Source organism: Ammospiza caudacuta, chromosome 31 (assembly GCF_027887145.1).
Source record: "Ammospiza caudacuta isolate bAmmCau1 chromosome 31, bAmmCau1.pri, whole genome shotgun sequence".
Taxonomy (NCBI): Eukaryota; Metazoa; Chordata; class Aves; order Passeriformes; family Passerellidae; genus Ammospiza; species Ammospiza caudacuta.
In genome coordinates this window covers 2,422,230-2,550,791 of record NC_080623.1, presented here as the reverse complement: position 1 = coordinate 2,550,791, position 128,562 = coordinate 2,422,230, and the positions used below count along the sequence as shown (strand labels likewise).

At 53.9% G+C, this 128,562-nt stretch overlaps 6 protein-coding genes across 8 annotated transcripts in view; 3 read left to right on the top strand and 3 right to left on the bottom strand.

The window, feature by feature from the left end:
* Positions 1 to 765, top strand: part of STAC3 (SH3 and cysteine rich domain 3) — a 9,964-nt gene extending 9,199 nt beyond the window's left edge. The window contains exon 7 of the mRNA XM_058821983.1: positions 695 to 765. Within this exon, the coding sequence (XP_058677966.1) occupies positions 695 to 765 (71 nt within the window). The remainder of the gene's footprint in view (positions 1 to 694) is intronic.
* A 3,990-nt stretch (positions 766 to 4,755) lies between these two features.
* Positions 4,756 to 10,955, top strand: LOC131569722 (forkhead box protein J1-like). The gene is made up of 3 exons (XM_058821982.1): positions 4,756 to 5,232; positions 8,742 to 8,884; positions 10,340 to 10,955. Exons 1-3 carry the CDS (start codon positions 4,756 to 4,758, stop codon positions 10,953 to 10,955), a joined length of 1,236 nt encoding a protein of 411 aa, XP_058677965.1.
* Positions 10,956 to 17,482: 6,527 nt separating this feature from the next.
* On the bottom strand, positions 17,483 to 36,624 carry LETMD1 (LETM1 domain containing 1). The gene is given in 14 exon segments (XM_058821981.1): positions 17,483 to 17,710; positions 18,527 to 18,623; positions 20,239 to 20,391; positions 23,681 to 23,782; positions 25,572 to 25,758; positions 30,764 to 30,798; positions 30,800 to 30,847; positions 31,996 to 32,019; positions 32,021 to 32,112; positions 34,624 to 34,787; positions 34,847 to 34,983; positions 35,212 to 35,440; positions 35,526 to 35,840; positions 36,515 to 36,624. Coding segments are annotated over 14 exon segments (1,776 nt in total). The 3' UTR covers positions 17,483 to 17,627.
* Positions 36,625 to 45,187: 8,563 nt separating this feature from the next.
* On the top strand, positions 45,188 to 113,042 carry SLC11A2 (solute carrier family 11 member 2). 3 transcript variants are annotated; one of them, XM_058822259.1, is made up of 17 exons: positions 45,188 to 45,237; positions 66,098 to 66,184; positions 72,332 to 72,471; positions 76,774 to 76,899; positions 78,974 to 79,093; positions 82,804 to 82,910; positions 87,081 to 87,151; positions 88,253 to 88,320; positions 90,471 to 90,626; positions 95,137 to 95,295; positions 96,018 to 96,104; positions 97,010 to 97,129; positions 99,513 to 99,662; positions 100,874 to 100,947; positions 102,043 to 102,196; positions 105,898 to 105,951; positions 111,944 to 113,042. In XM_058822259.1, the coding sequence occupies exons 2-17, from the start codon at positions 66,148 to 66,150 to the stop codon at positions 112,019 to 112,021; spliced, it is 1,701 nt and encodes a 566-aa protein (XP_058678242.1). In that variant the 5' UTR covers positions 45,188 to 45,237; positions 66,098 to 66,147; the 3' UTR covers positions 112,022 to 113,042. The 3 variants fall into 3 exon arrangements, with proteins under 3 accessions (XP_058678242.1, XP_058678243.1, XP_058678240.1); XM_058822260.1 differs by lacking the exon at positions 45,188 to 45,237 and adding an exon at positions 63,107 to 63,223; XM_058822257.1 differs by lacking the exon at positions 45,188 to 45,237 and adding an exon at positions 65,326 to 65,532.
* A 5,486-nt stretch (positions 113,043 to 118,528) lies between these two features.
* TSFM (Ts translation elongation factor, mitochondrial) lies at positions 118,529 to 123,355 on the bottom strand. The gene is given in 7 exon segments (XM_058821980.1): positions 118,529 to 118,806; positions 118,808 to 119,064; positions 119,716 to 119,800; positions 120,442 to 120,549; positions 120,633 to 120,761; positions 122,502 to 122,633; positions 122,924 to 123,355. Coding segments are annotated over 7 exon segments (1,314 nt in total). The 3' UTR covers positions 118,529 to 118,635.
* Positions 123,356 to 124,371: 1,016 nt separating this feature from the next.
* Positions 124,372 to 126,422, bottom strand: EEF1AKMT3 (EEF1A lysine methyltransferase 3). The gene is made up of 3 exons (XM_058821979.1): positions 126,153 to 126,422; positions 125,527 to 125,638; positions 124,372 to 125,015 (listed from the first exon to the last, which is right to left on the bottom strand). Exons 1-3 carry the CDS (start codon positions 126,420 to 126,422, stop codon positions 124,372 to 124,374), a joined length of 1,026 nt encoding a protein of 341 aa, XP_058677962.1.
* Positions 126,423 to 128,562: the final 2,140 nt, after the last annotated feature.

Here is a 128,562-nt window from a genome sequence, read left to right as displayed (position 1 = left end):
AGAGTCCTGGGGAGGGACAGAGGATCTGGAACAATCCCTGCTCTCCCTTCTTGAGGACCAGGGGAGCACCTGGAGGGCCCTGGGGGTGCGCAGAGCACCTGGATCCACTCCTGCTGTCCCCTCAGTGACTCCTGAGGGACACCTGGAGGGTCCTGGAGGTGCTCAGAGGACCTGGATCCATCCCTGCTGTCCCTTCCTGGGCACTGAGGGGACGCCTGGAAGGTCCTGTAGAGGGACAGAGTGTCTGGATCCACCCCTGCTGTCCCCTCAGTGACTCCTGGGCACACCTGGAGGGTCCTGGAGAGGGACAGAGGATCTGGAACAATCCCTGCTGTCCCTTCTTGAGGACCAGGGGGACACCTGCAGGGTCCTGGGGGTGCGCAGAGCACCTGGATCTGTCCCTGTTGTCCCCTCCTGGGGACACCTGGGAGGGTCCTGGGAAGGGACAGAGGGTCTGGATCAATCCTTGCCCTCCTGCTCTCCCTTCTTGGGGACCTGGGAGGGTCCTGGAGGTGCCCAGAGCACCTGGATCTGTCCCTAGTGACTCCTGGGGACACCTGGAGGTTTCTGGGGGTGCACAAAGTGTCTGAATCCGTCCCTGCTCTCCCCCCAATCGCTCCTGGGGACCAGGGGGACACCTGCAGGGTCCTGGGGGTGCACAGAGCCCCTGGATCCACTCCTGCTGTCCCCTCAGTGACTCCTGAGGACCAGGAAGGAGACCTGGAGGGTCCTGGGGGTGGACAGACTCCATCCCCGCCCTCCTGATGTCCCCTGGGTCTTTTCCTATTCTGTTTTTCTACTCTTCTCAAGGATTATTTGTGAAAAGATGTTTTTATCAGTCAGCCAATCAAGTAGAATGTGTCGAACCTGTCTGTAAAAGAGGATTTTTCGTATTAAACGTTTTTCCTGCAAACCTTCGAGTGAATTTCTGGCTCAAGGGGTCAGTGACAGAGGTTTCTCACACAGGGGTCAGTGGGGGATTTCTCTTACAAACCCCTGGCTGTGATTTTGAGATTAAAGGGCACAACCCTTTAACCCTTTAATTCGGGGCTCTGCCAGCCCCCCCCCGTACCCCCAGGTTTGCCCTCAGGGCTGTGGGTGCTGCATGAGGGGCCAGAACTGGGCTGGGGGCTCGGGGAGCAGCCAAAGGGCTGAGGGGGCTCCAGGGGGCTGGACAGACACGGGCGGGACAGAGGGCGGGACAGAGGGCGGGACACAGCGTGGGACACAGCGTGGGACACAGGGACACGGGGCGGGACAGACACGGGCGGGACAGAGGGCGGGACACACGATAGGACACGCAGAGAGCAGGACCCGGGACAGGACACAGGGACACAGCGTGGGACTCAGGGACACGGGGCGGGACACACCGTGGGACACAGGGCAGGACACGGGGCGGGACAGAGGGCGGGACACACCGTGGGACACACCGTGGGACACAAGGCAGGACAGACACGGGGCGGGACACACGATAGGACACGCAGAGAGCAGGACACGGGACAGGACACAGGGACACAGCGTGGGACTCAGGGCAGGGCACAGGACAACAGAGGGTGGGACACACGGTAGGACACAGGGCAGGACACAGCACAGGACAGAGGGCAGGACATGGAGCAGGACAGAGGGGGTGACACACAGAGGGCAGGACACAGGGCGGGACACACTGTAGGACACACACAGGGCAGGACACGGCATGGGACAGAGGGTAGGACACAACGCAGGACACACACGGTGCAGGACAGAGGGCAGGACACGCAGTGAGCAGGACAGAGGGAAGGACACAGGGCAGGACACACTGCAGGACACACACAGGGCAGGACACGGCACGGGACAAAGAGCAGGACACAGGGCAGGGCACACCGTGGGACACAGAGCAGGACGTGGGTAGGACACACAGGGCAGGACAGACGGCAGGACACAGAGTAGGACACAGGGCAGGACATACAGAGGGCAGGACAGAGGGCAGGACAGAGGACACACACACACAGGACACAGGGCAGCACATGGGTCAGGACACACAGGGCAGGACACACGACACACACACAGGACACACACACAGGACACAGGGCAGGACATGGGTCAGGACACACAGGGCAGGACAGAGGACACACACAGGACACACACACAGGACACACACACAGGACACACACACAGGACACACACAGGACACACACACAGGACACACACAGGACACACACACAGGACACACAGGACACACACACAGGACACACACAGGACACACACAGGACACACACAGGACACAGGGCAGGACATCGCCTTCGGGGCTGCTGCCGCTGCCCGTGCCCCGCTCTGCTCCCCGGCACCCCCGGGCACCATCCCCGGTACGACCCCGCCAGCCCCGGCCCCTCCGCGCTCTTTTCCCCTTCTCCCTTCCCATCTCTCTGCGTTCCTGCCCTTCCTCAACCCTCGCTCTCCCTCCCGGGCCGGGCCCGTTCTCCTCTCCCGGGACTGCAGCGAGCGAGCGGGCTCGGGGGGAGCGCTCCGGGGATGCCGCGGCTCCCCCGCTCCCGGGGCCCGGTGCCGCCGCTCCGCCGAGCCCGACGCGGCACCAAGGAGCCCGTTTGGCCACCGGGCGAGGGAATGCGAGCGAATGCGAGCGAAAACGAACGAATGCGAGCGAATGCTCGTCCCGGGAGCCGCCCGCGAGCCCCCCGCCCCAAACGGCGGCGCCCCCCGCGCGCCCCGGGTTCCGCCGCGCTCCCGGTCCCGCCGGGCCAGCGGCCGCTGCTGCCCCCGGGCCGCTCCTCTCCCTCCCTCCCCGCCTCTCTCCTGGCCCCAAACACAGCCCGGATTCGCAGCCCGGAGGCCGAAGCAGCGCAGCACCCCCGGAGCTCCCCGCAGGCTGAAGGTGCCGCTCCCCGGAGGGACGCTGGGCTTGGGGTCCCTCCCTGCCACGGGTTGGTTTTGGGGACCGGGGATGGGGGAGATGGCAAAGAAATGGCATCAAAGGGGGGGAAATCGGTGGCAGGGACGGGATAGGAGGATGGATGAGTTTTTTAGGGTATTTAGGGCGGAGGTGTTGGACTCTCCTGCGACCCGTGAGGAACAGCCTGGCTCGGTGGGATGCAGGACTGAGTTTGTGTTGTTTAAGGGCAGGGAGGGGATGCTGATTTCTTTCCTGCCAAAACCTCGCTGGGCAGTGCCAGCCCGGCGGGTTTAGAGGGAATTTCCCGAGGTTCAGGGCTGTAAAATCCCCACCAGGGCAAGCATGGAGCTCCGTGTCACCCAGAGGTGTCACCCAGAGGCGTCACCCAGAGGTGTCACCCAGGCAGCTCCAGGGGTTCCAGGAGCGCCTGTTGGGTGCCAGGCAGCGGCTGCAGCGCGCAGAACCTCAACCCTCCTGAAGCGATACACAGGATAAATAGAGTCCGCTGATTTATTAAAAATCCGGATATTGATCTAGTACCGATATCCAAAAACTCTCTAACAGGTTAAAGTTAGCAAGTGGATCCTTATTGTGGGATAATTCCCAAATACACACTGCAATTCACAGGTGATTACAGTCCTTTTATCTGTACAAGTATTGAATACCTAAAATGCTAATGCATATTCATGATTTGGCACATCCCATTCCCAATATGGATATTGATCTGGTACCAATATCCAAAAACTCCCTGACAGTTTGGAGTTACAAAGTGGATGTTTATTGTGGGATAACTCCCAAACACACACTGCAATTTACAGGTGATTACAAATCTGTATCTATATAATATATAATCTATATCTTTTATCTATGCAAGTATTGAATACCCAAAATACAAAATATATATTGAAAACTTTGGTGCATCCCATTCCCAACACGGATATTGATTTATGGATTTTGATATCAATAGATATCAATTCAATACAAGTATTGAATACCCAGAATACAAATACATATTGATAACTTTGGTGCACCCCATTCCCAATATGGATATTGATCTAGTACCAATATCCAAAAACTCTCTAACAGTTTGGAGTTACAAAGTGGATGTTTATTGTGGGATAAATCCCAAACACACACTGCAATTTACAGGTGATTACAAATCTGTATCTATATAATATATAATCTATATCTTTTATCTATACAAATATATCTTTTATCTATACAAGTATTGAATACCCAAAATACAAACACATATTGATAACTTTGGTACATCCCATTCCCAATATGGATATTCATCTATGGATTTTGATATCCATAGATATCAATTCAACACAAGTATTGAATACCCAAAATACAAACACATATTGATAACTTTGGTACATCTCATTCCCAATATGGATATTGATCTAGTGCCGATATGCAACTGTGACAGACAAAAACTGTCTCACAGTTTAGAGTTAGAGACTGAATGTTCATTGCAAGATAACTCCCAAATACACACCGCAATTTACAGGTGATTACAGAGTGCTTTTATCTATACAAGTACTGAATACCCAAAATACAAATGCATATTCATGACTTTGGTACATCTCATTTCCAATATGAATATTGATCTGGTACCAGTATCCGAAAACTCCCTAAAAGTTTAGAGTTAGAAAGTGGATGTTTATTGTGGGATAATTCCCAAACACACACCGCAATTTACAGGCGATTCCAGGGTCCTTTTATCTATACAAGTATTGAATACCCAAAATACAAATCCATGTTCATAAATCCTAAAGAAAGAATTTTTCCATAAAAGATGTCCGCGACAAAAAAAAATCTCTTATTTCACTGTGCCCCTTACCTCCTGCAGCCTCCCCTGAGCCATGGTGTGCTCCAGCCCCGTGCCCAGAGCCCAGAGCTCCGGCCAGGACGAGCGCCGCGGTGCCCAGCCCGACCTGCTGTGGCTGGCCGAGCTGACGGGCGCCCACCTGGGCTTGGCCCCCATCTCCCAGGACCCCGAGGACCGCTGCAGCATCTGGGAGAACCTGGTGAGCCTGGTGGACTTCCAGAGCCCGGGGTTTCCCCTGACCTCCGAGGAGCTCGGCCACTACATGGACATCCCGCGCTCGGCCGCGTCCTCGCCGGGCACCGCGAGCGTGGCCCGGGCCGTGACCCCGCCGGGACACCCGGGGGACGTCGACTACAGGACGAACGGCCACGTCAAGCCGCCCTACTCGTACGCCACGCTGATCTGCATGGCCATGGAGGCCAGCCAGCAGCCCAAGCTCACCCTGGCTGCCATCTGCAAGTGGATCAGCGACAATTTCTGCTATTTCCGCCGTGCCCACCCCAGCTGGCAGGTAGGAGAGGGCGTGTGGGTTTGGGAAGTGGCTGCTGAGCAAGGGCAGGAGCCTCCCATGAAATGGAAAATGTAAACACTCCCCTCATCTGAATTGCTATAAATTTTATGTTAAAAATATGAGAGCGGGAATAACAGTTTGTCTTGGTTTGGAAAGACAGGAGTCTGCTAAGGAAGGCAGGAGCCTCCCCTGGAATGGAAAATGTAAACCCTCCCCACCTCTCTGAATTGCTAGAAATTTGAAATTAAGGGGCTCTCAGGCAAAAATATGGGAGCAGGAAATAACAGTTTGTCTTGGTTAGAAAAGACAGCTGTGTGCTAAAGAAGGCAAGACCCACCCCTGAAATGGAGAATATAAACCCCCTCCTTCCAAATTGCTATAAATTTTATATTAAGGGCTTTCAGTCAAAAAATATGGGAGCAGGAATAATGGTTTGTCTCGGTTTGGAAAGCCAGGTGTGTGCTAAGAAAGGGAGGAGCCTCCCCTGAAATGGAGAATGTAAACCCTCCCCTCATCAGAATTGCTATAAATTTTATATTAAAAATATGAGAGCAAGAATAACATTTTGTCTCATTAGGTTGGAAGGACAGGTGTGCGCTAAGGAAGGCAGGACCCACCCCTGAAACGGAGAATACAAACCCCCTCCCTCCAAATTGCTATAAATTTTATATTAAGAGCTCTCAGGCCAAAAATATGGGAGCAGGGATAACAGTTCTTTAATAGGGAAGAAAATAAAATGATAAAATAAACAATTCAGTGAACTAAAAACAACACTGACAGAGTCAGAACCCAACCTGGCACCCTGTGGGTCAGGATGTTGGTGGCAGTCCCATTGGAATTGTGGCTCAGCCCTCCTGCAGTGTCAGGGGTGGTTCTGCTGGAGCAGGGATCTGTAGAGAAGGATTTATTCTTCCTCTGAAGATCCAGTGGAAGAAGAGGCAGCTGCTGCTCCTCTGGGGAATCCAGTGGAGAAGCCGTGCTGGTGTCTCAAAAACCTCTAGATTATATCTGGGTAGGAATGTTTGAAACCTCAGATTATATCAAGGTAGGAATGTTTGAAACCTCAGGTTATGTCTGGGTAGGAATGTTTGAAATCTCAATTGTATCCAGGTAGGAATGTTTGAAATCTCAGATTGTATCCAGGCAGGAATGTTTGAAATCTCAGATTGTATCCAGGTAGGAATGTTTGAAATCTCAGATTGTATCCAGGCAGGAATGTTTGAAATCTCAGATTGTATCCAGGCAGGAATGTTTAAAACCTCAGATTGTATCCAGGTAGGAATGTTTGAAATCTCAGATTGTATCCAGGCAGGAATGTTTGAAATCTCAGATTGTATCCAGGCAGGAATGTTTAAAACCTCAGATTGTATCCAGGTAGGAATGTTTGAAATCTCAGATTATATCCAGGCAGGAATGTTTGAAATCCCAGATTATATCTGGGTAGGAATGTTTCAAATGAATATTATGTTATGTTAGAAAGTTGTGCTGTATTAATTTCCTTAAGTATTGTGTTAAATATTTAAGCATGTTTTATGATTGGCTTTTTGCAAATATTCAAATTATTATTATATGTGTTATGTTAGAAATTTGTGCTGCAATAATCTTCTTAAATAGTGTGTTAAATATAGTTTTAGGCTGTAACAAAATGTTAAAATAGAAACTGTGCTATGTAAGATGCATTTTTTGGGAGGATTCACAGCAATATAGAAGCCACAGGACACCTGAATCTTTCAAAAAAAAAAGATAATTTATTGCTTTTTTATTGAGTTCTTCCCACCTTGGCCATCAGGATTCAGAGGAAGAAGCCCAGACAGAATCCTGTGTTTGAATGGAATTTATGCATCATGGATGAGATGTATGAATATGCAACAGGCTGTTGCTTTTAAGGGTTAATCCTCTGTTAACATGGGTCCTTTTTCAGGTTTATTTTGCCCAGGAAAAGGTACCTGGACCATCTGTTTAATTATCTCATATCGTCCTAAATCCTAATTGTCCAAATTTTTGTTACTCTGATTATATCGCTATTTTTATAGCTATTTTATTACTATTAAGGTCTTAAAATTTTAAAAATAAATGATTGGCATTTTTCACATTCCCACCTTGCTCAGGCCTGAAGAGCCATCAGAATTCAGAGGAAGAGCTGACACAGAATCCTGTGTTTGAGTGGAATTATGAATAATTCATGAGATGTATGAATATGCAACAGGCTGTTGCTTTTAAGGGTTAATCCTCTGTTTTCTGGGCTTATTTTCCCCAGAAAAAGGCACCGAGACCATCCATAACTCTTTGTTTTTATTGTCTTATATTGTCCTAAATCCTAATTATCCAAATTTTTATTACTCTAATTATATTGCTACTCTTACAACCATTAACTTAATGGTTGTAATTTAACATTATTACTCTTAAACCTTTAAAATTTTAAAAGCTTGTTTTCTTTTCTGCCTGCAGAGCTCCATGAGGCACAACCTGTGCATCATTTTATTACTGTTAAACTTCGAAAATTTTAAAAGTTCATTTCTTTTTTCTTTGCCTGCAGAGCTCCATCAGGCACAACCTGTGCATCATTTTACTACTATTAAACTTTGAATATTTTAAAAATTTATTTCTTTTTCCTTTGCCTGCAGAGCTCCATCAGGCACAACCTGCGCATCATTTTATTACTATTAAACTTTGAATATTTTAAAAATTTATTTCTTTTTTTCTTTGCCTGCAGAGCTCCATCAGGCACAACCTGTGCATCATTTTACTGCTATTAAACTTTGAAAATTTTAAAAATTTATTTCTTTTTCCTTTGCCTGCAGAGCTCCATCAGGCACAACCTGCGCATCATTTTATTACTATTAAACTTTGAATATTTTAAAAATTTATTTCTTTTTCCTTTGCCTGCAGAGCTCCATCAGGCACAACCTGTGCATCATTTTACTGCTATTAAACTTTGAAAATTTTAAAAATTTATTTCTTTTTTCCTTTGCCTGCAGAGCTCCATCAGGCACAACCTGCGCATCATTTTATTACTATTAAACTTTGAATATTTTAAAAATTTATTTCTTTTTCCTTTGCCTGCAGAGCTCCATCAGGCACAACCTGCGCATCATTTTATTGCTATTAAACTTTGAAAATTTTAAAAATTTATTTCTTTTTCCTTTGCCTGCAGAGCTCCATCAGGCACAACCTGTGCATCATTTTACTACTATTAAACTTTGAAAATTTTAAAAATTTATTTCTTTTTTTCTTTGCCTGCAGAGCTCCATCAGGCACAACCTGTGCATCATTTTACTACTATTAAACTTTGAAAATTTTAAAAATTTATTTCTTTTTTTCTTTGCCTGTAGAGCTCCATCAGGCACAACCTGCGCATCATTTTATTACTATTAAACTTTGAATATTTTAAAAATTTATTTCTTTTTCCTTTGCCTGCAGAGCTCCATCAGGCACAACCTGCGCATCATTTTACTACTATTAAACTTTGAATATTTTAAAAATTTATTTCTTTTTTTCTTTGCCTGCAGAGCTCCATCAGGCACAACCTGTGCATCAACAAGCGCTTTGTGAAGGTGCCCCGCGAGAAGGGGGAGCCGGGCAGAGGAGCCTTCTGGAAGCTTCACCCCCAGTACGCCCAGTGGCTCAAGAGCAGCACCCTCAAAGGACACAGGTGATTCTCAGGAAAAACCAAATCCAGAGATACGAGGGTCTCCTCGAGCTAGATTTTATAAGATTTTGGTGATTTTTGTCATGTTTGGGATAGCTGAGCTATTTCAGATGGATAAAATCAGCAGGATGGGTTCTGTGGTAGTGTTAGAAACAGAAAAGTTTTATTAAAAGACAAAATAACAAAACTCTATAGAGTACACCAAGCTAGGTGCAAGAGGTATAAAACCAAATCCACTGCTATAAGGGTCTCCTAAAACTTGGTCTTATAATATTTTGGTGATTTATATAATGTTTGAAATAGCTGAGTTACTTCAGATGAATAAAATCAGCAGGATGGCTTTTGTGGCAGTGTTGGAAACAACAACAAAAAAAATAAAAAAAAAAGGCAAAATAACAAAGGTCTTGATAGAGAAAAACTGAATAAGGGCGAGAGGTCCTTGGTCCTGGTAAAACACCCCTCAGTGGGGCTCTGGGGCTGAGCCAAGGAAAGAAAAAAAGGAAAGAAAGTCATGATTAGGTGTGGTGTTTTCTGGAGTCCCCCATGGCAGGAAGGAATGAATCTGACTCCATGTACTTAGAAAGCTGATATATATATTTAATATATAATTATATATATTAAATATTATATAATTGTAATATATATGTATATGTATTATATAATTATATAATATATATGTAATTATGTAATTACATAATTATATACTATATATTATATAATAGACATATAATATATAATATAAATAATATATTATTTCATATATAACATTATATAATATAATATAATATAATATAATATAATATAATATAATATAATATAATATAATATATATAATATAATATATATAATATATATAATATAATATAATATAATATAATATAATATAATATAATATAATATAATATAATATAATATAATTTTATATTATATTATATTATATTATATTATATTATATTATATTATATTATATTATATTATATTATATTGTATTATATTATATTGTATTGTATTGTATTATATTATATTAATAATATTCATAATATAATATAATATGATAAATTATAAAATAATCTTTGTTATATAATTATAATTATAATTATATATATTTATATAAAAAAGAATGCTATACTAAACTCTACTAAAGAATAGGGAAAGGACACAGACAAAAGCTAAAAAAATGATAATGAAATCTAGTGACTCTCTTCAGAGTCCTGACACATCTTGGCCCTAATTGGCCATTAATTCATTAATTCCAAACAATTCGCAGCAGAAACCAATGAAACAATTACCTGGGTTAACAATGTCCAGCCACATCCCAAAGCAGCAAAACGCAGGAGAAGCAAATGACAAAAGAATTGTTTTCATTTTCCCCTGAGCATTCTCAGCTCCCCGTGAGAAGCACGCTGGGCAGAGATGATTTTTCAGAGCACACAATGGTGACCCATCTCTGTCCCACAGGGCCCTTCCAGACCCCGTGCCATCCTCCCGGCGAGCCCAGCCGTGTCCCCGCCGCGTGCCCAGCCCCGCTGGCACCGCCACCGTCACCGCCGCCCGCGGTGGCCTCGAGGTGGGCGCGGAGCTGCAGCGGCTGCTGCGCGAGTTCGAGGAGTTTGAGAGCAGCCACCGGTGGAGCCCCGCGGAGAACCGAGGCGCCCAGCAGAGCCAGCAGCCCTGGGCAGAGGCGCCCTGGGTGCCCGGCTGCGCCCAGGGGTGCCAGGAGGCGCCGGGCGAGCTGACGGAGCTGAAGGGCAGCACGGAGTGGGAAGCGCTGCTGGATGTCCCCGTGGAGCAGGGGGAGTTCTGCGCTCTGGGGCAGCCTGGAACCTTCTCCCTGCGCCCCAGCCGGGCACGGGGCTGGCCCCAGGCCCTCCCTGAGCCCAGCCCTGCTAAGCCGGGCCTGGATGAAACCCTGATGGCCACGGCGTTCCTGGAGGCCGCGTGGCACGAGGAGATGAGGGGCAGCGTGCCCGGCTGCGTGCCCGGCTGCGTGCCCGCGGAACAGGGCGCTGGGAACCTCCAGGGCAGCAGGGAGATCGTGGACTGGGACTCGCTGGCACATTTAAGGCTCTATTAGACATGGGAGATTAGATTAGATTAGGTTAGATTAGATTAGATTAGATTAGATTAGATAGATTAATTAGACTAGAAACAATCTAGATTAGATTGTTTAGATTAATTAGACTAGACTATACTAGATTCGATTATATTATGTTGGATTAGATTAGACTAGATTAGATTAGATTAGATTTTAGATTAGATTCCATGCCATTCCATTACATTCATTAGATTAGATTATAGATTAGATTAGATTAATTTTAGATTAGACTAGATTAGATTGGATTAGATTAGATTAAATTACATTAGATTCAATTTGATTCAATCCAATCCAATCCAATCCAATCCAATCCAATCCAATCCAATCCAATCCAATCCAATTAATCCAATCCAATCCAATCCCATCCAATCCAATCCCATCCAATCCAATCCAATCCAATCCAATCCAATCCAATCCAATCCAATCCAATCCAATCCAATCCAATCCAATCCAATCCAATCCAATCCCATCCAATTAATCCAATCCAATCCCATCCAATCCAATCCCATCCAATCCAATCCAATACAATCCAATCCCATCCAATCCAATCCAATCCAATCCAATCCAATCCAATCCAATCCAATCCAATCCAATCCCATCCAATTCAATCCAATCCAATTAATCCAATCCAATCCAATCCAATCCAATCCAATCCAATCCAATCCAATCCAATCCCATCCAATCCAATCCAATCCAATCCAATCCAATCCAATCCAATCCCATCCAATTCAATCCAATCCAATTAATCCAATCCAATCCAATCCAATCCAATCCAATCCAATCCAATCCAATCCAATTCAATCCAATCCAATCCAATCCAATTCAATCCAATCCAATCCAATTAATCCAATCCAATCCAATCCAATTCAATTTCATTGATTTAGGAGGGGTTTAGGGATGGGTGTAGATGGTTTTATGGATGAGGGAATTTTTTGCTTTCTGTTCTTTTTGCTGCTTTCTGTTCTGTTTTTTGCTTGGGGAATGGTGCTGAAGATATTTGGGGATATTGAATTTTTAAATTGAATTGGGGATATTGAATTTTTAAAGTTTTATTGGCAGTTTTTAAGAGATAGAATAAAGAAAGCAAAGCAGAGAAAGAAAAGAATTCCTGTTTTATTTTCTGGTTTCCTTCCAGAACCTTTGGCTCTGCCCTGGAGGGTGGCATCGTCCCTGTGCCACTCCCTGGGCTGGCACTGTCCCTGTGTCCTCTCAAGGGCTGTCACTGTCCCTGCGTCATCACCCACAGCTGGCACTGTCCCTGTGCCACCATCCAGAGCTGGCACTGTCCCTGTGCCACTCAAGGGCTGTCACTGTCCCTGTGCCACTGCCCAGGGCTGGCATTGTCCCTGTGCCACTGCCCAGGATGTGGTGACAGGGTTGAGGGGTGACACAGGGGGTGACAAAGAGCTGGGAGGTGACATGGGGGCTGAGAGGTGACAAACGGGTGACAGAACTGAGGGGTGACACAGGGCTCAGAGCTGACAAACAGGTGACACAGGACTGAGGGGTGACCAGGGCTGAAGGGTGACACAGGGCTGGGAAGTGACAAATGGGTGACACAGGACTTACAGTTGACAGGACTGAGAGGTGACACAGGGCTGAGAGGTGACAGAACTGAAGGCTGACACAAGGGTGACACAGGGCTGAGAGGTGACACAGGGCACAGAGGTGACACAGGGCTGAGGGGTGACAAAGAGCTCAGAGGTGACACAGGGGTGACACAGGGCTGGGAGGTGACAGAACTGACAGGTGACACAGGGCACAGAAGTGACACAGGACTTAGGGGTGACAGGCCTGAGAGGTGGCAGGGCCGGGAGGGGACACAGGGCTGAGGGGTGACAGAACTGAGGGGTGACACAGGGGTGAGGGGTGACAGGGTGACACAGAACTCAGAGGTGACAGAGCTGAGAGGTCACACAGGACTGAGAGGTGACAAACGGGTGACACAGGACTGAGGGGTGACCAGGGCTGAGGGGTGACAGAACTAAGAGGTGACACAGGGCTCAGAGGTGACACGGGGCTGGGAGGTGACAAACAGCTCAAAGGTGACACAGGGCTGGGAGGGGTGACACAGGACTGAAGGGTGACCAGGACTAAGGGGTGACACAGGACTGAGAGGTGACAAAGAGCTCAGAGAGGGGACACAGGAGTGACACAGGGCTCAGAGGTGACACAGGACTTACCGGTGACAGTGCTGGGAGGTGACACAGGACTGAGGGGTGACCAGGGCTGAGAGGTGACACGGGGCTGAGAGGTGACACAGGACTGGGAGGTGACAAATGGGTGACACAGGGCTCAGAGGTGACACAGGACTTAGGGGTGACAAAGAGCTCAGAGGTGACAAACAGAGGCTGAGAGAGGACAGGGCTGGGAGGTGACACGGGACCGAGGGGTGACACGGAACTGAGAGGTGACAAACAGCTCAGAGGTGACACAGGGGTGGCACAAGGCTGGGAGGTGACAAAGGAGTGACACAGAACCGAGAGATGACAGGGCTGGGAGGTGACACGGGGCTCAGGGGTGACACAGGGCTGAGGGGTGACAGGACTGAGGGGTGGCAAGGCTGGAAAGTGACACAGGGGTGACACAGGGCCGCAGGGTGACAAGACTGAGAGGTGACACAAGGCTCAGAAGTGACACGGGGCTGAGAGGTGACAGGGTTGGGAGGTGACAAACGGGTGACACGGGACTTGAGGGTGACAGGACTGAGGGTGACAATCCCAGTTTGCCGGTATTTTTGACCCCCACGGATCCCCTGCTCCCCCACCCTGGCCTGGGGGTGACCCCAACCCTGACCCCAGATGTGACCCCAGATGTGACCCCAGATGTGACCCCAGATGTGACCCCAACCCTGACCCCAACCCTGACCCCAGATGTGTCCCCAGATGTGTCCCCAGCTGTGACCCCAACCCTGACCCCAGATGTGTCCCCAGATGTGTCCCCAGATGTGTCCCCAGATGTGCCCCCCCCCCAAGACCTCCCAGAATTCACTCCCTTTTCCCAAATTTCAGTCATTTCAAGGACACTTTTCCATTTTAAAACAATTTTTATTCGACTTAACCCACCAGATCCTCTCCTCGAGTCCCCCCTGCCCCCCAAAATCCAGAGGTCCCCTCAAATCCCTCCAACCCCCATTCATTTTTCACTTTTCACTTTTCATTTTCCATTTTTATTTTCCCGAATTTTGTGAATACAAAGCTTCTCTTCGATATTTTACAATTTTTTTTTTTCCCAACCATATCCACAAATAATGGGCAGTTTAACAACGGGCTCCTTTTTCCTGAAAAATGCTGAATTTAAGGGGAATATTTAAGGGTAAAAACATTAAAAAAAAGGTAAAATTAGATGTGAATTGTGGCTGAAAAGTGAATTTCTCAAGGGGGGGGGCTCTGAAATTCACAAAAATTCTGTATTTAAGGGAAATATCTAAGTGGAAAAATGGAAAGAATGTTTAAATTAGATTGAATTTTGGCTGAAAATGGTGAATTCAAGGGGGGCTCTGAAATTCATAAAAATGTGGAATTCAAGGGGAATATTTAAGTGGAAAAACAAAAAATTTGGTAACATTAGATTGAATTTTGGCTGAAAAGTGAATTCCTCAAGGGGGGGCTCTGAAATCCGTAAAAATGTGGAATTTAAGGGGAATATTTAAGTGGAAAAACAAAAAATTTGGTAAAATTAGACATGAATTGTGGCTGAAATGTGAATTCATTAAAGGGGGTTCTGAAACTCACAAAAATGTGGAATTTAAGGGGAATATTTAAGTGGAAAAATAAAAACAAAAGGTTAAATTAGATTGAATTTTGGCTGAAAAGTGAATTCCTCAAGGAGGGGCTCTGAAATTCATAAAAATGTGGAATTCAAGGGGAATATTTAAGTGGAAAAACAAAAAATTTGGTAAAATTAGATTGAATTTTGGCTGAAATGTGAATTCATTAAAGGGGGTTCTGAAACTCACAAAAATGTGGAATTTAAGGGAAATATTTAAGTGGAAGCACCAAAAAAATGGTTAAAAGAAATTGAATTGTGGTGAAAAAAAGTGAATTTCTCAAGGGGGGGGGCTCTGAAATTCCCAGAAATGATGAATTTAAGGGGAATATTTAGGTGGAAAACCAAAAGGATCTCAGGAAACCCCAAAAGGTTCCCAGGAAACCCCAAAAGGATCTCAGGAAACCCCAGAAAGCTCTCAGGAAACCCCAAAATGTTCTCAGGAGACCCCAAAAGGATCTCAGGAAACCCCAAAAGGATCTCAGGAAACCCCAAAAGGATCTCAGGAAACCCCAAGAGGTTCCCAGGAAACTCCAAAAGGATCTCAGGAAACCCCAAAAATGTTCTCAGGAGACCCCAGAAAGCTCTCAGGAAACCCAAAATGTTCTCAGGAGACCCCCAAAGATCTCAGGGAACCCCCAAAAGCTCTCAGGGAACCTCAAAAGGTTCCCAGGAGACCCCAAAAGGATCTCAGGAAGCCCCAAAAAGTTCTCAGGAGACCCCAGAAAGCTCTCAGGAAACCCAAAATGTTCTCAGGAGACCCCCAAAGATCTCAGGGAACCCCAAAAAGCTCTCAGGGAACCTCAAAAGGAGCTCAGGGACCCCCAAAGGGATCTCAGGGGATCCCAAAAAGCTCTCGAGAAACCCCAAAGGGCTCTCAGGAAACCACAAAAGGATCTCAGACAACCCCAAAAGGTTCTCAGGAACCCCAAATTCTCCCAGGAAACCCCAAAAGGAACTCAGGGAACCCCAAGGAGATCCCACAGGGACCTGGGGGGTTGGTGGGAATTCCAGGGTGCTGCTCAACCCCTGGCGCAGGGCTGGGACAGTTCAGACTCTTCAGAGGAGAAAAGCAACAGGAAAAGCGTCCAGGAGGCAGCCAGGGCCACCAGATCCCAGGGGAACATCCTGAGATCCCACAGGAGCATCCAGCAGATCCCACGGGAACCTCCAGAAGATCCCACGGGAAGCATCCACCAAATTCCATGGAAAGCTCCAGAAGATCTCACAGGAACAACCAACAGATCCCATGGGAACCTCCCCTCCACCAAGTTCCATGGAAAGCTCCAGAAGATCTCACAGGAACACCTACCAGATCCTACAGGAACCTCCACCAAATTCCATGGAAAGCTCCAGAAGATCTCACAGGAACAACCAACAGATCCCAGGGGAACCTCCACAAAATTCCATGGAAAGCTCCAGAAGATCTCACAGGAACATCCAATAGATCCCAGGGGAAGCATCCAGCAGATCTCAGAGGAGCCTCCAACAGATCCCATGGGAACACCCACCAGATCACACACGAACATCCAGATGATCTCATGGGAACATCCCGAAGATCCCAGGGGAAGCATCCACCAAATTCCATGGAAAGCTCCAGAAGATCTCACAGGAACACCTACCAGATCCTACAGGAACCTCCAGCAGATCCCACAGAAACATTCAGCAGATCCCATGGGAATCCACCAAATTCCACGTAAACATCCAGAATATCCCACAGGAGCATCCAAAAGATCTCACGGGAGCATCCCGAAGATCCCATGGGAAGCATCCACCAAATCCCACGGGAACCTCCAGCAGATCCCACAGGAACCTCCAGCAGATCCCATGGGAACCTCCAGCAAATTCCATGGAAAGCTCCAGAAGATCTCACAGGAACATCTACCAGATCCCACAGGAACAACCAACAGATCCCACAGGAACCTCCAGCAGATCCCATGGGAATCCACCAAATTGAATGGAAACATCCAGAATATCCCACGGGAACACCCAGCAGATCCCATGGGAAGCGTCCACCAAATCCCAGGGGAACATCCAGAAGAACCCATGACAACACCCAGCAGATCCCACGGGAACACCCAGCAGGTCCTGTGAGAACGTCCAGGAGATCCCACAAGAACCTCCAGCAGATCCCACAGGAACCCCCAGCAGATCCCACAGGAAGCTCCAGCAGATCCCACAGGAACCCCCAGCAGATCCCACAGGAACCCCCAGCTCCAGGAGCCGCTCTCTCTCCCCACAATTAACGAGACACAGTTAATTACTGACCAGCACAGCCACCGCCTGTGCCAGCTGTGCCAGCTGTGCCAGGGGCTGCACGGGGGGGGGCACAGCCTGGGCGGGGGTGGGGACACGCAGGTGCCACCCTGGGTCACTGTCACAGCACAGTCCGGGGGGGACACGCAGGTGCCACCCTGTCACTGCCGGGTCACTGGGGGCACAATGGTGGCACAGTCCGGGGGGGACACGCAGGTGCCACCCTGTCACCTCCTGGGTCACACAGGGCACCATGGCATCACAGTCTGGTGGGGGTGGGACACGCAGGTGCCACCCTGTCGCCCCCCGGGGCACTCAGGGCACTGTGGCAGTACCAGTTGGGGTGGGGGAACTGGCAGGTGCCACCCTGCCTGGGTCACTGTCACAGCACAGTCTGGGGGGGACACGCAGGTGCCACCCTGTCACCCCTCTGCTCGTGCAGGGCACCACGGCAGCACAGTCCGGGGGGCACACGCAGGTGTCACCTGTCACTGCCCGGTCACTCAGGGCACCATGGCAGTGCCACCTGGAGGGGATGACACACGGGCGCCACCCTGTCACCTCTGAGTCACTGTGGCAGTGCCAGCTGGGGGGAGGACGGACAGGTGCCACCCTGTCACCCTCCGGTCACGCGGGGCTGTCCCTCGGGGGCTGGCACGGCTCCAGGGCCAGCAGGACCATGCTGTGTGCCAGCAGAGAGGCCTCCGAGGCTGCGGGGGCACAGGGGCACCGTGAGGGACTGGCATGGGGGCACTGGGGGGGGGGGCATGGGATGGGGTGGGACTGGCACTGAGGGGGCTGGGGACACTGGGACTGGCACTGGGGGTACTGGGGGGGGCTGGGACTGGCTGGGGAGTGGCACTGGGGGACACTGGGAGAGACTGGCACGGGCACTGGGGGGACTGGGATGGGCATGGATGGGGCTCTGGGTGGACTGGGCAGCACTGGGGGGCACTGGGAGAGCTGGGACTGGGAGGGGAGTGGCACTGGGGGCACTGGGGGCACTGGGAAGGCTGGGATTGGGGTGAGAGTGGCACTGGGGGCACTGGGGGTGCTGTGATGGGCACTGGGGGGTTCCGGGTGGACTGGGCAGCACTGGGGGGCACTGGGCAGACTGGGAGAGCTGGGACTGGGGTGGGAGTGGCACTGGGGGCACTATGAGGGACTGGCATGGGCACTGGGGGCACTGGGACTGGCAGGGGAGTGGCACTGGGAGAGCTGGGACTGGCACTGGGGGGCACTGGGAGGGCTGGAGTGGGCATGGAATGGGCCCTGGGTGGACTGGGAGCACTGGGATGGGCACGGAGGGGATTCTGGGTGGACTGGGCAGAACTGGTGGGCACTGGGGAGCATTGGGATGGGCACTGGGATGGGCACAGGGGCACTGGGATGGGCAGTGGGGTGGGCATGCAGGGCACAGGGGTGGACACGGGCACAGACTCTGCACAGGTGACAGGGCTGAGCCCCGATGGTGACAATGCCACCCCCGCCGTGCCACCCCCGTGCCCAGGGAAGGTTTTGGGTACCTTGGAGCTGGCAGGAGAGCCTGAGCCACTGCTCCAGCCACGCCTGGCACTGCGCCCGGCCCAGGTGAGTGGAGTTCAGCCCACGCAGGTAACAGGCCTGGGGACACACGGACCGTCAGGATGGACAGACGGACATGGTCAGGGACGGACACACGGACATGGTCAGGGATGGACACACGGACATGGTCAGGATGGACACACGGACATGGTCAGGGACAGACACAAGGACACGGTCAGGGATGGACACACACACATGGTCAGGGATGGACACACGGACACCGTCAGGATGGACACAGGGACACGTTCAGGATGGACACACGGACATGGTCAAGGATGGACACACGAACACATCAGGGATGGACACACGAACACCGTCAGGACGAACACATGGACACGGTCAGGATGGACACACAGACATGGTCAGGGATGGACAGACGGACACGGTCAGGGACGGACAGACGGACACCGTCAGGACGGACACAAGGACATGGTCAGGGATGGACACATGGACATGGTGAGGGACGGACACACGGACACTCAGGAAGAACACATGGACACGTTCAGGATGGACACACAGACATGGTCAGGGATGGACACACGGACACATCAGGGACGGACACACGGACACTGTCAGGGATGGACACACGGACATGGTCAGGGATGGACACACGAACACATCAGGGATGGACACACGAACACCGTCAGGACGAACACATGGACACGGTCAGGATGGACACACAGACATGGTCAGGGATGGACAGACGGACACGGTCAGGGACGGACAGACGGACACCGTCAGGACGGACACAAGGACATGGTCAGGGATGGACACATGGACATGGTGAGGGACGGACACACGGACACTCAGGAAGAACACATGGACACGTTCAGGATGGACACACAGACATGGTCAGGGATGGACACACGGACACATCAGGGACGGACACACGGACACTGTCAGGGATGGACACACGGACATGGTCAGGGATGGACACACGGACACAGGGACGGACATACAGACACCGTCAGGACGGACATATGGACACGGTCAGAGACGGACACACAGACACCCAGCACCCACCAGGACCCCCTCAAGGACAGGGAGATGTGGAAAAAACCCTGCAGGTGCCACCCGAGGTGCCCCAACGCCCTGCAGGTGCCCCCAGGTACCCCATGAGGTGCCCCCAGGCTGGCACAGCTGTGCTCACCGCCCGCAGCTCCTCCTCAGACAGCTGCCCCAGCCCCAGGTGCCCCATGAGGTGCCCCATGAGGTGCCCCACGAGGTGCCCCAGACTGGCAGAGCCGTGCTCACCGCCCACAGCTCCTCCTCGGACAGCTGCCCCAGCCCCAGGTGCCCCATGAGGTGCCCCCCCAGGTGCCCCCAGGCTGGCACAGCCGTGCTCACCACCCGCAGCTCCTCCTCGGACAGCTGCCCCAGCCCCAGGTGCCCCATGAGGTGCCCCACGAGGTGCCCCCAGGTGGCACAGCCGTGCTCACCACCCGCAGCTCCTCCTCGGACAGCCGCCCCAGCCCCAGGTGCCCCCCCAGGTGCCCCCACGTGGCACAGGTGCCCCATGAGGTGCCCCATGAGGTGCCCCAGGCTGGCACAGCCGTGCTCACCGCCCGCAGCTCCTCCTCGGACAGCCGCCCCAGCCCCAGGTGCCCCATGAGGTGCCCCACGAGGTGCCCCCAGGTGGCACAGCCGTGCTCACCGCCCGCAGCTCCTCCTCGGACAGCTGCCCCAGCCCCAGGTGCAGCAGGGCGCGGTCCAGCTGCCGGATCTCCAGGACGTGGCTGCGCAGGCGGCGCCGCAGGACGAAGGCCGGCAGGTGAGGGGTCAGGAACAGCACCTGGCTCAGGGCTCTCTGCGGGACAAGGGGGGACCTGGCGGTGGCTGCAGCTCCCCTCGCCCACCTTCCCGCCCAGCAAGGTGTCCAGCCCCGGGCAGAGGAGTGGATTGGGAATAAAATCAATGTCCGAGGTGTCCTGCCCCGGGCGGAGGAGTGGATTGGGAATAAAATCAATGTCCAAGGTGTCCTGCCCCGGGCGGAGGAGTGGATTGGGAATAAAATCAATGTCCAAGGTGTCCAGCCCCGGGCGGAGGAGTGGATTGGGAATAAAATCAATGTCCGAGGTCTCTGCCCCCCTCCCTTGAAATGATGGACAGAAGCACAGGGATTGTTTTCGATACAGCAAGCTCAGATCTGGAATTTTAGAAACTTGAGTGGTGGCTCATCCCTCCTGCAGGGCCAGCTGTGGTTCTGCTGAAGCACCACCAGAACTGCCCAGAACATTCTGGAAATGCAGGGGAGGAGAAAGCTGCTCCTCTGGGAATGCAGGGGGAAAAGGCTGCTGGGATGTCCCAAACCTCAGATTGTATCCAGGTAGGAATGTTTGAAATCTCAGATTGTACCCAGGCAGGAATGTTTGAAATCTCAGATTGTACCCAGGCAGGAATGTTTGAAATCTCAGATTGTACCCAGGTAGGAATGTTTGAAATCTCAGATTGTATCCAGGCAGGAATGTTTGAAATCTCAGATTGTATCCAGGTAGGAATGTTTGAAATCTCAGATTATATCCAGGCAGGAATGTTTGAAATCTCAGATTGTACCCAGGTAGGAATGTTTGAAATCTCAGATTGTATCCAGGCAGGAATGTTTGAAATCTCAGATTGTATCCAGGTAGGAATGTTTGAAATCTCAGATTGTATCCAGGCAGGAATGTTTGAAATCTCAGATTATATCCATGGAGGAATGTTTGAAATCTCAGATTGTATCCAGGCAGGAATGTTTGGCTCCTCCCCCTGGGCAGAGCATCTCCTAATGAGATGATGGAATTTTATCAGCCATGCGGGGGACACTGGCCATGAACAGAAGGCAATTACTAATTAATGGCTCATGAAGAGAAAATAATTAATATTTAATGGCCCATGAACAGAAGATATTATCTGTCAGAGGTGGGGCAGTTATCTTCTGTTCATTAGGCAGTTTTCTTTATCTCTTCCACAACCAATCCTTCCTCCAGGAGATGTCTCCTATTATTGGGCTGTTAATTAATAACTATCTTCTGTTCATGGACCATTAATTATTAATTATCTTCTGCTCATGGGCCAGTGAGTGTCCCTGCATGGCTGATAAAATTCCATCATCCCACTGGGAGATGTGAGCCCAGGGAGGAGCCAAACATTCCTGCCTGGATAGAATCTGAGATTTCAAACATTCCTACCTGGATACAATCTGAGATTTCAAACATTCCTACCTGGATAGAACCTGAGATTTTGGGACACCATTTAGAGTTCATTTTTTGACGATTTTAGCTCATCTCGGGTTCATTTTGTGACCCTTTTGGGTACATTTTGTGACCATTTTGGTTTATCTCAGGTTCATTTTGTGACCATTTGGGCTCATCTTGGGTTAATTTTTGATTATTTTATCTCATCTTGGGTTCAATTTGTGACCATTTTGGTTTATTTGGGTTCATTTCTTGACCATTTTGGCTCATCTTGGGTCCATTCTGTGACCCTATTGGGTCCATTTTGTGACCATTTTGGGTCTATCTCAGGTTCATTTTTTGACCATTTTAGCTCATCTCAGGTTCATTTTGTGACCATTTTGGTTCATCTTGTGACCATTTTGGTTCATTTCAGGTTCATTTTTTGACCATTTTGGGTTCATTTTGTGACCATTTTGGGTCACAAAATGGGTTCATCTCGAGTTCATTTTTTGACCATTTTGGTTCATCTCGGGTTAATTTTTTGACCATTTTTTGACCGTGCTGTTCTATGGTTAGATGGAAGCTTCTGGAAGCTGACTGACCACCTGAAGCCCACTCAGATGTTCCCCCTGAATTCCCATTCAGCCACTTCCACCTGCCCACCTGGCCCCAAACCATCCCAGAACACCTCCATGGATGGGGAAATCCCTCCCAGTTCCTCCCCACCTCCACAGGGAGGAATTCCATCCCCAAATCCCCCTCTGGATTCATTCCCAGCAGCTCCACATCCTCCTAACGCTGGTGGTACCCCCCCAGTGCAGGTGGGGTCTCACCTGAGCCCCCCTCACCTGCAGCCACAGTGCCCAGGACCCCAAAGACCCCCAGAGATGGGGATCCCAAATGAGGAATGGGGATCCCAAACCAGGAATGGGGATCCCAACCCAGGGATGGGGATCCCAACCCAGGGATGGGGATCCCAACCCAGAGATGGGGATCCCAACCCAGAGATGGGGATCTCAACCCAGAGATGGGGATCCCAAACGAGGAATGGGGATCCCAACCCAGGGATGGGGATCCCAACCCAGGGATGGGGATCCCAAACGAGGAATGGGGATCCCAACCCAGAGATGGGAATCCCAACCCAGGAATGGGGATCCCAACCCAGGAATGGGGATCCCAACCAGGGATGGGGATCCCAACCCAGAGATGGGAATCCCAACCCAGGAATGGGGATCCCAACCCAGGAATGGGGATCTGGGGATCCCAAACGAGGAATGGGGATCCCAAACCAGAGATGGGGATCCCAAACCAGGAATGGGGATCCCAACCCAGGGATGGGGATCCCAACCCAGAGATGGGAATCCCAACCAGGGATAGGGATCCCAACCTAGGGATGGGGATCCCAACCCAGGAATGGGGATCCCAACCAGGGATGGGGATCCCAACCAGGAATGGGGATCCCAAACCAGGGATGGGGATCCCAACCCAGGGATGGGGATCCCAAACCAGAGATGGGGATCCCAAACCAGGGATGGGGATCCCAACCAGGAATGGGGATCCCAAACGAGGAATGGGGATCCCAAACCAGAGATGGGGATCCCAAACCAGGAATGGGGATCCCAACCCAGAGATGGGGATCCCAAACCAGGAATGGGGATCCCAACCCAGAGATGGGGATCCCAACCCAGGAATGGGGATCCCAACCAGGAATGGGGATCCCAAACCAGGAATGGGGATCCCAAACCAGGAATGGGGATCCCAACCAGGAATGGGGATCCCAAACCAGGAATGGGGATCCCAAACCAGGAATGGGGATCCCAACCAGGAATGGGGATCTCAACCCAGAGATGGGGATCCCCCCCTGCCCAGCCCAGGCCACCTCTGCAGCTTTCCCTGGGCTGTTTTTGGGGCACAGCTGGGCAGGTGAACCCCTGAACTCACCACGTGATCCACCTGGAGCCTGTTGAGGACCAGCAGAGAGCCCGAGAACAAACTCCTCACAGCCAGGAGCTGCGCCAGGTGGGGCCGGGCACCTCCCTGCACCTGGAAGAGCCCCAGGAGAGCACAGGTGACACCTCAGACACGTCAAGGACTCAGGTTTGAGGCGTTTTTCACATTTTGTGTGGCTTTAGTGGGTGTGGGTTTCATATTATGGGATGGGGAGCTCTGTTCACAGTAGGGAGACAAAACAATTCCTGCTCTAGCTGGGGACCAAGGAGAAATAATCCAAATTTCAGGCCCAAGAGCATAAATAATGGGGAATTGAGGAGAGAAGAACAAGAAGGATGGGAATTCATAACCTAAAGCTGCAATAGGCTAATGGAGCAGAACTTATAAAAGTGAGAGACCCCATGAGCGGGCGTGCACTTTGTGACCATTTTAGTTCATTTTGGGTTCATTTTGTGACCATTTTGGTTCACCTTGGGATCATTTTAGATTCATTTTGTGCCATTTGGGTTCATCTTGGGTTCATTTTGTGCCATTTGGGTTCACCTTGGGTTCATTTTGTGACCATTTTGGTTCATCTCAGGTTCATTTTTTGACCATCTTGGGTTCATTTTGGTTCATCTTGGGTTTGTTTTGTGAACCTTTGGGTTCATTTTGTGACCATTTTGGGTTCATCTCGGGTTCATTTTTTGACCATTTTGGGTTCACCTTGGGTTCATTTTGTGACCATTTTGGGTTCATTTTGGTTCATCTTGGGATCATTTTGTGAACCTTTGGGTTCATTTTTTGACTATTTTGGGCTCATCATGGTTCAGTTTTTTACCATATTGGGTTCATTTTGTGACCATTTTGGTTCATCTTGGGTTCATTTTGTGACCATTTTGGTTCATCTTGGGTGTAATTAACCCTGCCAGTAGTTTTCCTTTTGTGACCTTTTTGGGCTCATTTTTTGACCATTTTGGGTTCATCTTGTGACCATTTTGATTAATCTCGTGACAATTTTGGGTTCATCTTGGGTGTAACTAACTCTATCAGTAGTTTTTCTTTTGTGACTATTTTGGGTTTCATCTTGGGTTCATTTTATGACTATTTTGGGTTCATCTTGGGTGTAACTAACTCTGTCAGCGGTTTTTCTTTTGTGACCATTTTGGCTTCATTTTGTGAACATTGGGTTCATCTTGGGCTCATTTTGCAATCATTTTGGATTCATTTTGTGACCATTTTGGTTCATCTCAGGTTCATTTTTTGACCATATTGGCATAATTTTGTATTCATTTTGTGACCATTTTGGGATCACCTTGGGTTCATTTTGTGACCATTTTGGGTTCATCTTGTGACCATTTTGGGTTCACCTTGGGTTCATTTTGTGACCATTTTGGGTTCATCTTGGGTTTAACTAACGCTGTCAGTGGTTTTTCTTTTGTGACCATTTTGGGTTCATCTTGGGTTCATTTTGTGACCATTTTGGGTTCATTTTGGTTCATCTTGGGATCGTTTTGTGAACCGTTGGGTTAATTTTTTGACCATTTTGGGCTCATCATGGTTCACTTTTTTACCATATTGGGTTCATCTTGTGACCATTTTGTATTCATCTTGTGACCATTTTGTATTCATCTTGTGACCATTTTGGGTTCACCTTGGGTACATTTTGTGACCATTTTGGGTTCATCTTGGGTGTAACTAACTCCATCAGTGGTTTTTCTTTTGTGACCATTTTGGGTTCACCTTGGGCGTAACTAACTCTGTCGGTGGTTTTTCTTTTCTATTATCGCGCACATTTTGATTTTTTTTTCCCCTTTCCTAATAAATCCCATTTCTGACTCGCAGTCTCCCACTGATTTTCCTTTCAAACCAGAAGCCAGTGTGGCAGTGGTGGGGCACAGACCTGCTCACAGAGCTGCAGCAGGAGCTGCTGGGGCCGTGCCTCGGGCAGGGAGCGCGCTGCCTGCGCCAGCGCCCGCAGCACGGCCGCGTGCAAGGCCCTGCGGCGGCGGTCGTACGCGTCCAGGAACTCCAGCCGCTGCCTGGGCGTCCAGAAGTGCCTGATCAGGAGCTGCCGGGGGAAGAAATACCTGGGGAGAGGCAGGAGAGGGGGTTCAGGGAGGGAAGAGCAGAGCAGGGGGTTCCAGGGGGCTCCAGGAGGTTCCCTGATTCCTTTTTGGAGGTATTTGAATATTCACTGCCCTCCCTGAATCTGTATTAATCCAGGAGAAGTTTCCCTCATGAAATGAGGCTGGATGTGGGCTGGGAGTGCCACAGGAATTAGTGTCCTTCATTTTCTTGGAGTTTTTAGACTCTACTGAACCTCCTCCTCAGGCATCCAGAAGTGCCTGACCAGGAGCTGCCGGGGGAAGAAATACCTGGGGAGAGGCAGGAGAGGGGGTTCAGGGAGGGAAGGGCAGAGCAGGGGGCTCCAGGGGGCTCCAGGGGGCTCCAGGGGGTTCAAGGGGGGCTCCCTCTTTCTTTTCTGGAGATATTTCTGCTCTCTCTGAATCTGCATTAATCCTGGAGAAGTTTTTTCTCATGAAATGAGGTTGGATGTGAGCTGGGAGTGGCACTGAGTGGAGCTGCCACAGGAGTTAGAGTGAAATTATTTCCTTGGAGTTTTCAGACTCTCCTGAATCTCCTCCTCAGGCATCCAGGAACTCCAGCCGCTGCCTGGGCATCCAGAAGTGCCTGACCAGGAGCTGCCGGGGGAAGAAATACCTGGGGAGAGGCAGGAGAGGGAGTTCAGGGAGGGAAGGGCAGAGCAGGGGGTTCCAGGGGGGCTCCCTGTTTCTACTTTGAAGATATTGGAATATTCAGTGCCCTCCCTGAACCCGCAGGAGAAGTTTCCCTCATGAAACGAGGCTGGGTGTGGGCTGGGAGTAGCAGTGAGTGGAGCTGCCACAGGAATTAGAGTGAAATTATTTCCTTGGAGTTCTTAGACTCTCCTAAATCTCCTTCTCAGGCATCCAGGAACACCAGCCGCGTCCAGAACTTCTGAACTTCCTGGGTGTCCAGAAGTGCCTGATCAGGAGCTGCTGAGGGAAGAAATACCTGGGGAGAGGCAGGAGAGGGGATTCAGGGAGGGAAAAGGCAGAGTAGGAGGTTCCAGGGGGCTCCAGGGGGCTCCAGGGGGTCCCTGTTTCTTTTCTGGAGATATTTGTGCTCTCTCTGAATCTGCATTAATCCAGGAGAAGTTTCCCTCATGAAATGAGGCTGGGTGTGGGCTGGCAGTAGCAGTGAGTGGAGCTGCCACAGGAATTAGAGTGAAATTATTTCCTTGGAGTTCTTAGACTCTCCTAAATCTCCTTCTCAGGCATCCAGGAACTTCACCTGGGCATTCAGAAGTGCCTGATCAGGAGCTACTGTGGAAAGAAATATCTGGAAAAAGGCAGGAGAAGAGATTCAGTGAGGGAAAGGCAGAGCAGGGGGTTCCAGGAGTTTCCGTTTCTTTTTCAGATGTATTTGAATATTCACTGCCCACCCTGAATCTGCGTTGATCCAGGAGAAGTTTCCCTCATGAAATGAGGTTGGATGTGGGCTGGGAGTGGCACTGAGTGGAGCTGCCACAGGAGTTGGAGTGAAATTATTTCCTTGGAGTTCTCAGACCCTCCTGAATCCAGCACTCAGCTCCCAGAGCTGGCACTGCCAACCCAGCACTCAGAGCTGGCATTGCCAACCCAGCACTCAGAGCTGGCACTGCCAACCCAGCACTCAGAGCTGGCATTGCCAACACAGCACTCAGAACTGGCACTGCCAACACAGCACTCAGAGCTGGCATTGCCAACCCAGCACTCAGAGCTGGCATTGCCAACCCAGCACTCAGAACTGGCACTGCCAACCCAGCACTCAGAGCTGGCATTGCCAACCCAGCACTCAGAACTGGCACTGCCAACCCAGCACTCAGAACTGGCATTGCCAATCCAGCACTCAGAACTGGCACTGCCAACCCAGCACTCAGAGCTGGCATTTCCAACCCAGCACTCAGAACTGGCACTGCCAACCCAGCACTCAGAGCTGGCACTGCCAACCCAGCACTCAGAGCTGGCATTGCCAACCCAGCACTCAGAACTGGCACTGCCAACCCAGCACTCAGAGCTGGCATTGCCAACACAGCACTCAGAGCTGGCACTGCAACCCAGCACTCAGAGCTGGCACTGCCAATCCAGCACTCAGAGCTGGCACTGCCAACACAGCACTCAGAACTGGCATTGCCAACCCAGCACTCAGAACTGGCACTGCCAACCCAGCACTCAGAACTGGCACTGCCAACCCAGCACTCAGAGCTGGCATTTCCAACCCAGCACTCAGAACTGGCACTGCCAACCCAGCACTCAGAGCTGGCACTGCCAATCCAGCACTCAGAGCTGGCACTGCCAACACAGCACTCAGAACTGGCATTGCCAACACAGCACTCAGAGCTGGCACTGCCAATCCAGCACTCAGAACTGGCATTGCCAATCCAGCACTCAGAACTGGCACTGCCAACCCAGCACTCAGAGCTGGCATTGCCAATTCAGCACTCAGAGCTGGCACTGCAACCCAGCACTCAGAGCTGGCACTGCCAATCCAGCACTCAGAGCTGGCACTGCCAACACAGCACTCAGAACTGGCACTGCCAACCCAGCACTCAGAGCTGGCACTGCCAACCCAGCACTCAGAACTGGCACTGCCAATCCAGCACTCAGAGCTGGCACTGCCAATCCAGCACTCAGAGCTGGCATTGCCAACCCAGCACTCAGAACTGGCATTGCCAACCCAGCACTCAGAGCTGGCACTGCCAATTCAGCACTCAGAGCTGGCACTGCCAATCCAGCACTCAGAGCTGGCATTGCCAACCCAGCACTCAGAGCTGGCATTGCCAATCCAGCACTCAGAACTGGCACTGCAACCCAGCACTCAGAGCTGGCATTGCCAATCCAGCACTCAGAGCTGGCACTGCCAACCCAGCACTCAGAGCTGGCACTGCCAACCCAGCACTCAGCTCATCAAGGCCATTGGAACATAATTTGTGCTGAATTATGAAAGAAGAGCCTGAGAAACTGAATACAATTCTGCAAGAACTGGATAACAGAAATATTAAAATATTAAGATATTAAAATATAAAGAATATAAATTTTGATAAATTTAGAAAGAAGATGTTGAGAAACTGAATACCAAGTCTGGGAAGAACTGGATAACAGAAATATTAAAATATTAAGATATAAAGAATATAAATTTTGATAAATTAAGAAAGAAGATGTTGAGAAACTGAATACCAAGTCTGCAAGAACTGGATAACAGAAATATTAAAATATTAAGATATTAAAATATTAAGAATATAAATTTTGACAAATTAAGAGAGAAGATGTTGAGAAACTGAATACCAAGTCTGGAAGAACTGGATAACAGAGATATTAAAATATCAAGATATTCAAATATTAAGAACATTGATTTTGATAAATTAAGAAATCAGAGGCTGAGCCAATGAACACCAGGACCACAAGAAGTGGAAAACAGAGCTGTGAAACACCTGCACTGTAACCAATCCCTTCAACCTGAGAAATGCAGGCAGAAAATGAGGGGAAAAGACAAATCCATGGTGTGCACCGTGTTTGTGAACCCGTAAAAATGTGTGTGATGTGAACAATAAATGGTTTCTGCTTGATCATTAGTTAGTTGTTCAGGAGTCCTGCACTTCCCAAAATATTTGTTCTTACAGGGAGAGATTCCTGCCTTTAAAAACCCCCAACTGCACCAAATTTGGAGCTCGGGGGCACCCTGGTGCCAACAACAGGACAATTCTTGCCTTTAAAAAACCCCCAACTGCAGGGAATTGGGGACTCAGGGGGCACAAGAAGCACCCCAGTACTTGAACCAGGACAATTCCTGCCCTAAAACCCCAAACTGGAGGGAATTTGGGGCTCAGGAAGAGCTGGGTACTCACATCAGGACAATTTTTTTTGCCCCTAAAAGCCCCAATTTGCACAAAATTTGGGGCTCAGGAAGAGCTGGGTACTCACATCAGGACAATTCCTGCTCCTAAAAACCCCATTTGGAAGGAATTTGGGGCTCAGGAAGAGCTGGGTACTCACATCAGGACAATTCCTGCCCTAAAACCCCAAACTGGAGAGATTTGGGGCTCAAGGGAGGCTGGGTACTCACACCAGGACAATTCCTACCCCTAAAACTCCATTGGAAGGAATTTGGGGCTCAGGAAGAGCTGGGTACTCACATCAGGACAATTTTTTTTGCCTTTAAAAAACCCCAATTTGCACAAAATTTGGGGCTCAGGAAGAGCTGGGTACTCACATCAGGACAATTTTTGTGCCCCTAAAACCCAATTTGCACAAAATTTGGGGCTCAGGAAGAGCTGGGTACTCACACCAGGACAATTCCTGCCCCTAAAACCCCAAACTGGAGGAATTTGGAAGCCCAAGGATGAGGGCATTCCAGTGCTCAGATCAGGGACAATTCTACCCCCTAAAACCCCATTTGGAAGGAATTTGGGGCTCAGGAAGAGCTGGGTACTCACATCAGGACAATTTTTGTGCCCCTAAAACGCCAATTTGCACAAAATTTGGGGCTCCAGGAAGAGCTGGGTAACTCACATCAGGACATTCCTGCCCCTAAAACCCCAAACTGGAGAGAATTTGGGCCTCAAGGGAGGCTGGGGTACTCACATCAGGACAATTCCTGCCCCTAAAACCCCATTTGGAAGGAATTTGGGGCTCAGGAAGAGCTGGATACTCACACAGGACAATTTTTTTTGCCTTTAAAAAACCCCAATTTGCACAAAATTTGGGGCTCAGGGGAGGGCTGGATACTCACATCAGGACATTTTTTTTTGCGCCTAAAAACCCCAATTTGCACAAAATTTGGGGGCTCAGGAAGAGCTGGGTACTCACACCAGGGACAATTTCCTGCCCCTAAAAACCCCAAACTGCAGGGAATTTGGGGTTTGTTCTTACAGGGACAGATTCCTGCCCCTAGAAACTCCCACTGGAGGGAATTTAGGACTCAGGACGCCCTAAATCTCACACCAGGACAATATTTTGCCCCTAAAAACCCAAATTTCAGGGAATTTGTGGCTCAGGGGTGTTGGGTACTCACATGAGCAGCAGCACCAGGAAGTTGGCGAAGGGGGGGGATGGCGATGATCCCGATGGGAATGGCCTTGAGCACGTCCCTGCGGAACTGCCCCGGGGACAGGGGGGCAGCGTCAGCACCCGCCTCCAAAAAACCCCCAAAAAACCCAAAATTCCCCAAATTCCCCCCTCCCCCGGGCTGCTGCAGCTGCCAGGGCCTGGGGTTGGCAGGGAAAGGGCGCCCAGAGGGCGGAAGAGATGGGGGCAAAAAAGGGGGGGGGAAAGGGGGGAAAAGGGGGGGAAGGGGGAAAAAGGGGGGAAAAAGGGGGGGGAAAGGGGGGGGAAAAAGGGGGGGAAAGGGGGGGGAAAAAGGGGGGCAGGAATGGGGCAGGGATGGGGCAGGGACGGGGCAGGAATGGGGCAGAGATGGGGCAGGGACGGGGCAGGAATGGGGCAGAGATGGGGCAGGGAGTGGGGCAGGGATGGGGCAGGGACGGGGGGCAGGGACGGGGCAGGGATGGGGCAGGGACGGGGGCAGGGATGGGCAGGATGGGGCAGGGATGGGGCAGGGATGGGGCAGGGATGGGGCAGGAAATGGTGCAGGGACGGGGCAGGGATGGGGCAGGAATGGGGCAGGGATGGGGCAGGGACGGGGCAGGGACGGGGCAGGGGGGAGATGAAGCAGAGAGGAGGCTGAAGGGAGGCACAGATGATGCAGGGCTGAGGCTGAGGGGAGATGAGAGATGAGGCAGAGATGGGCTGAGGAGAAGCAAGGGGAGATAAGGCTGAGGTGAGGCACAGGTGAGGCACAGGTGACACAGAGATGGGGCACAGGTGATGAGGCACAGGTGACAAGAGATGAGGCACAGGTGACACAGAGGTGAGGCACAGGTGACACAGAGGTGAGGCACAGGTGATGAGGCACAGGTGACACAGAGATGAGGCACAGGTGACACAGAGATGAGGCACAGGTGATGAGGCACAGGTGACACAGAGATGAGGCACAGGTGACACAGCGGTGAGGCACAGGTGATGAGGCACAGGTGACACAGAGATGGGGCACAGGTGACACAGAGATGGGGCACAGGTGACACAGCGGTGAGGCACAGGTGATGGGGCACAGGTGACACAGAGATGGGGCACAGGTGACACAGCGGTGAGGCACAGTGTGATGAGGCACAGGTGACACAGAGATGGGGCACAGGTGACACAGCGGTGAGGCACAGGTGACACAGGGGTCCCCCGCTGACCTGGCGCAGGCGCCAGGCGCTCCATGTCCCGGGTACGGGAGCTGCTGAGGGCTCAGCTGCTGCTGGGCCATCCTGGCGCGGATCCTCCTGACCTCCTGCACCTCCAGGAACAGGGCCTGCACCCCTGCAGCACCAGGGCTGCCTCAGGGGCACGGCCAGCCTGGCACGGCTGATGCCTCCAAACGTGCCCTTCTCCTGACAGCCGGGGCCTCTTTTGGCACCCAGATGTTTGGGCTCCCCTTTTTCAGCACCCACATCTCGAGACATCCACATCTGGGACACCCCACCCTCTTCCAAACCCCCTTTTTGGGACCCAGAAATTCACAGTCCCCCCATCAGCCCCCCTTTTCCTTGGGGCACCCCTTTTTAGAACACCCCACCTCCTTTTCAGACCCCCACATTTTTGGGACCCCCCCATTTGGGACCCAGATGTTTGGACCCCCCTTTTTCAGCACCCACCTCTTGGGACACCCATTTTTTAGAACACCCCACCCTCTTCCAGAGCCCCTTTTTTTGGGACCCTCCTTTTGGGACCCAGAAATTCACAGTCCCCCATCAGCTCCCCCTTTTTAGAACACCCCACCTCCTTTTCAGCCCCCACATTTTTGGGACCCAGATATTTGGAACCCCCCTTTTTCAGCACCCACCTCTTGGGGCACCCACTTTTAGAACACCCCACCCTCTTCCAGACCCCCTTTTTTTGGGACCCCCTTTTTGGGACCCTCCTTTTGGGACCCAGAAATTCACAGTCCCCCATCAGCTCCCCCTTTTTAGAACACCCCACCTCCTTTTCAGCCCCCCACATTTTTGGGACCCCCCCATTTTGGGACCCAGACATTCAGACTCCCTAATAAGCCCCCCTTTTTCTTGGGACACCCTTTTTTGGGACACACCACCCTCTTCCAAACCCCCTTTTGGGACCCTCCTTTTGGGACCCAGACATTTGGGACCCCCCTTTTTCAGCACCCACCTCTTGGAGACACCCATTTTTAGAACACCCCCACCCTCTTCCAGACCCCCTTTTTGGGACCCCGAAATTCACAGTCCCCCCATCAGCTCCCCCTTTTTAGAACACCCCACCTCCTTTTCAGCCCCCCACATTTTTGGGACCCCCCCATTTGGGACCCAGATGTTTGGGCTCCCCTTTTTCAGCACCCACATCTTGAGACATCCACATTTGGAACACCCCACCCTCTTTCAAACCCCCTGTTTTGGAGCCACCTCCTGGACCCCCCATTTGGGACCCAGATTTTTGGGCTCCCCAATTAACACCCACCTCCTGGGACACCCCTTTTTGGGACACCTCAGAAATAATGGGGTTTTTTCAGACTCTCTTTTTCAGGACCCACCCCCCCCGGGACCCCCATTTTGGGACCCAGACATTCAGACTCCCTAATGAGCCCCCCCTTTTTCTTGGGACACTACCCTTTTTTGGGACACACCACCCTCTTCCAAACCCCCTTTTTGGGACCCAGAAATTCACAGTCCCCCCATCAGCCCCCCTTTTTAGAACACCCCACCTCCTTTTCAGCCCCCCACATTTTTGGGACCCCCCCATTTGGGACCCAGACGTTTGGACCCCCCTTTTTCAGCACCCACCTCTTGGGACACCCATTTTAGAACACCCCCACCCTCTTCCAGACCCCCTTTTTGGGACCCAGAAATTCACAGTCCCCCCATCAAGCCCCCCTTTTTCCTTGGGGCACCCCTTTTTAGAACACCCCCACCTCCTTTTCAGCCCCCCCACATTTTTGGCACCCAGATATTTGGAACCCCCTTTTTCAGCACCCTCCCCTTGGGACACCCATTTTTAGAACACCCCACCCTCTTCCAGACCCCCTTTTTTTGGGACCCCCCTTTTTTGGACCCTCTTTTTGGGACCCCGAAATTCACAGTCCCCCCATCAGCTCCCCCTTTTTAGAACACCCCACCTCCTTTTCAGCCCCCCACATTTTTGGGACCCCCCCATTTGGGACCCAGATATTTGGACCCCCCTTTTTTTGGGACACCCATTTCTTAGAACACCCCACCTCCTTTTCAGCCCCCCACATTTTTGGGACCCAGACGTTTGGACCCCCCTTTTTCAGCACCCACCTCTTGGGGCACCCACTTTTAGAACACCCCACCCTCTTCCAGACCCCCTTTTTTTTGGGACCCATCTGTTGGGACCCCCTTTTTGGGACCCTCCTTTTGGGACCCAGAAATTCACAGTCCCCCCATCAGCCCCCCTTTTTCTCGGGGCACCCCTTTTTAGAACACCCCACCTCCTTTTCAGCCCCCCACATTTCTGGGACCCCCCATTTGGGACCCAGATATTTGGGACCCCCCCTTTTTTTGGGACACCCATTTTTAGAACACCCCACCTCCTTTTCAGACCCCCACATTTTTGGGACCCCCTTTTTGGGACCCAGAAATTCACACTCCGCCATCAGTGCCCCTTTTCCTTGGGACACCCCTTTTTGGAACACCCCAAAGAAACGTGGCTTTTTCAGATTCCCTTTTTTAGACCCACACGCCGGGAGCTCCCGTTTGGGCCCCAGAAATTCCCACGGCTCCCCCTCCCTTTTTTGGGGCCCCTCTTTTTGCCGCGCCCCCCCCTTTTCGTTGCCCGGTTTGTTCCCGTTTTGTCACGGACCGTTTTTGAAGGTGCTGTGCAGGAGGAAGAAGCGGGGCCAGCTCCTCTCCAGGTACCGCTCGTACCGAGCGCTCGCCCGCCGGGCAGCGCCGGCCACGGCGGCCACGAGGGCGCGGGAGGCGGCGCGGGAGGAGAGCGAACGAACCGGGCAGCGAACCGGGGACCTGCGGGGACGGCCCCGGGTCAGCTCCGGACGCACCGGGACCGAAAGCCTCGAACGCACCGCGGAGCTGCGGGCCCGAACACACCGGGCACCGGCGGCCCCGGGTCAGCTCCGGGCACACCGGGAACCGGCGGGCACACGGCGGGCACCGGCAGCACCGAGCACACCGGGAACCGGCGCCTGCGGCTCCGCACATACTGGGGGGCACCGGTAGCCCCAGCCCCGAACCCACCGGGCAGCGGCAGCCCCGAGCACACCGGGGATCTGTGGCGGCAGCCTCGGGTCAGCACCGGACACACCGGGCAGCGGCAGCCCCGAGCACACCGGGCACCGGCAGCCCTCAGTCAGCTCCGGGCACACCGGGAACCGGCGCCTGCGGCTCCGCACATACTGGGGGGCACCGGTAGCCCCAGCCCCGAACCCACCGGGCAGCGGCAGCCCCGAGCACACGGGGCACCGGCAGCACCGAACACACCGGGCACCGGCGGCCCGGAGTCAGCTCCGGGCACACCGGGAACCGGCGGGCACACGGCGGGCACCGGCAGCACCGAGCACACCGGGAACCGGCGCCTGCGGCTCCGCACATACTGCGGGGCACCGGTAGCCCCAGCCCCGAACCCACCGGGCACCGGCAGCCCCGAGCACACCGGGGATCTGTGGCGGCAGCCTCGGGTCAGCACCGGACACACCGGGCAGCGGCAGCCCCGAGCACACGGGGCACCGGCAGCACCGGACACACCGGGGACCGGAGACCGCACCGGGGACCGCAGCCCCAGCCCCGAACCCACCGGGGAGCTGCAGCCCCGGCGCCGCGTTGGCACCGAACCCACGGGGCACCGGCAGCCCCGAGCGCACACCGGGGAGCGGCACACCCGACTCCGAACCCACGGGGCACCGGCAGCCCCGCGTCAGCTCCACACACACCGGGCACCGGCGGCCGCAGCTCCGAATCCACCGGGCACCGGCAGCCCCGCACATACCGGGCACCGGCGGTCCCGCGTCGGCTCCGGACACACCGAGGACCGGCGGCCGGAGCCCCGAACGCACCGGGGAGCTGCGTCACACACCCAACCCCGCGTCAGCCCCGCACATACCGGGCACCGGCAGCCCGGAACCCCCTCGGCACCGATGCCCGCAGCCCCGCACACACCGGGCACCGGCAGCCCCGCACACACCGGGGAGCTGCAGCCCAGCTCGGAACCCACCGGGCACCGGCACCCGCAGCCCCGCACACACCGGGCACCGGCAGCCCCGCATCAGTGCCGAATACACCGGGGAGCTGCAGCCCCGGCTCCGAACCCACCGGGCACCGGCACCGGGCACCGGCAGCCCTGAGTCAGCCCCGGCCACTTTCGGGGCTCCCGGAGAGGGTGAACGGAAGCTGGGAACGCCCCGGGGAAGGGCTGGGGTGGGATTGAGGAGCTCCGGGGGACTGAGGAGCCCGAGGTGGCTCCGGGATTCCCGTGCCGGGCTCGGCTGGGCGGTACCGGCGGTACCGGGAGAGAAAAGCAGCGCGGTAACGGGGAGGGGGTGCGGTAACGGGGGGCATCGAGGTGCGGGAGGACACGGGGCGAACCGGAGAGGACGAGGAGAGTAAAGGGGAGCGGTGTTGGGGGGGGGATCACGACAGCGCTCGGTTTCGGTCGGTGTTTAACGGGGCTGCCGCCGGTGTTTGGGGCTCCCTGAGGGCAGCGGGTCCCGGCCGCTCCCGCGGGGGTCCCCGCTCACCTGGACACGGCCGGAGCGAGCGGCGGCGGGATCCGGCCCCGGGCGGGGCTCAGGGCGGAGGGGCCGAGGCGCCAGAGCGGGCCCCGGGCCGCGGCCATGGGCAGCGCCATCTTGGACCGGCGGTCACGTGAGGTGCTGAGCGCTGATTGGCTGCCGCGCCGGAACTGCTCCTTGCTGGAGGCTCCGGGCGCGCCCCGAGCCCCCACATTTCCGTTCCGCCCAGCCCAAGCGGACCCTCCCCGGTCCAAGCGGGCCCGGCCCGGCTCGGCCCGGTTCGGCCCGGTTCGGCCCGGTTCGGCCCGGTTCGGCCCGGTTCGGCCCGGTTCGGCCCGGCTCGGCCCGGTTCGGCCCGGTTCGGCCCGGTTCGGCCCGGCTCGGCTCGGCTCGGCCCGGTTCGGCCCGGTTCGGCCCGGCTCGGCCCGGTTCGGCCCGGTTCGGCCCGGCTCGGCCCGGTTCGGCCCGGTTCGGCCCGGCTCTGTCCCAGCCGCCCGGCCCGGTGAGCCGGGAGCCTCCTCCTGCTTCCCTGGCGTTTGAACCTATGAGAAACGCCAATCAATTGTTTTTTTAGAATTTTCAAACTTTAATAGTAATAAAATGGTTCTAAAAATAGCAATAAAATTAAAGTAATAAAAATTTGGACAATTGAGATTTAGGACAATATAAGACAATAAGAACAAAGAGTTATGGACGGTGCCGGTACGTTTTTCTGGGCAAAATAAGCCCAAAAAGGCCCCACATTAACAGAGGATTAACCCTTAAAAGCAACAGCCTGTTGCATATTCATACATCTCATGAATTATTCATAATTCCACTCAAACACAGGATTCTGTGTCAGCTCTTCCTCTGAATTCTGATGGCTCTTCAGGCCTGAGCAAGGTGGGAATGTGAAAAATGCCAATCATTTATTTTTAAAATTTTAAGACCTTAATAGTAATAAAATAGTTATAAAAATAGCAATATAATTAGAGGAACAAAAATTTGGACAATTAGGATTTAGGACGATATGAGATAATTAAACAGATGGTCCAGGTACCTTTTCCTGGGCAAAATAAACCTGAAAAAGGACCCACGTTACAGAGGATTAACCCTTAAAAGCAACAGCCTGTTGCATATTCATACATCTCATGAATTATTCATAATTCCACTCAAACACAGGATTCTGTGTCAGCTTCTTCCTCTGAATCCTGACAGCACCTTCAGGGCTGAACAAGGTGGGAAAAATTCATTTATTTTGATAAGGGGGCAATAAATTCTCTTTCTCTGAAAGATTTTAGTGTGCTGTGGCTGCTGTCTCAGTGCGAGTGCCTCATTCCTCTCTTTAAAAAAATATTTTACATAGCACAGTTAATATTTTAACATTTTGTTAGAACCTAAAACAATATTTAACACACTGCTTTAAAAAATTAATATAGCACAACTTTCTAGCACAACACATATAATATTAATTTTAACATTTGCCAAAAGCCAATAATAAAATACACCTTTTTTACAATATTTAACACACTACTTAAAAAAATTAATACAGCACAACTTTCTAGCACAACACATAAAACATTCATTTGAATATTTGTGAAAAGCCAAGCATAAAATACGCGTTTTTCACAGAGCCTAAAATTATATTTACCACACTACTTAAGAAAATTAACACAGCACAGCTTTCTAACACAACACATATAATATTAATTTTAATATTTGCTAAAAGCCAATCATAAAATACACATTTTTCACAGAACCTAAAACTATATTTAACTACACAGAACCTAAAGCTATATATTTATATTTATATTTACTACTATATATTTATATTTACTACTATATGTTTATATTTAAATATATATTTATATTTACTACTATATTTAACACTACTTTAGACATGAATACAACACAACTTTCTAGCACAACACATATAATATTCATTTTAACATTTGCCAAAAGCCAATAATAAAATACACCTTTTTTACAATATTTAACACACTACTTAAAAAAATTAATACAGCAAAACTGTCTAACATAACATATATAATATCAATTTTAATATTTGCCAAAAGCCAAGCAAAAAATGCACATTTTTCACAATAGTTAACACACTACTTAAGAAAATTAATACAGCATAACTGTCTAACACAACACATATAATATTCATTTAATATTTCTGAAAAGCCAATCACAAAATATGCATTTTTCACATGTCCCACGTACACAGTTTCTATTTTAACGTTATGTTACAACCTCAAACCATGTTTAACACATTGCTTAGAAAGGTATGCTGTATTATTTTTTAACATAACACATATAATATCCATTTTAATATTTGTGAAAAGCCAAGCAAAACACACTCATTTTTCACAGAACCTAAAACTATATTTAACACACTACTTAAAAATATTAATACAGCAGAGCTTTCTAACACAACACATATAATATTAATTTTAATATTTGCCAAAAGCCAATCATAAAATACACATTTTTCACAGAACCTAAAACTATATTTAACTACACAGAACCTAAAGCTATATTGAACACTATTTTATATTTACTACTATATTTAACACTACTTTAGACATGAATACAACACAACTTTCTAGCACAACACATATAATATTAATTTTAACATTTGCCAAAAGCCAATAATAAAATACACCTTTTTTACAATATTTAACACAATACTTAAAAAAAATTAATACAGCACAACTGTCTAACACAACACATATAATATTAATTTTAAAAGCCAATCATAAAATACACATTTTTCACAATAGTTAACACCCTACAGCACAACTTTCTAACACAACACATACAATATTAATTTTAATATTTGCCAAAAGCCAATCATAAAATACACATTTTTCACAGAACCTAAAACTATATTGAACACTATTTTATATTTACTACTGTATTTAACACTACTTTAGACATGAATACAACACAACTTTCTAGCACAACACATATAATATTCATTTTAACATTTGCCAAAAGCCAATAATAAAATACACCTTTTTTACAATATTTAACACACTACTTAAAAAAATTAATATAATATTAATTTTAACATTTGCCAAAAGCCAATAATAAAATACACCTTTTTTACAATATTTAACACACTACTTAAAAAAATTAATACAGCACAACTGTCTAACATAACACATATAATATTAATTTTAATATTTGCTAAAAGCCAATCATAAAATACACATTTTTCACAATAGTTAACACACTACTTAAGAAAATTAATACAGCATAACTGTCTAACACAACACATATAATATTAATTTTAATATTTGCCAACAGCCAAGCAAAAAATGCGCATTTTTCACAATAGTTAACACACTACAGCACAACTTTCTAACACAACACATACAATATTAATTTGAATATTTGTGAAAAGCCAAGAATAAAACACACATATTTCACAATATTTAACACATCACTTAAGACAATTAACACAGCACAGCTTTCTAACACAACACAGATAATATTAATTTTAATATTTGCCAAAAGCCAATGATAAAATGCACATTTTTCTCGGGGCAGGACTTTGTGTGCGGCTCCTCCCTCCCAGCCGTGCCTCGCGTTTCTTTTCCTCCTTCCCGGCGCCAAAACAAAACAAAACAAAACAAAACAAAACAAAACAAACCCGCCCAGGGATTTTCAGGGAAAGCCCCGCAGGAATTCCCGCAGCTCCCCAGGACTTCCCGTGCCCAGGTGCCACCCCCGGTGCCATCTGGGGACCCCCGGTGCCGCTCTGGGTGTCATTTGGGGAGCCCCGGTGCCATCTGGGGACCCCCGGTGCCATCTGGGGACCTCCGGTGCCATTTGGGAACTCCCGGTGCCACCCTCGGTGCCATCTGGGGACCTTCGGTGCCATTTGGGAACTCCCGGTGCCACCCTCGGTGCCATCTGGGGACCTCCGGTGCCATTTGGGAACTCCCGGTGCCACCCTCGGTGCCATCTGGGGACCTTCGGTGCCGCTCTGGGTGCCATTTGGGGAGCCCCGGTGCCATCTGGGGACCTCCGCTGCCACCCCCGGTGCCATCTGGGGACCCCCGGTGCCATCTGGGGACCTCCGGTGCCGCTCTGGGTGTCATTTGGGGACCCCTGGTGCCATCTGGGGACACCCGGTGCCACCCCCGGTGCCATTTGGGAACTCCCAGTGCCATTTGGGGAGTCCCGGTGCCGCTCTGGGTGCCACTTGGGGACCCCTGGTGCCATCTGGGGACCCCCGGTGCCGCTCTGGGTGCCATTTGGGGACCCCTGGTGTCATTTGGGGACCCCCGGTGCCACCCCCGGTGCCATTTGGGGACCCCCGGTGCCATCTGGGGACCCTCGGTGCCACCCCCGGTGCCATCTGGGGACCCCCGGTGCCGCTCTGGGTGTCATTTGGGAACCCCCGGTGCCATGTGGGGACACCCGGTGCCATTTGGGAACTCCCAGTGCCATTTGGGGAGTCCCGGTGCCACCCCCGGTGCCATTTGGGGACCTCCGGTGCCATTTGGGGACCCCCGGTGCCACCCCCGGTGCCATCTGGGGACCCCCGGTGCCATTTGGGAACTCCCAGTGCCATCTGGGGACCCCCGGTGCCGCTCTCGGTGCCATTTGGGGACCCCCGGTGCCATTTGGGGACCCCCGGTGCCATTTGGGAACCCCGGTGCCATTTGGGGAGCCGCTCTGGGTGCCACTTGGGGACCCCTGGTGCCATCTGGGGACCCCCGGTGCCACCCCCGGTGCCATTTGGGGATCTCCGGTGCCATTTGGGGACCCCCGGTGCCACCCCCGGTGCCATCTGGGGACCCCCGGTGCCATCTGGGGATCCCCGGTGCCATCTGGGGACCTCCGGTGCCGCTCTGGGTGTCATTTGGGAACCCCCGGTGCCATTTGGGGACCCCCGGTGCCATTTGGGAACTCCCAGTGCCATTTGGGGAGTCCCGGTGCCACCCCCGGTGCCATTTGGGGACCTCCGGTGCCATTTGGGGACCCCCGGTGCCACCCCCGGTGCCATTTGGGGATCTCCGGTGCCATTTGGGGACCCCCGGTGCCACCCCCGGTGCCATTTGGGGACCTCCGGTGCCATTTGGGGACCGCCGGTGCCGCTCTGGGTGCCCCGGGACGTGCCCGGGCTCACCCAGCCCCGTGCCCTCCTCACCTGTGCCCAGGTGTTGCTGACTCAGCGCTTCCCTTATCGCTGCCCGTTATTTCGCGCGGCTCGGGACGGTCCGGCCCGCACGTCCCGGGGCTGCCCGAGCAGAGTCCGGCCCGGATCAGCGGAGCCGCCGGCCCGGCCCGTGAGCGGCATCAAAGCGGCTCAACGGCTTCATCAAAGCGCCTTAATGAGCAGTTAATTAATGATCGGGAGCCTTTGAGGCGCCTCGGAGCTCCCTCGGAACTCTGCTCGGGGCAGGGAGGGGACAGGGAGGGGACAGCGCTTAAATAGGGAGGGGACAGTGCCCGGACAGTGCCAGGAGAGAGCCGGGACAGTGCCGGGACAGTGCCAGGACAGTGCCCGGACACTGCCCGGACAGTGCCAGGACAGTGCCAGGAGAGAGCCAGGAGAGAGCCAGGACAGTGCCCGGACAGTGCCAGGAGAGAGCCGGGACAGTGCCGGGACAGTGCCAGGACAGTGCCAGGAGAGAGCCGGGACAGTGCCGGGGACAGTGCCAGGAGAGAGCCAGGAGAGAGCCAGGACAGTGCCCGGACAGTGCCAGGACAGTGCCAGGAGCAGAGCCAGGAGAGAGCCAGGACAGTGCCCGGACAGAGCTCAGACAGTGCCAGGAGAGAGCCAGGACAGAGCCGGGACAGAGCCCGGACGGTGCCAGGAACAGAGCCCGGACAGTGCCAGGACAGTGCCAGGACAGAGCTCGGACAGTGCCGGGACAGTGCCAGGAGAGAGCCAGGAGAGAGCCAGGACAGTGCCCGGACAGTGCCAGGACAGTGCCAGGACAGTGCCAGGACAGAGCGCGGATCCGGAGGGGGCAGCGGGAGCGATGCCCGGCAAACCCAGCCCGGCCTGCGAGCTGGGTGAGTACCCACCCTACCCTGGGAGCTGGCATCGCTGCCAGCCCGGAGCAGTTTGGGGCACTTTGGGCAGTTTGGGACAATTTGGGGAAGTTTGGGCACTTTCCTATCCCAGCACAGCTGGGGTTTGAGGACTTTGCGGCACTTTGCGGCACTTTGGGGCACTTTGGGGCACTTTGGGGCACTTTGGGGCAGTTTCCCTCCCCAAACCAGCTGGGTTTTGAGCAGTTTGGGGAAGTTTAGGGAACTTTGGGGCAGTTTCCCAGCCCAAAACCAGCCAGGATTTGGGGATTTTGGGGCAGTTTCCCTGCCCAAACCAGCTGAGATTTGGGGATTTTGAGCAATTTCCCAGCTCAAACCAGCCGCGATTTGGAGAATTTGGGGCACTTTGGGGCAGATTCCCAGCCCAGAGCAGCCGGGATTTGGACAGTTTGGGGCATTTGGGGCATTTTGGGGCAATTTCCCAGCCCAAACCAGCCGGGATCTGGGCAGTTTTGGGCATTTTCCCATCCCAAACCAGCCGGGATCTGGGCAGTTTTGGGCATTTTCCCATCCCAAAGCAGCCGGGATTTGGGGATTTTGGGGCAGTTTCCCAGCCCAGACCAGCCGGGATTTGAGGATTTTGGGCGATTTCCCAGGGCAAACCACCCGGGAATTGGGCACTTTGGGGCAGTTTGGGGCCCAAACCCACCGGAATTTGGGGATTTTGTGCAGTTTAGGGCACTTTGGGGCACTTTGGGGCAGTTTGGGGCCCAAACCCACCGGAATTTGGGGATTTTGTGCAGTTTGGGGCACTTTGGGGCAGTTTGGGGCCCAAACCCACCGGAATTTGGGGATTTTGTGCAGTTTGGGGCACTTTGGGGCACTTTGGGGCAGATTCCCAGCCCAAACCAGCTGGAATTTGGGGATTTTGTGCAGTTTGGGGCATTTTGGAGCAGTTTGGGGCAGATTCCCAGCCTGGAGCAGCTGGGATTTGGGGATTTTGGGCAGTTTGGGGCAGTCCAGCCAGGATTTGGGGCAGTTTCCCAGCCCAGAGCAGCTGGAATTTGGGCAGTTTGGGGATTTGGGTCATTTCCCCAGCCCAAACCAGCTGGAATTTGGGGATTTTGTGCCGTTTCCCAGCTCCAGGCTGCCTGTGGGGTCAGTCCCGCCTGGTTCCAGGTGGGGAGCGAGGCCTCCAGTTGGGTTATTCCCATTTTCAGGAATATTTTTTTTTGGTTATTCCTGCACTGTCAGGTCAGGACTGGGCTGGTGGAGTCTCACACCTCCTGGATTTTATCATTTTCCCAGGATTTGGCCGTTTGGCAGCACCATTAATGACGCCAGGCTGCCGCTGCCCATGGCTGGCCCTGCACAGATACCCCAAAATCCCACCCTGAGCACCCCAAAATCCCACCCTGGGCATCCCTGGAGCGCTGTCCAAGCACTCCTGGCAGCCTCGGGGCTGTGCCCATTCCCTGGGCAGTGCCAGCACCCTCAGGGGGCAGAACCTTTCCCTGTGCCCGTCCTAAACCTCCCCTGGGTGTGGGGAGGGGTCTGGGGACCCTTCTGGGGCCTCACTGGGGCTCAAATCCCCCTTTAGGGGCTGCACTGGGGTCCGTGATCCCTGTACTGGGGGACTGGGACCTCAAACTGGGACCTGGGACCCCAGACTGGGAGCTGGGACCCCAAACTGGGAGCTGGGACCCCAAACTGGGAGCTGGGACCCCAAACCGGGACCTGGTTGCCCTGGCTGCCATCCTGGGACCTCAAACTGGGACCTGGCACCCCAAACTGGGACCTGGGACCTCAAACTGGGACCTAGGACCCCAAACTGGGAGCTGGGACCCCAAACTGGGAGCTGGGACCCCAAAGTGGGAGCTGGGATTCCAGAATGGAACCTGTAACCCCAAACTGGGACATGGGGCCCCAAATTGGGACCTGGTGCCCCAAACTGAGAGCTGAGACCCAAAACTGGGACCTCAGACCCTAAACTGCGACCTGGTGCCCCAAACCGGGACCTGGGACCTCAAATTGTGACCTCAGACCCTAAACTGCGACCTGGGACCCGAAAATGCAACCTAGAGCTGCAAACTGGGACCTGGGGGCCCTGTCTGCAATCCTGGGGCGCCAATCTGGGACCTGAGGCCACAGTTTGCGACCTAGGGCCCCAAACTGGGACCTGGTGCCCCAAACTGGGACCCCAGACCCCAAACTGGGACCCCAGACCCTAAACTGGGACCTGGGACCCCAAATTGCGGCCTGGTGCCCCAAACTGGGACATGAGCCCCAAAATTGTGATCTAGGACCCCAAACTGGGACCTGGTGCCCCAAACTGGGACCCCAGACCCTAAACTGGGACATGGGCCCCCAAATTGTGATCTAGGACCCCAAACTGGGACCTGGGACTCCAAACTGGGACCTGGGACCCCAAACTGGGACCTGGGACCACAAACTGGGACCTGGGACGCTGTTTGTCATCCTGGGACCCCAACTGGGATCTGAGACCTCAAACTGGGAGCTGGGGTGCAAAACCGGGACCTCGGACCCCAAAGCGGGACCCGGCCGCCACCCTGAGGGCTCAGCCCGCAGCCCGGCACCCGCGTTCGGGCTCAGGCCCCACCCCGAGGTGCCGGTGCCGCCCCCGGTGCCGCCTCCCGTGACGCGCTCGCTGCGCCGGGACGCGGCCCGGGCCGGGCATGTGGCGGCGGCGGGGCCGGGGGCGGCCGGGGCCGGTGAGCGATGGGGGGGGACCCTCGGCGGGCGGTACCGGGCGGGTCCCGGTGGGCTCCCGGCTGTGCTGCGGGGGGCTCCGCTACCGGGAGTGCCGGGGGGCTCTGGCCTCGGGGTATCGGGGGGCTCCGCTACCGGGAGTGCCGGGGGGCTCTGGCCTCGGGGTATCGGGGGCCTCCGGTACCGGGGGTGCCGGGGGCTTTGCTGGCTGCTCCGGTCTCAAGGATCGCGGGGGGCTCCGGCTCCGGGAGTACCAGGGGGCTCCGGGAGTACCGGGCGGCTCCGGTACCGGGAGTACCGGGGGACTCCGGCCTCGAGGTCCCGGGGGTCTCCGGTACCGGGGATCCCGGCGGGTTTGCGGGGCCTCCAGTCTCAGGGGTACCGGAGAGCTCCGGTGCCGTGGGTATGGGGCGGCTCCGGTCCTGGGGGTACCGGCGGCTCCGGTCCCGGGGGGTTCCGGTGCCGGGGGTGCCCGGGGGTCCCCTGGATGTGCTGCGGGACCCCCGGGTGCGGGTCGGGAGGGGGTCACGGAGCCGCCGCCCATCGACCCCCGGCACTGCCCGCGGGGGTTCGGGGTCCCCCCGGTGACCTTGGGGTGTCCCGGGTGGCGGCACCGGCTCCGGCCCGCTGCGCTCCGCCGGCGTTTGGGGGACCCCAGGCTCGTCCCTCCCTCGGGCTGGGGCTGCCGGGGCTCTGTGTGGAGCCCCGGGGGGATCGAACTGCCCGGGATGGGGTACCCGTGTCCCCGGTGCCAGCTCTGGTTTGTCCCCGGTGCCAGCTCTGGTTTGTCCCCGGTGTGAGCTCCGGTTCCGTTGTCAGCTCCGTTCCCGTCCCGGTGTGAGCTCCGGTTCCGTTGTCAGCTCCGTTCCCGTCCCGGTGTGAGCTCCGGTTCGGTCCCGGTGTCACCTCCGGTTCCATCCCCGGTGCCAGCTCCGGTTCCGTCCATGTGGCAGCTCCGGTCTGTCCCCGGTGCCAGCTCCGGTTCGGTCCCGGTGCGGAGGACGAGCCCGGCCGGTGCCGCAGCGCGGTGTCCTGTTGCCTTCTATTCCAAGGCAGGCGACCTGGTTCTGAGTTACAGCTCGACAGCCCTCTCTCTCTAGGGCCGTTCGGGCCAATGACACACGCAGACACCAATGTGGTGGACGGTCAAATGGCGTTTATTACTTCTTCTTCTGGGGTCTTATAGTCTTGGGGGTCTCTACGTCAAAAAGGGGTTTGTCTTTCTTATCTATAGTTAGTAGGGAATGGAAAAGTACTGGGTAAGGAGTGGAAAGTTACTGGATTCAGTGGGGCAACATTCCTACTGTTAGTGGGGCTACATTCCTATGTTAATTTCTTATCTGTGAGTAACTGAGGGTCTTATCTATGGGGAACAGAGGGTCCTGCCTTTCCGTCACATCGCGAGATCTTCCGCAGCGCCTCTTCCCTAGCTACCACATCTCCCCCCCCCTTTTCACAAATGAATGAGGTAGTCATGCACATAGGTAGTGAACTGAGGTATGAGGTTGTAACTTAACAAGGGAAAGGGATTTTGGGAAACCTGAGTAAGCTTTTGCCAGACAAGTTTAGAAAATCTCGTGACTGGCAGTGTTCCTAGGTTGAATTCCCTGGTTGAATTCACAGCAATTGTCGTCGCCCTATGAACAGGATGTTGGCCCGTTCCAGGCGGCTCTGAACGAACGAGACTAGCTTGTTCAGCAGGCATGGTCCGAAGGTGACTGTTAGAAACAGCATCGCCAATGGACCTATCAAGGCAGAAATTAGAGTGGTTAGCCAAGGTGATTGATTGAACCAGGACTCGTACCAGCTCTGTTGGGCTTCCCTGTCTCTCTGCCTCTGAGCCAGTCTGTTCCGGAGTTCTGTCATGGAGTCTCTCACGACTCCCGTGTGGTCTGCATAGAAACAGCACTCCTCTCTCAAGGCGGCACACAGGCCCCCTTGCTGCATGAACAGGAGGTCCAGACCTCGCCTGTTCTGCAAGACCACTTCTGAGAGTGAGGAGACCGACTTCTCTAGATAGGAGATGGATTTCTCGATCCTCTGCAGGTCCTCGTCAATCGTTGCCTGCAGCTGTGACAGTCCTTGGTGCTGTGTCGCTAGGGCTGAGACTCCTGTGGCCGTTCCGGCTGCTCCCAGGCCGAGCAGCATTGCGATAGTTATACCTGTCATTATTTCTCTTTTGTGGATCCGGCTGGGTCCCTCAAGAAGGTGGTACATTTCTTAGTCTGAGTGGTACAAAACCCTAGGAACAATCAGAACTTGGACACAGAAGTCGATAGAGTCATTGAATTTGGGAAGAAACACACAAGGGCTCACTCCGGATCGCTGGCAAACCCACATCCCCGATGCGGATGGGATCGCCCACTTATTGTTTTTCCTGTTCGGCCTGCCAATTTTGGTGCAGATGTTACCTCCCCGCTTAGCTAGGGTTGAATTGCCAAAGCATCTGCCTCGGCCTGTGACTTGACTCAGGGTGATTCCTTTGCGAGGGGTGTCCCATCTGCACTGGTGAGGGGCGTCGGCTGAGGAATAACTGAAGGGAGTGTCTAAAGCGACTCCTTCGTAAAAGGGGGGTTTGACATCGTAACAAAGCCAGCAGGATTCGGTTAGGTTAGGGTTGGATTCGTTCAGGGATACAAAGGTAGCTTCTAACATACGAAGGATTGGGTCTGCGTCTGACTCGGTTAAGCGGCTCATCTGAAAGGTTTCTGCTTGACCGGTCGGGACATTGCTGACCCCTGTGGGTAAGGTTTTGGGGTAGGTTGTGTTTCTCCCTTTCGGCACACTTTTAATCACTTTGTTGGGTCCGACTGCTCGGGGTGCTGACGGCTGGAGCCTGATAATTTGCACGTTCACCCTCTCTTTTGACCCTTGAAGGACCACTGTCCACGTTCTGCCTGTGGCCCAACTAGGGTGATCTGGCTGCAAGACCGTCATGTTGTAATCAGTGCACGCCCGAAAACTTGGGACTTTATGTTGGTTTCGATGGAAGTTTCCGTGGGAGAAGAATGGTATTTTGCAGCCAATGGGTGCCCAGGTGAATTGTAAAAATTTGTCTGGCTCTTGTGGGTCCCACCCAGGCCCCGACGGTCTGGCATCTGTAACTATGGTTTCGCAGCCCCAGTGCCCACAATATCCCCACCCTGGGTAATTGCAGTAGCTTTTCCCAGGGTTTGAAGCTGGGCACCAGTAGGATAGGTACGAGTGTGTGACGTGTGTGGAATAGGGGTTTACCCTTGGCTGTCCTGGAAACAGGTTGGTGATGCGAAGCACGAAGGATGGGGTGTTTGGAGTGGTGATTTCTCTGAGTGCTTTGCCACTACTAAGGTGTCGCATGACCCACCTGAATGGCCGATGGGGGTAGTGGTCTGGGCTGGCTTGCCCTCTGGCGACAAGCCCCAACAGCAAAATCACACAGAAACACCCTTGGTGCTTGGGTCTCACCCGTGCGGGTCTCTCGGGTGCTGCCTGACGCCTTGGTGGTCTGTCGCTTTCGTCTGGAACCGGAATGTACGTGTCACGAGCACGTCCCACGAGCAGGTCCTGTAAACAAAGACTCGCAATTCTCGTCAGTCTCATTCTGCTCGCTATGAAGGTCCGGTTTAATCGACTTAAGTGGACACCACCTGATTTTGCCGTCCTTTTTGACCGCCGCGTACCCTCTCCCCGTGAGCATCAACCTCCAGCCCCGTTCCCACTCGCCTAGCTCGTTTCTGATTACCACCTGTGGGCCCTCTTCTAGCGCTCGAGTGGCCCGGTGTTTTTGGACGGGACTGTTTGTTTCGTCTCCCCTAGGGAACTGATTCAGTGCCAGCAAAGCGGTCGCCAGCATACGTGCCTGATCTCCTGGGGGAATGGCATTGGCAAAGCCCTCTGCTTTCGCCAACACTTCTAGCTTGGTTTTCAGGGTCTGGTTTGCTCTCTCAACTATGGCCTGCCCGGTACTGTTGTATGGGATGCCTTGCACTAACGTGATGCCCCATTTCGCGGCGAATTCCTGTATTTGTTTGGAGGTGAAATTGGAGCCGTTGTCCGTTTTGATCTGCTTGGGGATACCAAGCCAAGCCATGGCTGTCAGCCAGTGCTGAATTGTGTTTTTGGAGTTAGTTTTGGGGTGCTGTGTGGCTATGATCGTCCCGCTGTAAGTGTCTACTGTCACTGCAAGCCATGCTCGGGGCCTCATCAGTTCGCACCAGGTGAAGTCCGACTGCCAGATTTCTGAGGGCTTGAGTCCTCTCGGGTTGACTCCGTAGGTCCAAAGGGGTGACTTCTGGCAATAAGGGCAGGTGGCTACCACGTGTTTCGCGTCCGCCGTCGAGATTCCGCATCTCTTCGCCAGTGCTTTGACTCCGATGTGGAGTGACTCGTGCAGTTGACGAGCTCTTTGCAACGTCCAGACGCCTTTCGCTGCGGCGTCCGCTTTGTCGTTGCCGGTCTGGAAGTAACCTTTGACTGGGTCATGGCTGTTGATGTGGATGACTGACACGGTGCCCTGTCGCGAGGAAAGCGCTTCTTCCAGCATTAGGGCTGCTGCTGATGTCGATACTCCTGGTCCTGCCATGGCTAGGCAAAGCCTTGCCACGAATATAGAGTCTGTTACGATGTTGAGGTGTTCGTCTTGGAAGAGTCCGCATGCCAAAACCACTGCTGCTGCCTCCAGCTGTTGCACTGACAGTGTGGGGTCACACGCTTTGACGCAGTGCCATTGCTCTCCTGCCTGCCACACTGCTGCTGCGGTTGAAGTCGTGGAGGAAGCGTCTGTGAAAACCGTTGGTCCCGGCTGCGGTCTGTCCTTGACCTTCGGTGGCATGTCCATGTCGACTACGGTCAGCAGCTTCGTCCAGGGTGGCTTGGAAGAGTAGGAGATTTCTCCTCCGAAGCCGGAAAGAGCAAGGGCCAGGTACTCCGATATTGTGGCTGACTCTGAGGTCGGCTGCTTGCGGAATGGAAGGTGGATGCTTGTCGGTTCTGTCCCTAGGTGTCTCAAGGCGAGTCTCCTGCCTTTCATGATGAGGTTGGCGATGCATTCGATTCCCGGGGAAAATGCACGAGCAGGTCTTCCGAGGACCACCCATTGGATCGGTCGGGCCTTTTCAGAAGGTCCTTGGGCCAGTGCCCCCACTCCCCCCTTCGGTGTAAAGTGGACGTACAAGTCCAGTGGCACGGCTGGGTTCCACCTGGCAAGGATGCCAGTGTCCATCTGGTTTTCGATGAAGTCGAGGGAGCTCGTTGCTTGTGGCGTCAGCTCCTTGGGATCCCAGGGGTTCTTCCCTTTCAGGAGGTCATACAGAGGGTCCATGACCTCGGGGGGGATCAGGATGATGTTGCGAAGCCACTGCAGGGATCCCACCAGGCGTTGCACGTCGTGGAGCGTCTCGACTTCTCGGTTGATCTTCATCTTGGGGGGTGTCACGTAGGAGCTTGTGATTCCTACTCCCAGGAAGGTCACGCAGGGTCCTCTCTTGATCTTTGCGCTCGCGATCTCGAAGCCGTTGGCCTGAAGTGTCTCCGTGATTGTGGACACCAGGTCATCTACTTGGCTTGCCGATGGTGCTGCAACCAGGATGTCATCCATGTACTGGATGATGGTTGCGGTGGGATTGGAGTGTCGGACGGGCATCAGTGCTTTGTCCACGGTGATCTGGCATATGGTCGGGCTGTCGACCAGACCTTGTGGGAGCACTCTCCATTGGAAGCGAAGGTTGGGCCGCTCGCCGTTCCGAAACGCCACGGAAAAGGCGAATCGTTCTCTGTCCTCAGGGTGCAGGGGTATTGAGAAGAAGCAGTCCTTGATGTCCAGTACTGCGCACGGCTGCCCTGTGGGGATGGCTGAGTTTGCGGGTAGTAGTGTCTGGACCGGACCCAAGGGTCGGATCGTCTTGTTCACCTCTCTCAGGTCGTGGACGAGACGATAGCCTTGTCCGGACCTTTTGGGGATCACGAATACAGGGGTGTTCCATGGGCTGGTGGAGGGTTCTATGTGACCCTTTTGCAGTTCGCGGTCGACCAGTTCCAGCAAGGCTGCCATTCGAGGCTCTGTCAGGGGCCACTGCTCAACCCATACAGGGTCTGATGATTTCCAAGTCAGTTTGATTGGCAGCGGAGGGTGTACGGCAGTGGCCCTCAGGATAAATTTGTAATCCGAAATCCGAGCAGGGAAAGGACGTCCCTTCCCAACAGGGGTGGAGAATTTTGCAAAATGTAAGGGTAGATTGCTACTGTCTTTTCTGGTCCCTTTTTCGTGTGAAGTGTTATAGCCACCAGCTGGGTGCTTTTCCATGCCCGGGACTGCCCCCCCACTCCATTCACTGGGGGGACTTCTTTGAATTGCCAATGTCCGGGCCAATGCGCTTGGGGAAAAACCGTGCAGTCTGATCCCGTGTCCGCCCAGAACTGAAACCCTATGACGTGGGGGTCCTGGCTGCCGTGAAGGCGGCATGTCCCCCACACCATTAGGGGTTCCTTCCCTATTTTCATGACCAAGGCCACCCAGGGATCCCGCTCTGGGGTGTCCCCTGCTGTTCCTGTGACACCGGCGCGGCTTGTGGCGGTGGGGGGTGCGAAGGTATTGAGGGTGCTGCAGAACTCTGCCATTGTATTGCTGGAGGGGATGCAAAGTTGACCGCTCCCTGTGGGGGCATAGGGTACGAGGGTCCCCTGCCCCACTGGGGGTTGCTGTAGCTGGGCCGCTGCATATTCCACGTGGGAGGGGGCTGAATGCGGCCTGGCTGCCCCCTCCCTCTCCCGTTTCCCTGAAACCTGGATCTGCATTCCTTAGCTAAATGCCCCTTCCTTCCACACACCCAGCACGGTCCTCTACCTCCCCCTTGGCGTGGTGGAGCATCTGCTGATGGGCGCTTTGGTTGAGGGCAGTTTGCTGCCACGTGGCCTGCCTGGCCGCACTTAAGGCACGCCATCACACTAGTTATTGCAGTTTGAACTGCTGCTTGAATGGGAACTAGATGTTCCTCCTTTGCAACGTGTCTGATCATGGCAGCTATACTGGACCCCAGCGGTAGCGACCTTAAAATGTCTTTGGTGGCTGAGTTACATTGCTGGCGTAGGCACTCTGCCATCACGGGACCCTTCGCCTCTGAGGGTAATGCAGAGGAATCTAATGCAGCCTGAAGTTTGTCCACAAACTGAGTGAAGCTCTCACTCTCACCCTGTTTTATGAGAGACCACGGGGATGGTTTAGCTACCACTTTAGAAGCATCACGGATAGCTTCTCGGGCAGCACGGGTTGTTGTCATGACCTCATGGGCCCGCAAGCCCTCAGCCTGTTGCTGGGGGGTGATCATAGTGGGGTCTGTGCCCATTAGCCTCTGTATGCTGGAGCCGTGCAGTGGGTGGTCTGCCCCTGTTATCGAGGCTAGCTGTTTGAGGCAATTATCCTCCCATTCTTGTTTAAAAACGATCATCCCCGCACCATCAAATATCATTCTACACGTCTGCTTAATATCAAAGGGAAGCATATCGTCCCCACCGAAAAGGCCGTCAATGAGTGTGCAAACCATGGCCGAATTAATTCCCTTATCCGCAATCGCTTTAACAATTGCCTGCACATCTTTCGGATTGACCGGTGAATAAATCCTTTGGTTTCCGCCTGCACCCCCCACACGAACCGGGAACACCAGAGTGGCGGACGGAGCCCATTCCGCACAAGCCATTTTTATTTTCCGCCAGTTTGTAAGCGGGGTTCGGTTTTTCTCTGGTAACTCCTTCACCCATGCAGGAGCGCTGTGGCTAGTAACCTTACACGCCACTGCTCTCTCTCCGTTAAGGCTAGAATCTGAGCCGGAGTCCTCCGACCCTGTCTCGGGCTCCGAGCTCGAATCCGAGTCCGAGCCGGAAGTCGAGTAAAGAAACGCTTCCGGGCTGCTCTGCCTTTTGCTCGGGCTCCGACCCCGCCCCTTCTTGCGGGGGTCGGGCCGTTCCCTCCCCCTGGGGTCCCCCCGCCTCCTTCTGGGGGAGGTCCTTGCCCTACAAGGACTTAATTTGAATAAAGCGCTCTGATTGGTCTTACGCGCCTCCGCGGGGGCCGCCCCGTCTCCCCGCTCGCCCGCGCATGCGTTGTTCCGTGGGCTGACTGCATTTCCGCCCCCCTTCTCCTCCTTTCCGCCCTGACCATGCGGTCCGGCGCCATTTTCAAACGCATATGGTGGGGGAGCTTTTTTATCGGTCTCTATGGGGTCCGACATTCTGGCCGCGTTCCGCGCCTCCTCCGCAAGCCCCTGCCAGAACGCCCGCGTGTGCTCCCCCCCCTCCGATGGTGAGTCCGCTCTCTGAGGGGGATCTGGCGTTCGCGCCTCCGCGTGCCTGTCCGGATCAGGCACCTCCGCGGTTTGTGTCGCTGCGCCCACCCCCAACTGCGGCACGGCTAATAAACAAGTTCGAGCGGCTTTCCAGGTCTCTTGCTCTTGTCGAGCTTTTTGCAGAGCCTGAACAACTCTGCCCCACGATTTTAAGGCTTTCCCTGAGCCCAAGGACATAGTGTCCTGCGCCAGGGCTTTTGTACAACTATCCCACACGTCCGAATGTAGGACGTCCACGGGGCTTTCAATAGCCCCAAGCTTAATCAATCTCGACAATGCGAGAGTTAAGTCCCTAAGTTTACATTCTATACCCCATTGCGCATGCATCTCTGTTACGACCTTCGCTATGGCTTCCATCGTCCAAGCTGGTCCGGGAGCGTCCTCCCCGCTGCGGTCAGACCTGCTGCCGCAGCCGCCGTCCTCGTTCCAGGAGTGTCCCCGTTCGCCGGGCGCAAGCCGCTGTCCCGGGTTCCGGCACCAGAATGTTGCCTTCTATTCCAAGGCAGGCGACCTGGTTCTGAGTTACAGCTCGACAGCCCTCTCTCTCTAGGGCCGTTCGGGCCAATGACACACGCAGACACCAATGTGGTGGACGGTCAAATGGCGTTTATTACTTCTTCTTCTGGGGTCTTATAGTCTTGGGGGTCTCTACGTCAAAAAGGGGTTTGTCTTTCTTATCTATAGTTAGTAGGGAATGGAAAAGTACTGGGTAAGGAGTGGAAAGTTACTGGATTCAGTGGGGCAACATTCCTACTGTTAGTGGGGCTACATTCCTATGTTAATTTCTTATCTGTGAGTAACTGAGGGTCTTATCTATGGGGAACAGAGGGTCCTGCCTTTCCGTCACATCGCGAGATCTTCCGCAGCGCCTCTTCCCTAGCTACCACAGTGTCCCCAGGCTCGGGAGCGTCGCTGTCACCGGGCAGGGCTCCGGGCAAGGTCCACGGGCGGGCTCAGAGCGGGCTCCGGTTCCCCCGCGGCGCCGGTAACGGGAGGAGCCGCGGAGGGGGCGGTGACGGTAACGGCGCCGGGGCTTCGTGGGTTTGGTTCAGCCCCGGCGATGGAAAGGCGCAGGTGTGCGGCAGCTGCCCCGTCCCACGATGGGAGGAACGGGCTGGATCCTGAACATGGGAGAGGGATCCTGAATATGGGGCCTGCCTTCTAAACCTGGGGCTGGACCCTAAATCTGGGGCTGGATCCTAAATCTGGGGCTGGATCTTAAATCTGGGGTTGGATCTTAAATCTGGGGTTGGCTTCTAAATCATGTGCTGGATCCTAAACCTGGGGCTGGCTCCTAAATATGGGACTGGACCCTAAATCTGGGGCTGATCCTAAATCTGGGGGCTGGATCCTGAGTATGGGACATGGATCCTGAATCTGGGGGCTGGATCCTAAATCTGGGCCTGGATTTAAGTCTGGGGCTGGATCTTAAATCTGGGGTTGGCTTCTAAATCATGTGCTGGATCCTAAACCTGGGGCTGGCTCCTAAATTTGGGGACTGGCTTCTAAATCTGGGGTCTGGATCCTGATTTTGAGGGCTGGATCCTTAATCCGGGGCTCCTAAATATCTGGGGGCTGGCTCTTAAATCTGGGGAGTGGATCCTAAATCACGTGCTGGCTCCTAAAACTGGGGCTGGCTCCTGAGTTTGAGGGCTGGCTCCTGAATTTGAGGGCTGGCTTCTAAATCTAGGGGCTGGCTTCTAAATGTTTTGGGGCTGAGCAGGGCGGGAGCAGAGCTGCTCCTCCCTGCGGCTGTTGTTGGTTTCGGGGTGTGGAGTAACCGGGTCACCCTCGTGGTGAGAGGAGGGCACCAGGGCACCCCGGGGTCAGCAGGGCAGGCTCGGTGCCCCGTGCCCTGCTGAGGCCAGGGCAGGTCCCATCCCTGTGCCCAGAGCAGGCTCGGTGCCCCTCCTGTGCCCAGGACAGGCTCAGTGCCCTGCTGTGCCATAGCAGATCCCAGCTCGGTGCCCCTCCTGTGCCCAGGACAGGCTCAGTGCCCCTCCTGTGCCCAGGACAGGCTTAGTGCCCTGCTGTGCCAGGGCAGATCCCAGCTCAGTGCCCCTCCTGTGCCCAGGACAGGCTCAGTGCCCTGCTGTGCCAGGGCAGATCCCAGCTCGGTGCCCTATGCCCTGTTCTGCCCTGCTGACCCCAGGGTGGGCCTGGTGCCCCTGCAGAGCCCAGGGTAAGCTCAGTGCCCCATGCCCTGCTGTGCCCGGGGCAGATCCCATCCCTGTGCCCAGGGCAGGCTCGGTGCCCTGTGTCCCACTGAGCCCAGGGCAGATCCCAGCTCAGTGCCCGGCCTAGGGTAAGCTCAGTGCCCCGTGCCCTGCTATGCCCAGGGCAGATCCCAGCTCAGTGCCCAGGGTGGGCTCAGTGCCCCGTGCCCTGCTGTGCCCAGGGCAGATGCCAGCTTGGTGCCCTGCTGTGCCCAGGGCAGGCTTGGTGCCCTTTCTTTGCCTAGGGCAGGCTCGGTGCCCCGTGCCCTGCTGTGCCCAGGGCAGATGCCAGCCCCAGAGCGTGGGATGGGGGCAGGACCCGACTGGTCCAACCTGCCCGGGGTGCCCGGGGGTGAGGCAGGAGCAGAGCCCAGGTGAGCCCTGCCTGCGTCTGATCCTGCCCTGGGCAGCAGTGGGGCAGCGGGGGAGGGAGCCCAGAGGGGGGATCCCACAGGGGGAGATCCTGCAGGGATGGGATCCTACAGGGATGGGATCCTATAAGGATGGATCCCACAGGGATGGGATCCTACAGGGATGGGATCCTATAAGGATGGATCCCACAGGGATGGGATCCCACAGGGATGGGATCCCACAGGGATGGGATCCTACAGGGATGGGATCCCACAGGGGGAGATCCCACAGGGATGGGATCCTACAGGGATGGAGCCCACAGGGATGGGATCCTATAAGGATGGATCCCACAGGGATGGGATCCCACAGGGATGGGATCCCACAGGGATGGAGCCCACAGGGATGGGATCCCACAGGGATGGAGCCCACAGGGATGGGATCCCACAGGGATGGGATCCTACAGGGATGGGATCCTACAGGGATGGGATCCTACAGGGATGGATCCCACAGGGATGGGATCCCACAGGGATGGGATCCTACAGGGATGGGATCCCACAGGGATGGGATCCTACAGGGATGGGATCCCACAGGGATGGGATCCTACAGGGATGGAGCCCACAGGGATGGGATCCTACAGGGATGGGATCCTGCAGGGATGGGATCCTACAGGGATGGATCCCACAGGGATGGGATCCTACAGGGATGGGATCCTGCAGGGATGGGATCCTATAAGGATGGATCCCACAGGGGTGGGATCCTGCAGGGATGGAGCCCACAGGGGGGGATCCTACAGGGATGGGATCCTATAAGCATGGATCCCAAAGGGGGGGGGATCCTATAAGGATGGAGCCCACAGGGATGGGATCCTATAAGGATGGATCCCAAAGGGGTGGATCCTACAGGGATGGAGCCCACAGGGGTGGGATCCTATAAGGATGGATCCCAAAGGGGGGGATCCTGCAGGGATGGAGCCCACAGGGATGATTCCAAAGGGATGGGATCCCACAGAGTTGGATCCTGTATGGATGATCCTCCAGGGATGGATCAGGCAGGGATGATCTCACAGGGATGGATCCTACAGTGGTGATCCCACAGAGATGGACCCCATAGGGATGGGACCCTATAGGGATGGATCCCACAGGGATGGGATCTCACAGGGATGGGATCCTATAGGGATGGATCCCACAGGGATGGGATCTCCATAGGATGGAATGTCCCAGGGATGATCCCACAGGGGATGGGTCCCACAGGGATAGATCCCACAGGTATGGAATCCCACAGTAGTGATCCCACAGGGATGGAATGCCACAGGGATGATCCCAAGGGCTGATCCCCCGGTGCTGTCCCAGGGTGACCCCACAGGTCCATCCATGCACAGGCCGAGGTTTGCCAGGTCCTTGACCCAGCAGAGGAGCAGGGCTGTGTGGGGTCAGCAGCTGGAATCGGGGCAGGGCTGTGTGGGGTCAGCAGCTGGAACTGGGCAGGGCTGTGTGGGGTCAGCAGCTGGAATCAGGGCAGGGCTGTGTGGGGTCAGCAGCTGGAATTGGGGCAGGAGTGTTGGGAAATCCCTCTGGGATCAGCCAGGCTGGCATTGCAGCAGCTGGCACCACCCAGCTCACCTGGGCTGAGTGCCCAGTGCCCACCTGGGCTCTGCCCACGGCTCCCAGCCACACCTCACCTGGAAGGGCTGGCCTGAGGCTCAGGGGGCAGGGCAAGGGCTCCCAGTGCCACCAGTGAGGGGCTCCCAGTGCTCCCAGTGCCACCAGTGAGGGGCTCCCAGTGCTCCCAGTGTCACCAGTGAGGGGCTCCCAGTGCTCCCAGTGTCACCAATGAGGGGCTCCCAGTGCTCCCAGTATCACCAGTGAGGGGCTCCCAGTGCTCCCAGTGTCACCAGTGAGGGGCTCCCAGTGCTCCCAGTGTCACCAATGAGGGGCTCCCAGTGCTCCCAGTATCACCAGTGAGGGGCTCCCAGTGCCCCCAGTGAGCAGCTCCCAGTGCCCCCAATGAGAGGCTCCCAGTGCCCCCAATGAGGGGCTCCCAGTGCCCCCAGTGAGGAGCTCCCAGGGCTCCCAGTGCCACCAGTAAGGAGCTCCCAGTGTGACCAGTAAGGAGCTCCCAGTGCCACCAGTATCAGCAGTGAGGAGCTCCCCAGCCTGCAGGGTGTCTGTGCAGGGATCAAACCGAGCTGTGAGTCCCAAACCAGCCCAGGAGGATCCATCAGGGCCCTGCAGGACCCAGCGCTGCTCAGAGCCCACATCAAAGGGCCGAGCTCAATGGCAGGAACTGCTCCCAGCACGGGGCCAGGCTGGCCTGGGAGGAACAGGAGCAGGATCAGGATGGGCCCAGGGTGAGGAGGAACAGGAGCAGGAGCAGGATGGGCCCGGGGTGAGGAGGAGCAGGATCAGGATGGACCCAGGGTGAGGAGAAACAGGAGCAGGATCAGGATGGGCCAGGGGTGAGGAGGAACAGGAGCAGGAGCAGGAGCAGGATGGGCCAGGGGTGAGGAGGAGCAGGAGCAGGAGCAGGATGGGCCAGGGGTGAGGAGGAGCAGGAGCAGGATGAGCCAGGGGCTGTTGGAAGGAACAGGATGAGCCCAGAGTGAGCAGGAGCAGGAACAGGATGAGCCCAGGGTGGTTGAGAGGAGCAGGATGAGCCCAGGATGAGCTCTGGACTGTTGGAGGAGCAGGAGCAGGATGAGCCCAGGGGTGTTGGAAGGATCAGGATGAGCCTGAGGCTGTGGGGAGGAACAGGATGAACCCAGGGCTGTTGAGAGGAACAGGATGAACCCAGGGCTGTTGAGAGGAACAGGATGAGCCCAGGGTGAGCAGGAACAGGATGAGCCCAGGGTGAGCCCAAGGCTGTGAGGAGGATCAGGATGAACCCAGGGCTGTTGAGAGGAACAGGATGAGCCCAGGGTGAGCCCAAGGCTGTGGGGAGGATCAGGATGAGCAGGAACAAGATGAGCCCAGGGTGAGCCCGGGGCTGTGGAAGATCTCGTGGCACAGCAGGGTAGAGGCAGAACAAGAAGCCCTTTGTTCGCTGCTGGCTGCACACGTGGGCACAGCAGCAGCAGCCATGGCTGCGGGGGGGCACAGGGACCCCGTGGTGCCCTGCCCAGGTTTGGGTGGGCACAGGGACCCCGTGGTGCCCTGCCCAGGTTTGGGTGGGCACAGGGACCCCGTGGTGCCCTGCTCTGGGCTGGAGGGGCACAGGGAGCTCGTGGTGCCCAGGGCAGGGCTGGGTGGGCACAGGGAATGTTCCCTGTTCTGAGTGAGGTGGGCACAGGGACTTCGTGGTGCCCTGCCCAGGTTTGGGTGGGCACAGGGACCCCGTGGTGCCCTGCTCAGGGCTGGGTGGGCACAGGGAGCTCATGGTGCCCTGCCCAGATTTGAGTGGGCACAGGGACTTCGTGGTGTGCTGCCCAGGGCTGGGTGGGCACAGGGAGCTTGTGGTGCCCTGTTCTCACCTGGGTGGGCACAGGGAATGTTCCCTGGGCACCCTGCAGTGCCCACTGTGATGCCAGGCTCAGCCTGGGGGCACAGCCTGAGTCCTGGGATCAGCTTTGGCTCCCCGGGGCAGGACAGGAGGGTCTGGGAGAGGCTGAGGGGTCTGGGGGGGCTCAGCCTGGAAAAAAGGGGCTCAGGAGGGACCTTCTGGCTCCCCACTACAGGAGGGGACACAGGTGGGGTCAGGCTCTGCTCCCAGGTGACAGGAGGAGACAAAAAGGCATCCAGGGCAGGTTTAGGATGGATTTTAGGGAAAATTCCTTCATGGAAAAGCTGCTCGAGTGCAGGGTGGAGTCCCCACAGCTCCCTGACAGGAGGGGAGAAATCCAGGTGGGCTTTGGGCTCTGCTCCCAGGGGACAGGGGGAGACAAAAAGGCATCCAGAGCAGGTTGAGGTTGGATTTTAAGGAAAATTCCTTCATGGAAAAGCTGCTCAGGGTGAGGGCGGAGTCCCCAGAGCTCTCTGACAGGAGGGCACGCAGCCACATGGGGTCAGGCTCTACTTCCGAATTACAGGGTGAAACAAAGGCGTCCATGACAGGCTGGGGTTGCATTTTAAGGAGAATTCCCTCATTTCCTTCATGGAAAAGCTGCTCAGGCTGAGGGTGGAGTCCCCACAACAGGAGGGGACAGCCAGGTGGGGTCTGGGCTCTGCTCCCAGGTGACAGGGGGAGACAAAATTCCCTCTCCCAGGGCAGGTTTGAGTTGGACTTCAGGGACAATTCCTTCACGGAAAAGCTGCTCAGGTGGAGAGTGGAGTCCCCACAGCTCCCCGACAGGAGCCAGGTGGGCTCAGGCTCTGCTCCCAGGAGAAAGGAGGAGACAAAAACTCTCCCAGGGCAGGTCTGGGCTGGATTTTAGGTTTGGGTTGGATTTTAGGGTTGGATTTTAGGTTTAGGATGGATTTTAGGGCTGGATTTTAGGTTTAGGATGGATTTTATGGCTGGATTTTAGGTTTAGGATGGATTTTAGGGTTGGATTTTAGGTTGAGGTTGGATTTTAGGTTTAGGCTGGATTTTAGGGCTGGATTTTAGGTTTAGGTTGGATTTTGGGTTTAGGATGGATTTTAGGGTTGGATTTTAGGTTGAGGTTGGATTTTGGGTTTAGGATGGATTTTAGGGCTGGATTTTAGGTTTAGGTTGGATTTTAGGGTTGGATTTTAGGTTGAGGCTAGATTTTAGGGTTGGATTTTGGGTTTAGGATGGATTTTAGGGTTGGATTTTAGGTTGAGGCTGGATTTTAGGGCTGGATTTTGGGGTTGGATTTTGGGTTTAGGATGGATTTTAGGGCTGGATTTTAGGGCTGGATTTTAGGTTGAGGTTGGATTTTAGGTTTAGGCTGGATTTTAGGGTTGGATTTTGGGTTTAGGTTGGATTTTGGGTTTAGGCTGGATTTTAGGGCTGTATTTTAGGTTTAGGATGGATTTTAGGGCTGGATTTTGGGTTGAGGATGGATTTTAGGGCTGGATTTTAGCTTTAGAATGAAATTTAGGGTTGGATTTTAGGTTTAGGTTGGATTTTAGGGCTGGATTTTGGGTTGAGGATGGATTTTAGGGCTGGATTTTGGGTTTAGGATGGATTTTAGGTTGAGGATGGATTTTAGGGCTGTGTTTTAGGTTTAGGCTGGATTTTAGGTTTAGGATGGATTTTAGGGTTGGATTTTAGGTTTAGTTTGGATTTTAGGGCTGGATTTTGGGTTTAGGATGGATTTTAGGGTTGGATTTTAGGTTGAGGTTGGATTTTAGGTTTAGGCTGGATTTTAGGGCTGGATTTTAGGTTTAGGTTGGATTTTAGGGCTGTATTTTAGGTTGAGGATGGATTTTAGGGCTGGATTTTAGGTTGAGGCTGGATTTTAGGGTTGGATTTTAGGTTGAGGATGGATTTTAGGGCTGGATTTTGGGGTTGGATTTTGGGTTTAGGATGGATTTTAGGGCTGGATTTTAGGTTGAGGCCGGATTTTAGGTTTAGTTTGGATTTTAGGGTTGGATTTTAGGTTTAGGATGGATTTTAGGGCTGGATTTTAGGTTGAGGCCGGATTTTAGGTTTAGTTTGGATTTTAGGGCTGTATTTTAGGTTTAGGATGGATTTTAGGGCTGGATTTTGGGTTGAGGATGGATTTTAGGGCTGGATTTTGGGTTTAGGATGGATTTTAGGTTGAGGATGGATTTTAGGGCTGTGTTTTAGGTTTAGGCTGGATTTTAGGTTTAGGATGGATTTTAGGGTTGGATTTTAGGTTTAGTTTGGATTTTAGGGTTGGATTTTAGGTTTAGGATGGATTTTAGGGTTGGATTTTAGGTTGAGGTTGGATTTTAGGTTTAGGCTGGATTTTAGGGCTGGATTTTAGGTTTAGGTTGGATTTTAGGGTTGGATTTTAGGTTGAGGCTGGATTTTAGGGTTGGATTTTGGGTTTAGGATGGATTTTAGGGTTGGATTTAAGGTTTAGGGTTGGATTTTAGGTTGAGGCTGGATTTTAGGGTTGGATTTTAGGTTTAGGATGGATTTTAGGGCTCGATTTTAGGTTGAGGATGGATTTTTGGGTTGGATTTTAGGTTGAGGATGGATTTTAGGGCTGGATTTTAGGGTTGGATTTTGGGTTTAGGATGGATTTTAGGGCTGGATTTTAGGGTTGGATTTTAGGTTTAGTTTGGATTTTAGGGTTGGATTTTGGGTTGAGGATGGATTTTAGGGTTGGATTTTAGGTTCAGGCTGGATTTTAGGTTGAGGATGGATTTTATGTTTAGGTTGGATTTTAGGTTTAGGCTGGATTTTAGGGCTGGATTTTAGGTTTAGGCTGGATTTTAGGGCTGGATTTTAGGTTTAGGCTGGATTTTAGGGCTGTATTTTAGGTTTAGGTTGGATTTTAGGGTTGGATTTTAGGTTGAGGCTGGATTTTAGGGTTGGATTTTGGGTTTAGGATGGATTTTAGGGTTGGATTTTAGGTTTAGGGTTGGATTTTAGGTTGAGGCTGGATTTTAGGGTTGGATTTTAGGTTTAGGATGGATTTTAGGGCTCGATTTTAGGTTGAGGATGGATTTTAGGGCTGGATTTTAGGGTTGGATTTTGGGTTTAGGATGGATTTTAGGGCTGGATTTTAGGTTGAGGTTGGATTTTAGGTTTAGTTTGGATTTTAGGGTTGGATTTTGGGTTTAGGTTGGATTTTGGGTTGAGGATGGATTTTAGGGTTGGATTTTAGGTTTAGGCTGGATTTTAGGGCTGGATTTTAGGTTTAGGCTGGATTTTAGGGCTGTATTTTAGGTTTAGGCTGGATTTTAGGGCTGGATTTTAGGTTTAGGATGGATTTTAGGGCTGGATTTTGGGTTTAGGCTGGATTTTAGGGCTGGATTTTGGGGTGCATCCCCTCCTGGCAGGGGCTGCCCATGCCGGGCTCTCTGTGGCTGCCCTGGGGCCGCTCCCAGCCTGGCCCTGCAGCTGCTGGGGCAGATAAAGGGGCCCCGAGCTGCCCCTCCCAGCCTGGGGCAGACGCTGGGCTGGTGCACAACGAACATTTCCCCAAAATCTCCCTCCTCATCATCCTGGGGTGCAGCTCTGGCCTGAGGTCATTCCTCCTGGGTCACCTTTTGGAGGAAAAAATTGGCTTTTTGGTAATTTTTTCTGGGGTTTTTCTTGGGTTTTTTTTGGGTATTTTTTTAGGTTGCTTTTTTTTTTTTTTTTTTTTTTTTTTTTTTTTTTTGTTTATTTGGTTTTTTTTTGTTTTGGGGCTTTTTTTGTGGTTTTTGTTTTGTCTTGTATTGTTTTGGGGTTTTTTTTTTGTGTTTTATTTTTTGTGGTTTTTTTTTATATTTTGGTTTGGGGTTTTTTAAATGGAAGCTGTCAAGTTTGGTGCTTAGAAAAGAAGGAAGAGTTTGTGTGAGTGATCAGAGCTGGAGTTCATTTCATTTGGGTCCCTGGGTGATGATTTCCTTTTGCCTCCTCCCTGCACCAACATTCCTTTGTTTTTATGGAAATCTCCCTTTCCTGATGGGGCTTGACAGAGGATTTGGTGCTTTGTTGGTCCTGTGGGTTTGAGCTCCTGGATCCCTCCCAGCCCCATTCCAGGTCCTGCCTCGTGCCTGTGTGGGTTTAACATAAACCCACAAATTTTAAATTTTAGGTTTTTTTTATTAAAGCCCCGGTGCTGAAGGAGTTAAAGCTGCCCTTAACGCACTCCCCAGTGCCCGGGGCTGGGAGGGTTTGGGGTGCAGGGTGGGGTTTGCACACCAGGGGAATTCCCCACTCCTTTCCTGGCTGGGCTTTCACAATCGGCTCCGGCTGCCCCTGGGCAGAGCAGGGGGAATTCATTTCCTGCTTTCTTTCTCTCTCTCTTTCTCTCTTTGCTTTCTCTTGTTCTCTCTCTCTTTCTCTCTTCCTGTTTTCCTTTCCTTTCCCTTCCTTCCTTTTCCTTCCTTTTCCTTCCTTCCTTTCTCTCTTTTTCCCTTTCTTTGCTTTTCTTTCTTTTCCTTCCTTCCCCTTCTTTCTCTTTCTCTCTCTTTCTTTCTCTCTTCCTTTCTTTCCTTTCCTCTCCTTTCTTTCCTTTCCTTCCTCTTTTCTTTCCTTTCTTTCTTTTTCTTTCTCCCTTTCTTTTCCTTTCTTTGCCTTCCTTCCTCATTTCGTCTCTCTTTCTCTCTTTCTTCTTTTCCTTCCTTTCTCTTTTTCTTTTCCTTTCCTTTCCTTTCCTTTCCTTTCCTTTCCTTTCCTTTCCTTTCCTTCCTTTCCTTTCTCTTCCTTTCCTTTCCTTTCCTTTCCTTTCCTTTCCTTTCCTTTCCTTTCCTTTCCTTTCCTTTCCTTTCCTTTCCTTCCTTTCCTTCCTTTCTTTCTCTCTTTTTCCCTTTCTTTGCTTTCTTCTTTTCCTTCCTTCCCCTTCCTCCTCTCTTTTTCTCTCTTTCTCTCTCTTTCTTTCTCTCTTCCTTTCCTTTCTTTCTTTTCCTTCCTCTTTTCTTTCCTTTCTTTCTTTTTCTTTCTCCCTTTCTTTTCCTTTCTTTGCCTTCCTTCCTCATTTCATCTCTCTTTCTTTCTCTCTTCCTTCTTTTCTTTTCTTTTCTTTTCTTTTCTTTTCTTTTCTTTTCTTTTCTTTTCTTTTCTTTTCTTTTCTTTTCTTTTCTTTTCTTTTCTTTTCTTTTCTTTTCTTTTCTTTTCTTTTCTTTTTTCTTTTTCTTTTCTTTTCTTTTTTCTTTTCCCTTCCCTTCCCAAACCTTCCTTTCTCTTCTCTTCTCTTCTCGATCTCTTCTCTTCTCTTCTCTTCTCTTCTCTTCTCTTCTCTTCTCTTCTCTTCTCTTCTCTTCTCTTCTCTTCTCTTCTCTTCTCTTCTCTTCTCTTCTCTTCTCTTCTCTCTTTCTCCCTTTTTTTTCCTTCCTGCCCTCCTCTCTCTCTCTCTCTCTCTTTCTTTCTTTCTTTCTTTCTTTCTTTCTTTCTTTCTTTCTTCTTTCTTTCTCTCTCTCTTCTCTCTCTCTCTCTTCTTTCTTTCTTTCTCTTCTTTCTTTCTTCTTTCTCTCTTTCTCTCTTTCTCTCTTTCTCTCTTTCTCTCTCTTCTTTCTCTCTTTCTCTCTTTCTCTCTTCCTTTCTTTCTTTCTCTCTTCCTTTCTCTCTTCCTTTCCTTCTTTTCCTTCCTTCCTTTTCCTTCCTTCATCTATCTCTCTTTTTTCTCTCTCTCTCTTTTTATTTCTCTCTTTCCTCTCTCCTTCCTCCCTCCCTCCCCTCCCAGCCCAATCCCCTCTCTGCCCCCTCAGATCGGGCTCTGGGTCCCTCCCTGGGGTCTCTCAGACCCTGGGAGCTGAATCTGCCTCTGCCCCCCCTCCTGCCAGCTCTGATTCTCCATCCTGCTGGTCTTTTCTTAATTATAACAGCCAGTAACAAAAATGGTTAACTGTCTTTAGTTATGAGGTCTTTTAAGGTTAAATAATTTAATTAATGAACGGTACTTAAATTATTTCCTTTTTGAACTAAATAGTCTAAGTCTGCGCTGTGACTTTTTTGATTAATTACAAAATACTGCTTAAACTTAGGGAGAAGAAGGAAAAGAAGAACAATTTGTTTCTGCCTTAAAACTTTTCATATTTATTACTACACTTTAAATTTCTACTTTGTGATATTCCACACTTTTACCTGACTACACACTTGTGATCTTAGTGCTGTTCATTAATTTTGGAATTTCTCCACAGCCTCAGGCCCAGTGCAGTGGGGTTTTTTTGTGAGTCTGTGCCTTTCAGCACAGAAAGTTAAAAAATTCTTAACACCTTAAAATTTTTCATATTTATTACTATACTTTAAAACTCTAAACTCTGAGTTTTCCACTTTGTGATATTCCACACTTTTACCTGACTACACACTTGTGATCTTAGTGCTGTTCATTAATTTTGGAATTTCTCCACAGCCTCAGTGGGGTTTTTTGTGAGTCTGTGCCTCTCAGCACAGACAGTGAGGAATTTTTGCCACGCAGGTTTCTGACCCACCCTGACAGGATTTTCCCCTTTTTTTCCCAGCCGATGTGTCCGGAGTGAAGCAGCTGCCGGAGCAGGGCAAGGCCTCCCCCATGGGCACCTCAGACATGGAGAGGAAAACGTCCTATGGTGAGGGGGCACGGGGGGCACCCCCTTTCCTCAGACATCCCTGGGCTTTTGGGGTGCTGGGGCTGAACCCCCTCATCTTCCCTTCCCTTCCCTTCCCTTCCCTTCCCTTCCCTTCCCTTCCCTTCCCTTCCCTTCCCTTCCCTTCCCTTCCCTTCCTTCCCTTCCCTTCCCTTCCCTTCCCTTCCCTTCCCTTCCCTTCCCAAACCTTCCCAAACCTTCCCAAACCTTCCCAAACCTTCCCAAACCTTCCCTTCCCTCCCTTCCTTTTGGGGTGCAGGGCTGATCCCCCTCATCCCCATCCTTCCCTTCAGCCCCATCCCTGCTTTTTGTGCTTTTTGGGGTTCAGGGCTGAGCCCCTGCAGCACCCCGGGCTCACCCAGCCCAGCCTGGGCAGGGATGTCCTGGGAGAGAGCTGTGACAGGGCTCCCTGCACACCTGGGCAGCTCTGACAGGGAGATCAGGGCTCCCTGCACACCTGGGCAGTTCCAGCAGGGCTCCCTGCACACCTGGGCAGCGCTAGCAGGGTTCCCTGCCCATCTGGGCAGTTCCCAGCAGGGTTCCCTGCACATCTGGGCAGTTCCCAGCACACCTGGGCAGTTCCAGTAGGGCTCCCTGCACACCTGGGCAGTTCTGACAGGGTTCCCAGCACACCTGGGCAGTTCCCAGCACACCTTGGCAGCTCTGACACAGTTCCCAGCACACCTGGGCAGTTCCAGTAGGGCTCCCTGCACACCTGGGCAGCTCTGACACAGATCCCAGCACACCTGGGCAGTTCCCAGCACACCTGGGCAGTTCCCAGCAGGGTTCCCAGCACACCTGGGCAGCTCCCTGCACACCTGGGCAGTTTCCAGCACACCTGGGCAGCTCTGACACAGATCCCTGCACACCTGGGCAGTTCCCAGCACGGTTCCCCTGTCCGAGGAGGCCCCGGCCGGGCGGGGGAGGAGGAGGAGGAGGCGGAGGAGGAGGAGGAGGAGCCGGGGCCGCGGTGATGCAATGGCAGCTCTGCCCTGCCCGGCCCGGCCCGGCCCGGCTCAGAGCGCGGCGGCTGCGGAGGGCAGGGGATGGCACCGGGGGAGAAAGGCAGTGAGTGCGGCTGGGGGGGCTCTGGGGGGCTGGGAGAGAGTGGGGGGCTGTGGGGGGTTTTATAGGATTGGGAGAGAGCGTGGGATTTGGAGAGAGTATAGGATTGAGTATGGGATCGAGTATGGGATTGTGAGGGGCTGGGAGAGAATATGGGATCAAGTGTGGGATTAGGAGACAGTATGGGATTGTGTGGGATTGGGAAAGTGTGGGATTGTGAGGGATTGGAAAAGAGTGTGGGGTTGTTTAGGACTGGGAGAGAGTGTGGGGTTGTGTGGGGTTGTGTGGGATTTGGATCGAGTATGGGATCGAGTATGGGACTGGCATCAAGTATGGGATTGTGAGGGATTGAGAGAGAATGTGGGGTCGAGTATGGGACTGGGAGAGAGTGTGGGGTTGTGTGGGATTGGGAGAGAATATGGGATCAAGTGTGGGATTAGGAGACAGTATGGGATTGTGTGGGATTGGGAAAGTGTGGGATTGTGAGGGATTGGAAAAGAGTGTGGGGTTGTTTAGGACTAAGAGAGAGTGTGGGATTGTGTGGGACCGGGCAAGAGTGTGGAGTTGTGTGGGGTTGTGTGGGACTGGGAGAGAATATGGGATCAAGTGTGGGATTAGGAGGCAGTATGGGATTGTGTGGGATTGTGAGGGATTGGAAAAGAGTGTGGGGTTGTTTAGGACTGGGAGAGAGTGTGGGGTTGTGTGGGGTTGTGTGGGATTTGGATCGAGTATGGGATCGAGTATGGGACTGGCATCAAGTATGGGATTGTGAGGGATTGAGAGAGAATGTGGGGTCGAGTATGGGACTGGGAGAGAGTGTGGGGTTGTGTGGGATTGGGAGAGAATATGGGATCAAGTGTGGGATTAGGAGACAGTATGGGATTGTGTGGGATTGTGAGGGATTGGAAAAGAGTGTGGGGTTGTTTAGGACTGGGAGAGAGTGTGGAGTTGTGTGGGGTTGTGTGGGATTTGGAGAGACTATGGGATCGAGTATGGGACTGGCATCAAGTGTGGGATTGTGAGGGACTGGGAGAGAATGTGGGGTCTAGTATGGGACTGGGAGAGAGTGTGGGGTGATGTGGGATTGTGTGTGGAGAGAGTGTGGGGTTGTGTGGGACTAGGAGAGAGAATGGGATTGAGTATGGAACTAGGAGACAGCATGGGATTGCATGGAGTTGGGAGAGAGTGTGGGGTTGTATGGGATTGTATAGGATTGGGAGAGTGGGGCTGTGTGGGGTTTTACAGGATTGGGAGAGAGTGTGGAGTTGTATGAGAGAATGGGATTGTGTGGGGTTATGTGGGATTAGAAGAGAGCGTGGGGTTGTGTGGGATTGTATAGGATTGGGAGTGAGTGTGGGGTTGTGTGGGACTGGGAGAGAATATGGGATCAAGTGTGGGATTAGGAGACAGTATGGGATTGTGTGGGATTGTGAGGGATTGGAAAAGAGTGTGGGGTTGTTTAGGACTGGGAGAGAGTGTGGGGTTGTGTGGGACTGGGAGAGAGTGTGGAGTTGTGTGGGGTTGTGTGGGACTGGGAGGGTGTGGGATTTGGAGAGACTATGGGATCGAGTATGGGACTGGCATCAAGTGTGGGATTGTGAGGGACTGGGAGAGAATGTGGGGTCGAGTATGGGACTGGGAGAGAGTGTGGGGTTATGTGGGATTTGGGAGACAGTGTGGGATTGTAAAGGATTGGGAGTGAGTGTGGGATAGTGTAGGATTGGAAGAGAGTGTGGGGTTGTTTAGGATTGGAAGAGACTGTGGGATTATGTGGAATTGTGTGAGATTGTATAGGATTGGGAGAGAATGTGGGGTCGAGTATGGACTGGGATCAAGTATGGGATTGTGTGGGATTTGGAGAGAGGATGGGATTGTGTGGGGAGAGAGTGTGGGGTTGTATGGGCTTGGGAGAGAATGTGGGGTAGTGTGGGGTTGGGGGAGTTTTACAGGATTGGGAGAGTGTGGGATTGTATAGGATTTGGAGGGAGTTTAGGATCGAGCATGGGATTGGGAGAGAGTGTGGGATTCTGTGGGGTTCTGTGGGGTTGTGAGGGACTGGGAGAGAGCACAGGATGGAGATTCTGCTGCTGGTGTCGGGGCAGAAGGTGGGGATGTGGAATGTGGGAATTGGGAATATGGGGATGTGGAATGTGGGGATGTGGAATATGGGGCTGTGGGAATTGGGGATGTGGAATGTGGGGATGTGGGAATTGGGGATGTGGAATGTGGGAATTGGGGATGTGGAATATGGGGCTGTGGGAATTGGGGATGTGGAATGTGGGGCTGTGGGAATTGGGGATGTGGGAATTGGGGATGTGGGAATGTGGGGCTGTGGGAATTGGGGATGTGGGAATGTGGGGCTGTGGGAATTGGGGATGTGGGAATGTGGGGCTGTGGGAATGTGGGGCTGTGGGAATTGGGGCTGTGGAATGTGGGAACTGGGGCTGTGGGAACTGGGGATGTGGGAGTTGGGGCTGTGGGATCCTGCAGGCTGGCCCTGCTCCTCTCCTCACCCCTCGCCTCTGGAGCCCCAGGAGCCCCCAGGCTCTCCCAGCTGGGCCATCCCCCCCTGGCCCTTGTTCCCAGTGTTGGATTCCCCGGGATCCAGCGGGACAGGCTGGGATGGAGCTGCAGGAGCAGCCCCAGCCCTCTCTGGGATCTGCCTCATCCAAATTAATCATTAATTAATCATTAATCATTTTGGCTGCTCCTCCACTACTCCTGATCAGCCCCCAGGATGTTTTTGTTTTTTTTTTTTTAATTATCTGAAATAAATAAATCCCAGCCTGGAACCAGGAGGGAGAGGGGATTCTGAGAGGTGCAGGGTGGGGTATTTTAATTCAATTACCCCTTTATCACTTAATTAGTGATCAATTAATCATCAGCTGTGCTGGCTTGTGGGGCTCCTGTCAGATCTCCTGTCCCTGCAGGGCTGCTCAGTGCTCCCGTCCCTCTGTTTATGTTCAGGAACACAAAATCACAGAATGATTATTGGTTGATTGATATTGATTATTAATTATGATTGATTATTATTGATCTTGATTCTTGATTATAATTATATAACACCAGCAGTGCTTTTATTGAGGAGCTCAGGGTGTCAGGGGTACAGACCCAAATGTGACCTGACATTTTGACCTGAACATGTTTTATATTCTATCATTACATAATTTAAATAGTAATTATTAAACTGACATTGTTCTATTGTATACATTGATTTCATCCAAGCAGGGATTTCTCGTGATCCCCCTCAAACCCCTGACATAGTTCCTCATGATTTTTTAAACAATTATATCTAATAATTACATGATTTATCATACACTCATTACACAGGTGCAGTTTTATATTCTATCATTATATAGTTCAAATATTAATTATTAAACTGACATTGTTTTGTAGACATTGATCTCATCCAAGCACAGATTTCTTGTGATCCCCCTCAAACCCCTAACAAAATTTCTCATGATTCTGCTTATAATTAAACAATAATTACATCTAACAATTATATTATTTATCATATACTGATTACACAGGTGCAGATTTATATTCTATTCTATCAATATATCATTTAAATATTAATTATTAAACTGACGTTGTTCTGTTGTATGCAATGATTTCATCCAAACACGGATTTCTTGTGATCCCACTCAAACTCCTAACATAGTTTCTCATGATTCTTCTTACAGTTGAACAATAATTATATCTAACAATTATATTATTTATCATACACTGATTACACAGGTGCAGTTTTATATTCTATCATTATATAATTCAAATATTAATTATTAAACTGACATTGTTTTGTAGACATTGATCTCATCCAAGCACAGATTTCTCATGATCCCCTCAAACCCCTGACATAGTTTCTCATGATTCTTCTTACAGTTGAACAATAATTATATCTAACAATTATATTATTTATCATACACTGATTACACAGGTGTAGTTTTATATTCTGTCATTATATAATTTACATATTAATGATTAAACTGACATTGTTCTGTTGTATACATTGATTTCATCCAAGCATGGATTTCATGTGATCCCCCTCAAATCCCTGACATAGTTTCTCATTATTCTTTAAACAATAATTATATCTAATAATATTATTTATAATATACTGATTACACAGGTGCAGATTTATATTCTATTCTATCAATATATCATTTAAATATTAATTATTAAACTGACATTGTTCTATTGTATACATTGATTCCATCCAAGCATGGATTTCTTGTGATCCCCCTCAAACTCCTAACACAGTTTCTCATGATTCTTCTTACAGTTGAACAATAATTATATCTAACAATTATATTATTTATCATACACTGATTACACAGGTGCAGATTTATATTCTATCATTATATAATTGACATATTAATGATTAAACTGACATTGTTCTGTTGTATACATTGATTCCATCCAAGCACGGATTTCTCGTGATCCCCCTCAAACTCCTAACGTAGTTTCTCATGATTCTTTAAACAATAATTATATCTAATAATTATATTATTTATCATACACTGAATACACAGGTGTAGTTTTATATTCTATCATTATATAATTTACCTATTAATAATTAAACTGACATTGTTCTGTTGTAGACATTGATTCCATCCAAGCAGGGATTTTTCATGATCCCCCTCAAACCCCAACATAGTCTCTCATGATTCTTTAAACAATAATTATATCTAACAATTATATTATTTATCATACACTGATTACACAGGTGTAGTTTTATATTCTATCATTATATAATTGACATAAAAATTATTAAACTGACATTGTTCTGTTGCAGACATTGATTCCATCCAAGCACAGATTTCTTGTGATCCCCTCAAACCCCTGACACGGTTTCTCATGATTCTTTGAACAATAATAATATCTAATAATTATTTATCAATAAATATTTTTCACACATTGATGCAGTTTCACCTGATCCAGCACACACAAGGCCTGACATTCCCAGGGCTGACCTTTACCATTCCCCAGGGTTTACCAAGCCTGAATTCCTTTCTAACTCCCCAAATTTCCATGATTTTGAACCCATTTTCTGTGTCCCTGCAGAGGATGTCTCTGGGGAGCCCGGGGGGGTGCTCAGCACCATCTCCAGCAGCAGGAACCCCCTGCAGCCCCCCGAGGCTGAGGATGAGGAGCCCTTCAGCACCTACTTTGACAGCAAGATCCCCATCCCCGAGGACGAGACGGTGAGTGGGGAAATCCCTGCTGGAAAAATCAGCCCCAGACACCCCCGAGTCACTGCCAGGGCTCCAGTTCCCCTCCAGCCTGGACTGGGAGTGACTGGGAGGGGTCTGCCCTGGTCTGGGGGGCTGTTAGTGGTGGATCCCAGGGATTTGGATCCTGCTTGGAGCAGCCAAAGAGCAGGAAAAGGCCTGGGCAGGGTGGGGGGCTCAGGGCGTGCTCAGCACCATCCCCAGCAGCAGGAACCCCCTGAGGATGAGACAGTGAGTGGGGAAAACTGCTGGAAAAATCAGCCCCAGACAGCCCTGAGTCACTGCCAGGGCTCCAGTTCCCCTCCAGCCTGGACTGGGAGTGACTGGGAGGGGTCTGCCATGGTCTGGGCTGTGAGACCCCTGTTCATGATGGATCCCAGAGATTTGGATCCTGCTTGGAGCAGCCAAAGAGCAGAAAAGGCCTGGGCAGAGTGGGGGCTCATCATGGGATGTCCCATCCCTGTGGGGACATTTGAGATCTCCCAGATCTGCCATGCTTGTGACTTTGGGGACATTGGGGTGTCCCATCCCTGTGGGGACATTGGGATCTCCCATCCCTGTGGGGACATTGGGGGTGTCCCATCCCTATGGGGACATTGGGGTGTCCCATCCCTGTGGGATATTTGAGATCTCCCAGATCTGCCATCCTTGTGACTTTGGGGACATTGGGGTCCCATCCCTGTGGGGACATGGGGGATCTCCCATCCCTGTGGCTGTGGGGACATTTGGGATCTCCCAGATCTCCCATCCTTGGGACATTGGGGTGTCCCATCCCTGTGGGGACATTGGGATGTCCCATCCCTGTGGGGATATTTGAGATCTCCCAGATCTCCAATCCCTGTGACTTTCGGGACATTGGGGATCTCCCATCCCCGTGGCTGTGGGGACATTTGGGATCTCCCAGATCTGCCATCCTTGTGACTTTGGGGACATTGGGGTGTCCCATCCCTGTGGGGACATTGGGGTGTCCCATCCCTGTGGGGACATTGGGGGTGTCCCATCCCTGAGGGGACATTGGGATCTCCCATCCCTGTGGGGACATTGGGGTGTCCCATCCCTGTGGGGACATTGGGGGTGTCCCATCCCTGAGGGGACATTGGGATCTCCCATCCCTGTGCTCCTGGGGGGTTTCGGGCTCTCCTGGTGCCCCCCTGGTTTGGGCAGCACAAGGAGGGAGCAGGGGGTTGTTGGCATTTCCCAATGTTGGAATTTCCCAGTCAGGAATAAAATCTGGGATTTCAGCTCCTGCCAGCTCAGCAATGATGAAAAATCACAAGAAATTATGAGGAAACAGTTTTTGGGTCAAAACCTGGTTTAGGTTGGGTCATTTCCTGCTGGAAAATCACCCTCAGAGCCCCCTGAGTCACTGGCAGGGCCCCGGTTCCCCTTCAGCCTGTACTGGGAATGACTGGGACAGGGGGAGGGGAGGGGGAAGGGCTCTGCCGTGCTCTGGGGGATTTGTGAGGCCCCAGGTGTGTTAATGATTGATGCCGGGGGATTTGGAGCAGCCAGAGGGCAGGGAAGGGCCCTGGCAGGGCTCAGGGAGGGACCCTGAGGGGCCTTTGTGTCCCTTATCAGGGATGGGAGCTGTGGCTGGGCTCGTGACACTGGTCCCCCTGTCCCCTTTGTCCCCATTGTCCCCTCTGTCCCGTGGCCACCAGTGCCCCCTGCCCCTGGGGAGGGTCCTGCTTCCCCCTGGGGTCCCATGGGTGCCACCTTGGCTGTCCCAGAGCCTGGGGACAGCCCAGACTGGGCCCAGCAATCCCAGCTTTGCGCTGGGCTCAGGGTCAGGCTGGGTTTAGGGTCAGGCCGGGTTTAGGGTCAGGCCGGGTTTAGGGTCAGGCTGGGTTTAGGAACAGGCCGGGTTTAGGGTCAGGCTGGGCTCAGGGTCAGGCTGGGTTTAGGAACAGGCCGGGTTTAGGGTCAGGCTGAGTTTCTGAGCAGGCTGGGCTCAGGATCAGGCTGGGTTTAGGATCGGGCTGGGCTCAGGATCAGGCTGGGTTTAGGATCAGGCCGGGTTTAGGGTCAGGCTGGGCTCAGAATCAGGCTGGGTTTAGGATCAGGCTGGGCTCAGAATCAGGCCGGGTTTAGGATCAGGCTGGGCTCAGAATCAGGCTGGGTTTAGGATCAGGCTGGGTTTAGGGTCAGGCTGGGTTTAGGGTCAGGCTGGGTTTAGGATCAGGCTGGGTTTAGGATCAGGCTGGGTTTAGGGTCAGGCTGGGTTTAGGATCAGGCTGGGTTTAGGATCAGGCTGGGTTTAGGATCAGGCTGGGTTTAGGGTCAGGCTGGGTTTAGGGTCAGGCTGGGTTTAGGATCAGGCCGGGTTTAGGATCAGGCTGGGTTTAGGGTCAGGCCGGGTTTAGGATCAGGCCGGGTTTAGGGTCAGGCTGGGCTCAGGGTCAGGCCGGGTTTAGGGTCAGGCCGGGTTTAGGGTGAGATCAGGGCCTGCTTTGGTTTCCCAGCCCTGCAGAGTTTGGGGTGGGTTTAGGATCAGGCTGAGCTGGGGTGACACAGCAATGAGCCTCTTGTTGACAGTGACCAAACTGTCCTTTGTCACTTTACAAAGGAAATAACCCCAGGAGCAAAAACCTCTTGCCCTAACTCAGTTTTTCCTCTATAAGGAGATTTGTTATTTTGCCTTTTATTAAAACTTTTTTATTTCTAACACTGCCACAAAAGCCATTGTGCTGATTTTATGGCTTCAAAGGTAGCTGAGCTGTCTTGGGTGTACAAATCTCCAAGAGCTGATGAGACCTGGCTCGAAGAGACCCTTACAGCAGTGGAGTTTGGTTATTTCCCCTCTTGCTCTAACACAGTTTTTCTGTATAAAGAGTTTTGTTATTTTGTCTTTTATTAAAACCTTTTTGTTTCTAACACCACCGCAGAAGCCACCCAGCTGATTTTATGCCTTCAGAGGTAGTTAAGCTCTCTCAAATGTGATATAAATCTCCAAAACCTTATGAGACCTGGCTCAAAGAGACCCTTATATCAGTGTAGTGGGGTTCTTTTCCCTCTTGCCCTGAGTTTTTCTCTATAAAGAGCTTTGTTATTTTGCTTTTTATTTTAAATTTTTTGTTTCCAGCACCACCACTGCTGATCTTATCCATCTGAAGTAGCTGAGCTGTGTTGGGTGTGAGATAAATCTCCAAGAGCTCATGAGACCTGGCTGGAGGAGACCCTTACATCAGTGGAATTTGGCTTTTTTCCATCTTGCCCTAACTCAGTTTTTCTCTATAAGGAGCTTTGTTATTTTGCCTTTTCTTAAAACTTTTCTGTTTCTAACACCACCACAGAAGCCATCCTGCTGATTTTGTGCCTCCTAAGGTGGCTGAGCTCTCTTGGGTGTGAAATAGATCTCAAAAGCTTATGAGACCAGGCTTGAAGAGCTCCTTACATCAGTGGAGTTCATTTTTTCCCCTCTTGCACCCAGCTCAGGTTTTCTCTATAAGGAGATATGTCATTTTGCCTTTATTTAATTTCTTTTTTTTGTTTCCAGCACCACCACTGCTGATTTTATCCATCTGAAGTAGCTGAGCTGTGTTGGGTGTGAGATAAATCTCCAAGAGCTCATGAGATCTGGCTGGAGGAGACCCTTACATCAGTGGAATTTGGCTTTTTTTCCATCTTGCCCTAACTCAGTTTTTCTCTATAAGGAGCTTTGTTTTGCCTTTTATTAAAACCTTTTTGTTTCCAACACCACCACAGAAGCCATCCTGCTGATTTTGTGCCATCTGAGGTAGCTGAGCTCTCTTGGGTGTGAAATAGATCTCAAAAGCTTATGAGACCAGGCTTGAAGAGCTCCTTACAGCAGTGGAGTTCATTTTTTTCCCCTCTTGTACCTAGCTCAGGTTTTCTCTATAAAGAGCTTTGTTATTTTGCTTTTTATTTAATTTTTTTTTTGTTTCCAACATCACCACTGCTGATTTTATCCATCTGAAGTAGCTGAGCTGTCTTGGGTGTGAGATAAATCTCCAAGAGCTCATGAGACCTGGCTGGAGGAGACCCTTACATCAGTGGAATTTGGCTTTTTTCCATCTTGCCCTAACTCAGTTTTTCTCTATAAGGAGCTTTGTTGTTTTGCCTTTTATTAAAACCTTTTTGTTTCCAACACCACCACAGAAACCATCCTGCTGATTTTGTGCCATCTGAGGTAGCTGCGCTCTCTTGGGCGTGAAATAAATCTCCAAGATCTTAGGACACCTCTTGAAGAGACCCCTGTTGGGTGCCAGTGATGGAATTAATTAATTCATGGGTTAATTTGTGTCCCTCCCGCAGCATTCCTGCTTCAGCTTCCGCAAGCTGTGGGCGTTCACGGGCCCGGGGTTCCTGATGAGCATCGCGTACCTGGACCCCGGCAACATCGAGTCCGACCTGCAGTCAGGGGCTGTGGCCGGCTTCAAGGTGGGCAGGGACCCCAGAATGTCACCAGCAATGTCACACGGGGGGCTGGGGGCACCCAGAGAGTGCGGGGTCATCCCTGGGGCTGGGGGGACGTTGGGGATGTCGCATTTGGGATCTCCATTCCTGTGGCTGTGGGGACATTGGGGATGTCCCATTGGGGATCTCCCATCCTTGTGGGGACATTGGGGATGTGGCTGTGGGGACATTGGGGATGTGGCTGTGGGGACATTGGGGATGTCCCATTGGGGATCTCCCATCCTTGTGGGGACATTGGGGATGTGGCTGTGGGGACATTGGGGATGTCCCATTGGGGATGTCCCTTTTGGGATGTCCCATCCCTGGGGCTGTGGGGACATTGGGGATGTCCCATTGGGGATCTCCCATCCTTGTGGGGACATTGGGGATGTGGCTGTGGGGACATTGGGGATGTCCCATTGGGGATGTCCCTTTTGGGATATCCCATTTGGGATCTCCATTCCTGTGGCTGTGGGGACATTGGGGATGTCGCATTTGGGATCTCCCATCCCTGTGGGGACATTGGGGATGTGGCTGTGGGGACATTGGGGATGTCCCATTTGGGATGTCCCATCCCTGGGGCTGTGGGGACATTGGGGATGTCCCTTTTGGGATGTCCCATTTGGGATGTCCCATCCCTGGGGCTCTGGGGACATTGGGGATGTCCCTTTCGGGATGTCCCTTTTGGGATGTCCCATTTGGGATGTCCCATCCCTGGGGCTGTGGGGACATTGGGGATGTCCCTTTCGGGATGTCCCTTTTGGGATGTCCCATTGGGGATGTCCCATCCCTGTGGGGACATTGGGGATCTCCCATCCCTATGGTTGTGGGGACATTTGGCATGTCCCATGTGCACTGGGAAGGGCTGTGGGGACATTGGGGATGTCCCATTTGGGATGTCACATTCCTATGGTCGTGGGGACATTTGGGATGTCCCATCCCTATGCTCTGGGGAGGGCTGTGGGGAAAATGTCCCATCCCTGGGGTTGTGGGGACATTTGGGATGTCCCATGTGCACTGTGAAAGGGCTGTGGGGACATTGGAGATGTCACATCCCTGTGGGGACATTTGGGACCTCTCATTTGGGATGTCCCATTTGGGATATCCCATCCCTGTGGCTGTGGGGACATTGGAGATGTCACATCCCTGTGGTTGTGGGGACATTTGGGATGTCCCATTTGGGATGTCCCATTTGGGATGTCCCATTTGAGATGTCCCATCGCTGGGGCTGTGGGGACACTGGGGCTGTCCCAGAGAGGGGGATCCTGGCCTGGTGTCCCTTTGGATCCACCCCACTCCAGCTCTGGGGTCAGAACTCCTCAAAATCCTCAACATCGGGGTTTGGAGCAGCCCAGCACGGGGGTGACCGGGGCTGCCGTGTCCCCTGTGTGTCCCCCCACCCACTGGTGTCCCCTGTGTGTCCCTGTGTCCCCTGTGTCCCCCTACCCACTGATGTCCCCTGTGTCCCCTATCTGTGTCCCCTGTACCCCTGTGTCCCCCCACCACTGATGTTCCCCTGTGTCCCCCTGTGTCCCTGTGTCCCGCCACCCACTGGTGTCCCCTGTGTGTCCCTGTGTGTGTCCCGCCACCCACTGATGTCCCCCGTGTCCCTGTGTGTGTCCCCCCACACTGATGTCCCCCCTGTCCCCTGTGTGTGTCCCTGTGTGTCTCCCCACCCACTGATGTCCCCTGTGTGTCCCTGTGTCCCCCCACCCACTGATGTCCCCTGTGTGTCCCCCCACACTAATGTCCCCTGTCCCCTGTGTGTCCCCCATGTCCCCCCACACTGATGGTCCCCGTGTCCCCCCACACTGATGTCCCCTGTGTGTCTCCCCACCCACTGATGTCCCCTGTGTCCCCCCACACTGATGTCCCCCGTGTCCCCCCACACTGATGTCCCCCGTGTCCCCCCACACTGATGTCCCCTGTGTGTCTCCCCACCCACTGATGTCCCCCGTGTCCCCCCACACTGATGTCCCCTGTCCCCTGTGTGTCCCCCCACACTGATGTCCCCCGTGTCCCCCCACACTGATGTCCCCTGTCCCCTGTGTGTCCCCAGCTGCTGTGGGTGCTGCTGCTGGCCACCATCATCGGGCTGCTGCTGCAGCGGCTGGCGGCCAGGCTGGGCGTGGTCACAGGGCTGCACCTGGCCGAGGTGTGCCACCGCCAGTACCACAAGGTGGGTGCCAGGGGCACGGGGAGGGGGCTGGGACACTGCCCTGGCTGCTCAGGGGTGCCACGGGGGGCTGGGGTAGGTGGGTGACACTGCCCAAGGTCCCCAGGGTGGCTGGGTGACACTGCCCTGGGTGCTCAGGGTGGCTGGGTGACACTGCCCTGGGTGCTCAGGGTGGCTGGGTGACACTGCCCAAGGTCCTTAGGGTGGCTGGGTGACACTGCCCAAGGTCCTCAGGGTAGGTGGGTGACACTGCCCAAGGTCCCCAGGGTGGCTGGGTGACACTGCCCAAGGTCCCCAGGGTGGCTGGGTGACACTGCCCAAGGTCCTCAGGGTGGCTGGGTGACACTGCCCAAGGTCCTCAAGGTGGGTGGGTGACACTGCCCAAGGTCCTCAGGGTGGCTGGGTGACACTGCCCAAGGTCCTCAGGGTAGGTGGGTGACACTGCCCAAGGTCCCCAGGGTGGCTGGGTGACACTGCACCAGGTATTTCGGGGTGCCACAGGGGGCTGGGGTCAGTCCTGGGGAATTGGGGAGGATGGGGGGGGGCAGAAGGCAGGGGACCCCCCCCAGTGTCCCTGGTGGTCCCAGGGTGTCCCTGAGGCCCGTGGGATGTCCAGTCCCTGTGCACGGGGAAGGGCTGTGGGGACATTTGGGACATCCCATCCCTCTGACTGTGAGGACATTTGGGATGTCCTATTTGGGATGCCCATCCCTCTGTCTGGGGACATTGTGATGCCATCCCTGTGGCTGTGGGGACATTTGGGGATGTCCCATCCCTGTGGTTGGGGGCACATTTGGGATCTCCCACATCTCCCATTTCTGTGGCTGTGGGGACATTTTGGATGCCATCTCTGTCTCTTTGGGGACATTGGGTGTCCCATCCCTGTGTCTGGGGACATTTTGGATGCCATCCCTGTCTCTGTGGGGACATTTGGGATGCCATCCCTGTGTTTGTGGGGACATTTGGGGGTGTCCCATTTGGGATGTCCCATCCCTACGTCCATGGGGACATTTGGGTGTCCCATCCCTGTGACTGTAGGGACATTTGGGATCTCCCATCTCTGTTTCTGTGAGGACATTTGGGATGTCCCATTTGGAGTGCCATGCCTGTGTCTGGGGACCTTTTGGATGCCATCCCTGTGTCTGGGGACATTGGGTGTCCCATCCCTGTCTCTGTGGGGACATTTTGGATGCCATCCCAGTCTCTGTGGGGACATTTGGGCTGCCATCCCTGTGTCTGGGGACATTTTGGATGCCATCCCTGTCTCTGGGGACATTGGGTGTCCCATCCCTGTGTCTGGGGATATTTTGGATGCCATCCCTGTCTCTGGGGACATTGGGTGTCCCATCCCTGCTCCCTTGGGTGTCCCCACCCTGGCAGTGGCCCTGCCCTGCCCTGGAATGTCTCCCCACGCTCACTCCCGGTTTCCCCACAGCTGCAGCTCCCGCATTTCCCTCTGCCAGCTGGGCAGGGGCTGGGCTGGTCCCGGTGCCCTGGATCCTCCTGGCATTGCCACAGGAGCTGGAATGGCCCTGGATCCTCCTGGCATTGCCACAGGAGCTGGAGTGGCCCTGGATCCTCCTGGCATTGCCACAGGAGCTGGGCTGGCATTGCCTTGGATCCTCCTGGCATTGCCACAGGGGTTGGTCCCAGTGCCCTGGCATTGCCACAGGAGCTGGAATGGCCCTGGATCCTCCTGGCATTGCCACAGGAGGTGGTCTGGGTGCCCTGGGGCTGGGTGCCACCTCCCAGCTGCGGTTTCAGCTCCCCAGCAGCCCTGGGTTCGTGCCAGCCCGGGCAGGGCGGTGACCCCGTTCCTGCCCACGGGGGATGTTTGTCCCTGCTCTTTCCCTGGGTGTTTGCCCTGCTTTTTCCTCTGTTTTTTTCCCTGTTTTTTTTTCTGCTTTTCCCTGGCTTTTAGCCCATTTTCCCCCATTCCTCCCTGGTTTTCCCTGGTTTTTCCCTATTTTTTTCAAATTTTCCCTGTTTTTTTTCCCCCATTTTTCCCCTATTCCCCCCCCCCCCCCCCAATTTCCCCCCTTCCCCCCCCTTTTTTTCCTCCTTTTTTCCCCATTTTTCCTGTATTTTCCCATTTTTTCCCATTTTTTTCCTATTTTTCCCATTTCCATGTCCCTGTTTTTTATCCCCTCAATTCCCTCGGATCATCCTGTGGCTCATGGTGGAGCTGGCCATCACCAGCTTTTCCTGTTATTTCCCATTTTTTCCCATTTTCCCCTGGTTTTCCCCATTTTTCCCCATTTTCCCTATTTCCATGTCCATTTATTCCCCCAGGTGCCCCGGATCATCCTGTGGTTCATGGTGGAGTTGGCCATCATTGGCTTTTTTCCCAAATTTTTCCCATTTTTTCCCATTTTTTCCCCCATTTTTCCCCATTTCTCCCATTTTCCTGTTTTTTTCCCATTTTTCCCCATTTCCATGTCCCTGTTTTTTATCCCCCAGGTGCCCCGGCTCATGCTGCACCTCATGGTGGAGCTGGCCATCATTTGCTTTTTTCCCATTTTTTCCCCTGTTTTTTTCCCATTTTTTCCCCCATTTTTCCCCATTTCTCCCATTTTTCCTGTTTTTTTCCCATTTTTCCCCATTTCCATGTCCCTGTTTTTTATCCCCCAGGTGCCCCGGCTCATGCTGCGCCTCATGGTGGAGCTGGCCATCATTTGCTTTTTTCCCATTTTTTCCCCTGTTTTTTTCCCATTTTTTCCCGGTTTTTTCCCCATTTCCCCCATTTTTCCCATTTTTGCCCATTTTTTGTCTTGTTTTTTCCCTGTTTTTCCCCATTTCCATGTCCCTGTTTTTTACCCCCCAGGTGCCCCGGATCATGCTGTGCCTCATGGTGGAGCTGGCCATCATCGGCTTTTCCCCATTTTCTCCCCGTTTTTTCCCATTTTTTCCCTTTTTTTCCCCGTTTTTTCCTGTATTTTCCCATTTTTCCCATTTTTCCCCTGTTTTTCCCATTTTTCCCCATTTCCCCATTTCCCATCCCTGTTTTTTATCCCCCAGGTGCCCCAGATCATCCAGTGGCTCATGGTGGAGCTGGCCATCATTGGCTTTTTTCCCATTTTTTCCCTTGTTTTTTCCCCATTTTTCCTGTTTTTTGCCCCATTTTTCCCCATTTCTCCCATTTTTCCTGTTTTTACCCATTTTCTCCCATTTCCATGTCCCTGTTTTTTATCCCCCAGGTGCCCCTGATCATCCTGTGCCTCATGGTGGAGCTGGCCATCATTTGCTTTTTTCCCATTTTTTCCCCCTGTTTTTTTCCCCGTTTTCTCCCGTTTTTTTTCCCATTTTTTCCCATTTTTTCCCATTTTTCACCATTTCCCCATTTCCATGTCCCTGGTTTTTCCCCCCAGATGCCCCAGGTCATGCTGTGGCTCATGGTGGAGCTGGCCATCATCGGCTTTTTTCCCAATTTTTTCCCATTTTTTCCCATTTTTTCCCCCATTTTCCGCCGTTTCTCCCATTTTTCCTGTTTTTTTCCCATTTTCCCCCATTTCCATGTCCCTGTTTTTTATCCCCCAGGTGCCCCGGATCATGCTGTGCCTCATGGTGGAGCTGGCCATCATCGGCTTTTCCCCATTTTCTCCCCGTTTTTTCCCATTTTTTCCCTTTTTTTCCATGTTTTTTCCTGTATTTTCCCATTTTTTCCCATTTTTTCCCATTTTTCCCCATTTCCCATCCCTGTTTTTTCTCCCCAGGTGCCCCGGGTGCTGCTGTGGCTCATGGTGGAGCTGGCCATCATCGGCTCGGACATGCAGGAGGTGATCGGCTCTGCCATCGCCATCAACCTGCTCTCGGTGGGCCGGTGAGTGCGGGCAGGGACTCGCGTCTGTTGGGCCTTTTCACCTTGGATTCCGTTTGTTTCACCTTGGATTCCATCTGTTTTACCTTGGATTTCATTTATTTTACCTTGGATTCCATTTGTTTTACCTTGGATTTCATTTATTTTACCTTTGATTTCATTTCTTTTACCTTGGATTCCATTTATTTTACCTTGGATTCCATTTATTTTACCTTGGATTTCTTTTATTTTACCTTGGATTCCATTTCTTTTACCTTGGATTTCATCTGTTTTACCTTTGATTTAATTTATTTTACCTTGGATTCCATTTGTTTTACCTTGGATTTCATTTTTTACCTTTGATTTAATTTATTTTATCTTGGATTCCATTTGTTTTACCTTGGATTTCATCTGTTTTACCTTTGATTTAATTTATTTTATCTTGGATTCCATTTGTTTTACCTTTGATTTAATTTATTTTATCTTGGATTCCATTTGTTTTACCTTGGATTTCATCTTTTTTACCTTTGATTTAATTTATTTTACCTTGGATTCCATTTGTTTTACCTTGGATTCCATTTATTTTACCTTGGATTCCATTTATTTTACCTTGGATTTCTTTTATTTTACCTTGGATTCCATTTCTTTTACCTTGGATTTCATCTGTTTTACCTTTGATTTCATTTATTTTACCTTGGATTCCATTTGTTTTACCTTTGATTCCATTTATTTTACCTTGGATTCCATTTCTTTTACCTTGGATTCCATTTATTTTACCTTGGATTCCATTTATTTTACCTTGGATTTCATTTGTTTTACCTTGGATTCCATTTATTTTACCTTGGATTCCATTTATTTTACCTTGGATTTCATTTGTTTTACCTTTGATTTAATTTATTTTATCTTGGATTCCATTTGTTTTACCTTGGATTTCATCTGTTTTACCTTTGATTTAATTTATTTTACCTTGGATTTCATTTCTTTTACCTTGGATTCCATTTCTTTTACCTTGGATTTCATTTATTTTACCTTGGATTTAATTTATTTTACCTTGGATTTAATTTATTTTACCTTGGATTCCATTTGTTTTACCTTGGATTCCATTTGTTTTACCTTGGATTCCATTTATTTTACCTTTGATTTCATTTGTTCTACCTTGGATTCCATTTATTTTACCTTGGATTTCATTTATTTTACCTTGGATTTCATTTCTTTTACCTTTGATTCGGTTTCTTTTACCTTTAATTGTACCTTTGATTTAATTTTTTTGTACCTTTGATTTAATTTCTTTTACCATTGAACCTCTGATTTGATTTCTTTTACCTTTGTATCTTTGATTTCATTTGTTTTATCTTTTATTGTATCTTTGATTTGATTTCTTTTAATTTTTTATATTTGATTCCATTTATTTTACCTTTGATTTCATTTGATTTCTCTTTGTGTCTTTGATTTGATGTGATTTCTTTGACGTTTGTTTGTACCTTTGATTTGATTTATTTACCTTTGATTTCATTTGTTTTACCTTTGATTGTGTCTTTGATTTTATTTTTTTTACCTTTGTTTGTACCTTTGATTTGATTTCTTTACTTTGGTTTGTACCTTTGATTTCATTTGTTTTATCTTTTTTCCTACCTTTTTTTACCTTTGATTGTGTCTTTGATTTGATTTCTTCTACCTTTGACTTGATTTCTTTTACCTTGATAGTACCTTTGATTTTATTTCTTTTACCTTTTTATCTTTGATTTCCTTTTTTTCTACCATTGATTTCATTTCTTTTACCTTTTTTTGTACCTTTTTGTCACAAAATGTGGGTGCAGCTCCCTGCCAAACCCCACACCCCATTCAGGACTCCAGGGAGGGCAGGAATATTAAATTTGCTTCAATATTTTAAATTTGGTGCAATGTTTCAAATTTGCTGTAATGTCTTGTCTTAAATTTGGTGCAATATTTTAAATTTGGTGCAATATTTTAAATTTGGTGTAATATTTTAAATTTGGTGTAATGTTTTAAATCTGATGCAACGTCTTAAATCTGGTACAATATTTTAAATTTTCTGCAGTGTTTTAAATCTGGTGCAATATTTTAAATGTGCTGCAATGTTTCAAATTATTGCAATGCCTTAAATTTGCTGCAATGTCTTAAATTTCCTGCAATATTTTAAATTTGCTGTAATATTTTAAATTTGCTACAATGTTTCAATTTTGGTGCAATGCCTTAAATTTGCTGCAATATTTTAAATTTGCTGCAATATTTTAAATTTGCTGCAATGTTTTACATTTGCTGCAATATTTTAAATTTGCTGCAATGTTTCAATTTTGGTGCAATGCCTTAAATTTGCTGCAGTGTTTCAAATTTGCTGCAATGCTTAAATTTGAGGCAATATTTTACTTTTGATGCAATGTTTTAAATTTGCTGCAATATTTTAAAATTTGCTGCAATGTCTTGAATTTGGAGCAATATTTTAAATTTGCTGCAATGCCCTAAATTTGGTGCAATATTTTAAATTTGTTGCAATGTTTCAAATTTCCTGCAATATTTTAAATTTGCTGTAATATTTTAAATTTGGTGAACATTTCAAATTTGGTGCAACGTTTTAAATGTGGTGCAATGTTTCAAATTTGCTGCAATATTTCAAATTGGGTGAAACGCTTTAAATTTGCTGCAATGTTTTGCATTTGGTACCACGCCTTAAATTTGCTGCAATATTTTAAATTTGCTGCAATGTTTTACATTTGCAGCAATCTTTTAAATCTGGTGCAATATTTTAAATGTGCTGCAATGTTTTAAATTTGCTGCAGTGTTTTAAATCTGCAGCAACATTTAAAATCTGGTGCAATATTTTAAATTTGCTGCAAGGTCTTAAATTTTCCGCAACGTCTTCGATTTTCTGCGATGTTTTACATTTGCTGCAGTGTTTTAAATCTGCAGCAACATTTTAAATCTGGTGCAATATTTTAAATTAGGTGCAATGTCTTATATCTGGTGCACTGTTTAAAATCTGGTGCAATATTTTAAATTTGCTGCGATGTCTTATATCTTGTGCACTGTTTAAAATCTGGTGCAATATTTTAAATTTGCTGCAATTTCTTATATCTTGTGCACTGTTTAAAATCTGGTGCAATATTTTAAATTTTCCGCAACGTCTTCGATTTTCTGCGGTGTTTTACATTTGCTGCAGTGTTTTAAATTTCTTGCTGTATTTTAAATCTGTTGCAATATTTTAAATTTGCTGCACTATTTTAACCCCTGATGAACAAGTAGCTCAGTAGTTTGGCCAGCACGTGTCCAGTCTCATTCTGAATATTTTCTTTTCCTGGAGCAGAGTGTCGCTCCGTCTCTTCATCACTCGCCTCCATTCTCACTCTTTTTCTTTTTCTTCTTTGGGCAAAACATTTTTGGGCCAAAAATACGAATCCCACGAACCTCATTAGTGCCGGGATCGTTTTGTGTGGAAATTAAGCACAAATTCGGTGTTTTAGTGGGACACCCAGGGACAGATCCCACAGGGATCCACCTGGGAAGGGCTGGGGGTGACACCAGGCCATGAGGAAGCCCCAAAAAGGGCTGGGGGTGACACCAGGCCATGAGGAGCACCCCAAAAAGGGCTGGGGGTGACACCAGGCCATGAGGAGCACCCCAAAAAGGGCTGGGGGTGACACCAGGCCATGAGGAGCACCCCAAAAAGGGCTGGGGGTGACACCAGGCCATGAGGAGCACCCCAAAAAGGGCTGGGGGTGACACCAGGCCATGAGGAAGCCCCAAAAAGGGCTGGGGGTGACACCAGGCCATGAGGAGCACCCCAAAAAGGGCTGGGGGTGACACCAGGCCATGAGGAGCACCCCAAAAAGGGCTGGGGGTGACACCAGGCCATGAGGAGCACCCCAAAAAGGGCTGGGGGTGACACCAGGCCATGAGGAAGCCCCAAAAAGGGCTGGGGGTGACACCAGGCCATGAGGAGCACCCCAAAAAGGGCTGGGGGTGACACCAGGCCATGAGGAGCACCCCAAAAAGGGCTGGGGATGACACCAGGCCATGAGGAAGCCCCAGGCCGGCAGCTGCACCCCAAAAAGGCCCCAAAGAGAAGGGAATTGGGGTTTTGGGGGTTTGGGGATTTGGGGTTTTGGGGATTTGGGGTTTTGGGGATTTGGGGAATTGGGGCTCTGGGGGGGCTCTGACCCTGCTCTCACCCCACAGGATCCCTCTCTGGGGGGGGGTGCTCATCACCATCGCCGACACCTTCGTCTTCCTCTTCCTCGACAAATACGGTGAGCGCTGCTGGGGGTGGGGGTGGGGTGGCATGGGATTGGGATGGGATTGGGATGGGTTTGGGATTGGGATTGGGATTGGTTTGGGATTGGGATGGGTTTAGGTTTGGGATGGGTTTGGGATTGGGATGGGATTGGGATGGGTTTGGGATTGGGATGGGATTGGGATGGGATTTGGATTGGGATGGGTTTAGGATTGGGATGGGTTTGGGATTGGGATGGGGTTGGGGTTGGGATTGGGATGGGTTTGGGATTGGAATGGGTTTAGGATTGGGATGGGTTTGGGATTGGGATGGGGTGAGTTTGGGATTTGGATTGGGGTTGGGTTTGGGGTTGGGATTGGTTTGGAATTGGGGATTGGGAATGGGATGGGATTGGGGTGGGATTGGGATTGGTATCGAGGGAGATTGGGATTGGGGTGGGTTTGGGATTGGGATTTGGATTGGGATTGGGATTGGGATGGGTTTGGAATTGGGATTGGTTTGGGGTTTGGGATGGGGATTGGGGTTGGGATTGGGTTTGGGATTAGGATTCGATTTGGGATTGGGTTTGGAATGGGGTGGGTTTAGGATTGAGTTTGGGATTTGAATTGGGATTGGGGTTGGGGTTGGGTCTGGGATTGGGATGGGATTGAGGTTGAGATTGGGGTTGGGATTGGGGTGGGTTTGGGATGGGATTAGGATGGGTTTGAGATTAGGATTTGGATTGCTATTGGAATTGGGATGGGTTTGGGATTGGGATGGGATTGGTGTTGGGATTGAGATTGGGATGGGGTTGGGTTTCAGATTGAGATGGAATGGGATTGGGATTGGGATGAGATTGGGTTTGGGGTGGGATTGGGATTGGAGTGGGTTTGAGATTAGGATTTTGATTGGGATTGGAAATGGAATTGGGATGGGTTTGGGATTGAGATTGGGATGGGTTTGGATTTAGGTTTGAGATTGAGATGGGGTTGGGATTGGGATGGGATTGGGGTGGGATTGGGATTGGAATTAGGATGGGTTTGGGTTTGGGATTGAGGTTGGGATGGGATTGGGATTGGATGGGTTTGGGTTTGGGCTCTTCTCTCCTTGGTGACAATGGGACTTCTCCTCCTTACAGGCCTGAGGAAGCTCGAGGCGTTTTTTGGGCTCCTCATCACCATCATGGCCCTGACCTTTGGATATGAGGTACCCCCTCTCTGGAGCACCCCAAAACTCCCTGTTTCCCTGTCCCTGACCACAAAACTCCCCATTTCCCTGACCCCAAAACTCCCTGTTTTCCTGACCTCATAACTGCCTGACCCCAAAACTCCCCATTTCCCTGTCCCTAACCCCAAAACTGCCTGTTTCTCTGACCCCAAAACTCCCCATTTCCCCATCCCTAACCCCAAAACTCCCTGTTTCTGTTTCCCTGACCCCAAAACTGCCTGTTCCCCTGACCCCAAAATTCCCTGTTTTCCTGACCTCATAACTGCCTGTCCCTGACCCCAAAACTCTGTTTCCCTGTCCCTGTGCCTAAAACTCCCTATTTCCCTATCCCTGACCCCAAAACTCCCTGTTTCTGTTTCCGTGACCCCAAAACTCCGTTTTTGTTTCCCCAACCCCAAAACTCCCTGTTTCTCTGTCCCTGACCCCAAAACTCTCCGTTTCCCTGTGTCTGACCCCAAAACTGCCTGTTTCCCTATCCCTGACCCCAAAACTCTGTTTCCCTGTTTCCCTGTCCCCAAAACTCCCCATTTCCCTGATCCCTAAATTCCCTGTTTCTCCGACCCCAAAACTCCCCATTTCCCTATCCCTGACCCCAAAACTTCCTGTTTCTGTTTCCCTGACCCCAAAAGTGCCTGTTTCCCTGTATCTGACCCCAAAACTCCATTTCTGTTTCCCTGATCCCAAGCTCCCTGCTTCTGTTTTCCTAACCCCAAAACTCCCCGTTTCCCTGTCCCTGACCCCAAAACTGCCTGTTTCTGTTTCCCTGACCCCAAAACTGCCTGTTTCTGTTTCCCTGACCCCAAAACTCCCCATTTCCCTATCCCTGACCCCATAACTTCCTGTTTCTGTTTCCCTGACCCCAAAACTCTGTTTCCCTGTCCCTGACCCCAAAACTCCATTTCTGTTTCCCTGATCCCAAGCTCCCTGCTTCTGTTTTGCTAACCCCAAAACTCCCCGTTTCCCAATCCCTGACCCCAAAACTCCCTGTTACCCTGTGTCTGACCCCAAAACTGCCTGTTTCTGTTTCCCTGACCCCAGAACTGCCTGTTTCCCTCTCCCTGACCCCAGAACTCTGTTTCCCTGTTTCCCTGTCCCCAAAACTCCCCGTTTCCCTGATCCCTAAATTCCCTGTTTCTCCGACCCCAAAACTCCCTGTTACCCTGTGTCTGACCCCAAAACTGCCTGTTTCTGTTTCCCTGACCCCAAAACTGCCTGTTTCTGTTTCCCTGACCCCAAAACTCCCCATTTCCCTATCCCCCCTGTTTCTGTTTCCCTGACCCCAAAACTGCCTGTTTCCCTGCATCTGACCCCAAAACTCCCCATTTCCCAATCCCTGACCCCAAAACTCCCTGTTTCCCTGTGTCTGACCCCAAAACTGCCTGTTTCTGTTTCCCTGACCCCAAAACTGCCTGTTTCCCTGATCCCTGACCCCAGAACTCTGTTTCCCTGTTTCCCTGTCCCCAAAACTCCTCGTTTCCCTGATCCCTAAATTCCCTGTCCCTGACCCCAAAACTCCCTGTTACCCTGTGTCTGACCCCAAAACTCCCCGTTTCCCTGTCTCTGACCCTAAAACTCTGTTTCTGTTTCCCTGTCCCCAAAACTCCATTTCTGTTTCCCTGATCCCAAGATCCCTGCTTCTGTTTTCCTAACCCCAAAACTCTCCGTTTCCCTGTGTCTGACCCCAAAACTGCCTGTTTCTGTTTCCCTGACCCCAAAACTGCCTGTTTCCCTCTCCCTGACCCCAGAACTCTGTTTCCCTGTTTCCCTGTCCCCAAAACTCCCCGTTTCCCTGATCCCTAAATTCCCTGTTTCTCCAACCCCAAAACTCCGTTTCCCTATCCCGGACCCCAAAACTGCCTGTTTCTGTTTCCCTGACCCCAAAAGTGCCTGTTTCCCTGTATCTGACCCCAAAACTTCCCGTTTCCCTGTCTCTGACCCTAAAACCCCGTTTCTGTTTCCCTGACCCCAAAACTCCCCGTTTCCCTGATCCCTAAATTCCCTGTTTCTCCGACCCCAAAACTCCCTGTTTCCCTGTCCTTGACCCCAAAACTGCCTGTTTCTGTTTCCCTGATCCCAAAACTCTGTGTTTCCCCACCCCTAACCCCAAAATCCTGTCTCCCCGTGCCCAGTACATCACGGTGAAGCCCAACCAGCAGAAGCTGCTGCAGGGTTTGTTCATCCCCTACTGCCAGGACTGTGGCACCCCCCAGCTGGAGCAGGCCGTGGGCATCGTGGGCGCCGTCATCATGCCCCACAACATGTACCTGCACTCTGCCCTGGTCAAGGTGAGCGTGCCAGGGCCACCTGCGGGCACCTGGGCCTTGTGGGGCGATGGCTGGGTGTGAAAAGCCAGGTGTGTGCTGAGGGAGCCTGCGCTGAAATGGAGAATGGAAATCCCTTCCCTCTGAATTGTTGTAAATTTGAAATTAAGGAGGTCTCAGGTAAAGATATGGGAGCAGGAATAACAGTTGGTCTTGGTTTGGAAAGACAGGTGTGTGCTGAGGAAGGCAGGATCCTGCCCTGAAATGGAAAATGTAAACCTTCCCTCTGAATTGTTGTAAATTTGAAATTCAGGGACTCTCAGGCAAAAATATGGGAGCAGGAATAAGAGTGTGTCTTGGTTTGGAAAGAGGTGTGTGCTAAAGAAGGCAGGACCCACCCCTGAAATGGAAAATAAAAACCCCTTCCCTCTGAATTACTATAAATTTTAAATTAAGGAGGTCTCAGGCAAAAATGTGGGAGCAGGAAATAACAGTTTGTCTTGGTTTGGAAAGAGGTGTGTGCTAAGAAAGGCAGGAGCCTCCCCTGAAATGGAAAATGGAAACCCTCCCTCTGAATTATTATAAATCTGAAATTCAGGAGGTCTCAGGCAAAAACATGAGAGCAGGAATAAGAGTTTGTCTGGGTTTGGATATGAGGTACCTCCTCTCAGGTGTAAACCCCCTCCCTCTGAATTGTTGTAAATTTTAAATTAAGGGGGTCTCAGGCAAAAATATGGGAGCAGGAATAAGAGTTTGTCTTGGTTTGGAAAGTCAGGTGTGTGCTAAAGAAGGCAGGAGCCTGCCCTGAAATGGAGAATGGAAACCCTCCCCTCATTGGAATTGCTATAAATTTATATTAAAAATATGGGAGCAGGAATAAGAGTTTGTCTTGGTTTGGAAAGCCAGGTGTGTGCTAAAGAAGGCAGGAGCCTCCCCTGAAATGGAAAATGGAAACCCTCTCCCTCTGAATTGTTGTAAATTTGAAATTCAGGGGCTCTCAGGCAAAAATATGGGAGCAGGAATAAGAGTGTGTCTTGGTTTGGAAAGAGGTGTGTGCTGAGGAAGGGCAGGAGCCTCCCCTGAAATGGAGAATGTAAACCCTCCCCTCATCGGAATTGCTATAAATTTTATATTAAAAATATGAGAGCAGGAATAACAGTTGGTCTTGGTTTGGGAAGAGGTGTGTGCTAAAGAAGGCAGGAGCCTCCCCTGAAATGGAAAATGGAAACCCTCCCTCTGAATTGTTATAATTTGAAATTAAGGAGGTCTCAGGTAAAGATATGGGAGCAGGAATAACAGTTGGTCTTGGTTTGGAAAGAGAGGTGTGTGCTGAGGAAGGCAGGATCCTGCCCTGAAATGGAAAATGGAAATCCCTTCCCTCTGAATTATTATAAATCTGAAATTCAGGAGGTCTCAGGCAAAAACATGAGAGCAGGAAAAAGAGTTTGTCTGGGTTTGGATATGAGGTACCTCCTCTCAGGTGTGTGCTGAGGAAGGCAGGAGCCATCCCTGAAATGGAGAATGTAAACCCCCTCCCTCTGAATTGTTATAATTTGAAATTAAGAGGGTCTCAGGCAAAAATGTGGGAGCAGGAAATAACAGTTTGTCTTGGTTTGGAAAGAGGTGTGTGCTAAGAAAGGCAGGAGCCTCCCCTGAAATGGAGAATGTAAACCCTCCCCTCATCGGAATTGCTATAAATTTTATATTAAAAATATGGGAGCAGGAATAACAGTTGGTCTTGATTTGGGAAGAGGTGTGTGCTAAAGAAGGCAGGAGCCTCCCCTGAAATGGAAAATGGAAACCCTCCCTCTGAATTATTATAAATCTGAAATTCAGGAGGTCTCAGGCAAAAACATGAGAGTAGGAATAAGAGTTTGTCTTGGTTTGGAAAGAGGTGTGTGCTAAAGAAGGCAGGACCCACCCCTGAAATGGAAAATAAAAACCCCTTCCCTCTGAATTACTATAAATTTTAAATTAAGGGGGTCTCAGGCAAAAATGTGGGAGCAGGAATAAGAGTTTGTCTTGGTTTGCAAAGTCAGGTGTGTGCTAAGGATGGCAGGAACCTCCCCTGAAATGGAAAATGGAAACCCTCTCCCTCCAAATTATTATAAATTTGAAATTCAGGGGCTCTCAGGTGTGCTGGTGTTCACAGGGGTCCCAGGAGGAGGGAAGAGATGAGAATCTTGACTCCATGTTTCAGAAGGTTGATTTATTATTTTATGATATAGATTATATTCAAAGAAAACGATATATTACAACTATGCTAAAAGAATAAAAACAAAACAAAATAAAAAACCACACAAACAAACAAAAAATAAAATAAACAATGCAGTGATACAAACCAACCCTGCCTTCTAAGGTGGCTGAGCCATCTTGGGTTTGAAATAAATCTTCAAGAGTTTATAAGGCCTTGCTCGAAAGACCCTTAGAGCAGTGGAGTTGCTTTTTTCCCCTCTTGCACTTGGCTTGGTTTTCCTCTATAAAAAGCTTTGTTATTTTGCCTTTTATTAAAACATTTTTGTTTCCAGCACCACCACAGAAACCATCCTGCTGATTTTGTGCCTTCTGAGGTGGCTGAGCTCTCTTGGGTGTGAAATAAATCCCCAAGAGTTTATGAGACCTACCTTGAAGAGACCCTTCTATCGGTGGAATTTGGTTTTTTTCCCCTCTTGCACGGGGCAGTTTTCTCTATAAGGAGCTTTGGTTTTTGCCTTTTATTAAAACTTCTTTGTTTCCAACACCACCACTGCTGATTTTGTGCCGTCTAAGGTAGCTCAGCTCTCTTGGGTGTGAAATAAATCTCCAAAAGCCTGAGAGACCTGGCTTGGACCTTGTGTGAGCGGAGATCGTTTTTTTCCCCTCTTGCACCTGGCTCAGTTTTCCTCTATGAGGAGCTTTGTTATTTTGCCTTTTATTAAAACCTTTTTGTTTCCATCACCACCACAGCAGCCATGCTGCTGATTTTGTGCCTTTTAATGTATCTGAGCTGTCTTGGATGTGAAATAGATCTCCAAGAGCTCATGAGACCTGGCCCAAGGAGACCCTTACAGCAATGGAGTTGTTTCTTTCCCCTCCTGCACGTGGCTCAGTTTTTCTCTATAAACAGTTTTGTTATTTTGCCTTTTATTAAAACCTTTTTTGTTTCCAGCACCACCACAGAAGCCACCCAGCTGATTTTATCCATCTGAGGTGGCTCAGCTATCTTGGCTGTGTAGAGTTTATAAAACCTGACTCAAGGAGACCCTTAAAGCAATGCAGTTTGTTTTTTTTCCCTCTTGAACCTAGCTTGGTTTTTCTCTATGAGGAGCTTGGTTATTTTGCCTTTAATAAAACCTTTTTGTTTCCAGCACCACCACAGCAGCCACCCAGCTGATTTTGTATATGAGCTATCTTGGGTGTGATATAAATCTCCAAAAGCTTACAAGACGTGGTTGGAGGAGACCCTTATATCAGTGGAATTTGGTTTTTCCCCCTCTTGCACCTGGCTCAGGTTTCCTGTATGAGGAGCTTTGTTATTTTGCCTTTTATTAAAACATTTTTGGTTTCCAGCACCACCACAGAAGCCACCCAGCTGATTTTGTGCCTTCTGAGGTGGCTCAGCTATCTTGGGTTTGAAATAAATCTCCAGGAGTTTATGAGACCTGGCCCAAGGAGACCCTTACAGCAGTGGAGTTCAGTTTTCTCCCCTCCTGCACGTGGCTCAGTTTTTCTCTATAAACAGTTTTGTTATTTTGCCTTTTATTAAAACCCTTTTTGTTTCCAGCACTACCACAGAAGCCCCCCAGCTGATTTTATCCATCTGAGGTGGCTCAGCTATCTTGGCTGTGTAGAGTTTATAAAACCTGACTCAAGGAGACCCTTAAAGCAATGCAGTTTGGTTTTTTTCCCTCTTGAACCTAGCTCAGTTTTTCTCTATAAGGAGCTTTCTTATTTTGCCTTTTATTAAAACCTTTTTGTTTCCAGCATCGCCACAGCAGCCATGCTGCTGATTTTGTGCCTTTTAATGCATATGAGCTATCTTGGGTGTGATATAAATCTCCAAAAGCTTACAAGACATGGTTGGAGGAGACCCTTATATCAGTGGAATTTGGTTTTTCCCCTCTTGCACGTGGCTCAGGTTTCCTCTATAAAAAGCTTTGTTATTTTGCCTTTTATTAAAACATTTTTGTTTCCAGCACCACCACAGAAGCCACCCAGCTGATTTTGTGCCTTCTGAGGCAGCTGAGCTATCTTGGGTGTGTAGATCTCCAAGAGTTTATGAGACCTGGCCCAAGGAGACCCTTACAGCAGTGGAGTTCAGTTTTTTCCCCTCTTGCACGTGGCTCAGTTTTTCTCTATAAACAGTTTTGTTATTTTGCCTTTTATTAAAACCTTTTTTGTTTCCAGCACCACCACAGCAGCCACCCAGCTGATTTTGTGCCTTCTGAGGTAGCTCAGCTATCTTGATCTCCAAGAGCTTGTGAGACCTGGCTGGAGGAGAGCCATGTGTCACTGTCCCTGTCGCTGTCCCCTCATGTCCCTGTCGCTGTCCCAGTCCCGGCAGGTGAACCGTGCGGACAAGAGGGAGGTCAGGGAGGCCAACAAGTATTTCTTCATCGAGTCCTGCATCGCGCTCTTCGTCTCCTTCATCATCAACATCTTCGTGGTCACCGTCTTCGCCGAGGCCTTCTTCGACAAGACCAACGCCAACGTGGTGGGTGGCACTGGGAGGGACTGGGAGGGCTGGGATGGACTGGGACCGACTGGCATGGACTGGGAGCTGCTGTGGGATGGACTGGGACAAACTGGAATGGACTGGCATGGATTGGGATGGACTGGCATGGACTGGCGTGGATTGGGATGGACTGGCATGGATTGGAGTGGACTGGCAGGGACTGGGACAGACTGGAACAGACTTGAATGGACTGGGATGGACTGGGAGCTGCTATGGGACGGACTGGGATGGACTGGGACAAACTGGCATGGACTGGGACGGACTGGGACAGACTGGGACGGACTGGGACAGACTGGGACAGACTGGGACAGACTGGGACAAACTGACATGGACTGGGATGGACTGGGACAGACTGGGACAGACTGGCATGGACTGGGACAGACTGGGATAGACTGGCATGGACTGGGATGGACTGGGACAGACTGGCATGGACTGGGATGGACTGGGACAGACTGGGATGGACTGAGATGGACTGGGACAAACTGGCATGGACTGGGATGGACAGGGACAGACTGGCATGGATTGGGACAGACTGGCATGGATTGGCATGGGTTTAACAGCTGTGTGGAGGTGGCACCTGGGGACATGGTCAGTGGTGGCCTTGGCAGGGCTGAGGTCACTGCTGACCCAGTGGTCCCAGAGGGTTTCCAGGGCTTTCCATGCCAGCCCTGTCCCTCATGCCACCCCTGTGTGCCCCTCAGAGCCAGGTCTGTGCCAACTCCAGCAGCCCCCACTCCTCGCTGTTCCCCAACAACACCGACGCCCTGGAGGTGGACATCTACAAAGGGGTGAGTGACCCTGGGGGACAGCCTGGGGACAGCCCTGGGACCCTGACTGGTGTCCCTGTGGGGCACAGTGACCCTGTCTGGTGTCCCTAGGGTGGGGACAGCTTAGTGACCCTGTCTGGTGTCCCCATGGGGTGACACCATGTCCAGGACGGCCCAGTGACCCTGTCTGGTGTCCCAGTGACCCTGTCTGGTGTCCCTGGACGGTGACACAATGGCCAGGACAGCCCTGGGACCCTGTCTGGTGTCCCCTGGTATCCCCAGTGACCCTGTCTGATGTCCCCAGTGACCCTGTCTGGTGTCCCCTGGAGGGCACAGTTTGTCTGATGTCCCCAGTGTCCCTGTCTGGTGTGCCCAGGGTGTCCCCAGTGACCCTGTCTGGTGTGCCCAAGGTGTCCCCAGTGTCCCTGTCTGGTGTCCCCTGGAGGGCACAGCTTGTCTGGTGTCCCCAATGTCCCTGTCTGGTGTCCCCAGTGACCCTGCCTGGTGTCCCAGAGTGTCCCCAGTGTCCCTGTCTGGTGTCCCCAGGGTGTCCCATTCCGGTGTCCCCAGTGTCCCTGTCTGGTGTCCCCAGTGACCCTGTCTGGTGTCCCCAGTGACCCTGCCTGGTGTCCCCAGGGTGTCCCATTCCGGTGTCCCCAGGGTGTCCCGTTCCGGTGTCCCCAGGGTGTCCCGTTCCGGTGTCCCCAGGGTGTCCCATTCCAGTGTCCCCAGGGTGTCCCGTTCCGGTGTCCCCAGGGTGTCCCGTTCCGGTGTCCCCTGCAGCTCCTGCACAAACCGGCAGCCCTGGCACCCTCACTGGGCTCCCCAAGCTCAGGGTGGGGGTGAGGAGCCCCCCAGGGTTCCCCGGTTTTACTCCTGGGTGTAAGTGCCCCCCCCGGGGCTGACAGAGCTCCCTCCCCCCGCAGGGCGTGGTCCTGGGCTGCTACTTCGGCCCCGCCGCGCTCTACATCTGGGCCATCGGCATCCTGGCGGCCGGGCAGAGCTCCACCATGACGGGCACCTACTCGGGCCAGTTCGTCATGGAGGTAACGCGCTGCTCGCTCCTCGCTCGTGCCTCACGCGCTCCTTACGCGCTCCTTACGCGCTCCTCACGCGCTCCTCACACGCTCCTCACGCGCTCCTCACGCGCTCCTCGCTCGCTCCTCGCGCTCCTTACGCGCTCCTCACGCGCTCCTCACGCGCTCCTCACGCGCTCCTCACGCGCTCCTCGCTCGCTCCTCGCGCTCCTTACGCGCTCCTTACGCGCTCCTTACGCGCTCCTCACGCGCTCCTCACGCGCTCCTCGCTCGCTCCTTACGCGCTCCTCACGCGCTCCTCACGCGCTCCTCGCTCGCTCCTCACGCGCTCCTCGCTCGCTCCTCGCTCGCTCCTCACGCGCTCCTCACGCGCTCCTTACGTGCTCCTCACGCGCTCCTCACGCGCTCCTCACGCGCTCCTCACGCGCTCCTCGCTCGCTCCTTACGCACTCCTCGCTCGCTCCTTACGCGCTCCTCACGCGCTCCTCGCTCGCTCCTTACGCGCTCCTCCCGCGCTCCTTACGCGCTCCTCGCTCGCTCCGTACTCGCTCCTCGCTCTCGGTTCCGTACTCCTTGCTCCTTGTCGTCCTTGTTCTGTGTTGAAGTGAGGGGGAGAACGACCATTGTGCATCGAACTCCGAATTTATTGATTGATCAGTCACTTTAAATAACAGTGTTAATTAACTTCATGCATATTCCAAAATCCAGGTTTACGATAGGCTAACAGAGAAAACTCTAACCACTCCTTTTGTTTTACAATACCGTTGATTGTTTACATCAAACAAAACCAGTGTTCTCATTGTGATATGAACGGTTCCCAAAACTTCCATAACTGTTTTTAGGGTGCCATCTTTTCCCAGAGAGGGTGTTACCTTTGTTATGGGAAGACTGTCTGAGAACTTTATTGTTTATACAAGGATGCTTGAGAGAGACTAATTGTTTATAGAAGTCAGGCTGGGAACTGCTTTGAAACTGCTTCACAGCTACCTGTTACTTTTCTCTCAGTTGCATGGCTTCATGGCCTTTTTCTTTAAGCCATGCTTGAACTAAACTCCCGACAGTTCTGTACTCCACAGTCCTTACTCACTCTTTACTCCGGGTTCCATGCTGTGGTGAGAGTCCTGTGCATTGGCCCAGCGGGTCCTGGTTGCTCTGGATGAGCCGCGGCTGTGACGTCCCGGCTGCAGAGATGGCTGGGGGGGTAACGGGGGGGGAGAGCCAGGGGGAGCCCCTGAGAAACCCCGAGGAGCTGCGGGGTGGAAAACCAGCGAGAAGGTTTGGACCTCAGGAATAGCGAAACGAGAGTGTGGGACTCGGGAAATAGGAAATACAGTAAGATAACAACACCACCGTACTCCTTACTTCTGTTATCCGTATTCCTTACTCCATGCTCCTCGCTCCTTACTCCCTCCTTAGGGGGTAACACAGGTCCTCCTCACTCCTTACTCCCTCCTTAAGAGGTAACACAGGTCCTCCTCCCTCCTTACTCCCTCCTTAGGGGGTAACACAGGTCTTCCTCCCTCCTTACTCCCTCCTTTGAGGTAACACAGGTCCTCCTCCCTCCTTACTCCCTCCTTAAGAGGTAACACAGGTCCTCCTCCCTCCTTACTCCCTCCTTAAGAGGTAACACAGGTCCTCCTCACTCCTTACTCACACCTTAGGGGGTAACACAGGTCCTCCTCCCTCCTTACTCCCTCCTTTAGAGGTAACACAGGTCCTCCTCGCTCCTTACTCCCTCCTTAGGGGGTAACACAGGTCCTCCTCCCTCCTTACTCCCTCCTTACTCTGGGTTCTGTACTCCTTGCTCCCTGGCATCCTTCTTCCTTACTCCATGCTCCTCACTCCTTACTCCCTCCTTAGAAGGTAACGCAGCTCCTCCTCCCTCCTTACTCACACCTTACTCCCTCCTTGCTCCTCTGCAGGGGTTCGTGAACCTGCACTAGTCGCGCTTTGCGCAGGTGCTGCTCACACCTTACACCTTACTCACACCTTACTCTCTCCTTACTCCTCCCCAGGTGTTCCTGAACCTGCGCTGGTCCTGCACTACTCACACCTTACTCATTCCTCACTCACACCTTGCTCACACCTTACTCACACCTTGCCCACACCTTACTCTCCCCCAGCGGTTCCTGAACCTGCGCTGGTCCTGTACTACTCACACCTTGCTCACAGTTTACTCACACCTTGCTCATTCCTTATTGACACCCTACTCACTCCTTGTTCACACTTTACTCGCACCTTACTCTCTGGTTACTCTCCGCAGGGGTTCCTGAAGCTGCGCTGGTCGCGCTTTGCACGGGTGCTGATCACACCTTACTCACACTTTACTCACACCTTACTCACACCTTGCTCACACCTTACTCACACCTTACTCTCGGGTTACTCTCGGCAGGGGTTCCTGAACCTGCGCTGGTCGCGCTTTGCGCGGGTGCTGCTCACGCGCTCCATCGCCATCACCCCCACGCTGTTCGTGGCCATCTTCCAGGACGTGGAGCACCTGACGGGCATGAACGACTTCCTGAACGTCCTCATGAGCCTCCAGGTGAGCAGGGCTGGGGTTCAGGGGTTCCTCAACGTCCTCATGAGCCTCCAGGTGAGCAAAATCAGGGTTCATGAGCCTCCAGGTGAGCGGGGCTGGGGTTCAGGGGTTCCTCAACGTCCTCATGAGCCTCCAGGTGAGCGGGGCTGGGGTTCAGGGGTTCCTCAACGTCCTCATGAGCCTCCAGGTGAGCAGGGCTGGGGTTCAGGGGTTCCTCAACGTCCTCATGAGCCTCCAGGTGAGCAGGGCTGGGGCTCATGAACCTCACGAGCCTCCAGGTGAGCAAAATCAGGGTTCCTGAACGTCCTCACGAGCCTCCAGGTGAGCGGGGTCGGGGTTCAGGGGCTCCAGGTGAGCGGGGTCGGGGTTTCTGAGCCTGCAGGGGAGCGGGATTTGGGTTCATGAACCGCAGGAGCCTCCAGGTGAGCAGGAGCTTGGGGTTCAGGAGCTCCAGGTGAGCGGGGCTGGGGTTCAGGGGTTCCTGAACGTCCTCGTGAGCCTCCAGGTGAGCAGGGCTGGGGTTCAGGGGTTCCTCAACGTCCTCATGAGCCTCCAGGTGAGTGGGGTCGGGGTTCAGGAGCTCCAGGTGAGCGGGGCCCTTGGGTGGGCTGGGGTGGGTGCTGGGTTGGGTGTTGAGATGGGTGCTGGGGTGTTGGGTGGGTGTCGGGTGGGTGCTGGGGTGTTGGGTGGGTGTCGGGTGGGTGTCGGGTGGGTGTTGGGGTGTCAGGTGGGTGTTGGGGTGTTGGGTGGGTGTCGGGTGGGTGTCGGGTGGGTGTTGGGGTGTCGGGTGGGTGTCGGGTGGGTGTTGGGGTGTCGGGTGGGTGTCAGGTGGGTGTTGGGGTGTCAGGTGGGTGTTGGGGTGTCGGGTGGGTGTCGGGTGGGTGTTGGGGTGTCGGGTGGGTGTCGGGTGGGTGTTGGGGTGTCAGGTGGGTGTTGGGGTGTCAGGTGGGTGTTGGGGTGTCGGGTGGGTGTTGGGTGGGTGTCGGGTGGGTGCTGGGGTGTCGGGTGGGTGTCGGGTGGGTGTTGGGGTGTCAGGTGGGTGTCGGGTGGGTGTTGGGGTGTCAGGTGGGTGTTGGGGTGTCGGGTGGGTGTCGGGTGGGTGTCAGGTGGGTGTTGGGGTGTCGGGTGGGTGTCGGGTGGGTGTTGGGGTGTTGGGGTCCCTCCCCCCCAGCCCGGCTGGCTCAGTCCATCCCCTCCCCCCCGCTCTGTCCCAGCTCCCGTTTGCGCTGATCCCGGTGCTCACCTTCACCAGCCTGCCCAGCGTCATGCACGACTTCGCCAACGGCCTGTGAGTACCTGGGGGCTCACCTGGGCACACCTGGGCACACCTGGGCACACCTTCCCCTCACCTGGGCACACCTGGCACACCTGGGCACGCCTGGGCACACCTGGGCACACCTGGGCATGCCTGGGCACACCTGGGCACACCTTCCCCTCACCTGGGCACACCTGGGCACACCTGGGCACGCCTGGGCACACCTGGGCACACCTTCCCCTCACCTGGGCACACCTGGCACACCTGGGCACACCTGGGCATGCCTGGGCACACCTGGGCACACCTTCCCCTCACCTGGGCACACCTGGGCACACCTGGCACACCTGGGCACACCTGGGCACACCTTCCCCTCACCTGGGCACACCTGGGCACACCTGGCACACCTGGGCTCACCTTCCCCTCACCTGGGCACGCCTGGGCACACCTGGCACACCTGGGCACACCTGGGCTCACCTTCCCCTCACCTGGGCACGCCTGGGCACACCTGGGCATTCCTGTCCCTCACCTGGGCACATCTGCCCCTCACCTGGGCATTCCTGTCACTCACCTGGGCATGCTTGGGCATTCCTGTCCCTAATCTGAGCATACCTGGACACGCGTGGGCATGCCTGGGCACACCTAGGCACACCTGGGCATGCCTTCCCTTCACCTGGGCACACCTGGGCATGTTTTCCCTTCACCTGGGCACACCCTCCCCTCACCTGGACACACCTGGGCACCCCCGCCCCTCTCCTGGGCACCCTTGCCCCTCATCTGGGTACACCTGGGCACACCTGCCTTTCACCTGGGCACACTTGGACATGCCTCCCCCTCACCTGGGCACACCTGGCACACCTGGGCATCCCTGTCCTCACCTGGGCACACCTGGCACACCTGGGCTCACCTTCCCCTCACCTGGGCACACCTGGCACACCTGGCACACCTGGGCATCCCTGTCCTCACCTGGGCACACCTGGCACACCTGGGCTCACCTTCCCCTCACCTGGGCACACCTGGCACACCTGGGCTCACCTTCCCCTCACCTGGGCACACCTGGGCACCTCTTCCTCTCACCTGGGCACACCTGTGCCCCCGTGCCCCTGTGCTGAGCCCGGTGTGCCCGTTCAGGTTCTGGCGCGTGGCCGGGGGGCTGCTGATCCTGCTCATCTGCAGCATCAACATGTACTTCGTGCTGGCATACGTGCTGGCACTGCGCAGCCTGGCACTCTACATCGGGGCCGCCCTGCTCAGCGTCCTCTACCTGGCCTTCGTGGCCTACCTGGTGAGTCACCGCCCGGGCACGGCTGGGCACGGCCTGGGTACACGTGGGCACCCCTGGGCACCCCCTGGGGACAGCCTGGGAACAACCTGGGCACCCCCTGGGCACCACCAGGCACCAGCTGGGGACAGCCTGGGCATTGCCTGGGGATGGCCTGGGCACCCCTGGGCTTCACCCGGGGACCTTCTGGGGACAGCCTGGGCATTGCCTGGGCACCTCCTGGGTACCCCCTAGGCACCACCTGGGCACCCCTGGGCACCCACTGGGCTTCACCTGGGGACAGCCTGGGCACACCTGGGCACCACCTGGGCACCCCCTGGGTAGCCCCTGGGCACCTCCTGGGAACGACCTGGGCACCCCCTGGGCACCACCTGGGCACTGCCAGGGCACCCCCTGGGGACAACCTGGGCATGGCCTGGGCACAGCTGGGCACCGCCTGGGCACCCCTGGGAACCCCTGGGCACCCCCTGGGCACCTCCTGGTCACTGCCTAGGCACACCTGGGCACCGCCTGGGCACCACCTGTGTGCGACCTTTGGGACTGTCCCTCATCTCCATGTCACCTGTGTGTGACACCTGGGTCTGTCCCCTCATCTCCACGTCACCTTTGAGTGTGACACCTGGGACTGTCCCCTCATCTCCACGTCACCTTTGAGTGTGACACCTGGGTCTGTCCCCTCCCCTCTCATCTCCATGTCAGCTGTGTGTGACACCGGGGACTGTCCCCTCCCCACTCAGCCCCATGTCACTGTCACGTGTGTGTTACTCTTGGGACTGTCCCCTCATCTCCGTGTCACCTGTGTGGGACCCTTTTGAATGTCCCCTCAGCTCATGTCACCTTTGAGTGTGACACCTGGGACTGTCCCCTCATCTCCATGTCACCTGTGTGTGACACCGGGGACTGTCCCCTGCCTTCTCAGCTCTGTCATGTGTGTGTGACCCTTGGGACTGTCCCCTCCCTGCTCAGCTCCATGTCACTGTCACCTGTGTGTGACACCTGGGACTGACCCCTTATCTCCATGTCACCTTTGAGTGTGACACCTGGGACTGTCCCCTCATCTCCGTGTCACCTGTGTGTGACACCGGGGACTGTCCCCCCCAGCTCATGGCACCTCTGTGTGTGACCCTTGGGACTGTCCCCTCCCCTCTCATCTCCATGTCACCTGTGTGTGACACCGGGGACTGTCCCCTGCTCCTCCCCACCCTGCCCTTTGCCCTCAGCCCCTTGGGTGGCACCTCGGTGCTGATCCCTCTAATGTACAACCCTCCCTTTAATTTTAATTCTTATGGAATTTAGGGTTTTTTTCCCCATTTCTGAGGTACTTGAGAGGTACAGGATCCCAAAGATTCCCTCTGTTGTACAACCCTGCCTTTTAATTTTTAATTCTTATGGAATTTAGGGTTTTTTTTCCCCATTTCTGAGGTACTTGAGAGGTTCAGACTCCCCAGAACTCCTGATCCCAAAGATTCCCTCCATTGTATAACCCTGCCTTTTAATTTTTCATTATTATGGAATTTAGGGGTTTTTTTCCCATTTCTGAGGTGCTTGAGAGCTTCAGACTCCCCAGAACACAGGATCCCAAAGATTCCCCTCCATTGTATAACCCTGCCCTTTAATTTTTAATTCTTATGGGATTTAGGGTTTTTTTTTTCCCCATTTCTGAGGTACTTGAGAGGTTCAGGCTCCACAGAACTCCTGATCCCAAAGATTCCCCTCTATTGTATAACCCTGCCCTTTTAATTTTAATTCTTGTGGGATTTAGGGCATTTTCCCCATTTCTGAGGTGCTTGAGAGGTTCAGACTCCCTGATACACCTGATACTGAAAATTCCCCTCTATTGTACAACCCTCTCTTTAAATTTGTAATTCTTATGGAATTTAGGGTTTTTTTTCCCCATTTCTGAGGTACTTGAGAGGTTCAGACTCCCCAGAACACAGGATCCCAAAGATTCCCCTCTAATTTATAACCCTCCCTTTTAATTTCTCATTATTATGGAGTTTAATTTTTCATTATTTCTGAGGTACTTAAGAGGTTCAGACTCCCCAGAACTCCTGATCCCAAAGATTCCCCTTGAATGTATAGCCCTGCCCTTTAAATTTTAATTCTTATGGGATTTAGGGCATTTTCCTCATTTCTGAGGTACTTGAGAGGTTCAGACTCCCCAGAACACAGGATCCCAAAGATTCCCTCTATTGTATAACTCTGCCCTTTAAATTTTCATTCTTATGGAATTTAGGTTTTTTTTTTTCCCATTTCTGAGGTGCTTGAGAGGTTCAGACTCCCCAGAACTCCTGATCCCAAAGATTCCCCTCCATTGTATAACCCTGCCCTTTAAATTTGTAATTCTTATGGAATTTAGGGTTTTTTTCTTCCCCATTGTTTCTCTCAATGTCTAATTCTATTTATCCGACATTTTATTTCAACGTGAAATTTTCATTTAGCAGCAAACCCAAAGTTTATTTGTAAAAGCAAATCTCCTTTCCCATTCGTCCATCAGTGCAATCCTCCCCATGGTTTCTTTCCTCTCCCAGTTTTATCCCCCTCAGACCCAGGGCTGGTTTGGAAACACAAATCTGATATTTCTCTCAGCCCCCCCTGTGGTGGGTTCACAGGAGGAGGGAAGAGATGAGAATCTCGACTCCATGTCTCAAAAGGCTGATTTATTATTTTATGATATAGATTATATTAAAATATAAAATATTATATTACATATATATTATTATTCTATATAAAAATGATGTATTAAAATGATATGAAAAGAATAGAGAAAGGATTTCATCAGAAGGGAGGAAAGGAAAAAGGAAAAAGGAAAAAGGAAAAAGGAAAAAGGAAAAAGGAAAAAGGAAAGGAAAGGAAAGGAAAGGAATAAAATCTTGTGACTGACCAGAGAGTCTGAGCCAGCTGACTGTGATTGGCCATTAATTAAAAACAATTAACATGAGCCAATCACAGATTGCCCTGTTGCACCCCACAGCAGCAGATAATCAATGTTTGCATTTTGTTCCTGAGGCCTCTCAGCTCCTCGGGAGGGAAAATCCCAAGGAAAGGAATTTTCATAAAATGTGTCTGTGACACCCCCCTGCTGTCCCCTCCTGTCCCTGCTGTCCTTGATTGTCCCCTCCTGTCCCCTCACTGTCCCTGCTGTCCCCTCCTGTCCCCTCACTGTCCCCAGTGTCCCCACTGTCCTTGATTGTCCCCTCCTGTCCCTGCTGTCCCCTCCTGTCCCTCACTGTCCCCTCCTGTCGCCTCCTGTCCCCACTGTCCCTCGTGTCCCTGCTGTCCCTGACTGTCCCCTCCTGTCCCTGCTGTCCCTGACTGTCCCCTCGTGTCCCCTCCTGTCCCTCCTGTCCCCTCCTGTCCCTCCCTGTCCCTGCTGTCCCCTCCTGTCCCCTCCTGTCCCCTCACTGTCCCCAGTGTCCCCACTGTCCCTGACTGTCCTTGATTGTCCCCTCCTGTCCCTGCTGTCCCCTCCTGTCCCTCACTGTCCCCTCCTTGTCCCTCGTGTCCCTCCTGTCCCCTCCTGTCCCTCGTGTCCTTGATTGTCCCCTCCTGTCCCTCCTGTCCCTCCTGTCCCTCCCTGTCCCTCCTGTCCCTGCTGTCCCTGTCAGTCCCCTCCTGTCCCTCCTGCCCCTCCTGTCCCCTCCTGCCCCCTCACTGTCCCTGCTGTCCCCGCTGTCCCTGAGTGTCCCCTCGTGTCCCCGCAGAGCTGGCTGTGCCTGGTGGCCCTGGGCGCCTCCTTCCTGGCGTGTGGCAGCACGGTAAGCGTCACCCGGAGCCTGCGCCCGGAGCAGCCGCCCTGCCCCCCCCCCAAGTAGCCAAAGAGGGGGGGCCCGGACCCCCAGAGCCACCCTGGGGACACGGACGGCGCCGCTTGGGGACATTCGGGGCATCGGGGACGCGGCCACGGGGACACGGAGCACGCGGAGCCCTCGGGGCAGGGCTGGCCCTGCTGCACCCCAAAACATCCCGGGGGGTGGGGACACACCTGGGGGGGACAGGAGCAACCTGAGCCACACCTGGGGGGTGGGGACACACCTGGGGGTGACACAGGAACGGCCTGGGTCACACCTGGTTGGGGACACACCTGGGGGTGACAGGAGCGGCCTGGGTCACACCTGGGTGGGGACACCTGGGGGGGACAGGAGCAACCTGAGCCATACCTGGGGGGTGGGGACACACCTTGGGGGGGACACAGGAGCGGCCTGGGTCACACCTGGGTGGGGACACACCTGGGGGTGACACAGGAACGGCCTGAGCCCCCCTGGATGGGAGCCACACCTGGGGGGGACAGGAGCAGCCTGGGTCACACCTGGGGGGTGGGGACACACCTGGGGGGGACAGGAGCAGCCTGGGTCACACCTGGGTGGGGACACACCTGGGGGGGACAGGAGCAGCCTGACCCCCCCCCATTGTCCCTGGAACCCCAAATTCCTCCTCCCAGAGGCCTTGACCCCCCTGTAGCACAAACCCTGAACTCAATAAGCTAAAAAACCCCAAAATCCCCTCCTGGTGGCACCTGGGGACGCTGCTGGCACCGGGCACGGGGTGGCACCACGGCCGGGCTGCCCGGGCTGAGCACATCTGGTACTTGCCACTGGCATTAATGATTTTATTAATTAATTTTGGTATCACTACTAGCTTTTAAACGCTTCCCACTCCCATGAGGAAGGGAAAGCTGAAAACTAATTAATTAATCAGTTATTTAATTAATTCTGGTGTCACTACTGGCTTTTAAACGCTTCCCACTCCCATGAGGAAGGGAAAGCTGAAAACTAATTAATTAATCAATTATTTAATTAATTCTGGTGTCACTACTGGCTTTTAAAACACTTCCCACTGCCATGAGGATGGGAAAACTGAGCATTAATTATTTTATTAATTAATTCTGGTATCACTACTGACTCTAAAAGTCTTCCCATCACCATGAGCATGGGAAAGCTGAAAGCTAATGAATTAATAAAATAAATATTTATTTATTTAATTAATTCTGGTATCACTACTGGCTTTTAAACACTTCCCAGTGCTATGAGGATGGGACAGCTGAGCATTAATTATTTTATTAATTAATTCTGGTATCACTAGTGGCTTTAAAACGCTTCCCACTGCCATGAGCATGGGAAAACGAAAAACTAATTAATTAATTAATTAATTAATTCTGGTATCACTGCTGGCTTTTAAAATACTTCCCATTGCCATGAGAATGTGAAAGCTGAGCATTAATTATGTAATTAATTAATTCTGTTATCACTACTGGCTTTTAAAACATTTCCCACTCTCATGAGGATGGGAAAAGGTGAGCATTAATTATTTTATTAATTAATTCTGTTATCAGTGCTGACTTTAAACCACTTCCCATTGCCACGAGGAAGGGAAAACTGAGCATTAATTATTTTATTAATTAATTCTGATATCATTACTGACTTTAAAACGCTTCCCATTTCCAGTGAGCGCGGGGAAGCTGAGCATTAATTATTTTATTAATTAATTCTGATATCACTACTGACTTTAAAACGCTTCCCATTCCAGTGAGCACAGGGAAGCTGAGCATTAATTATTTCATTAATTCTGGTGTCACCACTGACTTTCCCTTCTGTTGCCACGAGGAAGGGAAAACTGAGCATTAATTATTTTATTAATTAATTCTGATATCACTACTGACTTTAAAACGCTTCCCATTTCCAGTGAGCGCGGGGAAGCTGAGCATTAATTATTTCATTAATTCTGGTATCAGCACTGACTTTCCTGGCCCCGTGTGGGATTTTGGGGTCACAAATGGTTATTTAGGATTTTGTGACTCGATTCCCTGTGAGGAGTCCGAGGGCTTTTCCGGGTTTTCCTTTGCTGCTCCCTCCTGTCCTGGCTTTAATCCCCTCCTCTCGTCCCCTTTTTGTGGCTTTGGGAAGGGGCCGGGCCAGGAGCGGGGCCGGGGCACCCCCTGGGACCCCCGGGGCTCTTTGGGGTCCCCTCCTCCCTCTGGGGGTGGGTTTGAATCTCTGAGTCGTGGAAATGGGGTGGGGAAGGCTCAGATTTGGGTTCTTTAGGGGAAATTCCCTTTTCTGCCCAGCTGGAGCTGCAGCAGAGCTCAGGGGGGTCAGAGCCCAAAGTGCTTCATGGACCTGCAGGATGGGGCCCCAAAACCCCTCCTGGGGCCCCAAACCCCTCCTGGGGCCAGGGCAGGGGGCTCCAGCCTGGCTCCAATCCCAAATAACCCCAGAGGGCCCCAATCCCAAATAACCCCAGAGGGCCCCAATCCCAAATAACCCCAGAGGGCCCCAATCCCAAATAACCCCAGAGGGCTCCAATCCCAAATAACCCCAGAGGGCTCCAATCCCAAATAACCCCAGAGGGCCCCAATCCCAAATAACCCCAGAGGGCCCCAATCCCAAATAACCCCAGAGGGCCCCAATCCCAAATAAACCCAGAGGGCCCCAATCCCAAATAAACCCAGCCCTATCTCCTGGCTCCATCCCAATCCTGCTTTATTTGGGATTCCTGGGTCCATCCCAGCCCTGGATTATTTGGGATCCATCCCAGCCCTGGATTATTTGGGATTCCTGTCTCCATCCCAGTCCTATTTTATTTGGGATTCCTGAGTCCATCCCAGTCCTATTTTATCTGGGATTCCTGAGTCCATCCCTGGATTATTTGGGATCCATCCCAGTCCTGTTTTATTTGGGATTCCTGAGTCCATCCCTGGTTTATCTGGGATTCCTGGCTCCATCCCAGCCCTGGATTATTTGGAATCCATCCCAGTCCTGTTTTATTTGGGATTCCTGGCTCCATCCCAATCCTGCTTATTTGGGATTCCTGGGTCCATCCCTGGATTATTTGGGATTCCTGGCTCCATCCCAGCCCTGGATTATTTGGGATTCCTGGCTCCATCCCAATCCTGCTTTATTTGGGATTCCTGAGTCCATCCCTGGATTATCTGGGATTCCTGGCTCCATCCCAGCCCTGGATTATTTGGGATCCATCCCAGCCCTGTTTTATTTGGGATTCCTGGCTCCATCCCTGCTTTATTTGGGATCATAAAACGGATCCATCCCTCACTGGCATTTCCCTGCTCTCCCAGCCCCAGGCAGGGAATTCTCTCTGAAAGAAAAATCCCTGCAGTGCCCGGCTCTGGGGAGGGTTTGGGATCTGCTTTGGGATCTGGGGAGGTTTTATCCATCCCTTACCCATCCCCACCAGCTCTGGGGAGGGTTTGGGATCTGCTTTGGGGTCTGGTGAGGTTTCTCCATCCCCACCAGCTCTGGGGGATGTTTAGGATCTGGTTTGGGATCTCCTGGGGTTTCTCCATCCCCACCAGCTCTGGGGAAGGTTTGGGATCTGGTTTAGGATCTCCTGGGGTTTCTCCATCCCCACCAGCTCTGGGTCAGCCCCTGGAGCTCAGGGGTGAAGGTTCCAACGCTCAGAGCCCAGCAGGAAAATTCCCCTTGAATGTGGGGCAGGATCAGATCCCTCCTGCCCCCCTTTCCCAAACCCACAGCACCCCCTGACCATAATTCTCATTTTTCCCAACCTCCAGCAGGATTTAACCCTTTAATGGACATTTGTGGGTTTTATCCCATTCCCACTCCACGAGCTCTGGGATTTGTGGCCTGGGGGGGACGAGGGGCTGGACCAGGGGTGGATTTGGGATTTGGGATTCTGCTGTACCCCCACCCTGGGTTGGGAATTCTGGCTTGGGAGGGCCCAGCTGAGCCCTGGCTGTGAGTGGAGCCTCCCCTCTGCACTAATTTGGGATTTTTCCCTTTGGTCCTGGTTGTACAAACCCCATTAAAACGTGGAGACTTTTCCAACTCGGCTTCCTGGGTCATTTTTTGGGGCTGGTGCTGGGACAGAGCCCCCCAAGCTCTGGAGCTCTGGGGTTGTTCCCTTTTCCCAGCCTGGGAACGAAACTCGAGATCACTTTAGTTCTGACTTCAAATAAAAATGGATTTTACTTCAAATAAAAGTGGATTTTACTTCAAGGCTTTGGGGGCAGTAATGGAAAGGTGCCCACAAAACTCCACCCCCACAGGGGTGAGGACATTTTTATTGATTTTAGAAGTGAAATAATTAATAAAAGCACAATTAGGAGAGGTGGTGATGGAATTCTCTCTCCTTTGGAATCCTCCCTTGGCTCCTCCGGGAGCTGATCCTGGGCCTTGGAGCTCTGGGATTTTTGTGTTTCTGCCCAGGGAAAGGCCATGGAAAAAAAAACACTGGAAAATGAATTCTTGATGCAACAGGCCAATAACACAGAGCCACAAACACACCTGCAAAAAAATACAGTCAAAAATACAGGAGGGAAAAATACAAAAAGAGGGGGGGAAAGGGAAAATTCAGAATGGATCAGGGTGAGCTGGGGCTCGCCCCCGTCCCCTGAACGGGCTCAGGGGTCCCTCACATCCCTTCCCATGGGAATTCCCTCTGTGGGATCGGGGCTCGGCTCCTTCATCCCGCCCTGCCCAGGCCAGACCCACCAAAAAACCCCAAATTCCCCATTTTTTCCTGCTTTTGTCCCTTTTTTCCTGCTTTTGTCCCTTTTTTCCTGCTTTTGCCCCTTTTTTCCTGCTTCTGCCGCTGCAGAGCCTCGCCTGTGCTCAGCCCGGTTCAGCGCCATCCCGAGGGGTTCGTTGTGTCATCACTGCTAATTAAGGCTCAGCCACGCCCTGAAGTTAATTAAGCTCGCTCGGTTAATTGGGAATGCAGAGGGCGGGGCCGTTCGGAGCCCTGGGCAGGGCTGGGCCGGGATCTGCCCCAATTAACAGCGGGATCGGCCCCAATTAGCGCCGTTCCTGCTGCTCTCTGCTAATTAATGAGCGCGGGTGACCCTGGGGCCGCCTCGGCTCCTGCCTGGGCTTGGTTAAACCGGGTTTGGTTAAACCGGGTTTGGTTAAGCCGGGCCGGGTTAAACCGGGCTGGGTTAAACCGGGTTTGGTTAAACCGGGCTGGGTTAAACCGGGTTTGGTTAAACCGGGCCGGGTTAAACCGGGCCTGGTTAAACTGGGCCGGGTTAAACCGGGCTGGGTTAAACTGGGCTGGGTTAAACCGGGCCTGGTTAAACCGGGCCTGGTTAAACTGGGCTGGGTTAAACCGGGCCTGGTTAAACTGGGCTGGGTTAAACCGGGCCTGGTTAAACCGGGTTTGGTTAAACTCGGCTGGGTTAAACCGGGCCTGGTTAAACTGGGCCCAACTGGAGCTTCTTTAAACCGGGATCATTTAAAGCCTGCCCTGCTCAGGCTCATTAAATTGGGCTCAACATCGGCTTCATTAACCAGGCTTAATTCAGGCTTTGTTAAACCGTCCTCAATTTGAGCTTCATTAAACCCACCTCAGCTTGGGCTTTGTTAAACCAGGCTCAGTTTGGGCCTCATTAAATCGTGGCTTTGTTAAACCAGACTCAGTTTGGGCCTCATTAAATCGTGGCTTTGTTAAACCAGGCTCAGTTTGGGCCTTATTAAATCGTGGCTTTGTTAAACCAGGCTCAGTTTGGGCCTTATTAAATCGTGGCTTTGTTAAACCAGGCTCAGTTTGGGCCTCATTAAATCGTGGCTTTGTTAACCCGGCCTCCATTCTGTCTTCCTTCCCTGGGCTTCACTTGGGCTTTGTTAAACCGGGCTGAGCTCAGGCTTCCTTCAACCACCTCGGGCTTCCTTCTGCTCTCTTTGGCTCTTCCTTACGCCAGGCTCAATTAAACCCCCGGCATTAATTGTTGCCCTCCCCAATTAACCCCCGGCATTAATTGTTGCCTTCCCCCCCCAGGGCCGCCTGGGCTTCGCCGCCCGCCCCGAGCTCTTCCTCCTCGGCCACGTCGGTTCCGACCCGTCCGTGCCCAGGTGACCCCGGAGCCCGCGGACCCCCGGGACCCCCGGGATCCCCGGTTTGGGGGGACGGACCCCCGGGACCTCCCCGGGACCCCGAGCCCCGGGCGGGCGGCGGGAGCAGAGTGGGACACCGGGAGCAGGAGGACACCTGGGGACACCTGAGCCAGACTTGGGGACACCCAGACCAGCTCTGGGGACATCTGAGCCAGCCTTGAGGACAACTGGGCCACTCCTGGGGACACCTGGGACGGCCCTCGGGACACCGGGCCAGCTTTGGGGACATGAGGGACAGCCATGGGGACATGAAGGACAGCCTTGGGGACACTCAGACCGGCCTTGGGGATACCCAGGCCTGCCTTGGGGACACCTGGCCAGCCTTGGGGACACCTGGCCAGCCATGGGGACATGAGGGACAACCTTGGGGACACCTGGGCCAGCCTTGGGGATACCCGGGCCTGCCTTGGGGACAGTCAAGGCCCCCCTGGGGACACCCGGAGACACTGGGCTGGTCTTGGGGACACCCGGGCCAGTCCTGGGGTTTTTCCCTAATTCAGGAATTTTCCATTTGGGATTTCCCAGATTTTCACTCAGGTCACTCCAGCAGGATTTTGCTCCTCGGGGTTTTTTCCTTAATTGGGGAATGTTCCAGTTGGGATTTCCCAAGAAAATGAAAGCCAGGTTTAGTTCCCAAGAAAAGCCAGGACTTTGCTCCTTGGGTTAATTCGGGAATTTTCCATTTGGGATTTCCTGGATTTCCACTCCAGTCATTTCAGCAGGACTTTGCTCTTTGGGGTTTTCCTTAATTTGGGAATGTTCCAATTGGGATTTCCCAATAAAATTAAAGCCAGGTTTAATTCCCAAGAAAAGCCAGGTTTGCTGCCAGGCTCAGCTTTGGGGACAGAAGCGTTCCCGGCGTTTCCAGCATTTCTGGGGTTTTCCAGAACCCCAAATCGCCCCTCAGGGAGGTTTGAGGGCAGCAGCTCCCATAAAACCCAGCAGGATTCCCACCGGGAATTTCCCTCTCTGCAGCTTTCAGATTTAGAAACGAAAAATTGAGAAATAAAAATGGTTTTAGAAACAAAACTTTGGCTGCTCAGGAATTTCCCCTTTTCCCAGGAATTCCATGAATTCCCGGTTCCCCATCCCCCACACACCGGGGGCGGCTCCAGGGTGGGGCCGGGACCGTTTGGGGTTCTCTGGGATTGAGTTTGGGGGGACCCCAAAACCCCATTTGGGAGGGGGGTCACGGTACTGGGGGCTGGGCTGGGGGGCTGAGGGGTTTGGGGTCACGGCAGTGGGGATTTGGGGGGTTTGGGGTCACGGCACTGGGGATTTGGGGGGTTTGGGGTCACGGTACTGGGGGCTGAGGGGTTTGGGGTCACGGCACTGGGGATTTGGGGGGTTTGGGGTCACGGTACTGGGGGCTGAGGGGTTTGGGGTCACGGCACTGGGGATTTGGGGGTTTGGGGTCACGGCACTGGGGATTTGGGGGGTTTGGGGTCACGGCACTGGGGATTTGGGGGGTTTGGGGTCACGGCACTGGGGATTTGGGGGTTTGGGGTCACGGCACTGGGGATTTGGGGGGTTTGGGGTCACAGCACTGGGGATTTGGGGGGTTTGGGGTCACGGCACTGGGGATTTGGGGGGTTTGGGGTCACGGCACTGGGGATTTGGGGGGTTTGGGGTCACGGCACTGGGGATTTGGGGGGTTTGGGGTCACGGCACTCAGGGAGGATTTAGGGTCACGGCACTGGGAGATTTGGGGTCATAGCACTGGGAGCTCTGGGCTGGTGGCACTGGGGGATTTGGGATTACGGCAGTGGGGATTTGGGGTGGTGGCACTTGGGGGGTTTGGGGTGATGGCACTGGGGATTTGGGGTCACACATGGGGGGGGCTGGGGTAGTGGCACTGGGGGGATTTGGGGTAGTCCCACTGGGGGGGTTTGGGGGATTTGAGGTGGTGGTCCCACTGATGTGGGGGGGCTGGGGTGGTGGCACTGAGGGGTTTGGGATTACGGCAGTGGGGATTTGGGGTGGTGGCACTGGGGATTTGGGGTCACACATGGGGGGGGCTGGGGTGGTGGCACTGAGGGGTTTGGGATCGTGCCGCCAGGGGGTCTGAGGTCACGGCACTGGGGGATTTGGGGTTGTGGCACTGGGGATTTGTGGCCACAGACTGGGGGATTTGGGGTGGCCCCACTGGAGGGTTTGGGGTCACAGCACAGGCAGGGTCTGGGGTGGTGGCACTGGGGCTTTGGGGTCACAGAACTAGAGGATTTGGAGTGGTGGCATGGATGGGTTTGCCGGCACTGCGGGGTTTGGGGTCACAGCACTGGGGGATTTGGGGTTGTGGCACCGGGAGGTTTAGGTGGTCCCACCGTGGGGTTTGGGGTCATGGTACTTGGGGATTTGGGATCATGGCACATGGGGGTCTGGGGTGGCGGCACTGGGGGGGTTTGAGGTCACAGCACCGGGGGTTTGGGGTCTGGGCCCCCCGAGCACGGACACGCTGCTTCAGCCCCTGGCGCTGCCGGGATCCGCTCGGGGGGGCCCAGGTGAGGGTGCGGGGGAATTTTGGGATCCCCGGAAGTCGCTGCACCCCCCACCCCATCCCCGCCTTCGCCACGCCCACCAATGACGTCATGTACCATCAGCCAATGGTGATGCAGAGGGGGTGGGTGGGGCTGCGGTTTGAGGTGCCCGGATGTTGGTGGGGGCGGGGCCTCGTCCGACCCCAGTCCGGCTCCAGTGCAATCCCAGTCCAATCCCAGTGCAATCCCAGTCCGGTCCCAGTCCGGTCCCAGTCCAATCCCAGTCCGGTCCCAGTCCAATCCCAGTCCAATCCCAGTCCGGTCCCAGTCCAATCCCAGTCCGGTCCCAGTCCAATCCCAGTCCAATCCCAGTCCGGTCCCAGTCCAATCCCAGTCCGGCTCCAGTCCGGTCCCAGTCCGGCTCCAGTCCGGCTCCAGTCCGGCTCCAGTCCGGTCCCAGCCCAATCCCAGTCCAATCCCAGTCCAGTTTTGTCCCGTTCCAGTCCTGTCCAATCGCAGCCCAGTTCCAGTTTGCTCCCAGCCCAGCACTCCCAGTCCTACCAGTCCAGTTCCAGTCCCTCCCAGTCCCTCCCAGTCCGCCCCAGTTTCCCGCGGGCCGCTCCCAGTCCAGTTCTGTCCATTTTCAATCCGCCCCCAGTCTGGTCCGAGCCCACTCTCTCCCAGTCCCTCCCAGTCCGCCCCAGTTTCCCTCTGGCTGCTCCCAGTCCCTCCCAGTCCGCCCCAGTCCCTCCCAGTTTCCCTCTGGCTGTTCCCAGTCTCTCCCAGTCCCTCCCAGTCCCTCCCAGTCCGCCCCAGTCCCTCCCAGTCTCTCCCAGTCCCTCCCAGTCCCTCCCAGTCCCTCCCAGTCTCTCCCAGTCCCTCCCAGTCTCTCCCAGTCTCTCCCAGTCCCTCCCAGTCCCTCCCAGTCCCTCCCAGTCCCTCCCAGTCCCTCCTAGTCCCGCCCAGTCTCTCCCAGTCCCTCCCAGTCTCTCCCAGTCTCTCCCAGTCCCGCCCAGTCTCTCCCAGTCCCTCCCAGTCCCTCCCAGTCCCTCCCAGTCCCTCCCAGTCCCTCCCAGTCCCTCCCAGTTTCCCGCTGGCCGCTCCCCGGGGAACGCCCGGACGCCGCCGCTCGCCGCAACCAATTCCCAGTTGTTTGTCCCAGTTTGTCCCAGTTTGTCCCAGTTTGTCCCCGTTATCTCCGGCACTGGGGCTGGCGCCGCCCCAGGACCAGTTTGGTTCCGTAATGGAAAAGGAATTAAAAACACCCCAGAACTGAGCGGGGATTCCTCTTTTTTCCTACAGATTTTCCTTTTAAATAACCCCAAAACCCAAGAAAAAAAAAACAACCTATGTGGAAAAGGGAAAACCGGAGGAATTTGGGTGAAGAAAGAGGAAATTGGCGTGCAAGATGAGGAGTTTTGAGGTGAAATAGGCGGGATTTATTCGGGGGGAAATGGGAATTTTGGGGAAACCAAAGGGATTTGGAAGTGGGTGGTATTTGAGGTGAATTAGGTGGAAATGGGGTGAAAAAAGAAGGAATTGTGGGTGGAAACGGGAGAAATTTGGGTTAGGGTTTGGAATTTGAGGTGAAATAGGTGGAAATGGGATGAAAAAGAAGAAATTTGGGGTGATTTAGGTGGAAATGTGATAAAAAATAAGAAATTTGGGTTAGAAATTGAGGTGAAATAGGTGGAAACAATTAAAAAGTAAGAAATTTGGGTTAGGGTTTGGAATTTGAGGTGAATCAGGTGGAAATGGGATTAAAAAAGAAGAAATTGTGGTTGGAAAGGAAGAAATTTGGGTTAGGGTTAGGAAATTGAGGTGAAATAGGTGGAAACACAATTAAAAAAGAAGACATTTTGGTTAGGGTTAGGAATTAAGGGTGAATTAGGTGAAAATGAGATGAAAAAGAAGGAATCTGGGTTAGGAATTAGGGGTGAATTAGGTGGAGCTGTGATAAAAAAGTAGGAATTTGGGGTTAAGGTTTGGAATTTAAGGTGAATTAGGTGAAAATGGAATGAAAAATAAGGAATTTGGGGTGGAAACGGGAGGAATTTGGGGTTCCTGCTCATAAATCCTGCGGGAAAAGGGATTATTTTTCTAATTTAACCAAATTAATTTCACAACACTGAGCGCGAAAAGCGGCTGAGAGCCCCGCCCACTCACAAACACGTGGTTTGTCGAAGCCCCGCCCATTTCGGTGTAAGGGGCGTGGCTTCCCCTGCCCCTCCCCTCACGGAGCTCCGCGCGAAGTAAACACAACCGCGCCCCGCCCCTTTCCCCGCTCATCCAATCCGCGCCCTCCGCCCGTTTCAAGTCCCCCCTAGCCCCGCCCCCTCTCCGCGCCCGTCCCACAGCGGCGGCCCCGGCCCCGCCCCGGGGGCGCCTGGAAACCGCCGCGGCCCCGCGCGCTCCGGTGGGCGCGCGCCCCCGCCCCCCCCGCCCCTCCCCCCCCACGGGACGCGGCGGGAGCGGCAGGTACCGGGGGGGGGGGGGGGAGGGGCGGGGCTGACCCCGGGATTGGGGGGGATGGGGGGAGGGGGGTGGGGTCAGCCCCGTGTCCCCCCCCCGGTCGCTGTCACCCTCCTGTTGATGCCCCCCCCGGGACGCCTCCGCCGCTCCCGCCGCTCCCGGAGGCGCTGCCGGGGGAACGGAGCGGAGCGGGGACGGGGAGAGCGCGGCGGTGCCGGCGGGAGCGGCCGGGGACGGTGCCGGGGGGTGCGGCGGCCGCGGCCCGGTTCAAGTAATCCAGGATAGGCTGTTCCAGCCCGGCCTGTTCCCGGTTACTTGTCCCGGGAGGCGGCCGGTGACGTCACGGAGCGGGGGGACCGGAGCGGCTGCCCCCGGTGTCTCTGGGGGGGGTCGGCGCTCGGCTTCGTCACCCCAACTGCTGCCACCCCCCTGATCCCCCCCCAGACACCTGTCCCTGTCCCCACCTGCCCCTGTCCCCACCTGCCCCATGTCTCACCTGTTCCTTCGTCCTCCTATCCCGGTCCCCCCACCTGTCCCCCCCTGCCCCATGTCCCACCTGTCCCCTGTCCCCCCCTGTCCCCCTGTCCCCACCTGCCCCTGTCCCCACCTGCCCCATGTCCCACTTGTCCCCCTGTCCCCACCTGTCCCCCCCGTCCCCCCTGTCCTCACCTGCCCCATGTCCCCACTGGGGCATCCTCTGTCCCCACCTGCCCCCCCCCCCCACCTGTCCCCCTTTTCCCCCACCTGCCCCATGTCCCACCCCATCCCCCTGTCCCCCCACATGTCCTCCTGTCCCCACCTGTCCTCCTGTCCCCACCTGCTCCCGTCCTCCCTGTTCCCTTGTCCTCACCTGTCCCCCTTTTCTCCCACCTGTCCCCCCACCTGCCCCATGTCCCCAACTGCCCCCCTACCTGTCCCACCCATCCCGTTGTCCTCACCTGTCCCCTGTCCCTCTCCCCTCTCTGTCACACCCCTCTGTCCCTTGGGACCCCCCAAACCCACCCTGGGGGTGTCAGGGATGGGATGGGGGTGTCAGGGACACAATGGGGGTCTCAGGATGGGATGGGGGTGTCAGGGACACAATGGGGGTGTCAGGGATGGGATGGGGGTGTCAGGGATGGGATGGGGGTGTCAGGGACACAATGGGGGTGTCAGGGATGGGATGGGGGTGTCAGGGACACAATGGGGGTGTCAGGGACACAATGGGGGTGTCAGGGATGGGATGGGGGTGTCAGGGACACAACGGGGGTCTCAGGATGGGATGGGGGTGTCAGGGACACAATGGGGGTGTCAGGGACACAACGGGGGTCTCAGGATGGGATGGGGGTGCCCCCCCAGCTGTGCCCCCCCCATTGCTGCCCCCATATTGGGGTTGGGCTCTTTGGGGTCTGAGCCCCAAATGTGGATTTGCCATTCAAACCCTGCAGGGGGGGGGTCCCTGGGGGAGCTCGGGGGGGCAGGAGGGGTTTGGGGGTGCAGGGGGGGGTTGGGGAGCGGGAGCCCCCACAAAACACCCGGCCTGGATTCCGCACCTTTATTCAGCCTCACCCCACACTGGGGGGGGCTCTCGCTGCCCCAGCCTGGCATGGGGGGCACAAGGGGGGGTCCGTGTGTGAACCCAGGGGGTTCAGCCGCCCCCCTCAGCCCGGGGGGGCTCCTGGGGGGGCTCCTCCCCGCACTGGAAGCGCAGGAAGTCGCACACCCGGAGGCCGCCCCGGTCGCGCAGGTACCGCCCCAGGGGCACGCCCGGCTCCATCAGTGCCCCCTGTGCCAGCAGCCGCGTCTCGCTGTCCCCCCCCCAGCTCGTCCTCGGGGGTGCCCAGGGCGGTGGGCGCCATGCCCACCACGTGCTGCGCCACCCTGCGCCCCAACTCCCGCAGCTCGGCCGGGGGGGGCCCCGGGCCCGGCCCCCCGCACGCCACCAGCGCCCCGTAGGTGCCCATGGCCACGGCGGGCCCGGCGGGCACCCAGCCGTGGGCGTAGGTGGCAACGAAACCGCCGGGGGGGGCACGGAGCCAGCCGGCCCGGCGCAGTGCCAGGCGCTCGCCCAGGCGGCCTGGGGGGGACAGAGGGGGGGGAAATGTCAGCACCCCCAAAAATGGGGGGAGAGGGCATGGAGAGAGAGCAGAACCCCCCAAAAAGGGTCCTGGAGCAGCCAGAGCCCAGCCCAGGGTGTGCCCTGCACAGAGAGGGGCTGGCACGGGCTGGGGGCACTGGGGAGGGGCACTGGGGGCACTGGGAGTGTCAGGTTCTGGGGGAACTGGGGGCACTGCGGAGGGGCATTGGGGACACTGGGAGCATTGGGGACACTGGGGGGCACTGGGGGCACTGGGCACACTGGTGAGGAGCACTGGGAGCATTGGGGGCACTGGGGAAACTGGGGAGGGCATTGGCAACACTGGGGAAGGGCATTGGGACTGCCAGGCTCAGGGGACACTGGGAGTGTCAGGGTGTGGGGGCACTGGGGGCACTGGGGAGGGGCACTGGGGGCACTGGGGAGGGGCACTGGGGGGGTTATCTGGCATCACGGGGGGTTGGGGTTCAGCAGACTTGGGACATAAAAGGACAAGGAGGAAAACTGGGATTGCATAGAAAGGGCACTGGGGGCACTGGGATGTACTGGGAGGGGCACTGGGATGTACTGGGAGGGGCACTGGGCACACTGGGATGTACTGGGCACACTGGGCACACTGGGATGGGCACTCACCCATGGCCAGTGCCAGGTGCTCGCTCAGCAGCTCCCCCCCGTCCGCTGCCCGCACCTGGGCCAGCTCCTCCTCTGGCAGCAGGAGCTGGGGAGAGGGGTCAGAGGGGCACCCCAACAGCCCTGGCACCCCCAAACCCTGCCCAGCACCCCCAAAACATCCCCCAACACCCCCAAACTCTGCCCCAACCCCCCTGGCACCCTCAAACCCTGCCCAGCAACCCTGGCACCCCCAAACACTGCCCAAACATCCCCAAACCCTGCCCCAAGAGCCCTGGCACCCCCAAACCCTGCCCAACATTCCCTGGCACCTCCAAACCCTGCCCAGCACCCCCAAAACCCCCAAACTCTGCCCCAACCCCCCTGGAACCCCCAAACCTTGCCCCAACATCCCCAAACCCTGCCCAAACACCCCTGGCACCCCCAAACCCTCCGCTAACACCCCTGCCACCCCAAACCCTGCCCCAAAACCCCCTGGGACACCCAAACCCTACCCAAACACCCCTGGTACCCCCAAACCCTTCCCAACACCCCCTGGGACCCCCAAACCCTGCCCCAACACCCCCAAAACCTCCCCTAAACCCCCTGGCACCCCCCAAGAACCCAACACCGTCTGTGCCAGCCCAACTCCCCCAAGACCCTCGACACCCCCAAACTCCCTGGCAGCCCAATGCCCCCCCTGGCACCCCAATGGCCCCCTGGCAGCCCAGTGCCCCCCTCACAGCCCACCTTGGTGCCCGAGGCCCCCTGGCAGTGCCCCAGGACCCCCCTGGCCGCCATCTCCACCAGCTGCTGGAAGTCGGGGGTCCGCGCCACGAAATCCGTCTCACAGTTCACCTGGGGGGGAGGGACACGGTGACCCTGGGGACACTGAGACCCCCGGAAGGGACACGGGGACCCCCAGCCCCCCCCTCACTCACCTCCACCATGACGGCGGCCGAGCCCTCGCTCAGGACCCCCACGAGCCCCTGCCGGGCCCGGGCAGCCCCGGGGGCAGCGGCCCTGGCCCAGCCCCGGCGGCGCGACTCGGCCTCCAGCCAGGCCTCGGCCTGGGGACACGGGGGCACAGGGTCACCTCAGGGTCCCTGGCACTGACAGGGTCACCCCAGCACTGACAGGGTCAGCTCAGCACTGCCAGGGTCACCCCAGTGTCCCCCAGCACTGACAGAGTCACTCCAATGTCCCCAGCACTGACAGGGTCACCCCAGTGTCCCCCAGCACTGACAGAGTCACTCCAATGTCCCCAGCACTGCCAGGGTCACCCCAGTGTCCCCAGCACTGACAGGGCCATCCCAGTACTGCCAGGGTCACCCCAGTGTCCCCAGCACCGACAGAGTCACTCCAATGTCCCCAGCACTGACAGGGTCACCCCAGTGTCCCTGTCACTGCCAAGGTCAGCCCAGAACTGACAGGGCCACCGCAATGTCCCCCAGCATTGACAGGGCCATCCCAGTGTCCCCAGCAGTGACAGGGTCACCCCACTGTCTCTGTCACTAACAGGGTCACCTCAGTACTGACAGGGTCACCCCAGTGTCCCCAGCGCTGCCAGGGTCACCCCAGTGTCCCCATCCCCACCCCTCAGCCTGAGGGGGACACGGGCAGGGGGGGCACAGACCAGACCCAACCCCACTGCCCTCCCACCCCCCCCAGGGCTGGGCCTGCTCTGGTCCTGGTGCCCCCAAAGCCCCCCTGTCCCAGAGCCCCCCTGCCCAAACACCCCCTGTTCCAAATACCCCCCATCCCAAATACCCCCTGCCCAAGGACCCCCTCTCCCAGTGCACCCCTGCCCCAAAAACCCCCTGCCCCAGGGAACCCCTTGTCAAAGCCCCCCTGCCCCAAATACCCCCTGCCCAAAGCCCCCCTCCCCCAAAGCCCCCTTGCCCCAGAGCCCCCTGTCTCACAGACCCCCTGCCCCAGGGATCCCCTTCTCAAAGCCCCCCTGTCCCAAACAGCCTCTGCCCCAAGCCTGTCCCAAAGACCACCTTCCCCAAAGCCCCCCTGCCCCAGGGACCCCCGCTCCCAAAGCCCCCCTGTCCCAAGGACCCCCTGCCCCATCGACCCTCTTGTCCCAAGGACCCCCTGCCCAAATATCCCCCATGCCAAATACCACCCCCGTCCCAAAGCCCCTCTGCCCCAAAGACCCCCTGCTCCCAGAGCCCCCCTGTCCCAAGGACCCCTTCCCCAAAGCCCCCCTGTCCCAGAGCCCCCCTGCCTCAGGCACCCCCTGCCCCAAATACCCCCTGCCCAAAGCCCCCCTCCCCCAAAGCCCCCTTGCCCCAGAACCCCCCTGCCCCAAATACCCCCTGCCCCAAAGCCCCCCTGCCCAAAGCCCCCCTGCCCCAAAGCCCCCTTGTCCCAGAGCCCCCCTGCCCCTAAGACCTCCTGTCCCAAATACCCCCTGCCCCAAATACCCCCTCCCCCAAAGACCCCTTGCTCCAGAACCCCCCTGCCCCAAATACCCCCTGCCCCAAAGTCCCCCTCCCCCAAAGCCCCCATGCCCCAGAACCCCCCTGCCCACATACCCCCTGCCCCAAAGCCCCCCTGCCCAAAGCCCCCATGCCCCAGAACCCCCCTGCCCCAAATACCCCCTCCCCCAAAGACCCCTTGCTCCAGAACCCCCCTGCCCCAAATACCCCCTGCCCCAAAGTCCCCCTCCCCCAGAGCCCCCCTGCGACCCCCAGAGTCCCCCCCACTCATCCGCCCCCCCCAGCTCCCCAGGTCCCCGTTCTCCTCCCGGTTTCTGTGTCCCCCCCGGTGCCGCCCCCTCCCGTTCCCCCCCGTTTCCGCACCTGCCGCAGGTCGCCCCCCGCCCGCTCCAGCGCCTCCCGGCAGCGCAGCACGGGCTGCCCGGTGCGCGCCCGCAGCTCCCGCAGCTCCCGCAGCGCCGGCGGGGCCGCGCTCAGCCAGCGGCACGGGGCGGCCTGCGGGACACGGGGGGTCACGGACGGGCCTCGGGGGGCCCGAGGGGCGCGGGAGGGCCGGTATGAGGGGCACGGGGGGTACCGGAGGCGGGGGAAAGCGCAGAGTGGGGGCGGGGGGCGCCCGAAGATAGCCGGGGGTCACGGGAATGGGGGGACCCGAGGTTGGGGGTCCCGGAGATCTCGGGGGTCACGGGTGTCCCGGAGCCGTGGGGTCCCAGGGTTCCCGGTAGTCCCGGTACTGGGGATCACAGGGCTGGGGGGTCCCGGTGGTCCCGGGGCTAGGGGATCACGGGGTTCCCGGTGGTCCGGGGCTGGGGTTCTGGGGGTCCCAGGGCTCGGATTCCCGGTGGTCCCGGGGCTCGGGGGTCCCAGGGGTCTCGGAGTTGTGAGGTCACGGGGCTGGGACGGTCCCAGGGCTGGGGGTTCCCGGTGGTCCCGGGGCTGGGGTTCCGGGGTTCCGGTTTCCCGGTGGTCCCGGGGCTGGGGTTCTGGGGTTCCGGTTTCCCGGTGGTCCCGGGGCTGGGGTTCCGGGGTCCCGGTTTCCCGGTGGTCCCGGGGCTGGGGTTCTGGGGTTCCGGTTTCCCGGTGGTCCCGGGGCTGGGGTTCTGGGGGTTCCGGTTTCCCGGTGGTCCCGGGGCTGGGGTTCTGGGGTTCCGGTTTCCCGGTGGTCCCGGTCTCACCCGCGCCGCCGCCCCGAGCGCGCCCAGCGCCGCGCGCTGCATCCCGGCCTGCCCGCGGCGCGCCGCGTGACGTCACGGCCCGGTGAAGGATCGGGGAGCGGGGCCGCGATTGGCTGCGCGCGCGTGCGTGTGACGTCACGCGGGCGCCACGGAGGCGCGGGATTGGCTGAGGGGGAAGAGGAGGGGCTCGAAACGCCCGGCCCGAACCCCCCCGCACCCGAGAGAGCCCCGGACCTGAGACCCCAGACCCTCACAAACCCCCCACAGCCTCACAGACCCCAGACCCTCACAGACCACAGACCCTGAGAGACCCTCCCCGCACCCGAGAGACCCCTGGACCTGAGACCCCAGACTCTCACAAACCCCCCACAGCCTCACAGACCCCAGACCCTCACAGACCACAGACCCTGAGAGACCCTCCCCGCACCCGAGAGACCCTCGGCCCTCACAAAGCTCCCAGACCCTCATGGGCCCCCCTCCAGCCTCAGAGACCCCCGACCCTCACAGACCTCCCGTGGCGCTCACAGACCTCCCCAGCCTCAAAAACACTCTGACCCTCACAGATCCCCCTCCCGCCCTAATGGACTCCTGACCCTCACAGAGCCCCCTGAACCCGAGAGACCCCCGACCCCCCTAGCCCTCACAGAACCCCCGGGACCCTCAGAGACCCCAGACCCTTACAGTCCCCAGACCGTCAGAGACCCCAGACTTTCACAGATCCACCCCGCACCCAAGAGACCCCCAGCCCTCACAGAGCCCAGACCCTCACAGACCTTCCCCCCCCACCTCATAGACCCTCTCAGACCCTCCCTGGTCCTCACAACCCCCCCTCCCACTCTCATAGAGCCCCCAGCCTCACAAAGCCCCCCGGGCCCTCACAGACCCCCGACCCTCACAGATTCCTCCCACCCTCACAGAACCCCCGATTCTCAAAGACCCCCCCGACTCTCAAACCCCACCTGACCCTCACAGACCCCCTCCAGGCTGTCCCCTTCCCCAAACCCCCTCCAGCCCCCCCAAATCACACACAGCGCCTGAACTGCGACCCTCGGCACCATTTAATCCCCAGTGAGAGACCCCAGCCCGGGCCTGTCCCGCTCCGGGGCTCCGTCCCGCGGGGTCAGAGAGCCCAGCCCGGGCCTGTCCCGCTCCGGGGCTCCGTCCCGCGGGGTCAGAGAGCCCAGCCCGGGTCCGCCCCGCTCCGGGGCTCTGTCCCGCGGTGTGAGGGACCCCAGCCCGGGCCTGTCCTGCTCCAAAGGGGCTCCGTCCCGCGGGGTCAGAGAGCCCAGCCCGGGCCTGTCCTGCTCCAAAGGGGCTCCGTCCCGCGGGGTGACCGCGTAGATCTCGATGTCCCGCTCGGGCTCCCGCCGCAGCAGCCGCACCCCGAAGAAGGGCGGCAGCAGCTGCCGGAAGAAGCGGGCGGCCCCGGCCTCGCCGCCGCGCAGGCGGGCGCTGAGCAGCGCCTGGGCCGGCGGCACCAGCAGGTGCCGGAGGGTGCTCAGCAGCGGGGCGAAGGAGCGGGGGTCGTACACGATGTCGGAGCCCAGGATGAGGTGGAACTTGGGCGGGAAGCGGCGCTGGTCGCGGCCCCAGCGCAGCGCCCGCACCCGCGGCCCCGCCGCGCTCCCCGGGAAGTTGAGCCGCGCGTTCTCCCGGAGCTGCGGCAGCGCCGGCGGCCGGTCCGTGAGCGTCACCTCGGCCCCTGCGGGGCAGCGCGGCCGTCAGCGGGGCACGGACCCCCGGTAACCCCCCAGAGCACGGTTAACAGTGGGCGAGTGGGTGGGTCAGCCCTGGGACCCCCACCCCAAAATCACGGTAAAACCCCTGAGGCAGAGTGAGGAACACCCCCTTGGAACGCCATCCCAAAACCCCCTGAGCCACAGTGAGGAAAAAACCCTCGGAACCCCCACCCCAAAACCCCCCCACATCCCAAAAATCCGCGAGGCAGAGTGAGAAACACCCCAAACACCCCCACTGGATCTCCCCAAACCCTCCCCGACCCCAATAAACCCCAAGCCCAAAGCGGGGGGGGGGGGGGGGGGGTAACCACCTGTGGCCCCCCCAGATCCCAATAAACTCCAGGGTTGCTCACACCAGTTTCCAGTTCTGTACTGGGCGGGAGAACTGGGATTCCCCCCCCACCCCAGGTGCCCCCCACAGGTATCCCCACCCTTTCCCCAGGTAGCCCCCCCCACCCACGGTGCCCCCCGTACCCAGCATGGCAGCGAAGATGCCCACGATGCCGGTACCGGCGCCCAGCTCCAGCACCCGCCGCCCCGCCAGCTCCAGGTTCTGCTCGCCCAGGAACCGGCACAGGGACAGGGCCTGGGGGACACAGAGGGGACACTGGGGGGACCCAGCCCATGGGAGACCCCCAGAGCCCCCCCAGCGCTGCTTCTTGTGCCCCCAGGGTCCCCCCGGTCCTCCCACGGCCACCCGGTGCCCCCCGGAGTGGCCACCACGGTCCGGGATGCCCAGGACCCCTCACCCCCGGTCAGGGTGCCCGTTCTCGGTGCCCCCTCCGGTGTTCCCCGTTCCCCCCATGACTCGGTAGCCCCTCCCCAATCACTCATCGCTGCCGGTGCCCACCGCGATGTCACCCCCCGGTACCCCTGTCCTCTCGGGGTCCCCCATTGCCCATCCCTCCTGCCACCCCTGGCATGTCGCGTGTGTCCCCTCCGGGATCCCACTCCCGGTACGCCCGGGATGTCACCTCCCCGCTCCCGGTGTCCCCGACATCCCCGTACCCTCGGCCTCCCCCGGCTTTCCCATCACCCGCTGTCCCCCGGGATGTCACCCACAGCCCCGGGATGTGCCCCGCGCCCCCGGTGCCGCTCACCGCCTCCCAGACGGCCCCGGCGAGCCCGAGCCGCGGCCCGTGGTGCTCCGCGATGTGCAGGACGCGCCCGCACAGCCGGAACCGGCGCCGCTCCGGGAAGGTCTCGGCGAAGAGCTCGGGGTCCCGGGGGAACACGGCCCGCAGTGCCTCTTCCTCTTCCTCTTCCTCTTCCTCTTCCTCTTCCTCTTCCTCTTCCTCTTCCTCTTCCTCGTTCTCTTCCTCCCCCTCCCGCCCCCCCCCGGTCCCCACGTGGCACCCGGGCGCCGCCATCGTAGAAAGGGGCGGGGCCGGGTCGAGCCCCCGAATCTGATTGGTCGATCCAATTAAGCCACGCCCCTCAGCGGGTGCTAGGGCTCCGCCCACGGAGCGCGCTCCGTCCCGCCGCCCGCGGCCCCGGGGTGGGTTCGGTGTCCCCCGGTGCCACCGCACGGGTGTCACAGTCCTGTCCCCAGCACCATTGTGCGAGTGTCACACACCCGGCCCCGGTGCCACCGCACGGGTGTCACAGTCCTGTCCCCAGCACCATTGTGCGAGTGTCACACACCCGTCCCCGGTGCCACCGTGCGGAGTGTCACAGTTCTGTCCCTGGTGCCACCGTGCAGGTGTCACGTACCCGCCCCCGATGTCACCGCTCGGGTGTCACAGTCCCATCCCCGGTGCCACCGTGCGGAATGTCACACAGCCGTCCCCAGTGCCACCGGGCGGGTCTCACAGTCCCGTCCCTGGTGCCACTGACAGGAGTGTCACAGACCCGTCCCGGTGTCACCATGCAGGTGTCACGGACGTGTCCCCGGTGCCACCAAACGGGTGTCACAGACCCGTTCCCGGTGCCACTGGCAGGGGTGTCATGGACCCGTCCCCAGTGCCACCGAGCAGGTGTCACGGATACATCCCCGGTGCCACCGGCAGGGGTGGCACGGACCCGTCCCGGAAGCCACTGTGCAGATGTCACATACCCTCCCTCGGTGCCACCGGGCGGGTGTCACGGACCCATCCCCAGCGCCACTGACAGGGGTGTCACAATCCCGTCCCTGGTGCTACCGTGCAGGTGTCACGGACCCGTCCCCAGTGCCACCACGTGGGTGTCACACACCCGTCCTCAGCGCCACCGGGCGGGTCTCACAGTCCCATCCCTGGTGCCACTGACAGGGGTGTCACAGACCCGTCCCGGTGTCACCGTGCAGGTGTCACAGACCCGTCCCGGTGTCACCGTGCAGGTGTCACGGACTCGTCCCCAGTGTCACCGTGCAGGTGTCACGGACTCATCCCCGGTGCCATCGTGCAGAATGTCACACACTCGTCCCCGGTGCCATCTGAGCCGGGCTCCCTGAGCTCTCGGTGACCGGGGGGTGGGGCTGTCGTGTTCTGTCCTTACGAACGGGGTTCGTGACGCTTCGTGGATTGATCTGAGTGCAAAAAGAACTGACATGGTACAAGGGGGTTTGCAATGATAATCAAAACAGATGCAGCTTTATTGAATGACCACAGCAAAGTGCGATAGAGGGGTTAAGGGAGAGAAAAAGATAGAGAAAGAAAAAGAAAAAAGAGAGAGGCGGGGGGATATAGCTACCAAACGTAAAGACGAAGTCCTTTGGTCCAATCCAGCCGAGGATCTGCCCGTTCCCTCAGGGAGATCTCAAAATCTCCGCCTAACTCAGAGGTTTTTATTATGATAACTCTATTGGAAATTGTGAGGTTTTTATTATGATAACTCTATTGGAAATCGTGAGGGGGAGGAAACAGATGCAATAAGGAACAGATGTAACAGGTAGTCCATGTTCTCAGCAGTAAGTGAGAGCCGTTGTTTTTGTGGTCACAACCTGCAGGCAAACATCTCGCTTCGGTCAGCTTGCCTCCCCCACACACCTCCCCGGGGTGGGGGGGTCAGTCCCAGCCCTTGGAAGGAGCAGAGGGGCCTTTTAATGTCTCAGTCCTTGATGGGGAGGCTCCTTACATCCCAGTCTGTCTGTCACGGTGGTTGTAAAACAGGTGAGGATCTTCTGTGGGAGACCACCTGAAATTCAGGAGAAGTCCAGCCAGGCCGAGAGCTGGGACAGCTCCCAAGGCTGTTGTTGCAAAAAGGGCACGGTGCCCCCTTCTTCTCACTGGGCTCAGTGCAGCATACAGCAAACAACAGCTGTGAAAACAGTAACTTAACACTGAGCTTTCAGGTCTCACGGCCTTTGGCATGTGTGACTTTCTCCTTCAGAGCCAGAGATTCTAGACAGAGGGGTCTTCTCTCCAGTGGTCCCCAAATGACGATCGTGAGGCAGATGAGGGAAAATTCAGACAGACTCTTACAACAACCTGCAGGCAAACATCTCGCTTCGGTCAGCTTTGGTCCCCCACACACCTCCCCAGGGTGGGGGTGTCAGTGCCAGTCCCTGGAAGGAGCAGAGGGGCCTTTTCA

Coding starts and splice junctions, on each gene's coding strand:
- LOC131569722 (XM_058821982.1), top strand. CDS start 4,756: ATGGTGTGCTCCAGCCCCGTGCCCAGAGCCCAGAGCTCCGGCCAGGAC. Junction 5,233..8,741: donor GTGCCCACCCCAGCTGGCAG/GTAGGAGAGGGC, acceptor CTTTGCCTGCAG/AGCTCCATCAGGCACAACCT. Junction 8,885..10,339: donor AGCACCCTCAAAGGACACAG/GTGATTCTCAGG, acceptor TCTGTCCCACAG/GGCCCTTCCAGACCCCGTGC.
- SLC11A2 (XM_058822257.1), top strand. Junction 76,900..78,973: donor GGGCTGTGGCCGGCTTCAAG/GTGGGCAGGGAC, acceptor GTGTGTCCCCAG/CTGCTGTGGGTGCTGCTGCT. Junction 88,321..90,470: donor CCCTGACCTTTGGATATGAG/GTACCCCCTCTC, acceptor CCCCGTGCCCAG/TACATCACGGTGAAGCCCAA.
- EEF1AKMT3 (XM_058821979.1), bottom strand. CDS start 126,422: ATGGCGGCGCCCGGGTGCCACGTGGGGACCGGGGGGGGGCGGGAGGGG. Junction 125,639..126,152: donor CCGGGGCCGTCTGGGAGGCG/GTGAGCGGCACC, acceptor TGTGTCCCCCAG/GCCCTGTCCCTGTGCCGGTT. Junction 125,016..125,526: donor CATCTTCGCTGCCATGCTGG/GTACGGGGGGCA, acceptor GCTGCCCCGCAG/GGGCCGAGGTGACGCTCACG.